Here is a 144,179-nt window from a genome sequence, read left to right on the forward strand (position 1 = left end):
ATCATTGTTGAGGTTAAATTATTTTTAGACTATGTTTACCAAAAAATATTTCACGTCTTCTATTAAAGTTAATTTCTAGAGGGTTGAGGCTTAGTACTCTTCAGCACTTCTCATATGTTCTCATGGCTCTTATTTTGAATATAAATATTGTATCTGCTGCCTATTTCTATTCTCCATTACATTTGATGTTTTTAACCTAATATTTCATATTATCATTAATACCTTCAGAATTCAAAACTTTTGCATTAGATTTAGAAATCACTCTCAGTTCACAGTAACATTTCCAGGAAGAACAAAATGTATTGCACTTCTCTTTTACTTTAACATCTGTGATTATCTTTCTATAAGTTCATTTTCTTGGCAATGAAAAAATTTTACATTTCCCAATTGGATAGTAACCAGTAGTCAGTAACTATCAAAACACAGCAGAGAAAGTATTGTTTTTCTATTTTTCAGTTTCTTGAAAAATTAATGTGTCTTTAGAAATTATTCTAGAGATGTTTATAGAAAATTGTTAGCTTGGGAGAAAATATTCCCAATGCATAAAATGGTTGTGCATTAGGGAATGGGTGGTAAGTTTGCATTCGTCAGTTTTATTGTAATTTGAGAAAACCATTGTCCCAATCCAAAGAATGTGTGCCCAGAACCCCAAATGTGTTGCAAGAATTGATTGTGTGGAAGCTGCAAAAAAGACAATTCAGCACAATTTTCTGGGAAATAGAACATTTTTACAAGATTCATTGGAAGGTCCAGTTTTGATTAAATAATGCAAAACCCCTTACATGCTATGCTCTGACGGCACACAGCCTCCTCTGGAACAGCTTTTGGTCAATCATGGATCCATCTTCATTCCTTTATAACAGAATTTTGTTTATGGAAATATTAGTTTTTACAACATAAATTTATGTATTACATAGTTCTGTGATGTAAATCCCAAGTAAAGATTATGGGAATTTGTTAAATAATATTAATAGCCAAGTATTTTTTTAAAAACCCTAAAGATTAAACCTGGTTACTACCAGTTATGGACTGAATTGTGTTCCCCGCAAATTCATATGGTGAAATCCTAAGTCCCTGCACCTCAGAATGCAGCTCTTTATGGAGATAGGGGCTTTCAAGAAGTAAAGTAAAATGAGGTCATGAGGCTAGGCCCTACTCCAATATGAGTTGGAACATTATAAGAAGAAACTGGAACATAGACACATATAGAGGAAGACCATGTGAAGACACAGAAAGAAGATGACCATCTACAAGTCAAGTAGAGAGGCCTCAGAAGAAACCAAGCTGGCCGACACCTTGATATCAGACTTTTCTAACTTCCAGAATTGTAAGAAAATAAATTTCTGTTTAGTCACTCAGTCTGTGGTACTTAGTTATGGAAACTATAGAAAAATAATACACTGATTGCAACAATAAGAAAACTTCACTGAATTTTTGATTTGTGTGTTTAGCTACATTTTAGTTCTTAAAGCTTGCTATTTAGCTGCAAGATTTTGTTATAATTAGAGTGAAATCATTACTAAATAAAATTGTGTTTGCATATTTGAAATTGTAAACACCTACATGTTATTCAAGAAAGGTGATGCAGCCAATAATTATAATACAATGCCCCTTTCTGATGAAAAATTTTTAAAAAAAGTTTTCTTGAAAGAAAATGTGGTACATATACACAATGGAGTATTATTTAGCCATAAAAAAGCATGATATCCAGTCATTTGCAACAACATGGATGGAACTGGAGGTTGTTAGGTTAAGTGAAATAAGCCAGGCACAGAAAGACAAACATCACATGTTCTCACTTATTTGTGGGATCTAAAATCAAACAATTGAATTTACTGACACAGAGAGTAGAAGATAGTTACCAGAGGCTGGGAAGGGTAGTGGGGGGAAAGGGGAATGATTAATGGGTATTAAAAATTAGAAAAAATGAGTAAGACCTACTATTTGATAGTACAACGGGGTGACTATAGTCAATAATAACTTAACTGTACATTTTAAAATAATTTAAGGAGTATAATTGGATTATTTGAAACTCTATGGATAAATACTTGAGGGGATGGATACGCCATTTTTCGTGATGTGTTCATTTCACATTGCATGCCCATATCAAAACATTTCATGTACCGCATACATATATACAGACCTACTATTGACCCACACAATTTTTTTTTTAAAGACAAGGGCACAAAATTGCTTGTTGATTAAATGAAAAACCAGAACAATCGTTATTTTCATTGTTTTCCCTGGTGTGCACATCAGCTACTTTTAATCTTAAATTTTACCATAACTGAAGAGAGAACTAGGCTACCAAGATTAAGTGGGAAGAATCCAACAAGAGGAATTTTGTAAAGCAAGAGTACATTCTTTGTAAGGATCACTGACACTAAGAAACTATACTATACAGTAAGATACTATGTCATGAGTTTTCACAAATTCTTTCTTTCTCCATGGAAACTATTGTGTTATCTTAGCATAAATGATTATAGAAATAATGCTGTGTCAGGCAGAATATTTGAAGGGTAGTGTAAAGTGCAATAATTCATTTTAAACAAAAAATTTGCTGTTGTAGCTCTGGCCATTTCCTTGCCAGACTTTCATAGTATTTCATTTAATTGGGTAAAAGTATATGTTATGAACTGAATTGTGTTCCCATGAAGCTCATATCTTGAAGCCCTAAGCCCCAAGGTGACTGTATTTGGAAATATATTCATTAAAAAGGCAAGTAAGGTTAAATGAAGTCCAACGAGTGGTTCCTAGTCCAAAAGGACTGGTACTCTTATAAGAAGAGAAAGAGATACCAGGAGCATGAGGGCACAGAGGAAAGACCATGTGTGGACCTCAACAAGGTGACCATTGGCAAGCCAAGGAGAGAGGTCTCAGGAGAAACCAGCCCTGCCTTCAACTTGACCCTGTACTTCCAGCTTCCTGAACTGTGAGAAAATATATTTTTGTTGCTTAAGCTACCCAATCTGTGATATTTAATTATGGAAGCCCTAGGGAACTAATGCAATGTAAGTCTTAGGTATCTATTAAGAACATACTAGCAAGAGGGAATTTGTAAGTCTTTCTAAAAAGAAATGGTTTTCAACACTGCATTTGGGTTTTATACTTATAGAATGTCAATGGTTTGTGTTTATGTAGGAGAATATGGGATAAGGCCTATTTCATATATGTGCACTCCAAATTTATGCAAAGCCACTTATTTATGCTCTTTTTTTTTCCAGAATCATAAAATTTATTTGAGGAAGAACAAAGGCAGTAGAAAATTTAGAAGCCAAATTTTAAAGGAATATGTTTTCATGACAGAAAAACTTAATATTCATCAAATATGATAAGAAGAAAACCTGACAAACTGTAGTGATACGATTGTTATACTTATCAATCACACAGAGTAAGCAATACAAATGTAATGTGCATAATTTATTTAAGTAACGTCTATAACCTTTCCAGTTAATTTCTGAGTATGGACTTCACATTATTATGGAGGAAAATCAACATTGTTCATTAAATGTTTATAGATATATTCTGTGAAAATTTAATATAGGTAATTATTTCAAGAACAATAGCCCTCATATCTTTAAAATGTAGAGTAAAAAAGAAAATGAAAATGTTATGCTTTCTAATAATACTGTGCCTTCAGTTTACTATTTTATTTTTTCCAGCATTATTTTAGTGTGTGTGGTAAATACTTGCCTCAAGACAAATACTTCCCAAGTCACAAAGAGTATATGTACTTAGAATGACAGTATATATCGAAAAAAGTTACAGAAGTATTTTGGTTTGCACCTCAGGTGATTCAATTTTATTTCAGAGGAAATTACAGAGAAGGTATAATTGTGACAAGTATAGCAGTATAAAAATCACACCCATGAGGTTTTATAGGAAAACAGAACAATATGCTAAAGTGCCATTTGAATGCAAAACATATCCATAGTGTTTCACACCTCTTCATTCCATTTAAAAGCAGATGTAAATAAATTATGAAAAAAATGACAAGGTGTAATACAAGAAATATCCCATTGAGACAGACATGAGATTTCTGAACATTATGTTTACATCAAGTTCCTCAAAAGGGTATCCAAATTCATAAAATCTTATTTCCGAACATCAAAATCTTTCAGTGCCTAAGTGTGGACGGTCAGTGGCCGAGACATTTTACTCAGTGTCACTGTAGCACCTATTTCTTTTAATCTGCTCTTCCACCGTGAGTTGTTCTGACTGCACCTCTACTCTGGGAAACAAAGGCTTCGCTGGACATTCATGGCTCAGGGCATCAAAACCTGTGTTTCCATTATTGTGGGCAGCTTGTTTTGTTTCACCATGCCAATGTTTAACATCCTTTCCAAATTCCCTTAAATCCAAGCATGGCATATTTTTAATTTGATCTACAGAATCTATTAAACCACAATCGAAAATGTTCTCATTTTTCTTGGTAAATGCGGTGATTTTCACAGTGTTAGAAAAGATAAAGTGTACATTTTTGTTCTTTGAATGGCTTCCTTTAATGTTTAAGAGATTTGTATCAGGAAAGATGATTGAACTTCCTCCCTTTACCATAAGGCCCCTGCTGAGGCTTGGTTTTGGAGCAGGCTGCACAGGACTGCCAGCAGCTGCTCTGTCAGTCTGTTTCTTCAGAGCCATTCCTAGTACATTCCTCGAGTAAGTCTTCTCAGATTCAAATATATCAAGTAACTCTGAGATTCTAGATGTATTTTCTAACTTCTCGATTTGATATTCATTTGCAGTGTCATTTGCTTCACTCGACAAGGGTAATAGATCAGGAAATTCTAAAATAGATGTCTTCTGCCTGCAATTATTCAGATGTGAGACTACTACATAATTGTTATTATTATTCTTATTCAAATTCTCTTTATGATTTTCTGGCATCACCTCATCATCAGTGTTAGTAACCTGTAAAACTTCTGCACCATTCGTTTGGTTAGTTTTTTCATTTTTCTCCTTTTCAGCACTCTGCACAACCACATTATTGTTGTCATTAAGATCCATTTCACTTTTCCTGTTACTCTTTGTATCTTCAGCTTCACTCAGCCTGTCTTGCACATTCTTCCTTCCTTCCTTCTTTTCATCTTTTCTTACTTCATATATTTTCATTTCTTTGATTCCTATAACATCTTCTTTCTGACAAACATGGGTGGACTGTAGATAAGGCTGCAAAAAAGGAAGGTGATCTTGTCCTTGTCCTTTATTTTCTGGAGTTCTAACATCTTCTAGCAGAGATTCACTTTTAAATTCAGCAGATAGAGGGGTTGTCATTTCAGGCGGCCATTTAGGTTTACTCACTTTGAGCTCTTCCTCAAAGGGAAAGGTTTTCTTAGGGATCTCCTTGGAAGGAGGCCAAATGACTTTTAATTTTCCCCTTTCGCCTAATTTTCTCAAATCATTCCTTTGCCCTTCACTGTTACCAGCATCTAAATGTTCATTACGATCTCCAGGTACAAGGGTGTTTTCTGCAGTTTTTTTACACATACTTGGTTCTTCATTAGGAATAAAGTCCACTGATCTGCTTTGGTGTTTGCAGTTCCATCTATCTTTATGCTGCTTGTGTCCAAAACCTTCATCATAATTTCCTTTAGATTTGAAAAGTTGTTTAAAGTGAGGTTTGCAGTATATTTGTCCATGAAGTGATGCATAATTTCCCAAACTGCCAAAAAGAAAAGAACACTTAGCACTTTGTATTTACTGTAAGTTCATAGGGAATTGGGGATCATTTCTTTTTTTTTTTTTTTTTTTTTTTTTTTTATACTTTAAGTTCTAGGGTACATGTGCATGACGTTTATATCATGTATAACTCCCCAATGCAATCCCTCCCTCCTCCCCCCTCCCCATGATAGGCCCCAGTGTGTGATGTTCCCCTTCCCGAGTCCAAGTGATCTCATTGTTCAGTTCCCACCTATGAGTGAGAACATGCGGTGTTTGGTTTTCTCTTCTTGTGATAGTTTGCTAAGAATGATGGTTTCCAGCTGCATCCATGTCCCTACAAAGGATGCAAACTCATCCTTTTTGATGGCTGCATAGTATTCCATGGTGTATATGTGCCACATTTTCTTAATCCAGTCTGTCACAGATGGACATTTGGGTTGATTCCAATGAGTGACAGACTAGTAAACTTAAGTTACTAGCAATGGGAATGACCCTATTAGTTGAACATTTCTGTTAGATAATATTACCACCAATACTTTGTATGGTGTATGTCTTGCAGTGTTTAGAATTTTACTTTGTGTGTCAGGTAATGGCATAATAGGTATTATAGCGTAATGCACATATAGTTATAGAAGGTGCAGAATGATAGGACTGAACTCGTGCTAATTCAATGATTTATGTGAGGGGTTGCAATTTCCAATAAATCCTGAGTAGCGAACACATACAAATCAACTATATGAGCTTCTTTGTTAACTGGATTTTGAATGAGCTGGAAGGCATGCCTAACAATTGCTTATGTGGCTTCTTGAAGGCAATTAACAAATTGAGTGATTTACAATTAAAATGAACTCTAGTCAGAGGCAGGAGCATAGTTTTGAATATCTATGAATCTACACATAAAAATAGATACATCAACAAGATAGCAAAACTTAAAACCCATGAGTACAATTTACAACAAAATGAAGCGACAAGGTAGCCCCCTCAGCTTCAATATACAAAGAACTAAGGAGAAAACACCAACAGACACAAGACCAGCATGATGGTCTCATCTGTATTGGTGATAGCAGAGGGAGCAAGGAAGATGTCTGATGGACCTGAAAATATGAGACCACAAAATAACCAACTAATATTTCCTGGAAAGTATCACATGCCAATCAGAGAACAGCAGCTGAAACTGCGAGATTTGTCCTCTCCAATAGACAATGAGGCTAGCGAGGTTGAACTCTCAAGACTGGGATCCCCTTTTAAACAGAATCCCAAAGTGAGAAAAAATAGGAGAGTGGAATCAAGATTGAGCAGGATAATGATTACAGAAATGAAAGAGAAGGTTCTGATAAATATGGAGAAGAGCAGCCAAGCCAGGGAATTCTAGAAATCAAGCTGCCTTATTTTCATGATCAGTATATGAAAACTAAAAGAGGTAGCTCTGTGAAGTTAGAAAAACCATCCTGATTTTTATCCTTCTAAGGTTTTGGAATACTAATTTTACATAAAAATGAGCAATAGAAATGTACCAAGGTAAATAATATACGAAGTTACTAAAATAAAATAAAAATGCAAAGGGCATTATAATATCCCTGTAAATAATGAAAACATGCCAGAAAAACATGCTCTAAAAATATATCAAAAATGTAACCTATGACTTCAAAATGAGTTAAAAGACATTAAGAACATGATAAAAGACCTGAAAGAACATCATGAATCAGAATTTAAAATCTCATAAGTCAGGTGCCAGAAATCAGGAAAAAATAGAAATAAAAGATAAAAATATCAGCAACAAAATAAAACTAAAAGAAATATAAGAGCAAATAAACACAATAAAAAGTGACTTAAGAGAAACAGAAGAATGAAAACATAACCCTTTCAACAATCAGAAAGAAAGAAATATAAGAAGAATTTGAGAGAAAGAGACAGATATTAAAAATAGGCAAAAAACATTCAAGGTATAGATAATAGGAATTCCTGAAGAAAAAAATTATATAATGAAACAGATTAAATATTAAATAGTTATAATTAAAACAAACTTTCTTGCATACAAAAAGTATGCAACAACATACGGAAAGAGCACACTGGGTAACTGACACTAGTGAAGAATGACCAATGCCAAGAACTAGTCTAGTAAAATTGCTAGATTTTAAATAATAAAAAGAAAAAAGGCTGGACGCGGTGGCTCACACCTGTAATCCTAGCACTTTGGGAGGCCGAGGCAGGTGGATCACGAGGTCAGGAGATGGAGACCATCCTGGCCAACATGGAGAAACCGCATCTCTACTAAAAATACAAAAAATTAGCTGGGTGTGGTGGCGGGCACCTGTAGTCCCAGCTACTTGGGAGGCTGAGGCAGGAGAATGGCGTGAACCCGGGAGGGGGAGCTTGCAGTAAGCCGAGATCAATCCACCGCACTCCAGCCTGGGCGACAGAGCGAGACTCTGTCTCAAAAAAAAAAAAAAAAAAAAAAAAGGGGGGAGAAAAAAGAAACAAATCCATGGGTATCTTTAAGAAAAAACAGAGGTCTTATAAGGAACAGAAAATTAAATTGTTATCAGGCTATTCCAATACTTTATTCCAGAAGAAAATAAAATAATGTATCAAAGAATACAATGAAAGAAAGTGTAAGCCAAAGATTTTAATTTCAGCAAAACTGACTTTTTGTTATAAAGGTCACAGACAAATTGTTATCAGCATGTAAGAATTCAGTGAATACTGTTTCCATGAGAGCTTTTTTTGAAGAGTCCACTAGAAACCAAGCTTTAATATCAGAACAACTGCAGAAACATCAAGGTAAGTATTGGTTGATGGGCATTAATATCTTGCAACCAGAAAACTAAGATGAAATTAGAGCAAAAAGGGACATAACATGGTATGTAGTAGCTATATGATCTGAAATTGAAGGTGTGGTACAAGAATTTATAAAATGAGGAGGGCAAATGTAATTTTTAAATGTTTTGATAATGAAATTAGTGGTGCTAATGGATGATACTTGCTATAGGAATGGAGAAAAGTATATAGCTTAAGAGGTATTTATGGGGCAGAAATTGCAGGACTTGGTGATGGCTTGAATGTAGGGAATGAAGGAGTGGAAGGAGTCAAAGATAACTTCATGCTTTGGTCACTGAGTTAATGTTAATGGCATTCACTGATACAGTAGCATAAAGACTGTACAATTAAAGAAGGAATTTAGATAGAAGAAAAAGGGGCATATTGAGTTTGCTGTACTTATGAGAAATCTCGTTGGAGAAGTATATCAGTCATTGAGATATAAGCATCTGATGCATAGAGAGATTTGGCCTAGCAGTACAGACTTCAGAGTCATTACCACATAGATTATTTAAATAATGGGAGTGGATGTGATTCACTAGAAAGAAGAGAAACGTTGAGAAGAATAAATTCCCATAACATAATTGTGAGGACCTCTTACATCTTGGTAATGGACAGAGAGTCCCCCACACAGGTGCCTGAGAAGGAGCACCCAAAGAGTAGGGGGAAAGCCATTATACTCTGTTGTCATGGAAACCAAGGGAAAAGAATGTTGCCATGAGGGTGTTAGACATTGTCAATTAAAGTCAGAAAAAATATAGTCTGAGAGATGCACATTAGATTTAGCAAAAAAAAAAAACAAAAAACCATCAATTTTAGCATCTCAGACTACAGTCACACCAAATGTCACATTCAGTTAAATGCATTTACTTCAAGAGTTTTGGAAAATGAATGCATTTTAACTGTGTGGATAGGGTGTTTCTGTTTGCTCCAGAGAAAAAACAGAGTTTTTCTCTTACCTGTCACTGATATTTTTCTAAATTTCAATTTCATTTTTAAAAACTTAGTCTAGCTCAAAGATAGGTAAATTCTAACCTACCCACCACTTGTTTTGGTATATGAAGTTTTACTGGAACACAGCCAGGCCCATTTATTTACAACCACACCCATTTGTTTAGTTATCTGTGGCTGCTCTTGCACACTAACAGAAAGTGAGTAGTGACAGAAGCAGTATGGCCTGCAAAGCCAAAATTACTTATGATCTAGCTCTTAACAGAAAATGTTTGCTACCTCCTGAGTCTAGACTTTGGACTAACACACTAACTTAAAAATCTTGATTTGCAGAATAACCCTTAATTTTATTCATTTGTGTGATTTTTGTGTTTGGACAAAAGGGATCCTTTAGATTTGATTAGAAAAGTAAAATTCCTAAAGGAAAAAGGTCACAGAAATACCTAACAGAACATGAGCAAATCCCCCTGTGTGGTTTGTGTTAACCGATGCATCAGCAAGATCTGGAAAAATGTGCATCTTCCTAGAGATACAAGGTTATACGTATACTGCAGTCTCCTGGAATGTTTGTGGCAAAGACAATTAAACATTTTACCTCAGTTTACTGTTGCAATGGTGGCATCGGAAGCAGGACTTATGAAAATTCTGCTTGTCTGCCACTAGGCACTCCATTGGATAAACTGTCTTTTGACAAAGTATACATATTTCCTTGTCTTGGAGCAGCAGTTTCTAAAATTAAAATTTAAAAAGGCTTCTGTAGTGTTATCTTCAATCATATTGTAAAAACATAATAAAACAAAACAACATATTAACTGGCCATGCGGTTAAAGTGGAAAAGCTCTAAGACTATTGTCCTTATGGTGCTTCTCTGGACAGAGACTCACCTATCATCAGGTTTAAGGGTCTGGTAGGATAGTCTACATTACTCTAGTGCCTCTACCATTTATAGATTGTACGAGTAGACATTCATAATTTTAAAAAAATACATGAGTAAAATATGTTCATTAGACATATAAGTACATCAAAAAGATATATGTGCATATATGTGAGTATATAATATACATCTATATATAATACTCAGCAATGGGTAGCTCTGAGAGAACTTATCATTCTAGATAATTGAGTTTTCCCTATATATAAAGGCTTGTACCTAACCTAGTCAAAAGTTTTTACTTCTTAAAACATTTTAGATAGATCTTTCTAAAATATATACATACGTTTTTTAAGCCAAGGACATTGTATTTGCTTCAATATTTTCTTGATGACTTAGAGTTGATTGTAAGATACCAACTCTTAACTGTAATGCAATGAGACTCCTGAATACATTAAAATGCTCAGGGTCATTTGTCCTCAATCTAACTGGCTTTAGATTGTGGAGCTTTCTGGATTCTTGCATCTGCTGATATAGTTTTCCTACATCTTTTCTTGCTCCTCTAAAGCACCTATGCTCACTTCCTGTGGCTTTCATGTACATGTTAGCTCCTGTGAACAACAGTGGTTCTATTACTAACCAGTGTTTGTACAGTGGTTTAAAACTAACACAGAACTTTCACTTCACAACTGCTTTTTGTCCTCCCAGCGAACCTGTGAGAATGACTAAGCTTTGGTATTAGTTATTTATAAGAGCAAATATGCTCAGGGTCCATTATACAAATAATTATATCTACTTTAGTGCCTAGATGGTCAATCTGGGCCACTGAGAGAACTCCTTTGCTTATTTGGTTCTAGTAGAGGACACATTTTTATGTTTATCACAAGTTTCTTTGTATGTTCTATGTGTTTTTGAGCTATCTTAACAGAAGCTGAGCATTTGAAATTAATTAGACAGCTTTGCTTGATTATGCCAGAAGCAAGCACATTAAGAACGATATTAACCTGATAAACTAGACACATATGTTGCAAATATGATGGATGCATAATTATTAGTTTCAGCAGTTTTTATTTTTAAGCTTGCTATTTCTTTCAATCTGTCTGAAAGAATGGACTAAACTCATGATGCACATTAATTATATAAAATTCTTTTACCATGAAGCCTCATTAATTGCAAGAAGTAGGGAAATGAGCTGTCCTTTGATGTTAAAAATTATGTACTAAGTTCATATGATTTAAACCTCCCTCTTTCCAAATAAAATCAAATTTTTAAAATGTATTGTTTATGCTCATTTGTGAATGAGGTTGATTGAGCATGATTCAGAGTTTATTTTTTAGAAAAGTGAAAAAATCAGTTAAAAAATGTGGCATCAGAGAAAACTAACTCTATTCAATTCAGTAACAATAGTTGAATATATAAAAGGTCTAATTCCACACTTACACTTTTGTCAGAGATACAGACCAATAAAAATACTAAAGCACACATGAAGAATGTCAACTATGTCTTGGACTTCTACCAGTCTGTACTGGACTCAGTGCAAACATCATTTAAACCTGGCAGTTAAAAATATGTCAATATTAGGTCAAGGGATATTATTTTTGTCTAGTATAATTGCATGAAATAAAATTATTGCTATACCTGTTGCTTTATCCAAAGCCTTATTTACCTTGACAAATATGTTTCAGTAATCTGTATAATAGTATTTGTTATTCTCACACAGTGCAAGTAAATCATAATATATGCTTTTGTGAAAATAAAGTTGTAAAAGCAAGCATATAAAGAGTATACAAGCATACATGGGAAGCTGTTAGTTTCAGGTTATATTGTTTGGTTGTTTCCACACACTCTTTAACTGCACATCATTTTGGCTATGGAACACATAGCTTTAAATGGTTAATCTTCTTTAACACGTTGCAAGCTCATTTACCACTTATAAATGCAGATTCCTCTTGGAAGGCAGTTTTCATCTCAGTTGCAGAAGAATCTGAAGTTGCATATCCCAGGCTTTTAAAAACTGTTCCACTCTCCTGCCATGTCTTTTGAAAATTTTTTCTGACTTCTTTGGGTGAATCAGAGATATCTAAAATATGTCCCGCAATGACATCCTCGTAGGTTGGTGGGGCATGCTTGAAGTCACAGCCAGATTTGCCAGCTTCTGAGCTATGTGATGAAGAGGTTTTCATCTTTGACTCAGCAATTTGACTCTCAAATGCATCCATGCCTGAGAAATGTTCACTTAGGGACCTCGTTTCAGAGCAGATTCTGGACTGTTTAATAGGAATCTTTTCTTGCAGCTCTCTAGGATGTTTGCAAGAAAAATCTGTAAAACTCGTGTTTCCTAAAGACGTTAATCCAAATTCCTCCTGACAAAACGTACGACTTTCTTGCTGGATATTATGGTTTGTTTCTCCATTTGCATAAACTCTTCTGTTTAACTTTGCTTCAGAAACTGGGCCATGCTCAAATTCCCTGAACCATCTGTTTATTTCATTTTCACGGTCATTCACGAAATTTTCAGCCATTTGAACAGTGCGGTTGGCTGCTTCATATCTCTGTGTGTGCTCTGACAGGCGAGGAGGCACTTCAACCTTGCGGATGATTTCAACTGCATCATAGCTTTCAGTGTCGGGCACTATGGGATCAGTGGAATTGAGTCCACCATTGTGAACGTAAGTAGCCCTTTTCTCCACTTTCCTGATTTCCTCTTGAGCTTCCATAGATTCTCTGGAGGAACCACTAGCAGTATGATGTATATTTACTGGTATTGTGATTGTAGGTGGAGAGTCCCTACCACGAGTTTCTATCTTAATTTGACGACGAAGTGTTGCAGGAGACATGATGATTTCAGACCTCTTCTCTACAATTGGAACCGGGGTGACCGCTGGACATGGGATGGCCCCTTTGGATAACTTTGCAGTGGTGTCTTTGAGTCTGACGAGTTGTTCAGAGTGACTCCTGGGTGGAGAAGGGGAAGTGTTTGCTCTGTGAATTTCAGATGTTTGCGACATGGGCCTTCTTGGTGGGGGTTCAACATAACTGTCCTTTTTAGGGGACTGAGAAAGCTCGTCCTTAGTAGGCGTTTCCGTTCGTCGGGCAGTAGATTCTATTGTGATAAAAGTTGGTGACAGTGGGCGTGTTTTTAAAGAGGGAGGAGGAATGTTGCTCTCATCGAGTTTAATTTCCTGATGGGTTTTCACGTGACTATGAACAGCTGCTTCACGATGAGCTGCTACTTGGTGCTGTCCTGTTTTCTCTTTGGCAATTTTATTTTCTTTCTGTTCACTATTTTTATTATTGCTGACATGAACATTAGATACTTTGGATGATGTTTCAAGACTAGTGGGTTTATTTCCCGATTTTCCTGTTTTGGAGGACATCATGGCTGTCTGAATTATATTTTCATAGAACACAAGCATATCTTCTGCTTGAGTTTTAATATGTGTTATTTCGTCTTTTACTTTTTCTAAATTATTTTCCATGGCAATGTGAACTGCATATTCTCTCTTTTCTTCACTTATCAGCCATCCTGGGATAGTATTTAACAGTGTCTGAAATGTTTTAAGGCCACTTTTACTTGGCTCTGCTTCAAACTGTTTTACTCTAGACAAAATCTCTTGTAGTTCTTCACGTTTTCTTAAGAATTCTACTATATTTACGGCACATTTTCCATCATCCTGCTGGGATTCTTTCACAGCAGAAAAGAATGATTTGTTCTGTGTAATCTCTTGCTTTGAATCTTTAGTATTAGAGAAGACTTGTTTCTGTTGTATGCCCTTGACTTCGAGACATTTTTCTTCCTGCAGACTATTATATGGCTGGGGCCATTTTTTATGTTCAACTTTACTTTCAGAGGTCTGTATTTGTGTTTGCTGAAAATTTTGAGTCTGTGAATCAAGATGTGCATCAATAACCTTTTGCTTGACGACCTTTGGTGCTGATTTATTCTTCAAAAGTTCTTGTTTTCTTTCAGTTATTAATCTCTCTTCTTTTCGACTAATCATTGATGGTCCCTTATTTTTTTCTTCACTTCCTGGAAGTTTCCCTCTGTCAGATCCCCCAGATTCTCTTTGCTTCCCAGGAACTATCTTGAGCTTATCTTCATGGTTCTTCTGAATGGATTCTGTAGGCAATTTTATTGTCACTCTTTTCTCCTTCTTAGGTAGCTGGTAATGTCTTTCAGCCAGAGATTGCTTATGACTACATTCAGTGCTTACTTCACTTTTCTTGGTTTCCAGATATTGTTGTTTGGTAAAGGTTTGAACACCAACCTCAGATTGCTGTTTATGACTTTCATAGCTGTGGTCTGTTTCATTTAATGTATGATCTAGAGTTGGAAGCTTGATGGTTTTAACTTTGAAATTTGGGGAAATTGGTTTGCTTTGGGGCAAGTGCAACTGCTCCAAATACTTATTCTGTTGTGTTTGTTGGGCACTACATTCTTGGTGACTTTGTTTAATTTCACAAGCTGATTTGGATTGCATAATATCCCTTGCGCTTTGTAAAACTTCCTTTTTCATCTTATCTTTGTCTTCTGAGGCTGCTAAAACATGGTGGAGCCTCTTGGCAGCGACTGTCACTGGCGATGTTGCGGAGAGCTGGTTATCAGAACACACTCCTAGTACCCGAGCATTACTTTGAGAGCCTGGGTTGGGTTGAACCACGGTGCGCTCTGAATCAATTCCAGATACGGAAACCTCCTCATTGGTTTTTCGTAATGGCATTTCCTTTTCCACCTCTGATATGTGTTGATTTTGGCTTTCAGTTTTAACAATGTTGTAGTAAGAACTCTCCTGTTTCTGTTTTTCAAGTTCTTCTTTTTGTTGTCTATATTTTTCTTCAGCAATCATTAAAGGTGTCTTAAATTTTCTCATATAAGGTTTTGGACTTTGTTGTCCTGAACTCTCTGGAAATGAATGAGATTTTATAAGAGGTGCAATCTGTTTTTTCTTGGGTGCTGAAGTTCCTGGAACTGTGTGTGAGAGACAGTTTGCAGAGTCAACAAATGATTGTTTTCTTTCATCAAGACTCCTACTAATAACGTTCTGCTTTGTCTCTGTGTGTTCGCTGCTGGTCATCATCATTACTTTTTTCTGATCCTTTGAGGTAGTAATTTTACATTCCATATCTGACAGGGAGTTTGTCAATTCAACTTTGGGGGAGAAATGGTACTTATTATCTTTTATATGCTTGGGAAGTTTGGGTTTGGGCAATGTGGGAGGTGGCAACACACCTGATTTTCCTGTTATGATTTTAGCCTGAGAATTCTGAGAGTTTGAGGCTTCTTTTTGGGAATATTGTTGCATGAAGTCTCCACCGTGCTTTTCTGGAGCAGAGGAGGAAAGGAGATGTGCTGGGTTTTGAGATGGAGTTGGAGGAGGAGGAGGCGGCAGAAACATCGATGGACTTTCTCTTTCAGATTTCTCATCTACTGGAGGTGGAGGAAGAGGCAGGCCCGGAAAGCTTTCAAATTCAGCCGTTATCTTCTCTGTGGACAGTGAGGGAAGGAACCCATTTTTTTCAGGAAACATCATGAAAGGAGGTGGAGGAGGAAGAGGAAATTCAATTTCAGATGATGCATTAGAAGGTGGTGGAGGAGGTGGAGATGGAGGTGGAAGGGGGCACTCACTTTCTTTTACATTATTCTCAGGGTTAAAGTTGATTGGATTCAAGGACCTTTCCATTGCCGTTTTTAAGTCTGTGGAAGTATTTGTCTTCATTAGAAAGTCCTGGCTTTTCAAGTGAACATCAGTCTCCTGCTTTTTGTTGGTTGTCTTAAATGTATTGTGATTTTTTTCAGAGACTTTCACTTCTGTTACATTGGTTGTGTCTTGCTCTACAGGCAAAGGCTGCCACATTGGTTGAAGGTTTATATTCTTTTGCTTTATATTCTTATTAGAATATTTTGTTTCTTGCTTTAACAAAGTTTGCTTCTGAAAGTCCCCTGAAATGTCGTAAGTTCCTCCAACTGGCATGCTGACTGGATGCTGGGTGGGACTGGGCTTGGAGTTTTGTGTATCAGTTAATATTTTAATATTTTCGGTCTTTTTAGGACTCTTTATATGAAAAGCCTCCGTTTTCTGGTGGTCATTTCTCCGTTCATATGTCTCTTGCTTTCCAATGGTTTTATCAGCAGATTGGACGGAATTAAAGGCATCATCCTTCTTCAGCTCTCTCACTTCCCTGTCTGATTCTTTAGTTTTTAGATTATTCTTAACTGATACGGTTGAAGTTAATTGTCTGCTCATATATTCATCTCTAAGATGCTGTTCTCCTGTGATATCAGTCCAGACACCCATTTTGTCTCCTGATTCCAAAATATTTTTAATAGATTTATGGTGTGAATTAGATAGTCTTCTAAGGCTTTTCTCTAGAGCATCATTGTTTTGTTCACGATCTATGACAATCTTTACACTGCCTTTGGGGGCTTTTGGAAGATTAACCTCAGTTCTTTCTTCTAAATTGCCATGACAAGATTTTCCCATAGTTTGACTGAGAGTATCTGCTCCCCCTTGCCACTTGGCTGCTGGCTCAAAGGGTGCTGGCTTTGGCTGAAGAAGACTATTTTTGTTCCTCTGGACAGCAACCTGATGAATATCTGTTTTCTGTTCTCCTGAGGATCCTGCCATCACAACTTGAGCATCTTTTTTGATTACACCTTCTTTATCTACCTCTTTGAAACTTCTTTGTGCTTCTTTCAAAGACCTTAATGATGTTTCCAGGTCATCTTTGAGAAGCTCCTTTTTCAGAATTTCTGTCCTTGTATTTGTAGCTTTTTCAAGACATTCAATAGCTTTCTCAATATCACTAGGGATGGCATCAGGCTGTTTAGATTCTTTCCATCGATGGCTAGATTCTTTAAGTGACTTGAGTGTGGCTAGCATGTTACCTTTTATAATTTCTTCTGTTTTTGTCACTGTTTTCTGATTTACAGCCTGGCTGAGGGATTTTAGGGTTGATGCCAAATCACCTTTTATTATCTCTTCTTTGGGTATCTTACCAAGTGTACTCTGAGGCTCGGTCATAAAAACCTTAACTGTATTATGCACATCTCCAGGGATGATGTCAGTTTCACTAACAGTACGTTCAACCAGAGACTGCCTTTTCTTCAGTAACAGTTTTGTGCCTTCAACATCACCACCAATAATTTCTTTCTCTCCTTCTTGTTGCTTAGCTGTCAGTGTCTCATTTGACTCTGTGTGGAGTTGTTTGAGATAATCCAAAGCTCCAGCTTCTATGCAGGTTGTGAAAAACTGAACATTTCCCCTCTCAGAGGCATCAATTTTAGCCCTTTCAGATATTTTATTGTTTGATGTGGAAGACAATAAATTATGAATGGTACGTCTGACATCACCCCCTATTACTTCTTCACGCTCATTTGTGTCACCATCATTTTCATGAAGAAGACAATAGATAGTCATGTTAATATCTCCTCTTTCATCTTCCTGAATTAAGATGCCTTTCTTTACAGATCTTTCCTCAGAGAACAGGTTTTTTATTGCTTGTTGTACATCACCTTTCACTATCTCTTCTTTTTCAGCATGAAATTCAGTTGATTTGTTTAATAATTGAGTTTTAGTCAAATTAACATTTCCCTTCTCTTCTTCACTAACCAAAATCTCTCTTTTAGTACAGTCCCTTTTGGAAAGTAGGTTCACCATTATATTTCTGAGATCAGCCCTGATAATTTCTTCTTTCTGTATCTCAGGAGATGCTTGGTTCATTAGCTTGTATTTTGCCATTCGAACATCCCCAACTTCATCAGCTTCAATGATGATTCCAGGAGCCTGGATAACTTTTTGAGAGTAGAGATCTTCTAAGGTTTCTTTAATGCTCTTGCCAATAATTTCTATCTTTTCTATTCTATTTTCATTAAATTCAGGAAGTGGTGTTGTTTCAAAGAGCCATGTAGTTGTTTTGACATCAGAAGGAGGGATTTCTTCCTTGGTCATTTTTGTGACACCTTTATGTGCTTCCATAATAGAATCAAAAGTTTGATTTTCAAAAAGCCACACAGCCTGCTTAACATCACCTTTCTGCACATCTTCCTGGGTGACTGTCTTGATATTTTCATATTCTAACCCTTCTCCTCTCAGTTCATCTATAGTGTGGGTTTCAAATAGCCAAGTAGATGTTTTGACATTGCGCTTTTGTATTTCATTGACACTTACTGTTCGTATATAGTTATTCTTATCAAAATTTTCAGACTCAAAGAATTGTTTACTTGTCTTTACATTGCCACCTTGTATATGGTCAACAGTGGGCACAATATTATGTGATTCTTCAGAAATCTGATCCAGTGGCTGAGTTTCAAACCTGTATCTGACAGAACTAACATCTCCCTTCTGAATCTCTTCTTGTGTGACAGCTTTAATAACATACACAGTTTCTGATTTATTAATAGAGTCTAATGGCTTTGTTTCAAAAAGCCACCTTGTTCCTCGCACATCTCCATGAATTACGTCTTCTTTTTTAACTGTGGTTACTTCGTGATAGGACCCTTCTCGGTCTTGAATTGCATAGAGTGGCTGGGTTTCAAAGAGCATTCTGTAGCTTTTTACATCACCCTGCATTACTTCTTCAGTAATTGTTTTCTTGGTGCTGATATAGTCAGATTCTTCTTTAATCTCATCTAAAGAAAAAGTCTCAAAAATAAAGCACCCCTTTCTTACATCGCCACCTTGTATGTCTGTCACCGTCTTAACACATTCATCACCTTCTTGGCTTTCTTTTATCTTATCAATTGGTTGGTTTTCAAAAAGCCACCTACAATTTAAAACATTGCCTTTTTGAATATCTTCAGTTTTTAAGGTTTTGATCTTTTTCAAAACTTCCTCTGAACTGGAACTTATGGAATCTAAGGACTGATTTTCAAATTTATACCTCATGCTAGAAACATCTCCAGCTTGTATATCCATTTCAACAGGCCTGATTTCCTTCACTTCTTCTCCTTGTATGCTGTCCAAATTTTCTGTCTCAAAAAGAAAACATACTGTACGAACATCCCCACCTTGGATCTCCTCCTGTTTTACAGTTTGCAATTTGACTGTTGTTTCAGAGTCATCTTTTATGGTATCAAGTGGCTGAGTTTCAAAGAGCCAAGTACAGGTTTTGACATCTCCCTTACGAATTTCTTCACTGCTGGTCATTAACGAAACTTTTTCATAAAGAGACTCCATTGGCTGGGTCTCAAAAAGCCATTTACAGGTTTTGACATCCCCTTTAATAATATCTCTAGCTTGTTCAGTTTTACTTTCTGTTTCTTCCACATCACTAAAATATTTAATTGAATCAAGAGGTTGGGTTTCAAACAACCATTTGGCAGATTTCACATTTCCAGTCTGTATTTCTTGAGCAGATATTCCTCTAATTATTTGAAATTTATGAATGCTTTCATCAAACTGGTCAATGGGCCTTGTTTCAAAAAGCCACCTACAGCTTCTTACGTCACCTCTTATGATTTCTTCTTGCTGGACTGTCTTTACTTGATGATATTTTCCAAGGGGATCTTGAATGGCATACAGTGGTGTTGTCTCGAAGAGAGATTTATTTAACTCTACAGCACCTCTTGTGACTCCTTCCACCTCTATATTATGTGATGCATCAATTTAATTAAATTGTTTGATTCAAAGATATGTGTGTAGTTTTTCACATCTCCTCTGTCAACTTCTTCAAGTTTCACTGTTCGTGTGTACTCCTTTTTATCTTTTCTAATGTCTTCCAGAGGTTGGGTTTCAAAAATCCATTTTTGATGCCTAACATCCCCTTTTTCTTCTTCAGAGGCAGTGATTTTTTGAAGCTTTCCTATATCAGGACTGTCTTTTAATGCCTCAATTGGAAGTGTTTCAAATAGATGCTTAGTAGTTTGTACATCACCCCCTATTATCTCCTCATGTTGTAGAGGATCTGCATTAGGAACTTCTTTTAAAATGTCTAATGGCTGTGTTTCAAACATCCAACACTTTCTGGAGACATCTGTACCTATTATTGTTTCCTTTTCAATGATGACCTCTTCTGACTCTTTGATTTTCTCCAAAGGTTGGGTTTCAAATAACCACTTTGCCTTACTCACCCCACCTTTGACATTTTCTTCCATGGATATTCCTCGGACAATTTTAATTTCTGTGATATCTTTGTTAATTGTGTCCAACGGCTGTGTTTCAAACATCCACCGTGCTGTTCTTACATCTCCTTTTTCAACATCTTCCCTGTGAACAGTTTTAATTTCCAGCATTTGACCTGAACCATCTCTAATAACATATAATGGTTGAGTTTCAAAACATTTTATACTTCTTTTAACATTTCCCTTAATTTCTTTGAGCTCAGACCTAAGCTGCAGTAAGTGAACCTCATCCACTGAATGAAGCTGTCCAAGTTGATCTAGATGTTGAGTTTCAAACATGTATCTGACAGTCTTGACATCCCCCCCAGTTATGTCCTTGCTGATAGTTACCGCTGATTCTTCTTGACTTTGATGCATTTTATTCATCGAGTCCAATGGCCTTGTTTCAAACATCCACCGAGCTGTGCAGACATCTCCTCTGGCTAGCTCAGGAATTTTCTCTGCATTTTCTACAGTGTCAGAAGAATGAGCCCCAAGTGTGTCAATGGGTTGGGTTTCAAACATCCATGTAGTATATTTCACATCGCCACCAGCAATGATTTCTTGATCAGCAACACCCCTGGAAATGTCACCTTCATCAGGAGAGCCATTGTTAATGGAATCCAATGGTTGATTCTCAAAGATCCATCTAATGGACTGCACCTCTCCCTTCAGAATTTCATCCCATTCCAAGTATTCTCTTTCTGAGTTCAGATCCTTTTGAGAACTGTCATTTGTGTTTTCAAAAACATAACGGGTTTGTTGCACATCTGCTGAGACTGAACTCCCTGAGTTCATTTGACTAGAAACAATCTCAGAAACCTCACTGATATAATCTTTTTCTAAGTTTTTTCTTAACTCAGGATGGATGTGTTTATATAAACGGTTTAATTCATACAAATTTCTTTGCTTGGAATATACATCTTTGGGGACTGGTAGTCTTCTAGGAGGACTGGGTAGTTCAGGGGACTGGGAAAATGCTGTCACATCTATTGAAGTTTGAAGTACGTCAGGTGGGGGAGGAGGAAATTCTTCTGTCATTCCTGAAGAAGTAGCATTAATTTGTCCCAGAGTTGAGGAAGTGATACTGTGATCACTATATCTTGTGGTTGATGTTTCCTTCCTCTGGCTGGTTGAAATGCAAGAAGTGGAAGAGGTACTCACAACTGATGATGGCTTTAAAGTCTCTTCACATTCACATTCAATCTTTAGGGGAGAGAAAATCAAATCTTATAAAGGTGAGTGTAGTGGCAGAGGCTTCCTAGGCACTGCCCTTCATTGGTCTGTAACCTGGACCCTCCTATGATATCTCCATTGGGAACAATATGTGATGTACTCATTTAGAGACCTACTTAGGAATAATAGTCAATATTTGTCACTATCTTTCCTATAATCCATTTTTACTTGTAAAGTTATATTTGCCATTCAATGCATCAAGGACTCAATATTTTAAAATTTACATATAATTGTGATTTTTTTTTCCCTTTACTTAATGTGGTATGCAGAGTAATCTAGAGGGAAACAGTAAAAGTCTTAAAGTACTTTTGAGGGTTGTTTCGTTTTCCTTGGAATTTAAAACAGAACAGAGCAAGCATCTGGCATTTAAAATTGATTTAATTACTTTAATGTTAATTATTAGACTTTAGAACATACATAATTTTTTCTTCCCTTATTTTCCTCTAGTGAGAAAAGTTTTTACTCTACCTCCTTTTGCATGCAGGTTAATATTCTCCTTATAGAACTGAATAAATGCTAGTTCAGAATTTTTGTTTTTGTTGAAAAGCCACTTCAAATTTCAGTAATTTGAAAATAATACATTTAAGCTTGGTCTTACACTTAATATGTTTCTGTGTAAAGAAATGACTTTACCTTAATCTGCTTTGCTGGGGTTGTCATCTCTTTGTCAGAGTAAAGGATCTTTTCCTGGGCAGACTTTTCAAACTGCTCTTTTAACAACTTAGTCGAAACCTTTGGAATTTCTTCATCCTCAGGTGTATCAATGACTATAAACAGAAAAACACACCAGGGATACTATGTAATTACTAAAAATTATGTTTAAGAAGAAATTACGGCTGGGCATGGTGGTTCATGCCTGTAATCCCAACACTTTGGGAGGCTGAGGTGCAAAGATTACTTGAGCCCAAGAGTGTGAGAGCAGCCTGGGCATCATAGCCAGACCCTGTCTCTACAAAAATTAAAAAAGATAAAATTATAATGCTATGGGAAACTTCTCACAATGTACATTAAATAAAAAGATTCAAGGTACAAGCATACATATGTCATTATTTCATTATGTAATTTAGGAATATAGGAAGAACTATAGTAAGACAATACAGGAAGAAAAATGTTGCTTATCTCTGGATTTTCCAAATTTTCTACAAGCATGTTCTACTTTTATGCTCAGGAAAAAATAATAAAATGTATAAAACAAGAAAAGAAATTGCAGAAGACCTACTTTCTTAAGCAAGAAAACCAAAATAAAGATATAGTCATGTAATCAAGTAAAGTTTTGGTCACAGTTGGCTTAAAATTTTTTTTTTTTTTTTTTAGTTCTTCAGGGTAGCAAAGCTCATTCCATTTTTACAGACAAGACAAACTATGTCCAGCCTTGTGCAAACTTGCACAAATTTGGCTGTAGTCTAATCTCATATCTACAGATTGGAGAGCTGGACTTAATAGTGCTTAAATCTGTTATTAAAATTAATTCAGTCTAGATAACAACTCTATTCTCAGGGAGCTTGATAAACATCAAGTTTTACTGTAGGTCCCTGAGGCAAAAAGGAATTCAGAGGTGGTTAGCTTTAAGGTTTAGAATGGATATATCATAGGATTGATGGCCAATAAACTAATTTAGAAACTTATTGCACCTATGACCACAGGCAAAATCTAATTATTTGTAGAAATCCTATTCAGCATTCCCTGGAACCATGAGTCATAGTTACTAAAGTTACTCAGAGGGGAGGATTGTGCTTTGGAAGTCATCCATTCAAACTCAAACACATCAATAGGAGAAAGGAGTATTGGAGTCAATAATACCAGACTCTTACCTGTTTCCTGAACATATTGATGAAACTGAGATGCTTGGTTTATTTCCTTGGTGTGCTTTTCAAGATGAGAGACCTGTATTTAAAGATAATTTGAAAATAAATTGTTTTTAAGAAGTCAATTATTTTAAGAAGTATTATTATTTACAAATAATACTCTTCATTTTACAGTGATTTTCACCCAATACTTTAGTGTACATTGAAAGATGCTAATTAAGCCTCTATCATTTATTTTAACACATGGATTCACTTATAATAAAATATATTTGAACTGACGTCTAAAGTGCAATCATACTGTTATAGGGTGCCTATTTTACATTTATTTATTTATTTATTTTCTGAGATGGAGTCTCGCACTGTCACCTGGGCTGGAGTGCAATGGTGCGAACTCAGCTCACTGCAACCTTCGCCTCCTGGGTTCATGTGATTCTCCTGCCTCAGCCTCCTGAGTAGCTGGGATTACAGGCACATACCAGTACATCTGGCTAAGGTTTTTGGATTTTTAGTAGAGATGGGGTTTCACTATGTTGGCCAGACTGCTCTCGAACACCTGACCTCATGATCTGCCTGCCTCAGCCTCCCAAAGTGTTGGGATTGCAGGTGTGAGCCACCGCACCAGGCCCTATTTTACTTTTAAAAGAATTCGAACTTGAAAGTGGAGAAAGAAACACTGATAGGTATTGATACTAGATACATAAGTAACAATAAATACAAATGCTTACAACAAAGTCGTAATTTCCATACAGTACTGGAAAGTGTTTGAAAGTACTGCCTTTCTAAATAGTTACCATTTCTGTTCCATGAACATCAATTTTCTGCACTTTGGACCCTTCTTGTTCATTTCTTGCCATTTCCTGGCTGCTTTTTGAAGTGCCAGCCTGGCTGCTATGAATTGCCTCCTGAAAGCAAACAGACAGACAGACAATGCCTTAAGAAAAGTAAAAATTTTGACTTTTTTTATTTGTGCAATTTCAGTGACAATTTTTGGAAAAAAATTGAGATTCTTTAGTATATTGGTTTTCTTGGCTGCTATAACAAATTACCACAAGTTTAGTGGCTTGAAACGGCATAATCTTAGGATCTTCTACTTCTATAGGTCAGAAGCCCTGAATGAGTCTTCCTGGGTGTTGGCCAGTATCAGAAAGTATGCATTCTGTTCTGCAAGCTGGAGGGGACAATCCATTTCCTTGCCTTTTGCAGCTTCTAGAGGCTGCCCACTTTCCTGGGCTAACGGCCCTTGCCTCTATCAGACTGAGAACTTCTCATACTGCCATCTATCTGATACTGTCTTCCACTTTTAAGGACCCTTATGATTACATTGGACCAACCCAGATAAGTGAATATTATCTCATCATCATAAAATCATCTAATTAGCAGCCTTAATTCCATCTGCATCTTAATTCTCCTTTGCCATGTAATTTAATGTATTCACAAATTCTGGGGATTGGGACATAGTTATATCTGGAGACCATTATTCTGCCTGCTACCCTTAGCAAGCAAAAGTGTTAATGATGCATTACCCAGTATGAGAAAGATGAGCCTGAAAAAATATATATGTATTTTTGTTGTTGTTTACAAGTCACATTTTTATGTTACAAAAAGACATACTAGTCTTCAAATTGGTCATCCAGTATGATGACATATCCAGAGTTCAGTTGAAGAATATAACCATTAAATGTATCCAATATAGATTATTATGCTAGTTTATGTCTCCCTATCTTCACAAGTGGAACTACTCTTGATTTTGGTGAAGTTAGAACGGTTGACCCTTAATGAATTGCAAACTCGGAGCTCCTATTAATTTTGGTGATCCAGTCCTGCTTTTACTACAGAATGTGATTCTGACACAAGTATATGATTGATTGATATGATGAAGCAGTTAGCATACTGCTAAAAATCTTAACATCCAAAAATAAGGATACAGACAGATGACTCTTTACAATAACATATTTTTGAATGTGCCTGAAGGTGGGACTTCACTTTTATCTTGATATCCAAATGAATAGTAAATACTATTTTTGAGATTTGACTTTTAAAAACTTGTTTTAGTACAGAATAGTCGAGTGAGCAAGGGTATATTATCATTATTAATTAAAATAGTATTACTAAAATGTTTTTTTGCAGTAAGTTAAAAAACTTTATACTATCAAATCCCAATCTCTTAAACTAATAATAAGTATAAAATTAATTCCAGTAGATGTATGAGACTTTTCACCTCAAGGGTATTTGTTATACAGGGTTTAAAGTCTCATCAACCAAGGAGCAGTTAGTCATGTAGTTAGAGATGTTACAGTATAATCTGATCTTATTATACTTTTCTAGGAAGGAGAATTAAGAAAAAAAAAGTTGAGGGCTTCCTAGAAGTCCTACATAAAACCAAAGACAAAATATGGACTTACACTTTTAAATGTAGATTGTATCTCATTAAATTGAAGACCACTGTAATTTCTTTTCCAAGCAGAATGCTTTCTAGGCCTAGTTAATAATCCATATATTTCAAATGATATTTGGTAACATGTTTAACACACTGTTTGTGTTAAGGAAAAGTTCACATAATGAATAAGTGAGGAGAGTACGCATGAATAAGATAGCCAACTTTCAGCAATACATTAATTCTATTCAAACACCTACTTGCGAGGAATGTTCTCAAAATTGAGGATAGAACAATGAACAAAATGCTTTAGTTTCTTGAGAAGGAGCATAGAAAATGAATAATCCATATTCATTCCTTCAAGTTCAAAGAATCAGAATTCCATATAACAAGATGCCTTGCATAATCAAGTTTTATTTGAGGCTACAAATAGCATTGTGCTGGAGAGAGCAATAACAATCATTGACAACTGCAGATATAAAAAAAAAATGCATGGGCACTAATGACAGCTCTTTACATCTGTGACAAGTCTTTCCATCTATTAGGCATATAATGGGAATATTCTATGGCTTTCTCATGCACACACTGAGAATTAGGAAGTACCAATGAAACACAGTGAAGTAGCAAAGGAGAATGCACACCTGATTAGAACCAAGGTCCCTGTGAGGGGCACCGTGATCATTTCTGTAGAATCATGTCTCCGCCTAGAGGCCTACATGCCCGCTGTGGCCTGGGGACATGCTTTATTTGGCCTACACAGTGATTTTAAAGTTTTGAATTATTAACATCTACAAAAATAAAAAATTCTTTCTGCTTTTAAAAACTCTGAAGACATGGTTAACACTGCGTTCATAGTCCAACATGGCAGAGTCTGGCTTTTAATTGGGCATATACCTTTTAGTTGGCCACCATCACTATTATTAGCTAATATTTAAGAGCAAGTTGACATTTAAAAAAAAAAGCAACAAAACTTGTCTGGTACCCATGGAAATTTGAGTTTCAGATACCTGTCACCAATCTGAAAGAGCAGAGTTAGTGACATAAATCTCTGTATTGAGAGGAAATGCAAAATATTTGGAATAGAAAAACTGTAAATAAATGTAATTTTGACACATATTTTGAAAGTTATTTTCTGGGACAAACACTTTATAGTTAATGTGTATCTACTTGAGTAAAAACAATCTATGTCTATCATCTATAAATATATTTTCTTGTAGGAAATGACACAAAATAAACAGTACAAATGTACATAAATTTTGTTTAAAGTCGTAAGTTTCTACTTCAGCATTTATGTGCTATTTCCAGATAGAACTGTAATTGCCACACTAGTTTGGTATGTTAGCATCAATGCATCAATTTTACTGCCCCCTGGTTGCTGTATCTTACATAAAATACTCCTTAAAATATCCCAAGCTTTTGTTTCTACCATTTACTGTTTCATATTTTGCAACTAGTTTAGTTTGGATTTAAAACCTGACTTTCTTTCTAATTGTTGGTGTCTATAGAGTATAGGGTTAGGTAAAAAGTTGCATCATCATAATGCTCAGGCAGAAATCAAATTAAATAAAATGTTTTAAACAACTCTGGTCAGATCACCATGCATACATTTACACCAATAATTCATAAGATTGGTTACTGAAAATTAAATTTAAATATAGACCAGTCTGCAAGAGACAAATGCTATTTTGTTCACAGGTCAGTTAACCAGTAGTCAGGAATGGGAGATTAATCCTAAACCTCTCCTTTACTAGGTATGTTGTATTTTTGGGAAAATCATGAAATCATACTTAAACTCAGGTCTTTCATCTCATGAGGCATTAAAGGAAAGGAAAAGAGATAATCTATGTGCTCTAACTTTGAAATCTAAAAAAGGAAATGCAGTACAACAGCAAGACAATATTATGGTGTCTGCATAGCTCACATCAGTCTGATGTGAGCTTATATATTAACCAACTATATAACAAAAATCTATTGTTGATATGCACATCTTCTAAGGAGATTTATCTTGCACAGGAAACTGTTCATATCCTGCCTATTCAACTTTTCATTTTTATATCATTATAGGGAAAGACATTGTACATTTCTCAATAAAATTGCAAACTCATTATAGTGCAATGAGTAAGGAAAAAGGACAGATTTTTTTAAAGTTTTTTTTTTTTTTTTTTTTTATGGCGACTCACTATTATTGTGACTCTTGGAAGTATATCCAATAGAAAAACACATAGGGAAAGACTGGCAGAATAGTAGATGGTAACTGCCTCACTAGTGTGGAAAAAGCAGAAGTTCATGTTCAATGCCAGTAATATAGCATTTTTACTAATCTCTAAAACTAGAAAAAGTTATGATACATTCATGTTGTTTACATCTTTGTCAAACAGACATAAACAATACCAAAAACAGACTGTTCATCTTAGCAAAAATGTCAGTGGATTCAAGCTTTGAAAGAATAATCAGTTTATTTTTCTTTTAAGTGATGAGCATAACAATTTGTGGGTGACCATTGTATTTGTATGGATTTAAATATATTAAAATTCAAACATTGATTTTTTTCCTTTTTCTCTGAGGCTTCTCTTTTTATTTTTATTAATTTTCCCTTAAAAATTACAATATACAACTTGACATCTCTAAGGTGTGAGCTTTATATAAAGGCTTTTCCACATTCATTATACCCTCTTAAAGACTAAGCTCAAAAATTACTTTCTTTTTGAAACCTTTCCTGACTTCTATACAGGATGCACTATTCTTGCTTTTTCTATTCCTGTGATATTAGCACACATCTGTTTTATCTACCTATCACATTTCACAGTCATCATTTGCTAATATGATCCTCTCCTTTAACTGAACTGTGTCTATCACATACATCCTCAAATCCCAATGATTAGCTTCCATGCACACAGTAGATATCCAGTAAAACATCAAGGAGTAAACACATGGGCAAATACAGTAGTCACTTTTTTTAGTAGTGTGAAAATTTTATAATTTTTAATCTGCTTTGAAAATTGAGATTCCAAATTCTTCCACATAACCCTATGATTTCATTTTGTTGTTGTTTTGGTTGTTCATCCCTTTGACACTAGCAATAATATGTCAGTCACTTTACAAAGTGCACTCAGAAAGAGGAGTCTCTTCACAGATGTTCATAGATGTGATCAGAACATCTATGGAAAAATATGTGCAATGCTGTGGTACTGTAAAGGGTAGCTGACACCATCAGAGAAAGGAGCAGTCTGTACCAAGACAGCAATAAATACACTAGAAGCCCAGATCCCACCATTATGCAATATATTCATGTAACAAAACATGTACATGTACCCTCCTGAGTCTAAAATAAAGAATATGTATACAAAGAGAGCAAACACACACACAGAGGTAAGGATTCTTTCAACATAGGAAAATAAAAAGATATTCATGATGCTAAACAAACTAGTTTGTATGTTTTTTTGTGAATTGTTATTCACTGAGTTAATGGATCTGACATGTTGTCAAAGATCATGTAGAAACTGCAGTGGGATGCATTGGGCAGAATTACTATGACATTGAATAACTATGCTGAGATATTTATGATGACACTGAAAGACAATGATTCATCCTCATTTTATAATTTATAAAAATAAGAAAATAACATTAAGGGAAAAGAAGAGTTAACGCAATTCCAAGTCCTAAGTCTTTATGTGACTCAATATACTCAGCAATGAAGGCTCCAGTTTTACTTAATTCAATAGTAGCTCTGCTAAAGTTATGGGAGTATGCTAGTTGGATTATTAGCTCTAAACATTCAAAACATTTTAATGCAGTGATTTTTTCCTATGAAAGCGCTAAATTTTTAAACATGAGTGACCTTGTAGAGCTTCACCCATGCATTTATTTATTCAAACAACAGTTACTGAACATTGGCTATCTCAATGGCATTGGGCTAGGCACTGTCAGTATTGTTTAATACATTTCTGTGATTGTATCTCTATCTATGCAATATATGTAAATATATATATATATTTAATGATACAAAAAGGCTCAGTCAGCTTGCAATTCCCTTGAAACAAGAATGCTAAATATATACCAAAGCATGAATTATGCAGATTTATTGCATAAATTTCTGAGAGAAGTGTTATCATTCCATTAATTTTAACTCTTCTTTGACTAAAAACAATTATGCTTTGGTAATATTTAGCTAGAAAGAGCAAAGAATCATTTTTAATAAAGAAAATAATTGGTTTAAAAGTACAAAATTTTGCTGTCATAAAAGGGAGGATTCTGAATAAGCAATGCTAGTTTTAGCGGCTAGAACTCTGACTGTCTTCTTCTGCTCTAAAAGTATTATTTATAGAGCCGTATTCCAGAGGCCCAAAACGCTGAAGATTCATAAAAAGAACATATAAAAGATGCACTCTCAACTGAGTCGTCAAACATATTAGTCATATAAATAACAATATTTATTTGACAAACTAAAAATGCAGCTTACATAAAGACATTCAATTCACAATAAAGAATGCATTTCAGAAGTTTTATGAAGATGTATATTAAAGATATATATGTATATAATATTTCAATCCAACATAGACACAAAGAATCTTAAAACCAGAGACACTGGGATATAAATAAACATAAATGTCCAACAAGAGGCTGAAACTTAGAGTCTTACAGGGAAGTGAAATTACAGATAAAAAGTTTACAGAAAGAATAAAATATTCTAAAGAAAAAAAAAATAGAGGTAACATGTGTCCTATGCTAACTAACACCAACCAAAATTGAGAAACAGAACTCTACCTCTTGATTACCATCCCTTCCTCACCAATATCCAACTAATTTCTATGCCCTACCAATGCTGTCTATTGCGATTTAAATAACCCTTGAGTCTGTGCCCTCTTTACCCTAGAATTTCTGACCCATTTAAGTCCTCACATATTTAATCTGGACTATTTCAGTAGTCTCCTAATTTATCTTCTTCCATCTCACCTTAACCTGTTTGTATCAATCTTATAAAGCCAGAATAATCTTTGTTAAAGACATACCTATTCATCTTACTCTCCTGTTTAAATTGCTTCAATGGCTCTTGATTGCCTTAGAAGAAAGTAGAAATTCTTTAACATGACATAAAATTTTGTGTATTATCTGACCTTTGCCAAAATCTCCAGCTTTATGCCTCAGTTATTCCTCACTACACTCACAAATATATCATGCTGTTTTACCTTTTACACAAATTGTCCCTTTGCCTAGAATGCATTCTATATGCATGAAAAATTATTTCAAGTCTCAGCTAAAGCATTCTACCTTCTCAGATGTCTTTCTTGATCCTCTTTCACCTGAACTAAAGTTTATCACAACTTCCTGGGGTTCCAATGAGCCTCATTTATATTTTCTGTCATAGAATTGGACGCATTGCACTTGTAATTATTTGTTCTCGATCTGTCTCTCTAATAGAGTCAGTTCTTTGAGTGCAAAATACTGTCATACACATAACTGAATCTTTTGTGTCTAACATATGGTTGGTGCCTAATGATTATCAGCTGCTTAGAAAAGTACATAAATATAAGGCCCAGCCTCTAGAGTCAGCCTTCCTGGGTTAGTATCACATTTGCTCACTTTTCTTGGAAAAGTTACTTAGGCCTCCCATGCATCCATTTCTTGTTCAAATAACCAAATAATAATACTGCCTATCTCAGAAGGTTGTTGTGAAGAAGCAATAAGTTGATGTGTTTTTAAAAACTTGGCTCACAAGTGCTACAAATACCAGAGTGTTTGGTATCTTTACTTAACAAATATTTATTGCACACTTGTGTCAGACATTTTCCTAGTAATTCAGGATTTGGTAGTAAGCAAGGCCCTCCAAAAGACTGAGTAAAACTGGAGTTCAGCTACATTAATGAATTTTACTGGAGAATTTCACTGTATAATTAAGTTCAGAAACTAAACAAGAAGCAAATCTCCCAATAGGTACATTTTTTTTTCTCTACCAGAGAAGGAACAGATTTAGGGGGGTTACTCAAAGGGAGAAGGAAAAAGGAGCCTTTATGTATTGTGACACTTCCAAACCATTCTGGCTCCTGACACATGGAAATATTCTGTAGAGATATAGCCAGAGAGCGGGTTTGTGATCACCTATCCAATTTATTTACACTTCATCTTTCATGAACTCATACCTAGTGAACAGTCAGTTCATAATGATTTAATCTATTATTACACAATTCTTAACAGGATTCTTCTTTGCCTGAAAGGTACTGTTGTATGATTCCCATTTTGACAGTAAAAAACATTAAGATTTGTAGATAATTTATCTTTATATCAGTCACAGCTCCCAAATTCAAGCACTGGAGCCTGACTGATTTAAACAGAAAAGGGAATTTATTGAAGAGGCATTGGGTGGTATGGGTGGAGAGTGTATCTCAAGAAATCTCCAGGAAACTGGAGAATAAGACTTGGAGGGTTTGTACCCAGTAGCAGTACAGAATATAGTTGCAGAGACATCTGGTAAACGTACCCTGGTTGCTACCATCGGCCTTAGACTCATTCACTGACAATGCCACCAAGAGTGTGTACTGGATGTTGCTTCTGAAATACTTACAAACTTATTGAAATTGCAGTAATCTCCTGCCACCAGCCATCACCAAAATTGATTATCTATGGTCCCTGCTTCTCATGTCACTAACTCTTATGCAAAACCTGAGATGGAGGTGATCATTATAGTCTTGTTCGCACACCTGGGTCCTAGACATTAGCAAAGCTAGGAGAGTGAGTGTATGGTATTTGCAATTTCTCTTAGTGGTGGCTGGTTCTACCTCATTGGGTGGTAGAATAGAAAATAGTTTTGATGTAAAAAAAAAGAAAACTGTCCATTAGCCTTCCTAAGAAATATTATTTATGAACACTGAGATCTTCTTAACCAAATGGAAACCAGTTAAAAGCACAAGAAAAGGGGTGCCACTCATTTTTGACAATAGATAACATAGTAGAAAGCACTATCCAAATCTTACTAAAAAAACTGATTTGGGCTTATTTTTTTGGTAACGTATGTTCCATGAGACGTTACAAGGACATCTAGGAAGACTTTGAGTCAGTGCAGTTTTCCTGTTAAGGGTATTATAAAGAGCTGCTGTTATACTGAATTATACAGACCTCCCTCTCTCTTTCACTGTCCCTCTGAGTCTTTATGGCCATCAGTCCTTTTCACTGGGAGAGATGACATTTTAAATCCTTATATAAAATCCAAACAAGAAGGAAGAAAATTAATAAAACAGATCTGGCTTGGATCCAAGCATTGCAAGGTTATCTGCACAAACATGGCATCACAGGGCAATTATTAATTATGACAAAAATGATAATTTGTGTTTTCTTTAAAATAAAGAAAATGAGGAAAACTGAAAAGATAATAATTTATAATTGCACTAATGATTGTATCTACAAGCAACTAGGGGAGTGAAAAGAGATTGGAGTGGTAGGACTGTTGGGTTATGGCCAAAATTCATTATCGGTTCAACTAAGAAATCATGTAAATAAGTCATAACTAATTTCAGTCTCAGTATCTTCACTAGTAAACTGCTGGGACAGAGGCTGGGGGAGCACTGAAGGAGACAGGAAGGGCTACCATTGATCAAGTGTTTTTAAGTCTCAGGAAAAGTAGAGTACAAGGCCCTTTACAGTTGAATAACGTCAAATTTCTTTAAGGCTCTTCCATGCTAGCATTCTACATGTTGATTTCAAATGAATTTAACCAGTAAAAGTGGTTTAGGGAAGAATGCTACGTAAGTTTTTAAAATATCAAAGATACATCGTGAATATGGTGTACTAGAATCCCATCAACAAGATATTTTGAATTAATATTTTTACACCTAAAGTCAATAAGTGATGCATTCAACATGCATTTGTGAGGTACTTAGCATATAGACTTGATGGTACTATTTCTTATTATCATAATTCCTTATGTAGAAATGAAAGGCCTACGTTTTGAGGAAAGGAAGGAAAAGGAGTTCAGGGAAGACATGAAAACTTCTTTCTTGATCTCAAAAATGAAAAAAGAAAAAGAAACTATGATGGGGGGGCGGTATTTGTTTACAGTGTTAGAATGCTGATACAAAATGTTTATGGTAAAAAGATTCACAAAATGAACCCCAGCCTAAAGTACTGACTTCATTGAAGTCTCAACAATCTCTCTCAATGTTTTTAAGCACTGCTATATGTTGAATTGCTATTAGATTATTGTAATTTGTACTCTGAGGAAAAGGAATAAATTTCAAATGCTACAGAAGGGTATACCAAGATCTCTGGAGGGCACTGATATTCACCCAAGGGTAAGCAAGTTTGACTGAGCTCTTGGCTCCCCATCTGGTATCCATCTAGTGGTAGGTACATAATGTGTACTGTTCTTCTCAAAGAGTGAGAAACGAAGTGGCCTCCACTTGTTCCTGAAGAGGTGAACAATGCCTTTCCATGCCTAAATAGATACCCAGGAGCGAAGGATAAAGAACAAGTCCAAGAAAAAGCTCCTAGAAGAAGATGTAACCTCATTCCTTATTTGTGTTGTTAAGATCTATGATGAAGCTAGGCAAGAATGAAGTTACCCTAACATATGTCTACAATAGCATGGCTCTAAGGACAGAACTTCTTAATGCCTCTTACTTTTCCCAAGCCTTGTGTTCTTCCAGTTTTTTTTTAGCATGATAATTTGTTTGTAATTATGCAAATTAATAACTAAATGAACATCAGAAAGAATAGAGAAGCTTGATTCAAACCAATCATTTTCAAAGACCCACGAAGATGGGTTTATTTTGAGAAATACAGACCCAGAAGAAGCAGAAAGAGCTAATAATATCTTCTGTCAAGTACTAACAAAAAGCACCCATTTTCATAAAAGTAACTATGTGGAAAAAGCATTTTGCAGACTTCACTAAGTTCTACAAGCATAATGAGTCTATAACATTAATGATTTCTTTTGTTGTTATTATCTTTCCTTGATACCGACAAACTAGCAAAATCTAAGAAGTTAAAATTTTGTGGCTTGCCATTTCATTATAGCAATTTGAAAATAGAGTACATTTAATTAGCATATTAGAATATATTGTCTAAACACTTGAGAATTCTATTTAATATAGTTATACAAAAAGATCTGCTTTTATATTGTTAAGCTAATAGGAGGCTTCAGACAGAAGGGGCAATAGAAAAATGTCTCTTCTATTTCAACTTTCCCTAGATGTACACTCCCTCTGATCAAAGAAAACGTAAAATTCCATTATGTCAAAAGATCTGTATTTTACATCTTTATTAACATCAAATACTTCTTGAGATCACCTAATTAAGTTTGGAGGAAACTCTTGCTGTGACCTTTTGTCTTTGGGGGAAAGGGTCTAGGTGCCATTTCCTCAACAACTCAGGGCCTTGTGATGAGAACAGCAGCACTCCTTTTTCCCCAAAGCAACCCCAGTTTATTTTACTTTAAAGGAGTGAAGGATATATCTGTAAGTGTACATTTCTTTTCTAAATGAAATTGAAAATAGGTTCTATAGGAACAAATAGGATTATAGAAACAGAAGGCCCATGATACTATTACGAAGAAAAGTTGTGGTATTGGTACTTGAATAATTGGGGTAAATGCTGTTTCTACAAATCCTATTTTGGAAAATGAGTGAAATGAATCATAGAAAGAAAAGAAAACAATGATGATTTTTAAAAAGCAATTGGATCTGTGCTTGTAACTCAGTCTTACTAATGGATATCTGTGCTATCCACCGAGGCCCTGACTTCCTGAGAAAAAGGGCCAGGGCACCCTCTACATGTTAATGTTTCTAACCACCTGCCAAGTCACCAGGAAGATTAGTGTACTTAGCTTTTTTCAGCAAAGTAAAAGAACCCAGCTGAATGGACACACTATACAGACTGCAGCATTTCCCCAAGAAGATGTTCCGCAAAAGACACAGACAGACATTCTACCTGTGTCTTCACAGTGTGGACTGGGAATGAGTTTCCCTTTATGATGCTGTACTGGAATGGCTGCCATGCTCCCACAGGGGAGGGAGGAGTGAATCCCTCTACGCATTAGCAGTGTAACTTATATACCAATAGGTTCTGCAGAAAGAAGCTGAAATGGCTTCTTTCAACTTGCAAAGGGACTGTGACTGAAACTTTATGGTCATGCCTCAGCAGACAGCAATTACCATCGGCTTCATTTGGGACTAGCAGAGGTTGAGGGTTATAGTGTGTGGCTATAACATAATGTGATTCATGTTAGTAGAACACGGAAGACAGTCTGATTATATTTTATGGGCACACCTTCAATCCTAGGAAAAGTCCACACTTTAGTGGTTTAGTTATGTTAAGATCTAAAAAACTATAGGCAGTTTCACTACATAATTTAATAAGGTTTTTCACTTTATAATTAAGTAAAGCTCTGTCTTTCACAAAACAGTATTATTGATACAGAAATACCAAAGATACAAACCCAAGACACATTAGATGTATAGGTTGCATCATCCTTTGAAAATAAATTTTTAATGAAAGATTGCAAAAAGAAATTATAATGAAGTAAAGTTTCAGTCTTAATTATTGGTGTATCAATCTAATAAATTTTAAAAATTCCTTAATTTATTTTTGTTCTGATTGTTTTGTTTACTTTTAATGTTTTAATATATTTTCCTTCAGTTAATTTATATCATTCTATCATTTATTATCTGTCTCCCAGGCTGGAGTGCAGTGGTGTGATCATGGCTTACGGTGGCTTTGAACTCCTGGGCTCAAGCCATCCTTCCACTTCAGCCTCTTGAGTAGCTTGGACTACAAGCACATGCCACCATGTTTGGCTAATTAAAAAATATTTTTTCTTTTGCAGAGATGGGGTTTTGCTATGTTGCCCAGGCTGGTCTCTAACTCCTGACCTCAAACGATCCTCCCACCTTTGCCTCCCACTTTGGCCTCCCAAAGTGCTGGGATTACAGGCTAGTTTATTTTTAATATTCGAATATATCATACATATGCAGAAATTACTATTTCAATATAGTCTACCACCAACAAAGGAATTACCTGGGATTAGGGTATCAGTAAATTGGTTGTTTGGCTGGCTAATATTTATTATTTTCACCATGATTTATTTAAGCCTTTGCTTTCTCTGGATTCTTCAGTCTCCTATTCTATTTTTTGACAGCAATAGTTATCTCAAGAGAAATGTCAACATAAGAAGAAGGCCCCTGCTATCAGTGTGTGAACAGAATGACGTGGGCAGGCAATAAGCCTCAGATCAGAAATCAAGAAGGGAGAGGTCAACCCTGGGATAGCAAATCTTGCCTTACGTTTGCATTGTCATAGTCATTGCTGCACATTAGAATCACCTAGAGAGCTATCAAATTCCCCTGCTCCTTGAGCATTCTCCAGAACAATTAAATCAATTACCTGGGCTGCCCGGGGAATTCCAGTGTACAACCCAGCATAAAGAGGGCTTAAATGCTCAAAGTTCCCACTGGGATTCCATGCCCAAGCTGAACAAGGAGGATGGTTTGATTCCAGATCTTTGTAGAGTCATGGTAGGGGTAGAAGGTGATGTTTCGGAAGCTTGGAAAAGATGCCCTGGTTCAGGCCCAGAGAGATTTGGGAACCTACAGACAGAGGACTCATCGAAACTTGCTACCACTACATCCCTGTAGCATAACCCAAAGAAGCCTGGGTAGAGTGGGGAGTGGGGCTTTGTGAAGGAGCGTGGGTGCATGTTAGAGAGATCAGTCTCATGCAGGCCTTTATGAGGGCAAGGGAAAAGTAATGGTTTGTTGGGGCTTGAAGAAAAGGCTTTTCTATCTTTCATCTTGAGAAATGCAAGTCTTCATGCGGTTGCTTTGTGTTTTTGCTTTTGTTTTCCTCATAGTTGATCTAGGCAGTTCTAAATGCAGTTAATTTACTTCACAACTTGAGCAAGAATCTTCTTCACAGAATATAATTCTGTTGATTCAGTTTCTATAAAAAAGAGCATGGGATCCTGACACAATTTACAGAGCTATAGGAAGGTGGATGTGGGTAGGAAGAGAAGAGACACAGATTGAGTAGTAGGAGAAAACCAGCTGCAAAATGGCAAGGAAGCAGCACCATGGACACAGTTTTGAAAAGTGGTAATAAAATGGGCAATCATGAGCATGGCAAAGATAATTTTGAATGCAAGAGTAGAGAAAAAAAGTCAATTCATGAAATATGCATCTCCAAACCCATAACTGGATCTGCGTTTGCATTTCCACTTCTTGCAGAATTGAAAGGAAAACCGAATTACTAGTATAGAGCAAAGCTGATTTGTTGTATGGCATAGTCAGGAACTGAGATGTCCCATTAATAGATAATTTCAGTCAACTGAATTCTGCATCAACCAGCTTGTGCAGATCTGGCCGCATGAATATTACTGATGATAACTGGTTGAGGCTATTTTGCTCTATTTAGCAAACTCTTGGTCTTCCAATTCTGCTTCAGCATTAAAAAGTTAATCTTATTGTGTTATTTTCATCATCAAAGCCCACTCAGCCATAGTCATGAAGAAAGAGCTGTAGAGGATAAACAGATTAAAGGGCCTGGATTTGGAAGGAAAAATCAGTGAAAGATTTGTTATGAGAGTTTTAATTTTTAACAGAGTAAGACTGCTGAATCTAATCTGTCTATGAACCTTATTTATGTGACTCTTGAGAACAATGTTTGTGCTGTTTTTGTTCTTTGTTTTCTTGAGATCAAGTTGAGACTCTGCTATGATCACTCAGCCTGTGGAAGGTTCATGAGTATTCACTGGCCTATCTGCAGAAAGGTCTATGTGATTCCATCACCTGTGCCGAATAAAAAGCAACAGTTCTCTGGCAAATATGGGTCCTTATTTCTAAGCATGTTGATCAGACACTGGCTTCATTCTATTAATACTGTTATAGAAATATATTTACTTTCATTTTTCCAATTGCACAAACCAGAAAATGTTACAAGGTAGATTTTTCCTCTACCTTTTCTTTCCCTTCCATACATCAACTAAAATGTGCTGAGAAACCACATACACAACACTCACACTTGTAAACATTGAGAAAATCAACATCCCTTCAACTCTTCCTCTTTTTCTCTTCTGTTCAAACAGCACAGCCTTTCCTCTCCTATCTAATTGAATTTGTATATTAATTATATTGTTTTCCTCTCAGTAGTACCTTGCCACTATACTACAAATAAAGCAGTCTTCAAAAGCAATGCTATGCTATTTATTTGTTCCCACTTAAAAAAAAAATTTTATTTATTGTGAGGCTCCAATGTACCTATATAGAGTGTTTGAAGCATATTTCTTTCTTGGTCCACCTTATCTTGTCATTTATTATACTTGGGATTAAACACTTTTTCTTCAAAAGAAGGCTTGCTATTATAATTTTTAAAACATGCACTAGAGTTACTGATTACTCCACAATGATGCATGCTCAAAACATGTACAAGTATGCTCATTTCAAGCTAATCTTTGGATAATGGAGCTCCTAAAAAACGATTATCTCCCAGGGCTAAAGAATTGGAAAGAAAGCCAAGGTGTGAGGCACACAACATGATAGTCCTTCTTTGTCTTTTTACATGTACATAAATTGTTTGTGAATCATATGCTATTTTGAGAATAATTGCCACTTGATTATGTCCCCTTTTGGCTTAAGGATCAATATTTCTTTTGATAATAGCTGGGGTTTAGTAATCAACTAATATACGCTAGGCAACATACTAAAAGATTTATACGAACATTTTATTCTTAAAATGACCTGTTATTATTTTAGAAGAAATTAAGTGGTACTATGGTTTGAAGGTTTATCCCCTTCAAAATTCATGTTGAAATGTAATTGCCAGCTGGGCACAGTGGCTCATGACTGTAATTCCAGCACTTTGGGAGGCCAAGTAGGTGAATCACTTGAGCTTAGGAGTTTGAGACCAGTCTGAGAAAAATAGGGAAACCCCGTCTCTTAAAAAACAAAAACAAAAATTAGCTGGGTGTGGTGGCATATGCCTGTGGTCCCAACTACTCGGGAGGCTGAGGTGGGAATATTACTTGAGCCTGGGAGGTGGGGGTTGCAGTGAGCTGAGATCGCACCACTGCACTACCACCTGGGCGACAGAGCAAGACCCTGTCTCAAAAAATCAAAAAATGTATTTGCCTTTGTGATAGTATTAGGAGGTGAGAACTCTAAGAGGTAGTTAGTCATGAGGGCACCACCGCGTGAGTGAACTAGTGTCATTATCATAGGAGTGAGAGTGAGTTCCCCCTTCTTGTTCTTGCTCCTTCTCACCCTCTCACTTTCTGCCACATTATGACATAGCAAGAAGGTCCTTAACAAGATGCCAGCACCTTGACATTGGACTGTTCATCCTGCAGGAATGAAAGCCAACAAATTTCTTTTTATAACAAATTAACCAGTCTGTGGTATTCTGTCATAGCAGTACAAAGTGGACTAAGATAGATGGGTAACTTGGAGGATTATAACCCAGTCTATCTGACTCTAGAGCCAGCAGCCCTAATTACTACTCCAGATTGCCTCATTTTGAGTGCTGGTACTTTAAGTTATAATAGTCACTTTAAAATAGTGTTCATAATTAAAAGACAATACAAGATACATTCTTGGTCACAACCTTGCATGTTAATAGAGATCTAGGTTAGGTTGGGGCTGCTAATAGTAATCTATGACCTTGAAAAATTACGTATGTGGCAGGGAGCTAAAGGCAGGTTTAAAGCACTTCGATGAGAAATGCTTTGCAATGTGGACATTTAGCTGATAAAAATATATTTCGTTTGCTGGAAAACAATTATAGGTCACCTTTAAAGAGTGTAAAACACACAGTAGTCAGATTATATCTGTCACAAGCTGTCAAAAATGTTTTTTATTGACCTAAAATTGTCTAGAGATTGTTCTAAATCCACATAACCTTACAGAATCCTAACGTTTACATTTTAATTTTTGCCATAGCAGATACATGAGGAAAGATATATACTGTCACTCAGCGCATCAGAGTTAGTGGCAAGGCAAAGGTCAGGAAGGCTTTTTCTTCTTGATATAGATTCAGTGCAGCAATTTCACATGAAAGCAAATACCTTAGCACTGGATTGCACTGATTACTTCCAAAATTTTTGGAGCTCCATCTGCTCTTTCCTACTTATGCTACTTAGGAAAAAGAAAAAGCAACTTGAGGAAAGAAGCAGCTTCTGGGGCTTCACAAAATAACACACAAAGAGCTCCTCAGTACTGCAGAAATATGGAGGAAAGAAAAGGAAAAAGAAATTCACTTAAGAAGATGAACGTCAAACCCTAAGTGTGAGAATGTGGCACAAAGAAAGTCCTAGACTGCTAATAGGTACAAGGTTTCTTTCTGGAAGGATGGGAATGTTTTAAAATTAGGTTGTGGTGACACTGCACAACTCTGTAAATATTCTAAACAGTCATTGAACTGTATTCATAAAATGGGTGAAAGTTATGGTATGCAAATTATATCTTAACAAAGCTGATAAATAAGGAAAAAGAAAAATAAAAGAGGAAGAAAGTCCTAAGCATAACCACACAGAAATCATAGAATGGGCAAGTGAAAATTAACTCAGGAGAGAGGCAATGGCAATTTTACATCAATAGCACATTTGTTCTAACATCTGTTCCAGCATATCTAGAGATACTCTTTTAAAGTGGAGTAGACGATTATTTGGAATGTTCTTCCCAAATGGAGACTGTTGTAGTGAGTGGATAAAAAGACACCCCTCTCAACTTGTCCTTTTCATTCTAGCATTAGGGGCCTACTGATTTTCACTAGCATAAAAAGCAGGAGATATGCTGCGTGACTTATAATCCCTTAAAGAGAGTTGGGTTTAATTTATATCTACTGGAAGCATTAATGGTTGTTTTGAAAAACAAAATCCAAATGGGTAATGTTAAAAATGGTTAGTATTAACTGCAAAGGCAACCTAATAAAGGTTCCCCAACATATTCTTTGAAGAAGCTCAACTCTTCCCACCACTTAACTCTCTCCTTCAGAGACCCAGAGTGGCTCCTTTTCCTAATTTTCATAGGCATACTCTGCAGGCTAGCAGGAATATGGCTAACTGTTTAACAGGCAGAACTATAAAAGCATGGCAAGTCTAGAATACCTAAATGGGACATCATCCTAAGTTTAAAATGTCTGGCATAAATAAATGTTACTATATTGTGCACCCCTTTTTTTCTATTTCAGAATTGCCCTTCTATTAGATGTAAAACATCTATCAGCAAAAGAAGGGATCTAGGGATCTTTAATCTCAGAGATAGATAAATTATAAAAATTTGTTTAGGCCAATTGCTGATCTCCCAGACAAACTGTTACCAAATAGTCAGCTAATCACCCTGAAACATCTGACTTCAATACATTAGGAAGCAAACAGGCAAATTGGACTTCATTATTATATCTTATTAAGTCATTACTAATTGTGGCATTAAATATTGTCAGAAATCCAGAACAAATGTTCTTACTTTTAACTCTAATTAAACTTGATTTCCAAATTAATATTAATTACTATATGTCAAAAAAATAAATACTTTTTGGCCAGGGGAAAATAGCAGGGAAATAAATCTCAAGCACTTTCAACAGCAAAGAGATTGAAATCACTATCAGAGTTGACAACATCTTAGGTAAAGACAGAATTAACTACCTGTGTTTACCAGAAAACATCTTGTCCACAATCCCTGCTGATAAAAGAAGTGATATTTAGAATGCATTTAGATAGCATTAAAAGTTTGACTATCTAAGACACAGTTTTTCTACATTTTCCCTGCTATAGCCAAATTTGACATTTATCTCAATTTTCCCATAAGGATTACAAATTAAGGCCATTTAAAATAAGACACAAATGACTTTTTCCTTTTTTTTTTTTTGAGACAGAGTTTCACTCTTGTTGCCCAGGCTGGAGTGCAATGGTGCCAACTCGGCTCACCGCAACCTTCAACTCCTGGGCTCAAGCTATTCTCCTGCCTCAGCCTCCCAGTAGCTGGGATTATAGGCATGCGCCACCACACCCGGCTAATTTTATATTTTTAGTAGAGATGGGGTTTCTCAATGTTGGCCAGGCTGGTATCGAACTCCCAACCTCAGGTGCTTCGCCCACCTAGGCCTCCCAAAGTGCTGGGATTACAGGCGTGAGCCACCATGCCCCGCCACAAACGACTTTTTCTTTCACTTTCCTACAGACTTCTGCATATGGTCTTCGTTCCACAAATGGTGTTTACTAGTTTATTCTTACCTGTGTTTCTTTTACATTGTATTTATCTTGCCTTGAATTATGGAATTATTGAATATTATTAACATTATCTAAAAGTAGATAATGAAATTGAAGTTTAGAGAAGTCACTACGGTTCCAGACTCCTGCAAATATTCAGAATTCTAGTGCATGATTTTTATTACTTTCATACACATGCACAGAGCAGGGACTACATATATTATAATAATAAACTATATTTGCAAGGAGCGTATAGTAGATATATATTTTTGTTTGATTTTGTTTTTACCCACAATATATTCTTCATTGAAAACCATACGCTGAGAACTTCTGCTTAGGTAAACAAGGTACACAGGTCTAAGCCAATCAGCATCCTCTTGCTACAGCAATTAGATGTGTAAGGAGCATGTATATTCCATTCAGAGCCAACAAGATGCTATAAGCCTTTTTCTTGGGACTTCTGGGAAAACGATTCTTACTTTCTCTGCACTCCTTTTGCTACAACCTGGGGAAAACTTGGATGAGAATGGGGCCAAACCAGTGGAAGTGATGCTGAGAGGTTAAGAAGAAAAAATCAGATAAAGGTGATACTTTGTTTATTGTTTGAGCAAATGTTTGTGTGGAGCTTACAATGGACCAGGCAATGTTTTCAGCACTTTACAAATACTAACTCATTTATTCTTCTAAACAAACCCATGGGTGGGTACTGTCATAATATTGACTTTATAATTAGGGAAACTGAGAGACAAAGATGTTAAGAAACTTGTCTAATGTCAAAGAGTTAAAACACAAAGGAGCAGGAATTTGAGCCCAAATGACCTGGCTCCAATATCTGTGCTCTTAGTCACTTTGCTAGGACCATACTTCAAGCCCCTACATTAATGGTAAGGTGATATATATTTGACAGTGTTATTGAAATAAAGGAAAAAAAAGGAAGGAAGGAAGGATTTGTTGCATTTGCCAATTTCCCTGGTGTAAATATTCTCACTATGGCTGATTTCAAGCTGTTAGCAAGATGGTGTCTGGTTTCCAAAACTCCCCCAAATTTAATAATTGGAGAGTTGATACAAGCCAGCTCTGGTACTCCACTGGGGCTTACATCAAATCTCCCTTCCACAAGACTATTTTTTGTAAACCTGTAATGTTTCTTTTGGTTTAAGTCACTTTTTGGGGGTTTTCTGTTTTTTGCGGTATTAAAGAGTCTTAACCAATATCGAGCTTCACAGATATGGAAATAGTTTCACATCAATTGCTCTTTGTCACATTAAACCTCCATAGTAACCTAATGAAATAGGCAAATCACTCAATAGTTTTCCCATCTTACTCATCAGAAACTGAAGATTGAAGGGCTTATGAATTTGGTCTGTGCAGTACTGGTTACATAGTATGCCAGACCCAGTGCAAAATGAAAACGAGGGCCACCCTTGTTCAAAAGTTGCTGAGAATTTTAAAATGGAGACAGAAGAATGTTAAACGAAGTGCATGGAGTACGGGACCCTGTGCAACTGCACAAGTCACACATCCATGAAGGTGGTCCTGGGTCTCTGTAACCCTGAAAAGTAGCAGAGGTGGCATGTAAATCCAGATCCACAAGTTTCATTGCCCATAGTCCCCACTGCTTCCCTTCAAAGTGAAGGATCTGTAAATTAATTACTGATATTTCTATGTAGAATTTGTTATTTAAACCATTTAATAATATTTTGTATTGTTGACTAGTTTAAACACACACATCTACACTCAAAGACTCCTACATTGCAACAGTTATATATTAGATCACAAGTATGCTTAATCTAAATTTCTTATTTATATTAAATTTCCTTTAGACAATATTAAAAATAAATCTTGCCATAAATTTATTGAGCTACCTATATTGTACATTTTTAACTTTGCAACCAGAGCCAGAAAAAGGAAACAAATAATATTTCACATATAAGATTTCTAATCAGTCTACCTGATATGCCACCTCATCCCCTGCCACACATAGCACGCAATTGCTTCATTTAAAAAAATTTAGGTGGCCTTTTATTTGCAGAGCAAGATGACCGAATAGGAACAGCTCCAGTCTCCAGCTCCCAGGGTGAGCAACACAGAAGACGGGTGATTTCTGCATTTTCAACTGAGGTACCGGGTTCATCTCACTAGGGAGTGCAGGACAATTGGTGCTGGTCAGCTGCTGCAGCCCGACCAGAGAGAGCTGAAGCAGGGCGAGGCATCACCTCACCTGGGAAGTGCAAGGGGGAAGGGAATCCCTTTTCCTAGCCAGGGGAACTGAGACACACAACACCTGGAAAATTGGGTAACTCTCACCCCAATACTGCACTTTACCAAGGGTCTTAGCAAATGGCACACCAGGAGATTATATCCCACACCTGGCCAGGAGGGTCCCACACCCATGGAGCCTCCCTCATTGCTAGCACAGCAGTCTGCGATCTGATGGCAAGGCAGCAGTGAGGCTGGGGGAGGGCCACCCGCCATTGCTGAGGCTTAAGTAGGTAAACAAAGCTCCTGGGAAGCTCAAACTGGGTGGAGCCCACAGCAGCTCAAGGAGGCCTGCCTGTCTCTGTAGACTCCACCTCTGGGGGCAGGGCACAGCTAAACAAAAAAAGAAGCAGCAGAAACCTCTGCAGACGCAAACGACCCTGTCTGACAGCTTTGAAGAGAGCAGTGGATCTCCCAACACGGAGGTTGAGATCTGAGAATGGACAGACTGCCTCCTCAAGTGGGTCCCTGACCCCTGAGTAGCCTAACTGGGAGACATCCCCCACTAGGGGCAGACCGACACCCCATACCTCACACGGCGGGGTACACCCCTGAGACAAAGCTTCCAAAGCAAGAATCAGACAGGTACACTCGCTGTTCAGCAATATTCTATCTTCTGCAGCCTCTGCTGCTGATACCCAGGCAAACAGGGTCTAGAGTGGACCTCAAGCAATCTCCAACAGCCCTACAGCTGAGGGTCCTGACTGTTAGAAGGAAAACTAACAAACAAGAAGGACACTCACACCAAAACCTCATCAGTACGTCACCATCACCAAAGACCAGAGGCAGATAAAACCACAAAGTGGTGAAAAAGCAGGGCAGAAAAGCTGGAAGTTCAAAAAATAAGAGCACATCTCCCCCTCCAAAGGAACGTAGCTCATCGCCAGCAATGGATCAAAGCTGGACGGAGAATGACTTTGACGAGTTGAGAGAAGAAGGCTTCAGTCCATCAAACGTCTCAGAGCAAAAGGAGGAATTACATACCCAGTGCAAAGAAACTAAAAATCTTGAAAAAAGAAAGGAAGAATGGATAACTAGAATAATCAATGCAGACAAGGCCATAAACGAACTGACAGAGATGAAAACCATGACACGAGAAATACGTGACAAATGAACAAGCCTCAGTAACTGACTCGATCAACTGGAAGAAAGAGTATCAGCGATTGAGGATCAAACGAATGAAATGAAGCGAGAAGAGAAGTATAAAGAAAAAAGAGGAAAAAGAAATGAACAAAGCCTTCAAGAAGTATGGGATTATGTGAAAAGACCAAATCTACGTCTGATTGGGGTGCCTGAAAGTGAGGGGGAAAATGGAACCAAGTTGGAAAACACTCTTCAGGATATTATCCAGGAGAACCTCCCCAACCTAGTAAGGCAGGCTAACATTCAAATTCAGGAAATACAGAGAACGCCACAAAGACACTCCTCCAGAAGAGCAACTCCAAGACACATAATTGCCCGATTCACCAAAGTTGAAATGAAGGAAAAACTGTTAAGGGCAACCAGAGAGAAAGGTTGGGTTACCCTCAAAGGGAAGCCCATCAGACTAACAGCAGATCTCTCGGCAGAAACTCTACAAGCCAGAAGAGAGGGGGGCCAATATTCAACATCTTAAAGAAAAGAATTTTCTTTTTTTTTTTTTTTTTTGAGACGGAGTCTTGCTCTGTCGCCCGTCTGGAGTGCAGTGGCCGGATCTCAGCTCACTGCAAGCTCCGCCTCCCGGGTTCACGCCATTCTCCTGCCTCAGCTCCCGAGTAGCTGGGACCACAGGCGCCTGCCACCTCGCCCGGCTAGTTTTTTGTATTTTTAGTAGAGACGGGGTTTCACCGTGTTAGCCAGGATGGTCTCGATCTCCTGACCTCGTGATCCGCCCGTCTCGGCCTCCCAAAGTGCTGGGATTACAGGCTTGAGCCACCGCGCCCGGCCAAAGAAAAGAATTTTCAACCCAGAATTTCATATCCAGCCAAACTAAGTTTCATAATGAAGGAGAAATAAAATCCTTTACAGATAAGCAAATGCTTAGAGATTTTGTCACCACCAGGCCTGCCTTACAAGAGACCTTGAAGGAAGCACTACACATGGAAAGGAAAAACCAGTACCAGCCATTGCAAAAACATGCCAAAATGTAAAGACCATCGATGCTAGGAAGAAACTGCATCAACTAACGAGCAAAATAACCAGTTAATATCATAATGACAGGATCAAGTTCACACATAACAATATTAACCTTAAATGTAAATGGACTAAATGGTCCAATTAAAAGACACAGACTGGCAAACTGGATAAAGAGTCAAGACCCATCAGTTTGCTATATTCAGGAGACCCATCTCACATGCAGAGACACACATAGGCTCAAAATAAAGGGATGGAGGAAGATCTACCAAGCAAATGGAGAACAAAAAAAAAGCAGGGGTTGCAATCCTAGTCTCTGATAAAACAGACTTTAAACCATCAAAGATCAAAAAGACAAAGAAGGCCATTACATAATGGTAAAGGGATCAATTCAACAGGAAGAGCTAACTCTCCTAAATATATATGCACCCATACAGGAGCACCCAGATTCAGAAAGCAAGTCCTTAGAGACTTACAAAGAGACTTAGACTCCCATACAATAATAATGGGAGACTTCAACACCCCACTGTCAACATTAGACAGATCAACGAGACAGAAAGTTAACAAGGATATCCAGGAAGTGAACTCAACTCTGCACCAAGTGGACCTAATAGACATCTACAGAACTCTCCACCCCAAATCAACAGAATATACATTCTTCTCAGCACCACATCGCACTTATTCCAAAATTGACCACATAATTGGAAGTAAAGCACTCCTCAGCAAATGTACAAGAACAGAAATTATAACAAACTGTCTCTCAGACCACAGTGCCATCAAACTAGAACTCAGGACTAAGAAACTCAATCGAAACCGCTCAACTACATGGAAACTGAATAACCTGCTCCTGAATGACTACTGGGTACATAACGAAATGAAGGCAGAAATAAAGATGTTCTTTGAAACCAATGAGAACAAAGATACAACATACCAGAATCTCTGGGACACATTTAAAGCAGTGTGTAGAGGGAAATTTATAGCACTAAATGCCCACAAGAGAAAACTGGAAAGATCTAAAATTGACACTCTAACATCACAATTAAAAGAACTAGAGAAGCAAGAGCAAACACATTCAAAAGCTAGCAGAAGGCAAGAAATAACTAAGATCAGAGCAGAACTGAAGGAGATAGAGACACAAAAAACCCTCCAAAAAAATCAATGAATCCAGGAGTTGGATTTTTGAAAAGATAACAAAATGGATAGACTGCTAGCAAGACTAATAAAGAAGAAAAGAGAGAAGAATCAAACAGACGCAATAAAAAATGGTAAAGGGGATATCACCATCGATCCCACAGAAATACAAACTACCATCAGAGAATACTATAAACACCTCTATGCAAATCAACTAGAAAATCTAGAAGAAATGGATAATTTCCTGGACACTTACACTCTCCCAAGACTAAACCAGGAAGAAGTAGAATCCCTGAATAGACCAATAGCAGGCTCTCAAATTGAGGCAATAATTAATAGCTTACCAACCAAAAAAAGTCCAGGACCAGATGGATTCACAGCCAAATTCTACCAGAGGTACCAGGAGGAGCTGGTACCATTCCTTCTGAAACTATTCCAATCAATAGAAAAAGAGGGAATCCTCCCTAACTCATTTTATGAGGCCAACATCATCCTGATACCAAAGCCTGGCAGAGACACAACAAAAAAAGAGAAATTTAGACCAATATCCCTGATGAACATCGATGCAAAAAGCCTCAATAAAATACTGGCAAACCGAATCCAGCAGCACATCAAAAAGCTCATCCACCATGATCAAGTGGGCTTCATCCCTGGGATGCAAGGCTGGTTCAACATGTGCAAATCAATAAACATAATCCAGCATATAAACAGAACCAAACACAAAAACCACATGATTATCTCAATAGATGCAGAAAAGGCCTTTGACAGAATTCAACAGCCTTTCATGCTAAAAACGCTCAATAAATTCGGTATTGATGGAACGTATTTCAAAATAATAAGAGCTATTTATGACAAACCCACAGCCAATATCATACTGAATGGGCAAAAACTGGAAGCATTCCCTTTGAAAACTGGCACAAGACAGGGACGTCCTCTCTCACCACTCCTATTCAACATAGTATTGGGAGTTCTGGCTAGGGCAATCAGGCAAGAGAAAGAAATCAAGGGTATTCAGTTAGGAAAAGAAGAAGTCAAACTGTCCCTGTTTGCAGATGATATGATTGTATATTTACAAAACCCCATCATCTCAGCCCAAAATCTCCTTAAGCTGAAAAGCAACTTCAGCAAAGTCTCAGGATACAAAATTAATGTGCAAAAATCACAAGCATTCTTATACATCAGTAACAGACAAACAGAGAGCCAAATCATGAATGAACTTCCATTCACAACTGCTTCAAAGAGAATAAAATACCTAGAAATCCAACTTACAAGGGATGTAAAGGACCTCTTCAAGGAGAACTACAAACCACTGCTCAGTGAAATCAAAGAGGACACAAACAAATGGAAGAACATACCATGCTCATGGATAGGAAGAATCAATATCGTGGAAATGGCCATACTGCCCAAGGTAATTTATAGATTCAATGCCATCCTCAGCAATCTATCAATGAATTTCTTCACAGAATTGGAAAAAACTGCTTTAAAGTTCATATGGAACCAAAAAAGAGCCCGCATTGCCAAGACAATCCTAAGTCAAAAGGACAAAGCTGGAGGCATCACGCTACCTGACTTCAAACTATACTACAAGGCTACAGTAGCCAAAACAGCATGGTACTGGTACCAAAATAGAGATATAGACCAATGGAACAGAACAGAGTCCTCAGAAATAATACCACACATCTACAGCCATCTGATCTTTGACAAACCTGAGAGAAATAAGAAATGGGGAAAGGATTCCCTATTTAATCAATGGTGCTGGGAAAATTGGCTAGCCATAAGTAGAAAGCTGAAACTGGATCCTTTTCTTACTCCTTACAGGAAAATTAATTCAAGATGGATTAGAGACTTAAATGTTAGACCTAATACCATAAAAACCCTAGCAGAAAACCTAGGTAATACCATTCAGGACATAGGCATGGGCAAGGACTTCATGTCTAAAACACCAAAAGCAACGGCAACAAAAGCCAAAATTGACAAATGGGGTCTAATTAAACTAAAGAGCTTCTGCACAGCAAAAGAAACTACCATCAGAGTGAACAGGCAAGCTACAGAATGGAGAAAATTTTTGCAATCTACTCATCTGAAAAAGGGCTAATATCCAGGACCTACAAAGAACTCAAACAAATTTACAAGAAAAAACCAAACAATCCCATCAAAAAGTGGGCAAAGGATATGAACAGACATCTTTCAAAAGAAGACATGCATACAGCCTACAGACACATGAATAAATGCTCGTCATCACTGGCCATCAGAGAAATGCAAATCAAAACCACAATGACATACCATCTCATACCAGTTAGAATGGCAATCATTAAAAAGTCAGGAAACAACAGGTGCTGGAGAGGATGTGGAGAAATAGGAACACTTTTACACCGTTGGTGGGATGTTAACTAGTTCAACCATTATGGAAAACAGTATGGCAATTCCTCAAGGATCTAGAACTAGAAGTACCATATGACCCAGCCATCCTATTACTGGGTATATACCCAAAGGATTATAAATCATGCTGCTATAAAGACACATGCACACGTATGTTCATTGTGGCACTATTCACAATAGCAAAGACTTGGAATCTCAACCCAAATGTCCATCTGTGACAGACTGGATTAAGAAAATGTGGCATATATACACCATGGAATACAATGCAGCCATAAAAAAGGATGAGTTTGTGTCCTTTGTAGGGACATGGATGCAGCTGGAAACCATCATTCTCAGCAAACTATCGCAAGAACAGAAAACCAAACACCACATGTTCTCACTCACAGGTGGGAACTGAACGAGATCACTTGGACTCAGGAAGGGGAACATCACACACCGGGGCCTATTATGGGGAAGGAGACGGGGGATGGTTTGCACTGGGAGTTATACCTGATGTAAATGATGAGTTGATGGGTGCTGATGAGTTGATGCGTGCAGCACACCAACATGGCACAAGTATACATATGTAACAAACCTGCATGTTATGCACATGTACCCTAGAACTTAAAGTATAATAATAATAATTTAAAAAAAAAAAAGTAGAATGACAACAAAACAAAACACAACAAAAATTTAGGCAACTCTATATGTCCTGCGGATTAAAAAAAAATACATCCACTTCATTTCTCACTACAAAATTTAAGAAATACCTCAGTTGTCTCCTTCCTCATGGAAAACATGGGCCTACGTACAGCTGTTTACAGTGTAACAACTATTAAAAATTTTCAAGTCTGATGAGTTTTATTACTAAGATTCTCACATTCAAAAATCATTAAATCTTATGACAGTATTTTGTAATATATAATAATGAAATAATGAAATCAATGAAATGGGAAATATTTCATATAAGATAACATTTAGAGGTCAGATTATGTGGTTTTATGTAACATCGGGCTCTACTATTCAGTGTTTGAGGATTTTAAAGAAAACAGAAAACTCCCCACCACAATAAACAGCTGAATAATGCTTCCAACTTTATGCAAGCAACCAGCAGCTAGTTTATTATGAATTATAACCTACAAGCAGAGACTCAGTATAAACATTGCTCTTAACAGTTCAATTTACCTGTTGACTAACCTAGACTATTTAATTTTCATTTATGTCTGAAACATTAGAAGATGAGAGGTAGAATATTCCAGCACGATCTCTAGAAATTTGGCAAAAATGCTTCAAGTAAATAAATACATATATATGTCTTAAAGATGATTTTCTAAAACATTTCAAAGTTACAGTGTTTGTTAATGAGCAATGAAAAAGGAGATTTCTACATTGGCACCAAAATGAGAGCCTTTCAACCATGCCTGATTTACCCATCACCTGTAGTACTATTACCTGCTCAGATCTGTTCTGATGTTGATATTGGTATTGAGCAAAGGTATTACGGGAAGAAGTAATTTCATCCTCAAATTGTTTCTTCACCTTGGCCAAACCACCAGGCACTGTGCACATTTCTGATTCTTCTATCATCTAGGATGATTTAAGAAAAAGGAAAATTCAGCTTTACAGCTGTGCAGGATGGGATTCTCAAGCTATTTTTAAAATAGTTGACATTTATTGATAGGCAGTATCTTAAAAAGATATTCACACACACCATTATTTCAGTATGCCTTTAACAAAAACCTTAATAAATATATTCTTCCTGGGTTGTTTTCTCATTTATCAGTCTTTTGATATGAAGTCAGAGGAATCTTCAAAGTATTGAGTTAATTCTCCTAATCTCAGATAAATTTTGATGTCTGCAGATAAGACCTATTAGATTGCACAGTATTTCTCCTGTAATATACAGACTAGTGGTATTAGAATAATGGACTCAATTTTAACCCACAATAAAGTTGTCATTAAAATCCCAAACATCTATATAGGGAACACATTATTAAGAATAATTTTAAAATCATTTTTACTCCAAATTTTTTAAATTATTAAGGATGAACAAAATAGCCTCAGAATATTCCTTATGTAACAATATCAATATGAGTAATGAGACTACCTAAGTGATTTTGTATGTATTAAATGACATATTTTGTCATTTAATGCTTCTCCATATTCTGTGAGATATGGACACCTATTACCCACATTTTAAAATAAGGAAATTGAGACTTAGAGAAGTAAGACACTTATTATGTTCTCACAGCTAGAACAGAAGTGCTGGCACTGGAATTTCAATCCACATCTGTCTGTCTTCATCACTGGCCTCAAAAAATAGGCAGAAAACCAGCAGTTATTCTACTCCAGGATTAGCACACCCCAGGCATCAGCTCTGAGCACTGGCATGTCAGAATCAGGGGACTTTAACATTAGAAGGGTTCTAGTCTACCACTGTCATTTCACAAATGAGAAAACTAATTTCGATAGGTATCATTGGAAGCAATTTAAAAAGCACCTTAGTAGTCCTGTAAGATCTATACCCCTTCAGGAAGTGCAGAAGTAGTTCAGGCTCATTGGTTTTGATGATTCAGCACACTCCAGAGCCCAGCAGGCAGTCAAGCCCAGATGGGATACCTCTCAAGCAAACAGGCCCCATGCCAGCCTTCCCTCCTCCAGGAAGATTCTAGGTCTCCTTGCAACTGGAAGACTTGGCAACACTTCAAGTCAGAGCAGGTCTCCTGAGGTCTGACCCAGTCCGGACATAACCCTCAATGCCTTAAGACCTCAAAAGTAACTGAGGGCCCAGAATCTGAGAGATTTCTATACCAAGGACTGGAGACTTTGGGGTCCTGGATATTTACCCAAATAAGTAGTTTTTCAAATAGCTATTAAAAACGTAGTGCCTATCTTGAGGTTTGGGTTTCCCATACTCCAGAATATTATAAACTAATATTCAGGATTATCTAAATTACTAGCAAATACTCAAGTGGTTGCCTTACTAAGTTAATAATGTTTCCTCATTTATGTAGACTATCAAATATTTCAGAATATGCCTGCTAGCCCTTTGAGAAGAGATGATTGTACTCTTCTATGAACTAGGTATATATTGTACCAAATTCTGCAACAAACTTCAAATGTAAATCATAAGCAATTACTTCTAGTTGATGCATGTTAAGGTCATAAAAATGTATAGCACCCCTTTTGAAATTTAAGATACAGAGAAAAACAGGAAGGGTGAATTAAGGCCACAATATTTATTTTACCCCTTCTGCCATTTAATTTATATAAGTGGCTTTCCTGGATAAAGTATATATAGATAATATATAAGTATTAAATTATAGACATTAAGGTAATTATTAAGAAGAACCTTGCTGTTTCAAACAACTATTATGATGTCCGAATCATGTGCAAATTAATCTGGCAAGCCTTAGTATTATGCTTACAACTGGATGCTCTCCTGGTAAATGCATTTTCACAAAAAGATCAATTCTTATGCTGGACAGGTTGCCTGTCATCTATATAATGGATTAAAAAACAGATATACCAGCCTGGCGCGGTGTCTCACGCCTGTAATCCTAGCACTTTGGGAGGCCAAGGTGGGCGGATCACAAGGTCAGGAGTTTAAGACAAGCCTGGCCAACATGTGGGAAACTCCATCTCTACTAAAAAAGTACAAAAATTAGCCAGGCATGGTGGCACATGCCTGTAATTCCAGCTACTTGGGAGGCTGAGGCAGGAGAATTGCCTGAACCTAGGAGGCAGAGGTTGCAATGAGCCGAGATTGTGCCACTGCACTCCAGCCTGGGCAACAGAGCAAGACTCTGTCTCAAAAAAACAAAACAAAACAGATACACCCATTACTTTCCTTTAGCACTGCACTTTAGCAACAGACTGTATTACACAAGGAAAAATTCATACAGTTGATTTTTCTTTTTTTTTTTGAGATGGAGTCTTCTCACTCAGCAGTCCAGGCTGGAGTGCAGTGGCACGATCTCGGCTAACTGCAACCACTCTCTCCTGGGTTCAAGCGATTCTCCTGTCTCAGCCTCCCTAGTAGATGGGATTACTGGCACCCGCCATCACGCTTGGCAATTTTTTTTTTTTTTTTTTTTTTTTGTATTTTGGTAGAGATGGAGTTTCATCATGTTGGCCAGACTGGTCTTGAACTGCTGACCTCAGGTGATCCACCCACCTTGGCCTCCCCAAATGCTAGGATTATAGGCGTGAGCCACTGCAGATTATTTTTAATAGTAGTACTAATACCATCCCTACTACCCCTGGTACTATCATTACGCTACTGCAGCTGCTCATTCACCCAAGTGAGACAAATCTTCTGAAATACGGTTCAGTGGTGATGCTAAGGCTTCCTTGTTCCACTCAGCCCGTAGATGAAAGTTTACACATGAGAGATGGCAGGACTTGCCCAAGAAGCAGTCTGTGGCCATAACCGGGAGTAATGCTTCCTTGCTCAGGTGGGGACCTTTCCTGTGACTTTGCATTATTTAGTGTCATGCTCTAAATGTCCCAACTAATGAATGTTATTATCATTGACCACATAACTGAAATTGCTTTGTGTTGAAACTTTTTGTTTATTATTATTCTGTGTTTCTTATTATTTGGCTCAGCAATAAGGTTTGGAATCTAATGGGTATGCTGATAATAATATGTTAATTTGAACACCTAACAGTTAAATCTAGGTAAATACATTACACCATCCTCAAGTTCTTTTTACAAAAACGGTTCTTGGTTTATAGGGCATAAAAGAAATAATATAATTTTTGGGGTTGGACAGACAGTGCTTGTAATTCCAGCCCTGACAATTAACATCTTGGGCTACAGCTCTTGAACTCGGGTTTCTTTCTTATAAACTGGGCCTAGAAATATTTTTCTCACAGATTTATTGTGAGTATTAAAAAAGGTAAAGGGAATAAAATTGCACAGACTTGCAAATGAATCTGGCATTTTCCTTCATTGTGCGACAAGTGTTACTTCTCCCTTTCTCTTGGGGGCTTCTACAGACCACCACTGTTTCACAGGCATAACTTTCATTTAGATACAACCAAATGCCATCTGATTGAGTCTAAGACAAGGAAAAATAGATTGTCTTTACATGTGTAAATATGATTGAAATATAGATTCAGTTTGGGTCTGATTCTGTGACTTCCAGATTTTGCACTTAAAATTTTGGTGCAAAAAAAAAAGAGATGTACTCGCAGGCAGTTTCCATGATCTTTTTGGTGTGTTGGGGGTGGGTTGAACAAGCATTTCATGCACATGATTAAATAAACAATTATTTTGCTTTGCTTTAGATATTTACCAGGATTCCGCTGAGATAATATATGTGCTCTTCTTTCTCACAGTATTTGCTTAGGGCCAAACCATATAGTATAATACATATTTTGGGGGCCAAAAATACTTTCTTATTTAGGAAAGAGGAGGAAGTTGAATTCAGTTAGAAGTGTACAAGAGTGAAGAGACTAGGAATCTAGCTTGGCTACCTCACTACCTAATTTTATAATCTCCTATAAGTAACTTTCTCTTGGTTTTCTTGTCTATAAAGTGTGCAGGGAAGAGAGGATTACTAAATTCTTTATATGTAGACGTTTTCAGATTAGCCCTAAAGTTTTTGCTTTTGTATTAAATAATGGGATCATTTAGTTTCCTTATGCGTCCAATATAAACAGTCCCTTTTAAAACACATTATAAATATATATCATGCCCTGATACCACTTTTTAAATGTATATTCTCATAGTAACTAGCAAGATCAATCTTCCTAAATCAAATATCATTTACTAAATAACCAGTCTTTAACTAGGCATTTTCAAAATCAGCTGTTTCCTCATGAATCATTTCTCTAATTTAGAACATGAATAAGTTCCTCAATGATCCAGCAGGGGGTACCATCAAAGAAGACTGGCAGGAGGTACTGTAGTGCCACTGTTTATTTTGGAAGGGATCTAGATACTTCTGTCACTTCTGCACATTCATTCCAATTCTAAGCTATGTCTAAAATGTATTTTAATGACTATGTGAAAACTTAAATGTCATCTAGAATTGCATTTTTTAAATGAATTTGGCACAATCAGCCTTGTCTCTAAATAATTTGTAAAGAAGCATGTTAAGTGTAGCTATTTTAATACACTACCTTTTTTTTTTTTTGGCCTCTTTCTCTCTCTCTCATATACAACTAGGCTAATTTGGAGATTATAATTATAAAAGAACTTTCTTATATTCCATTAAGTCGAAGGCCACAGAATACAGAACCCAAAAATTCTTTTGAATATGACTTTATAATGCATTGGCTCTAAATATTGGTGATCTTACTGAATCCTGCAGTTTCCTATAATCATAATTGGTTTAGCAGAGTGTCTACATTGCTAATCTCTCTCATTTTTATGTTGATTAAACCTTTCCTAATGGATTTAGTACATACAGAGAAATGAGAAAAGCCAAAGAAATTATACTGCCAGTGAATTTCAATGAACCATATATGAGACCAAGGAAGATGACATGCAAACCCACATTATTAAAATTTGAAATTAATTCCCAACCTTCCTGAGGAGAATATCTACAGGTTAAGTGATAATGATGATAATAATAACAGATTTATACAGCGCCTTATGGCTTTCACGTAAATTGTCTCTTTGATTCCTCACCAAGACTCTGTGTGGTAAATGATGACCCCCATTTTTCAGCCAAGGAAACTGAAGCTCAGAGAGAAGTTAAGACAGTAGTTGAAGGCCGGGCGCAGGGGCTCACGCCTGTAATCCCAGCACTTTCGAGGCTGACGTGGGAGGATCATGAGGTCAAGAGATCGAGACCATCCTGGCCAACATTGTATAACCCTGTCTCTACTAAAAATAGAAAAATTAGCTGAGTACAGTGGCATGCTTCTGCAATCCCAGTTACTCGGGAGGCTGAGGCAAGAGAATCACTTGAACCCAGGAGGCGGAGGGTGCAGTGAGCGGAGCCATTGCACTCCAGCCTGGATGACAGAGCAAGACTCCATCTCAAATAAAATTTAAAAAAAGTCAAATTCATGCAAGTAATAAGTAGCACAGTTGAAACTTAAATTCAGATAGTCTGGATTTATTTCACACACTATTTTTGTACTCTTTCTACTTTAGCTCCCTGTCCAGTAGTATTCTTACATTTCAAATATAAAGGGGGAATTGGGACAGACAGTAAGCACATTGCCTAATGCAAAACCATTAGAAGCAGCTTACATTAGCAGAGAAGCTGCGGCAGTCACCCCTGGAAACGGCTGCCTGGTACCTTGCCATCCGCTCCTTCAGGGAGACCACTTCGTGGAGGTCTGACACAACCTCGCCCAGAGCAGCACTGTCTTCTGCAAATCCACTCTCAGGCTTAGTAGGGCCAGCAATCGCTGAAAGCAAACGGAGCGTGCTTAGATATGTGTGTTAAGCTTTAAGAAGAAAACAGCATCATCTTATAAATGATGAAGCATTTAAAACATTTGAGCTCATAAAATGGACTGTAACATTTCACAATATTTTCAATGTCTCATGGTCATCTCCTTCAAGCTTTCACGCAAAGTTACAAAATGTGTGTATAACAGCATAAAGTTAGGTGAACAGTAAAAATTTATCCCCCCTCCTACTCTTGCAATTATTGTGATGAGAAATATTTAGTAACAGATATATAATAACAATTAACATTCCTCAAGAACTATGTTTTGAATTTATGCTAAATTCTATGTGCATTTTCAAATTTACTTTGCTAACAATCTTGTGAGGTAGGTAATATTATTTTCTTTTCTTTTCTTTTTTTTTTTTTTGAGACGGAGTCTCGCTCTGTCGCCCAGGCTGGAGTGTAGTGGCCGGATCTCAGCTCACTGCAAGCTCCGCCTTCCGGGTTCCCGCCATTCTCCTGCCTCAGCCTCCCGAGGAGCTGGGACTACAGGCGCCCGCCACCTCGCCCGGCTAGTTTTTTGTATTTTTTAGTAGAGAAGGGGTTTCACCATGTTAGCCAGGATGGTCTCGATCTCCTGACCTCGTGATCCGCCCGTCTCGGCCTCCCAAAGTGCTGGGATTACAGGCTTGAGCCACCGCGCCCGGCCGTAATATTATTTTCTATAAATTTATATAAGAAAATGGAGAGTCACGGCTATTAAAAAACTTTCCAAGGATCACACCTTTAATAAGTGGCAGATTTGAATATGGTTTGACAAAATCTTTAACAAGTCTGAGAGTTGCTCCTTTCTTCTCTCCTCACCCCTCAACCTTTAAGGAGATACCTCCAGCTAAAATATGCAAATACTGTTAATATTATGGGCTGTGGATTTTTTTTTTCTTTTCTTCATATGGGGAATGTATTACATAAGAAAGAAGAAATAGTATCATTAGAAACAGCTTTGTCAGGCACCCATTTCAGAGAGCCTGATAATTTACCCATGAAGCCATCTACTTGGCAAAAATGCAGGGTAGGAGGAATTATTTATCTGGAAACGGCGTGAAAGACTGATTGCACAATCACAGAATAGCAGTTGTTAGAAACAGAATGATCTTAGAGATCATCGAACCTAACCCAATCTGATCAACTCCTTTTAGGCAGAAGAAAACATATGCCTGACTGTTTCCTTATGTGAAAGGAACATAAGGACCCTCCATTGTTCTGTGATTCTCCAAGGCTATTTAGCTTATGTATGCCAGAACTGTTCTCAAAACTAGTTTTTCTTATTTAATCTAGTGGTTTTTGTTGGTATCCCTCTGCTTGATGGTTTACTATTCACTCTTAGATGGTTATGATTCCAAAATCATTTCAAGGGTATGATATAGGTATGTATATATGTGCTTTTGTATATGAGTTTATGTATATGCATCACTCATTTATGCATCTCCTGTCTTCACTCTTAGGGCTGGTAGTTTCTGGGGCTTACGGGGTAGGGCTTTTTGTAGTACTTTTTATTTGGGTTGTTATAATTTAATCACTACCAACCAAGGCCCAAATAACCTCTAGTAAAAGACAGCCAAGCTGTTCCCTCCCTGCCCCGTTCTTCCTCTCTCCTCCCTCAATTCTCAGTCCTCAAGTTGAACCATCTTATTGAATTGCTTGCTTTTTCTATTAGCGTTTTTAAGATTTATGTACACAACAGCAGTTGAGAATAATTTCTGTGGCCTAGAAAAATTAAAAATCATTTTCATTTTGACACCTTCCTAGAGTATTTGGTTTTCCATAGAGACTTCTTATTCAGTAAACACTTTCATATATTGTAATTAAAATAGTAAAAATACTTAACATGCTACCAAAAAGATACAAAGCATAAAGGAATAAGACATTGTATTATATGAATGCTGATTGTACAACACCGATTATATTTACAACAAATGCCAGTTATCTTTGAAATTCACCTGTCATCCAAAACCTCATAGCCATACAAAAGACTCCTCCACTTGATTCTGATAAAAAGAGATTCCAACAAATCACTGAAAGTCTTTCACATGCCGAGGAAAAGCTCTTTATTTTTCCCTGTGGATTATCTATCTGCACAGATGAATTCAGTTTACATTCAACTGTGCTGTTCTTACTTTGATGTGAATGAATGTCATATAGATTTTATTGAACATAATACCCTAAAGTTGTTCCACATTAAAATATAAATTTTATTTTGTGTGTTATCCATAACAGAAGCCATTCTTTTGGTAATCTTAATAGTAGTTCAGGCTTTTTTTTTTGGCTAAAATTTACAAATAGTATTTAGCTTTCAAATATTTGATTTTTATCATTTTTTAATGACAAAATGCCCAACATTATTCGTCAAAAAGAAATCAGTGGGCTGAGTATTGACATATTTGGATTCCATTGCTCATGGCCTTTTTGGATGATCATAGAAAAGACTTTCATTCTTTTTTTCTCTCTCTCTGTCACTACTCCCACCGCTGCCCTGCTTTCCCCATCAGCCTATCAGTGACTGCATACTCAGGTAGGGTCTCGGATTAGAAAAATTACCTTGAACCAATAGGCTGTATCCACATTATTTCCTAACCTTCTAAGTCAATATCTATCAATTTCTTCATATGAAAAATGAGGCGATACTTCCTGCCCAGTCTACTATAATGCAGTGCGCCTGCAGCTGATAACACCTGATGTAAATTTTTAGGGTACGTAAGTCAGCCCTTTCTTTAGGGATGTGGGGGATAGAAGAGAGGAACATGAGGTGCCTGGCCTCATAATACTCAATTCCACATGTCTTAGAAGCAATTGAGTTTGGAGAGCAGTATAAATGAGCTGACGGTATTATTTAAAGAAAAAGGAAACTTAGAGGAACAAATAAAGATGCTTATTGTCATACAACACTTGTGGAAAAATAGGGAATGATAAAACCATTAAGTGTGCAAGTCGGACAAGAAAGAAAGGAACAAACTAAAAGGCTAAAGTACTCTGTGAAAAGGAGGAAGGGAAAAGTTAAATTTTCAAATGACTATTTCTGTTAGAAAGCATTATAAATATTAATATCACAAAATCATTTTGTTGGAGTTTCTGTCTCTGAGGCTTAGAGGTAATTTATTGTACAGATGAGCAATCCAAAATCCAAAGAAGTTCAGTGAATTCTCCCAAATCTCGAGTTAATGGTATAGCTGGGCTTAGAATTCATTGCACACTAAACATAGAAAGCATGCATTTATTCACATATAAGAAAATAATTTATAATCTATTCAAAACATTCATTCTTCGTGTAGTAAAATACATCCCACAAAGCAGAAAAAACATATAGAGAAGCACTTTGAAAGAAAATAAAACACTAAAAAATACAACCTATTATCATGGCAACTATTAGATAACAAGGATAAGAATGTCTTTTATAAGGGTTTTGAGGTTCTTAGAAAAAAGATTTACATTTTATTTTTGATATAATATAAAAAGTCATATACTATAGATAGATCCAACTTATGCCCATTTCTACATTCTTAAATCATGAGAAATTGTGTGACTAGAGATATTTTTTCTCAACCACCAAACATATGCTTTTCTTCTGCAGTTTTTAAAAACAAACTAAATCTATTAATAAAATTTGACCAGGTTACAGAAATTCATTATGCCTTTCTGAATTTTACTTTCTATGGAGAGTCCATGTTTAAAACATTTAAAAAACACACAATGGTACAATATTTATAAGGCAGAACACTCTTCCTTTCTTGAACAATTATTCACATGTCTGCAGTCCGTAACAGAAAGGATTGAATAGCAACCCCTTTGTGTTTCCTTGAAGTTGGTAAGATGTCAGAGACAGAAAACAGTGAGGAATAGTCAATGTAATATAAATTCTAGAATTTTCTCCTACTTTTACAATTTATATAATCAGAGAAAGAATTCTTACGGATATGCACAGATTAATATATAGAAATATTTCAAAAGGATCATTGATAGATTTGTTATGAATCATCCTAAACTAGCTGTACAGGAAATTTCAAATTTGGAATTCAGTGATTTATAAAAATGATATGTTCTTACAACATTAAGAAGTGAAAAATCTATCCTCATTTCCTATTAAGCAATCATCCAACAATCTGAAATAAGTTATAAATATGATCCTAAAATTTTCATAGTTACAATTTGGAAATAAAGTTCAATGGCTTGATACATAGAGCTAGGGTCAATGTGTTGCTCTAAATTACCGTCAGATCCTGAAAAAAACTATGCAGAAGACACCTACTGTGTCTGGGTTCACAATCTCATTTTGTGATTGTCACAACCTTATTTGACACAATCTTTGTCACAATCTTATTTCTAAAGCCAGATAAATGTAAATATTTCCTATTACTTTCAAAATATGAGAGATACATTCTTTTTTTTTTTTTTTTTTTTAGGCGGAGTCTCGCTCTGTCGCCCGGACTGGAGTGCAGTGGCCAGATCTCAGCTCACTGTAAGCTCCGCCTCCCGGGTTTACGCCATTCTCCTGCCTCAGCCTCCTGAGTAGCTGGGACTACAGGCGCCCGCCACCTCGCCCGGCTCGTTTTTGTATTTTTAGTAGAGATGGGGTTTCACCGTGTTAGCCAGGATGGTCTCGATCTCCTGACCTCGTGATCCGCCCATCTCGGCCTCCCAAAGTGCTGGGATTACAGGCTTGAGCCACCGCGCCTGGCCGAGAGATACATTCTTAAATTGTAGTTGTGGATAGTCATATGGAAAGGATGACTGTGTAACAACACAATTGACAATACTGGATGAGAGATATATTAATACTAGGTACTTTAAAAGTGGCTTAAACATTGCTTAAATTTGTGTGAGTCATCTCATTTATTTTCCCTTCTGCCTTCCCATTATGGACAATGCAAAAGTCTGCAGAATAAAATGGAAAGCACTTTGAACTCCTTATTTCTTTCAGAGACTACTTGATAGTGTCTGGGTTGTGAGGCTGATATGATATGAGCCATGTCTGATTTTTAGCAGAGACTTGGCCAACGTGAAATCAGAAGACAAGACATTTGCCAAAGATGAGAAAAGAACTAAAGATACTCAAACATTTTGAAAAATTAAAATACACATTGAAGGCAGTAAATAGGATAATATATGCTATAGAAAAGAAAATCAATAGCATATTAGCAGCAATATGAAATATGGCAAAGATGGAAAACAGAGGAAAATCCATACTATAGGCATTTCAGTGTGAGGATGGGGAAGTACGTAGAAGAAATAAGATATACTAGAAGAAAAAAAATTGCCAAAAATGAAATTTGGGGTATAGATTGAAAATATTTACCACAAGCCAGGAATAAAGTTAATTTAAACATACCAACATATTGGCAAATCCTAGTGAACATTTTAAGTTCATGGAAAAAGAAAAATTCTGTAGTTATCCAGATACATGAAGAGTAATAAGTAAAGAATAATAAAGAAACAAAATTCAGATAACCTTAGATATTTCCTTTACAATGCCGAACACTAAAGGGAATTACAGAACCAGTTACTGGTTACTGAAATTTTAGTTTTGTGAACCAGGGTCTACATAGGTCCAAGTTGATAACCATGTGAGAAGGCAACAAAAAGTCAAAAACAGATCATGTAATAACAAAGGCAGCCCAAAGGAAAACGAAGGCCCTCAAAATATAATAAGGTAGACATAAAAATAGTTGTATTTATTTATTTATAACTAAAAGTATTAATCATAGAAATATTCAGAGGTCAAATTTCACATTGAAGGATGAAAACAAACAACCTAACGATGTACCATGTGCAATAAATAGATGCAAAACAAACCATACAATTTAAAAAATATATTGGACAATAAATTACCAGGCAAATATAAATGAAGAAAAGTCATCATTACTATGCTATTTTCATGCAAAGTATCCTTAAAAACAAATTATTCATATATTAAATGAGATAAAGGACCATTCCACAGCTAAAAGATACCATCCCACTATGAAGCTGGAATAACTGTTGACCACTACGTGCTAATTAGCACAGTACAGCAACAGTAAAAGGCCATTAGTAACAAGGAAAAGGAAACCTTTATGGGAAAATAATAGCTGTGGGTGACTTTACCATATCTTTCTGCATATTGCCAGATGAAAGCTCAGAAATAAATGATTTTGAATTATATAATTAGTTATATAATTATATAATTGACAAAGTTTATATAATTAATTATATAATTGATAAGGTTTATTTATATTTATTCTCACTAAACAAATATTGATTATCTACAAAAAGCATAAGATACTTTCACTATCTTTCAGGGCTTTCAGTATAGTTGGAGAGACAGGGTATTATAGCCAGTGTGTAATGGGTTTGTTCCAGCTGAGTTAGAGGGACATAATCCACCTGGGTATGTTAGTGAGGCAGGTGTCAGGAAAGGCATCTGAAAAGTAGAACATGTGTACTGAATCCTGAGGGAGTTGGCCATGTGAATATGTGTTAGAGAGAAAGATGCAGAAAGGGGATGAAACTGCAGCACTCTCAACAAACTTTGCTGAGAAAAACTGGGTAATGATTTGAGGAAAACATTAAGAGATCCCCACCTCACAGTATATTGCAAGTGAAATACCAGATGGCTAAAGAATTAAACATTTTTTAAAATTATGAATCTTTAGAGAAATACAAGTAGTTCATAAAATGGTTTCAACTGGACTTTATAAGCATAAAAATTCAAAGTAAAAAATATTTTCAGCAAAATTTATAAGAGAAAATAAAAATTAGAAAAGGATAATTATAATAAATACACATATTTATTTTCATTAAAGAACACTGATGGGCCAGAAAAAAATGCTAATATTGAATAATGGATAAAGAACTTCAAAGAATGATTTACAAGTGAAAACTTCATAGCAAATATTTATAAAGTGCTTTCTATGTGTCAGAATATGAATCCACTTAATACTCTCAATCACACTAGGAGATAGAGGCTATTTTATTTTTTATCTCTATTTTACAGATAAGGAAACAGAGACAGTTTCTAAAACCTGTGCCAGTTCAGACAGCTGGTGAGTTTCACAGCTGGGAAGGGAAGCTCAGCAATCCGGCCCCAGGCTCTGTGACAGCTCCAATTCTGATGCTACCTATGCTACCTATTAAGAAAGACAGGTGTTCAACAACAAACAAAATCACCATGCTCAGTAAGCAAATGAAGGAAAAGTCAAACAACAAAGAGATGCCTTTTTCTGTTAGGAACTGACTCATATCGCATATACAATAAAAATATCCATAATATTCCCAGATGGCTAGTCCAGTGTATTATTGCGACACAAAAGAAATTCTAAGGTTAACAATAATCTAAACTGTTTAGCAGAAAAAACAGAATTTATTATTTTTTCTTTGAAATATGCTGAAATCAATGTAATCCCACCTAAGAACCAGGCAAAGTTTGCTGGTGAGTCCCATGGAAGCCTGCAAAGCTGAAGTGATCATACATACCAGCTTCAAGAAGGCAAGTACACTTCAGGTGACACATCAATAGCTTTGCTACTTTATTCTGGATGCTCATTATAAAGAAGTCGACTGTTTAGTTCTTGAAAAAAACTTGATTTAGAACTACATTGGGAGAGTGATAAATTCTGTCAAACCTGAATACATGATCTATAACGCTGCTTGAATTTGTGTGCAGGATATCATACCAATACACATATCATAGGCTCAGAGCCATTAGCATGAATAAATTTTTCTATAATTCTTAATATTTGCAAATCCCTCAGCTAATAATAAAATTCGCCTCTTTTAAGCATTCAGAATGCTACTGCCAAGTAAAATTTGTAATCAATTTGAGTTTTATATATTCTTATCCTCATTTGAATATTATAAAACCAAGAAATAGATGGAGAATAAAATGAAAGCAAGTGTACAGCACACTCCTGTATTAATTCAGAGTTCTTAAAAAAACATGGAGAAGAAGGGCGAGGGAACAAAAATGAGTGGAAGTAAGCACAAAAACCATCTTGTAGCATTTTTTCCAGCAAATGAACACAGTGACTCAAATTCCATTTTCCCAAACTAACTTCCCTGTGATCCTATTCCCCCAAAATGCATTGTGTTATTGTATGTGTACTTGTCACCTTCCCCAAAATCCATCCATTTATGTGATTATTTGGGCTTTATATATTAACAAAAGAAGATCTCTCATGGTAATAAAAAGGATTAGTTCTTGCTTTCTTACTAAGTCTGTCCTAGCTAGTATTCTCCTGGTTCACCAGATACTGGAAGTGATTCTTTAAATCCAGTTGCCTATTAGAGGAAGAAGACAAAATTTAGCATTGTAGTAGACAGAACATTGGTCCCCCAAAGATGTTCACATCCTAATCTCCAGGATCTGTGAATATGTAACCTTACATGGCAAAAGAGATTTTGCAGATATAATGAAGTTAAGGATTTTGAGATGGGAAGATTATCCCAGGTTAACCAAGTGGGTTCAATGTAATCACAAGGGTCCTCATAAGTGAAAGAGGGAGTCAGGAGCATTAAGACAGGAGATGTGATGACAGAAATGGGAGAGAAAAGAGATCGAAGATTCTACACTGCTGGCTTTGAAGATGGGAATAAGGTCCACAAATCAAAGAATACAGGCAGCTTCTGGAAGTTGGGAAAGGCAAAGAAGCAGATTCTCCCCTACAGCTTCTGGAGGAAGGTTGGCACAGCCAACACTTTCCTTTTTTCCCAGTGAAACCCACTTTGGACTTCAGACCTCCAGAACTGTAAGAAAATAGATGAGCGCTATTGGAATCTGTTGCATTTTTTGGTAATTTCTTGCAGCAGCAACAGGAAACTGACACAAGCATTCACTGTACACATACATATGTCTGTCCAAGTCACAAATTGCTACATACTGGATACTTTTAAATGCATATTTCAGTTCCTGCTCCCCAAATTGCGCAGACACATAAATATACAAACCACTATGTGATGGAGCCATCTCTGAAGTTACTCTTCATGTTCCAAAAAAGGAAGTGTCCGCCTTTCTGATAAGACTCAGTTTAAGTGTCCATTTAGATTCTAATCTCTCTAAATAATACGACTGTTATAACTGCTGTCACTTCTCTTTCTATAGACATGTCCCGTGTCTTTTGCAGCTCGTATCATCTCATAGGAAGTACTTCTGGTACTACAGCAGTTATGAATTAAGAAAATTTGATCAGAAGTTAGGTAATCATTAGTATAAAAATGTTGCTAGTTTGGGCATATATGAAAATCTAATCATACTGCTATTAAACATTTTTAAATTAATGGGTTAGCTTAGAGATTTGACCAGCTAAAAAAATCAATAATTGAATAAAATGACTTAAATTTCATTGAAATAGTCTAATAAATTAGAATCATTAAAAATGCCTGTAGAGGGTACATATTTTTACAGCATAAGTCTCTTGTTGGACATTTCTCTCAGAATTATATTACATTATAATAATGATAGCTATCAGTTAATGAATATAATGTGTTAATTATTTTACATGTATTATTCCATTAATTCTCATAACAACCACATATGATGGGTGGTTTATTCCCATTTTAGTGATGAGGAAGTAACACTCAGAAGATATCATATAGTAAGTAGCTGAGCCTGGAGTTGATTTCAAGTATTTCTGCATACAACTTTAAACTCTACACAGTCTCTTATGTAAATATATTTTCATTAAAATATAACATTTTTATTTCAAGGTAAATTTTTAATTAAGGGAATGAAACTTGTTTTCTGCTTCTTAAATATATGCACATAAATCCTTTCTAGACATTGACTTCAGCATAATCTAAGGATAAATCAAAGGGAAGCAAATAAGCTGAATTTCCACAGCTATCAGTTACTTTTTCATTCTTACAAGTTTGAGTTTAGAATTAGAAATCAAAGCAAACCCCTCAGCTATATTGCTTTGGTCACCATAGACATCAGACTTGAGAAGGGGTTAGGGATAGGTCCAACTGAACAGAGAAGAGAATAAACTTGACTGTAAGGAAGGGAAAATGCAAAGCAGGGGCCACTGGTCTCATTTTCGAGTGATCTACTATTCTCCAGGGGATGGGAGGTGGTGTTGCACTTTCATCCAAATGTCCCCTTGTCTCAATCTTCATCACAGCTATATACTGAAGGTATATGGTACCATTCCTGCCCTTCCTTCCTTCCTTCCTTCCTTCCTCCCTTCCTCCCTTCCTTCCTTCCTTCCTTCCCTTCACTTCCCTCCCTCCCTCCCTCCCTCCTTCCCCCCTCCCCCCTCCTTCCCCCCTCCCCCCTCCCTCCCTCTCTTTCTCTCTTTCTTTCTTGACAAAGCCTCACTCTGTTGCCTAGGTTGGAGTGCAGTGGCATGATCTCAGCTCACTGCAACCTCTGCATCCCATCCCGGATTCAAGCGATTCTCCTGCCTCAGCCTTCGGAGTAGCTGGGATTACAGGCACCCGCCACCACACCCGGCTAATTTTTGTACTTTTAGTAGACACAGAGTTTCACCATGTTGGTCAGGCTGGTCTCAAACTCCTGGCCTCAAGTAATCCGGCTGTCTTGGCCTCCCCAAGTACTGAGATTCCAGGCGTGAGCCACCACACCTGGCAGGTATATGGTACATTTTCCTCTTAGGGCTTTAGTCATGCATTCTCTAAACATCTGCTTCCCATCCACTGTGGACTAGGCACGGTTGTCAGAACTGGAGACAAATTAATCACCATTATAGTCAGTCATGTTCCACTTGAAGAGATAAAAAAAAGAATAACACTAGAAAGATTCTCAAGAAATACAGTATTGATCTGACCTTATTTCTATGATAAATAGAACCGGTTTTATGAATGTATATGACATGTAAAGTGCTAATTTTTCTGTGGTTTTGGCACTAGGTCAAGAACCACCAATTTTTCACCGATAAGCAACATGAAAGTCCACTGAAAATGTAAAGTTCATGAAAATCACCCTAGCCCGTCACACTGTAGAGACAGATCTGCTCTTTCTACCCCGCCCCCTTAACAGTTCCTCATGTTTTTTCCTGCTCTGTGTTTTTTAGGTAAAATCATGAAATCATCATTCAAAGTTACTCACTTTTAAAATTTCCTATGGGGCCTTTGAGAAATGGGCTTGGCACGGTGAACACTGGCCATGACCCAGACCAGCCCAGGTAATTACTAGGCCAGTCTTTCAGTCCCTGCTGCTTGGTGGTTACCTACCAAAGGTAAAGAGAAGGAAACTGTATCCTTCATTGATGGTTCATTCTACTGCTACTGTGCTAAGTACCCATGTGTTGAAAAACTCAACATTGTGAGGAAAACCCCTAAAAATATTGTTATGTTTGGTCAGTTTGAATATGCATCTCCTTTCTATTTAATTTCAGCACTCATTCTATTTAAACTAGTTGCTATCCTATTATTTCTAAAGTCTCTGTTTTAGAAAATCCTAAAATTTCATACATAATTATCTGTCTTACAGAATTGCTACCTCTGTGACAAAACTTTTTTTTCTGACCCTGATTTTCTAATGTATCCCCTTTTCATTGCTACCGCTTCATTTGTGCTTTTCCTTTTCCAAACTTCCCTGTGATTCTCAGCTTTCCAGATCCTCCTTTTATGTGTGGTTTAGTTACCAGGGGTCTGTGCCCTTGTGGGGAGAATTTCATCTTCTTTCTGGTTGTCTTAGCTAGAAAGAGAACTTGAAATAGCAAGCAAATGTGCTCACCCCTCAGCCATGGAGAGACAGTAGGCAGGCTCCGTCTATGATTAATAGCAAGCGTGTGTGCCTCTAAGGGACTGGTTAAAAACATCATGGCCTCCAGAATACACAGAAAGTGATTTAATTCTGGGTCAAAGCAGTGCATTGGTATATGGGGATGACACGTGCCTACTAGCTTAAAATCTTTTTCCTAAAATGATCAACTTCTTTCTTTCATAGATTTTGTAAAATTCCATATGAAGCTAGGTCATGTGTAGTGAACTGTTTTGTTTAATTCCAAGTATGCTGTTGGCATTCAACAGAACAAAAAGTATGCCAAGGTAATGTAATGGAGATGAAACTTTAATAATTTGTGGCTTTGAAAAATATCTTCCTGGCAGGCTTATATTTAAGTTGTTTGAATGTACGCAGAGGTAGGAATGCTAATCATTTACCGATTATTACCTTAAATCATTTTTGTGCTAAAAGCATTCTGTAGGATCTAGAGGTATCTGAATGTGTTTTAGGAATTTCCTCTCTTCACCTTCATCCAAACTTTCACCCCTCTCTTAAGGTTAGCATCTGAAATTTATTTTGACAAAGGATATTAAAGGAAAGCCCAGATCATCACATCCAACTCTCACCAACTTATACATGACACTCTAGCAGCTTTTCTCCTTGTAATCACACTTTTTGTTTGAATAACAAAATGTATTTAATTCAATCCAATTTTTGTCTTAGAAAAATCAATCCCTGAATTTACACAAACTGTTTTCAATGATCTTAAGTTTTTGTTTAAAATGCTTTTTCTGCCTAAGTCCACGAACAGCAGCATACTTTGATATTTTTTCCTTTGAACTTAATGACTGATAGAATTGATCAAAGAAAGGAAGCCACACTAATTCAACACACTTTCTTTACTGAACATTATTTGGGAAAATGAAGCAATCAAGAAGAAAAGTGAAAATGCTTAAATAATGCAGCATGGCTTGGTGAATAACCTACTCTTCTGGAAGTAAATTCACTCTTTCAGAGCAGTGATGTGCTTTGAAAAGTAGTATCTCAAACCTTGAAAACTTTCAAAACAATGTAACTTTTAATTACTTTCTCTTGGGTAGGAATACAAAATTTCTACTTAACTGGCTAATGTTAAGCAGAAATGTTAAGAATCCATGTAGGACACAATTATTCTTAACAAAGCTTTATGCTTTTCTAATGTGCTTTAAATGAAAAGGTAATTGGCATCTTGTTCATATATTTGTACTTTCACAACTGCATTTTGATTCCTCTCTTTCATAATTTTAAAGGACAGTGAATAATGTTGTATACATTTTAAACAGTTTTTTTAAACAGTTTAGAACAGGAATGTTTACATATTAAAATTATAATAATTTTAATGTATCAAAACTCTGATGCAATCAGATGCTGGGTTACTCTCCTCTGTAACCAGTAACATGACACAAATACCCTTTACCCATGAATGCAGCACGTAATTTCAAAAGAAAGAGATGATGTCAGATTCCTAATGATATGCTGGTACTAGGAACAGTCCAAAGGGTGGAAGTAATTCAATAGTCTTCCCTGCTTATGATACACATGGAGTGTATAATTAGTCATTATCGTCATCCCTTAATTTATTTACAGTTATTTATCTTTAAAAATTTGACATAGGCATTTGTTTTTTTCCCTCAGATTCAAAACCTAATCCTATAAATGCACCATACATGGAAGAACTCATTTATGCTGTTTTACTCCTGTTTTTAAAGGGCAAAGTTATTTTTATTAAATGTTATTCAAATTGAAACCTGCTTTTTCCCGTGCATGTTAAGACAGATACATCAGTGATGAATTTAACAACAAAGAATTTAACACTTGCAAACAGAAGTCTTCCTACACCAATGGTATTTAAACTCAAGTAAAGTAGACAATAAGGGGGAGGAAAGTTGGGATGGGATGTAAAAAGCAATTGGGTTTCTTTGTAAAATTCCATATGAAACTAGATTTTCACGGTGTTAAAGAAGTTGTGAATATGGAGGACTGGCCACCACACAGTGGCCAGAAATGCTCGTTTTAGGCTCCTTACATGCAATGGTGGGAAAAATAGAAAATATTTTCAAAAATAGTATGCTTGCATGTTCCCTAATAGTGAGTGGCAGAGCCTTCCCTAATATTTTTGCAGAACTGGTTATTAAATTTCTGTTTTTATCTAGAACTAAAATTTCTAGATCACCAAGAAGTAAACTGATGGTTGAGATTAAAATAGTCAACTTCATAAGTATTTAATATTTAACATATTGACATATAAACAGTGGGTGCCCATTAAGCATTTGTTGAATGAATTTGCCTTGAAATAATATTGCAAAAGTTAATGTCTGTCTTTTCATGGTTCTCATTGGCAGATTTTGTTACTTTCTCTCTCCTATTTTTTTTGAAGTGTAGAAAACAAGTGTAAATTCTGCAACAGAAGTTATTAAGCAACATTGAGAAGTTATGTGAAACTTGGGATTACAGCTTCTAAGAAGGAGCAAAAATAAATATCTTGCATGTAAATCTGTGAGTCTCCCACAGTGAAATTCAGCTCTTCACCCAAAAGTCTCAGCAGGGCACCACATGAGCAGGTGAAAATTAGAACTGTGTAAAAATGTTTGCTTGGAAAGTGAAACCAGTCAATTTTGGGCTTTCTGGCAAATGTAATTTCTGCCAAAATCTCTCGTTATTATATAGCTGCACAAAGCAATTAGAAACATTATGGCTAAAAAATTCCAAATACATTCATGTCTCCATCATATTTCAGTCCAGAAGAAAAGAACTAGCCTCCCCAGCCCAGTGAGCTAAGTACACACAGGACATGAAAACACCCACCCCACTCTACACACATACCTACACACAACCAACCCACCCCAAGCCACATTTTTCTTTGGAGCACCCTTGAATCAGAAGCAGTATCCTCCTAGTTTTGTGGGATCTAGGAAGAAGACTTCAGTAGACTTTCAGGATGTCCCAGGGTACTCGAGTTGGAAGCCTGCCAAGGAAAGCAGACGTGGCACGAAGCCCTCGGCTCCATTCACCAGCATTGCAGGGTCACAGGAAATGTCAGAAACCTCACTAAGCCTGACACTAGGTTGCCATTAAAGAAAGCCTCACAGAAGGAGGAACACAAAATGCTGATGCTTTGCAAGCACTCTGTGCTGTTCTTTACAGTGTCAAACCTGAGCATAGACTTGGTAAGTGACTAGACACACAAATAGCACTCATCTATCGTGGTCAGTCTGTACACACACACACACATACACACACACAATTCCTGACACCCAACCATGTATAGTCTCCAGGGTTCCATCCCCAGTCTTCCTTTTTTTGTCTTACCACACACACTCCATCAGATCTCAGCTTCATCCGTATTACACCCAATGCACATCTCTAGTAGCTATTTAATTTCTAATCTTATGTTGCCCAAACTTTTAAAATTTAACATGGCTTAAAAATATTACCCACAAACTTATTTCCAGTCTTAAATTTTCCAGTTGTATATTATCATAGAGAATATTTGGGATTGTCAGGAAAAATGACAAATATATAATAATAAAGAGTCAGTTAAAGGTGAATAAATGATGTTGAGTATTAGCTTATGTGCAGAACTATGAATCTTTCTCCCTCTCTCTCACACACACATGAAGATACACACACACATACGGCAGCCTGGGAATGGGAGCAAAAGTAGCACATTATGGGAAAATGTTGAATTGGTTTTCAGTTTGATGGATTTAGCCGGAATTGGGGGCAGAGTGATATGAGGTGTCAATGGAAGCTCTGCTGCTAACGCAGGGCCCAGGCTGAGTGGGCATTAGGTCTAGCCTCCCCACATTAAGCTCTCAAACCTACTCTTGCAGCCTGGAGTCAGATGCTTTCAACACATCTGAGTTGTTTCTGGCCTTTGTTTTTTTTTTTTTTTTTTTTTTTTTTTTTTTTTTGAGGCGGAGTCTCGCTCTGTCGCCCGGACTGGAGTGCAGTGGCCGGATCTCAGCTCACTGCAAGCTCCGCCTCCCGGGTTTACGCCATTCTCCTGCCTCAGCCTCCCGAGTAGCTGGGACTACAGGCGCCCGCCACCTCGCCCGGCTAGTTTTTGTATTTTTAGTAGAGACGGGGTTTCACCGTGTTAGCCAGGATGGTCTTGATCTCCTGACCTCGTGATCCGCCCATCTCGGCCTCCCAAAGTGCTGGGATTACAGGCTTGAGCCACCGCGCCCGGCCTGGCCTTTGTTTTAAATGTGTGCCCTCATCCATTGCAGGCTCCAACTTTTCTTGTCCCTATACCCACTGATTTCTGATCTTGTGATTTTCCTGATTCACTGCACCATTTCACTGGCTTGTGATTTTTTTGCTTCCTCTTCAACTATTGAGTTCTCTTTGCCTTCTTTCCTTTAGATTCCCATGATAAACAGTCTGGTCTCCACAGACCCATCTTTCAGTGCCTTGCTCCTGAGTGAGAGTTCTTCCATCTTTTCACAGATGCTGTAAGTGGATTCAAGACATGGAGAGATGACGTAAATAAAGGTGGAAGGGGCTGCTGTGCAGGACATGCTAAGAATGTGGAGACCATGCCGAAGATCAAGCTCAGTTGCAGTTGAAAAGAAAGAGTGACAGACACATAAAAAAATGCTCATCATTACTCGCCATCAGAAAAATGCAAATCAAAATCACAATGAGATACTATCTCACACCAGTTAGAATGTCAATCATTAAAAAAATCAGGAAACAACAGGTGCTGGAGAGGATGTGGAGAAATAGGAACACTTTTACACTGTTGGTGGGATTGTAAACTAGTTCAACCATTGTGGAAGACAGTGTGGCGATTCCTCAAGGATCTAGAACTAGAAATACTATTTGACCCATCCATCCCATTACTGGGGATATACCCAAAGGATTATAAATCATGCTGCTATAAAGACACATGCCCACATATGTTTATTGCAGCACTATTCCCAATAGCAAAGACTTGGAATCAACCCAAATGTCCATCAGTGACAGACTGGATTAAGAAAATGTGGCACATATACACCATGGAATACTATGCAGCCATAAAAATGGATGAGTTTGTGTCCTTTGTAGGGACATGGATGCAGCTGAAAACCATCATTCTCAGCAAACTATCGCAAGAACAGAAAACCAAACACTGCATGTTGTCACTTATAGGTGGGAGTTGAACAATGAGATCACTTGGACTCGGGAAGCGGAACATCACACACTGGGGCCTATTGTGGGAAGGGGGGAGGGGTGAGGGATAGCATTAGGAGATATACCTAATGTAAATGACGAGTTAATGGGTGCAGCACACCAACATGGCACATGTATACATAGGTAACAAACCTGCACGTTGTGCACATGTACCCTAGAACTTAAGGTATAATAAAAAAAGAAAAGAAAAGAAAGAGTGGAAGAAATGTAAGAAAGAAAACTGTGATCAGAGAGTATTTTGAGTCTATGAACTAGGTCAAATTACCGACAAGGTTTAAAATGTGACTGTGAGTAGCCTTGTCAGAAAAGAAACTGGAGTCATTAGGGTTGAGATGGTTAAAGAATTCAGTTTTTTGAAGTAATATGATGTTGATATCGCTAAGGATAACAGAAAGTATATTTGTTTCAAGTGTCGGAAGGATTATAATAAGAAGGGGCACTTAATAGCTTTCTACAACTCCAGAAAAGGACAGTAATTTAATTTGAGCTGAAGAGTGCATCTGTGAAAGATAAGGGTGTTTTAAACAACAGAACAATCTATTAAATCAGGTAGACAAGTTTTTCTCTTAAACGGTTTTTAGTGTGTTGCAGTTTTCAGTGTTCAGCATATAGAGTCGCATGGTATTTTACATTCTTATCTTGATCCCTGGAATATAATGATGATAGTTATTATGCTACATTATACTCATATAGTAAATAATAATAGTAATAATATTAATAATAAAAACTTATACAGTACTTACTATGTGCCAGGGACTGATGCGTTAGAACTTTACACAGATAAATTCGTTTAATTCTTGAAATAAGACTATGAGATAGATGCTACTAGTATCTCTGATTTCAGATGAGGAAATGAGGCACAGAGTTGTTAATTTGCCCAAGGTCAATCAGTAGGTAAGTGTAAGACACGGAATTCAAACCCAGGCAGTCTGGTGCCAAAGTCTGCATTCAACCAGTTAGGGTTAACCTGACAGTATTTTCTATTTTCCTGTAAAGTGTTATGTGGAGTTCATTTAGAAACTCTTCTGGCTCTGGGAGGTGATGTTTCTGTGATTCTGGTAAACTGAGAACACTTCATACATTTCAAGGCTGGTTATAATGCTGGGGTTACAGAAAATAATTCAGAGGTCTTTAATAGAAATGAAATAAAAAAGAAGGAAGGGGAAAGGGAGAAAGAGAAAAATAGCACATTATTCGTGAAATTTATCTGATTTTAATGATTGATCAAAATGTAAACATGGGCCAGGTGTGGCAGCTCACGCCTGTGATCCCAGCACTTTGGGAGGCCGAGGCAGGTGGATCACCTGAGGTGAGGAGTTTGAGACTAGCCTGCCCAACATGGTGAAACCTCGTCTCTACTAAAAATACAAAAATTAGCTGGTGTGGTGGTTCATGCCTGTAATCCCAGCTACTAGGGAGGCTGAGGCAGGAGAATCATTTGAACCCAGGAGATGGAGGTTGCAGTGACCCAAGTTCGTGCCATTGCCTGGGCAACAGAATGAGACTCCACCTCAAAAAAAAAAAAAAAGAAAGAAAGAAAGAAAATGGAAAGATGGTACCAACAATGAAAATGTATATATCAACCCCTGAAACTCCTTTTATATATCCACCCCTGGAAGAATAAAATTGTGCTATTGTTATGATAATTTAGTTTGACATTTCCTCAATATAAATAGTTACAAGATACTGTGTCAGTATCTCACTCAAATTTTTTTTTTTTTTTGAGACAGAGTCTCATACTCTGTCACCCAGGCTGGAGTGCAGTGGCATGATCTCGGCTCACTGCAACCTCCATCTCCCTGGTTCAAGCGATTCTCCTGCCTCAGCCTCCCAAGTAGCTGGGATTACAGGCACACACCACCACGGCTGGCCAATTTTTGTATTTTAGTAGAGATAGGGTTTCACCATGTTGGCCAGACTGATGTTGAACTCCTAGCCTCAAGGGATCCACCTGTCTCAGCCTCCCAAAGTGCTGGGATTTCAGGTGTGAGGCACCATGCCTAGCCTCTCTACTCATGGTTAACAAAGAGTAAAAAAAGATGTTATTACGGATGATATTTTGGTTATTCGTTGTTATTTGAGGGTTATTCATCATTCTTTGAACATCTGAATGGACTTCAAGAATATGAAAGAAGTGGAGAACAATATAAAAGCACAGGCAGCACTATGCTTTACAGGAACGAATATATACGTATACACATACACATTCACATACATACATATTGGTGTATATATGTGGATAATTGAAAGAAATGGCAATAACATAACATAAGGACAAAGTCAATAAGCTGTGACTGGTTGGATTGAAATTGTGAAGTAAATGAAACAGGTGAAAATTGAAGTTTGAGGCAACTTATTGCTTCTATTTAAAAGGTGGAGTGTTAGGAACTATAAATAGTAATTTAGAGTTGACAGCTGCTATAGCTGAACTAGATCTTTTGAGAAACAAAAGGGTGTAACTTAAATGCAAAGTCATGCCTTCCAAATTTCATTTCCCTGAAATTTTGCAGAGTAAAAGTTGTGGCTGTTGTCCAGATCTGGATGATAAAGGGATGATGAATCTTGAAATAATTTCCATTCCAGAATGAGTCAGTGACTGAAAGCAAGCATGCACTAGTACAGTTTCATTCCTATAAATAAACGTTTTTGAGTCCTCTAGGACTCAGAAGATTAGCATATTTTCTACTAGCGACGTCAAGGGTCTAATGAAGTTCTGTGCTTGCTCTGAGCAAACTGAGATGCTACAGAGGAAAACTGGAAGGGATCAAGCTGTGGATCGCTGCCAGTTGCTTTTCCTCGGTGCCTCCCTTTTCCTATTCCCTGTGTTCCAGTTGGAAACTGCAGCTGGACCCCACACTGGTAGCTGACTTCTATCCTATGCAGTGCCCAGGAAAATAGCTCTGGATGCTGCCGAAGCAGAGGTGGTGGATTTTAAATAAAACTTGTCACTGGAATGGACAAAACTTTAATAATATGAACATGATTATTTATGTCCTTTTCCAAGAATATACCAATCTGATAATATGACCCTTGAGTCCAGATTAAAAAACTCCAACTTACAAGACACAAACCGAAGAGTAATGTTTAGCTTTACAAAAACGTAGTGCACTGTTTCCCAGGAGCACTTAGTTCTATTGTTGTTTACAAACTGCTAATTATTTGTCACAATGGCTTACTGGTTAGATAATATAAAGGTGACTTATTAGGGCAGTGCTGACTCAAAGCAAACAAACACAAAATCAACGACAGAGATATTGATAAATTACCCATGAAGTTACAATGCAATTAAATGGGGGGAAATGTGACTCTACTTATGAAAATTTAATGTTTATTGTTTTCAAAAACCCAGTAACTTTATAATGTGAGATATATTTACAATTTATTTCAATGCAATTAAGTTCCTATGAATTAAAAATAATATAACATAATACAGTATTGCTATTCAAAAATTATTTGATATTCAGTCCACATTAAACTTGAAATGGAAAACACCGAGAAAATGTTTTGAAACTATATTGACAGACTGTGCTTTAAAAATTAATGCTACTACGTGCTTTTTAAAAAAGCTTTTCTATGTTGATAACTACCAAATGAACTCATTTAGAAATATACATGCAGATATATTCAGATGTTAGGGGAAGATGCATTGGATCTTTGAATAACAGAGAAACTTCCCACAATAAACTCTTTCAGGATTACATTTATTTTAAGTCATATGTATGTCTGGAGCAATTTGGCAATTACTTACTTTTGAACAGTGAGACATATGTAAGGCATTAGGTTCACCAGGCAACAAGGATATAATCTGCATACAATTCAAAAAATGTAAAAGACAAAGATCTACTTGAAGGCCTGCCAAAAAAAGAGTAGTGAAAAGTTGTGTCCCGGGATGAGAGTGAGAGTTTGGGGCAGAATCCCAGCTAACAACGATGAACAAATTTACATGCCTTGTACAATTTAAAAATAAACCAGTCATCATTTTTCAAGTTTTAACAGAATATGCAGACAGGTCTCCTTTTCCACTATTTGTCCTAATTTCAAGAGCAACATGAAATGCAAAATGAAAAGCAACAAAAAGCTACTGTGAGAAAAATAAGGCCTTGCAAGATATACTTGGAAATGTATCCGGAGTCATGGGGGTGGACTGGGGTTGGGTTGATGTCTTTTGGCACAAAGATTTGCAAAATGACATGAATGACATGAAGTACAGAAACAAATCAAGAGAGTTAGTTTCTAGTTCTCTGCGCTTAAACCTTGTATGAGTTACTAGTCTTCCTGTGCCTCAGTTTTCTTAATCTAGAATTTGAAGGCATTAGATGAACTAGTCACTGAGGTCTTTGTGTTATCAGTGTAATAAATTTCTTTTCATTGCCTTCTTATTTATTTATTTATTTATTTTTGAGACAGGTTCTCACTGTGTCACCCAGGCTGGAGTGCAGTGGCACAATCATGGTTTATCACAGCCTCAACCTCCTGGATTCAGGTGATCCTTCTACCTCAGCCTCCCAAGTAGCTGAGACTGCAGGCATGCATGTCACCATGCCCAGCTAATTTTTTGTAGAGATGGGGTTGGTCTCGAACTCCTGGGCTCAAGTGACCTGCCTGCCTCAACCTTCCAAAGTGCTGGGGTTACAGGCGTGAGCCACCATGTCTGGCCAATACATTCCTTTTATCTTTGGAATATTTGAAGAAGTAAAACTATTCTACCAAGAATGTGGATTATCTACTGTGCTGCTCACTGGGAGGTTATTTTTATGCCATTATGTAGGCTTACAAAGCCCCAAGAGTCATTAAATATGGCCACATTGTCATTGTTGTGAAAAACTCATACAAGTAATTGATTGCATTTGCTGACTTTCAACTTTTTAAAGAAACCTAAACCTGCTCTTTTCATTGCCTAATTGTCATTGTTTTTTGTGCTCTTATTGATTATATCATACAAATGGAAAAATACTTTAGTTAAATTTGTAAGAGATGGATTCCAGTGGCTAGGAAAATAAATAGTAAGAAATTTTTACTCTGGAGTTCATAGGTAGCATGTCAAAGAAGAAGACCATATTGTGGACATAATAATATATGTCATAATAATATATGTTATATAAGAAATACATATTTTGGTCTTAGTCCCCAGTCTCTGGCATAGAAACCCTGTAGTCTCCTGAGAATGACTTTTTTTATGCTAATGGGATGACTCTTGGCAGCCAGGAGTGGGGGGGTAGGGGTGGGGAGTAGCTTCAGGATAGGGGCTGGTTGCCAGAAAAAGCAATAAGTGATTAGACGGTTAAAACATTCAACCCCATCTTTGGCCTCTGAAAAGAAGAGAGAGGTGGAGATCGAGTTCAATCAGCAATTGTCAATGATTTAGTCACTCATGGCTTTTGTAATGAATCTGCCATAACAACTCCTAAAGGACAGAGTTTGGTGAGCTGCCAGATTGGTGAACACATCCAAGTGCTGGGGATGACTTGTTAGAAGAAAGCAAGGTAGCTGTGTGCTTCTGCTCTTCAATGCCATACCTTGCCCTGTGCATCTCTTTCATTTGTCTGTTCCTGAAGTGTAGCCTCTGTAATATACCAGTTATAACAAATGGAACACTTTTTGAGTTCTGTGGGCCATTCTAGCCAATCATCTGAGGAGGGGGTTGTGGGGACCCCTTAATCTCTAGTCATGTGGGCAGAAAGATTGGTGGCCTGAGCACTCCATTAGTGGCTGTCTTCTGAAGTGGGCAGCCTCGTGGGACTGAGCCTTCAACCTGTGGAGTCTTTGCCGAACCCTAGACCTAGTGTCAGAACTGAATTGAACTGTAGGACAGCCAGTTGGTGTCAGAAAATTGGAGAATTGGTTGGTGTTGGAAAAGACACAACACTTAATATCAGAATTAGTGTCAGAAAACAGATAATACAACATGCCACACAGTCATATAAACAACACGCACCTATATGGAATAAATCAGTGTTCTAAAAAAGTCATTAATTAATTAGAAAAGGTGAAGTAACCATTCTGTGAAGGATGAACCTGTGATGTGAATGAGCAAGTGTTTGTTTCAGAAACAGGAAGAAACACATTACAATTTAATTAAATTTCAAAGTGTAACTTCAATAAGAGGAGGTGGGAAGCAAATAAAAAAGACAATATAATGTCCGTTAAGTTCTGTCTTCACAGATTGTTCAATCAAAAATCTTGGAATTACACTGCTGGGCACTTATTAAGTGTCTGCCCTGCTGTATAAATTAATACATCTAGACACGACTCCTAGCTATCAAACAAGTCTTACAAAAAATGGTCTCTTTTAATACCCAGAGTTTTGTGTATGTGTGTGAGAGAGCGAGTGAGAGAGAAAGAGAGAGAGAGAAATGTATCAGTTCCCAGTATTGAAGTTACCAGGAGTGTCCAACTCCACATTGCCTCATCATAAGTAGTATTTTACCAAGTAAGTAAAAAGAATAGTAAGGTGGAGAGGTTTTTCAAACATGGTAAAGGTAAAGCGAGAGGCTAGAACTCATAGAATAGTGGGACGCTATCAACTGTGAACAGCAGTACATCATCCATAAACTTTGTGGGCTTTTAACCTCAAATTAAAGCTGAAGAAAGGCAACACTCTCCTCTTCCCCTGTAATCACAGAAGAAATGATGCCCGAACTGACATTTTTCCATGAACTTTTCCCAAGTAAAGCCCTCTGAGATCATTAAAGAATGTCTCATTTTATTTTTCAGTAGTTGAGGGAAGCTAAATCTTAAAGATGCCCAACACTAGATGAAAGCAGAAACATTTAGTCCAAACTCCAGACTGCATTTTTCCCAAACAGCTGACACTGGCCATAGTGCAGGTATCTGAAATGCGGACTGACTTTCAGAAATGGATCTAGTTGTTAGTTTACATGTTGCTAGCAAGAAGAAAAAATACTTAAAGATGAGGCAGAGGAGCAGAGAAATACTTAGGCATAGAATTCAGGGTTTTCTCATTTCGGACCTAATTGTTTTGCCACTCAATACTTTTATCTTCTAAAACTCAAAACAGGTGCTCTTTCATATTAACATTCACAGCTCTGAATGTCACCAAGGTAAATATTTTGCCTGTCCTTTGGCACACTGCACATAAAATTTTAAATAATTCAAACAACCTACAGCTTGTCAGTGACCAAATAGAGCACTGGTAAAAATAAAATATCTTTTGGTTCAGCACCAGCTGGCTAAATTTAAACCCTGTATTATGTAATCTTAAAGTGTCCTTGCGTTTAGTTGGTGTCTTAAGAGATTCTGTTATCACATCTCTTCCAAATCACTTCAGTCTCTAACATCTAAACATTTAAGGCACAACAGGACCAAATTAAAGTGTTCACAGGCAATTGAAGACAGAAGAAAAATCCATTTGAAACGGTATATAGGGCATGATATCTTTAAAGTAAAATCTCAGTCTTCTCTGTTTAAGGTTGTAGTTACTATAATTAGGACTGGCAGATCCAACTGGCAGTGCTTTTCTTAATTCTGCAAAACATGTAAGAACCTGATTCTTTAATCTTACTCCAGTAATACTCCCAGAGGAGATGAGACTCTGGCTGGAGCAAGAACTACAAAAGCAAAGTAAGACTGAAAAAGAATAATTTTCATGCATTTCTTTGAGAAAGCTGTAACAGTTGAAAATGTTGTAAACTCTTCCTTTCTCTCAACAAATTCCAAGAAATATAATTTATATTTTTAATATATTAATTACATTTCTGCTCACAAATGACAAACTAATTTTTTCTCTGCTTTCCCTCTTATTTGTAAGTTGAAGTATAATTTTAACTCATGACTGTTTATCAGGTTTGACTCATTATTCTTCAATATTAAGTATGAAAAATGCTATTCTGCAAACAGATTAACATATGAAGCTCTAAATTTTATCCTATTAAATCAATGCTAAATATTATCATAAAAGTAAAATTCAACTGGATATTTTCTTTTACAGTGATTACAATTTGACCTATGGTCTTCATTGACCTTAAGTAACCAGTGAGAGCATTTTACAATTCAGGAAGCAGACATATAGTCAATGACTACTTTACACTTACCTTTTATGATATTTAGGTTTAACTCCAAGTTTGTGGAAATATCATATATCTTTATAGCTCTTCACAGACTAGCTTCCTCCTTTGTTTCATGCACAGCAAATTTCCCAGTCCCCTGAAAGCAATAGGTGCAGTGGAGGCCCGCTCCACTGAAGGGTCTATCAAGCAAATAGATGGGACGGCTGAATTTATTTTAGCAGAGCGTCTAAAGGATGCAACTTGGCACCTATTTTTAGGAACTGAGCTCTGTAAAGGTGGGGCCTGAGTCAACCACTCTTTTAAGAAGAGTGTCTCTGAGGCCACTCTGCTTCATAGTGTCCTCAGTAATGTATGCATGGCTCTAACACATGTGCAGTCAATCAAACTCCCTTCTGCAGCCACGACCACCAGTCAGCTCTGAATTTCTGTATAAAGTCTACAATTGAACCAGTGTCGATGAGGAAAAGGCAGGACTAAAGTTCTGGAATTACTTGCATTTGTTTTAATACTTTCAATCTCTTAAGACTCAAGAATATGAAAATAAAGCAGGTGGGAAAAGTTTCCATTTATTCTGGTGGAATAATTAACATGGATTCTCGGGAAGAGGAGACATTGCCTTTCTTGACAAAATGTTCTTAGATATGTAAAACATTTGTTTGTTTCTTGAGGGTTCACGTATAAAGCAAAACACTACTGTAGTGTTGACTTAAGTAAAGGCTGTGCTGGTTTAGTTAAAAAAAAAAAAAAAAAAAAAAAAGCCGGCCGGGCGCGGTGGCTCAAGCCTGTAATCCCAGCACTTTGGGAGGCCGAGACGGGCGGATCACGAGGTCAGGAGATCGAGACCATCCTGGCTAATACGGTGAAACCCCGTCTCTACTAAAAATACAAAAACTAGCCGGGCGAGGTGGCGGGCGCCTGTAGTCCCAGCTCCTCGGGAGGCTGAGGCAGGAGAATGGCGTAAACCCGGGAGGCGGAGCTTGCAGTGAGCTGAGATCTGGCCACTGCACTCCAGTCCGGGCGACAGAGCGACACTCTGCCTCAAAAAAAAAAAAAAAAAAAAAAAAAAAAAAGCCAAGGAAGAATGGTGGAAAGGAATTCTAGAGAGAATAGACAGCACCCCTGCCGTGTGAGTCCTTCTCATCAATATTAGCTTTAATTCGGCATGAGGAAGAGCAGGCAGGGAAAAGGATTCACCTCACGTGCTCCTGAAAGAATCATATTAAATGTCCTTTGCTGCCAGGGCTTACCAAACACATGCTGACAATCTGACCCAGAACCTAACGAGCGCTGCCATTTAGCTCAAAAATGCCAACATCTCATACATTCTCAGTACATAGAAAATAACCAGCTTCCTTTATCTTTCCTCCCTTCTATGACTTTCCTAATGTGGTGTGGCCTAACAACAAACTCAAATAAAGAAAGCAAATTGCCCTTTGGCTTAAAGAAACACCTGACCTATATACTCTATTTCATATATATGCCTATTCATAAGCTGTTTACTATAACATTCACTAATAAAATTAGTACGTATATTACATTTTTCCATATACAATATTGGTTTCTGTTAAAAGTAGGTCAAGGAGTGATATTCCAGCATATTAACTCTAAGAACAACTTTCTGAAATAGTGTTCTATATACTCCATAAGAGTGTTCAGGGCCAGTATAGACTAATAACTTAGAGTTGTGCTTCCAAGTATGATAGCTATTAGGCACATGTAGCCATTTAAATTTTAATTGATCAAAATTAGGTAAAATTAAAAATTCAGTTCTTCAGCTACATTTCAAGTCAATCAGTCTCCACATGTGGACAGAAGCTATGTATTGGTGCAGATATAAAACGTTTCCAACATTGCAGAAAGGTCTATTGGACAATACTGATTTAAGTCACAGGATTTCAACAGAGCTTTGACAATAATATACTCTGTGATCTGGGCAAGTTTCATAAGTTGTCTAAGCTTTACTTTATTCAACTGTGACTAAATGGGACTAAGTTGACCAACTTTCTATTGGTGTTGTGAAGATGAAATGAAATAATATATATAAATTAATTATTATGCTTACATTATTACTCCAACATAATATTTACATAATAAATAATTATTACTTTACTTTGCTATATGCAAAAGAAAATGGTACTGGATCTGAAATCACAATAATTCAATTTAAATTATGAGGAGATTGATCCTATAATGTAAACGTAGTCAATTTTATTCTTATATTTGCAGATAGTTGCTAATGATGCTTATGGTGATTTTACTCTTTTTAAAGGTTGTTAATTATTCAAAGATCTGACTTCTAGCTTCCTCACTTTCTCTCCTTATTAAAAACTCACTGCTTTCTCTTTCCATTTTATTGATATTTCTTTAAGTTTCACTCATGATAACTTTTCTTCAAGCTTGCTGTTTTTGATTTTTCAGGACAAAAGTGTATTTGATAAAAATACATATACATTAAATAGTATTTTTTCACTTTTTTCTCATAATAAATTTTCTAATGTATATATTAGTACAAAAACCCAATGATTATACATTAAGATAAACAAACAATGGTCAGGAAAAGAAATCTTGGTGGAACACTGTATAATAATTGGTAATAATGAAGAGCAATAAATGTTAAATCTATGGGAGCACACATAAATTAACTGACCTAAGTTTAAGCAAAAATGTTCAGTCATAAAATTAATTAGTGATCACATAATTTGGTTCATTCATTTTAGTCATGAAGACAATGAAAACATCAGGACCTAGATTCTGACCATTCATTATTACAGTGGGTTTAGACACTGAATTTCATTCTTCATTTAATAACAGTTTAATCAATTACTATGAAACTACTATGAAAGCAAGATAGATGAATGATGCGTAGATGGATGGATGGGTGATAGATAGACAGGTATAAAGGCAGAAAGATTCATAAGGTGATCCCTTGTATCACAAAACTTATACATTCAAATGGAAAATTTTACTCCCTATCTAATCTGATATTGATAGTGCCTAGATACCTCTACCTATTAAAACCTGTATTGTACTTGACTGAAACTTACTTAAGTTCTTGTAGTGGGATGATGCTAGTAATTAGCATCAGGCCAATGCTGTCATGGAAGACAATTAGAAAGTGGCATCAATTACAGAGATCATATATGTTAGGCATCAGAGACAGCCAAACCAATGAGACCCAGAAGCAGTACAATTCAAGAAAGACAAGAACCTTACAAATATAAGTTGAGGATCTGAGGCTGTCCTGGGGGTCTTTGTCAATTTTGGATGCAGGTAGAGCCTGAGAATCTGGGCTTGGTCCAAGGAGAACACTGCTGCTGGAAACAGAAAAACAGCAGAACCTTTGGCAATTCCATGGGACTGGAGTGACAAAACTGGAGAGGCGAAGGATCTCAAATTGTATTTTCTTTCTAAGATGTTTCCTAAATTCCAAAATTTCACAGGATAGTAGGATACAATCGTAAGCCCAAACACAGAAAAGTAAAGTGGAATAGCCTACATTTTCATGATACTTAAACAAGTATCTCTGAGGAGGGCTGGTAACAGTTGAAAGCCTTCAAATAACAGGGATACTGACTCTAAAATAATGTGCAACAACTGCCTGTCTTTAGAAATGACTTGATAATCTGGGTTTAGCTGGAGGCTGAGAATTCTGTCTTGGCCCTAGCAGATGGGAGACAGATGAACCAGCAAAGGTTTGGGCATTTGATCAGGCTTGGAGTGATAAAATTGGTGATTCGAGTATATTCAAACACAGCCAATCTCCTCAAGACATTTGCCAAATTTGGAAGCTTCACATGGTGTGAGGCTAAACAGCCAAGCTGAAAAACCTCAGAAAATAGAGCAGAGATTCCTGCAGACTACATGTTGAGGAGAAAAGGATCTCACAGATTCTCAAAAAAAAAAAAAAAAAAAAAAATTACGGTGCTCAATGCCTCTCTGCTCTCCATTCTAGCTGCTCAGCAGCGGAAAGATTTAATCTCTCTGATGAAGGTCACAATCTGCAGCTTTGTTTTTGAATATACACTGCTTACCTTTCAATTATAAAAGTACTAGGCATGCAAAGAGACAGAATATTGTCATTGATACTAAAAAAAAACTTTTCAAGGAAGCAGGTGTTGTAGATACTTAAATTGGCAGATAAGGACTTTAATCACAATTGATATATTTAAGAAAATATAAGAAATAACACACAAAATATAGGAAAAGATAGAGAATTTCATGAGAAAATTAAAATGACAAAATAACAACGAAATAGACATTCAAAAATTGAGAAATACAATACAAGAAATTAAGAAATCAATGCTAGATTTAACAGCAGATTGGAGACAGCAAAATATAAAATTTTTAATCTGGAAGACAAATGGATAAACAATAGAAAGGTTGGGTATGGATATTTTTTATTAAATATCAATAAGTACTCATTAGATTTCAGCAGCAGTATGACATTATTGAATTATATAACTACACTCCATTAAAACCTTTGTTGCATTTGTTCTTGACAAGCTACATCTACATTCTCTCATGTTTGTTCATTTTGTGCTAAGTGGATGAAAACAGTGCCACCCCATTACTACAGCTTGCTTTTGCCATCTAGTATAGTTGCTTTCTTCACAACTTGCAATCTATATCTTATCCTAGTCTACAATGAAAAATATTTAACAGAACAGAGCCCCTAATACATACAAAGCCCTTCTACTGCTAAAGACTTCCCTCTTAGGTTAAGTTGATATATGACATTAGGTCCACTTAGGAATCAATGATTGTAGGTGTTCTTGATAACCTGAAATAGAATTGATCTGGTTAGGGTATTTCAAAATTCTATGCGCTTCTTTTCTAGGTTATGAGACATTTTGAGTTCACTCCCTTTTCTATTTTTGCTGGTGTTACCATTTGTTAGGTGAAGACTATTCTCTTTGACATAAAAGACCAACACTGATTTGGTTCACATTTATTTTCTTGTTCCTTAATTAATATAAAAACTTTCCAATAAAAGTAGTAAATGTTTGTTTTCTTTCCTTAATTTTCCTTTAAGAGAACCATTTATATTTTATAAATAAATTGTGCCAGGAATTTAATTAGGTGATTTGCCTTTATTATTTTCTTTTATTCTGTCAGCAACCCCAAGATATTAGTGTTTTCACCATTTTATAGAAAGAAACTGAGGATAAGTGAAGTTAAACAACTTCTCCAAGGACAAAAGTTAACAATCAGCAAAAGTGGGAATTGGATTCATTTCTGCTGACTCTGTATGTTTGGATTATTTGGCATATTATTTATCCTGACCTTAATCTAAAAGTTCTATCCAAGCACTATGTTGGGTGATATGTTTTGAGAGGGATCAACTCTTCCCCATAATAAATTCTTAGTGTAGGCCTGCAATAGGTAGGCTCTGGCAAAGTCCTGTCTGTGCATGGTAGCAAAGTGAACTATTAGGGGAGGTATGGGAACTTTAAAGCAGGGACAACTGTAGTTCAGTCATCTGATATGCAATCCTGACCCAATGGGGCCCATCTAAGGTTTGTAGAATTAAAGAGCAAACATATAAAATGAAAATTTCATATTATTAGCTAGTATACACAAAATACTAGCCCACCAATGAGGATCTGGCAATCTGCTTTGACCCTTGCAGGTAGCATGACCCATTGATCCATTCACGTGTCACGTAAGCATAATTAGAGTATTAGTAATTGATTTGCATCTAATGTAACCAACTATACAAGTAATCAGCTATACACTTGTCCAAGTTTAATTCCATTAAAAGTACATCATGGTATTAATAAAGTATGAATAAGGTCTTTGGGCATATGACTCATATTTAAATCATATCTCATAGTGTTAAGCAGAGTGACCATGATAAATTTGTCATGCAAGCCAGGGGGCTTTTGGGAGTGAAGAAAGCACCATTAATAACTATGCCAACGTAATGGCATAAGCTGGGATGGTCGAGGGGAAACAGGGATGCATAAACACCTGACCAATGAGCCAAATGTGGACCCTCTTGACCCACCATTGGAGCACACAATGAGGAGGATTTCTAATGATCGGGCTCCCAATATAAAAAATAAAAGTAAAAATGTTCTTTACTAGTTACATCAGTGTTTAAAGGATCATCTCTGTCCTATAAATATAATTTGGATTGACATATCCCTTATAATAAAGACAGGAATGAATGAAAGAACTAGAGAGAATCAATGATACTTGTTCCAGAGGAAAAAAGGTAAGGTATAATTAAGAAGCTTCCTGGTTAAAAAACGGTGGAGGTCTAGATGTTCTTGATAAGTTTCTTGTCAACCTTCAACTAAAATAATTTAAAAAACAAAAAATAACATTAATTACTAATAATGAGAGAGTGAGAAGTTGAAGAGAAACAAGAATTTGAAGAAGATAAAGAGGAAGAGAAGTTGGAGGAGATATGCTGACATTTGTACAGAATTTCCAATTGTGGTTATCTTTGTGAGCAACAAATATGAATCACAATTTTGGATGACATACTGCATAGGGCAAACTCTGAGTCAGAAGGGAACAAATAGTTTCCCCAAATAAAAGAGAGAGGCTTGGACTCACTCCACCGTCTCATTTTGCTTTGACTGAAACTAGGTGGGCTCAACAATTCCACGTAAACATCTTCTGGACCAGCCCAAGCCACAGCCCTGCCTCTGCTACTCCCCTACTCTGTCATTACATACCTATGCACACACCATGTCTCTCAGGACAAAAGGAAAAGATGGTGATGGGTTGTTAGGTTTTTAAGGGAATAATGCTTTAGAGAAGGGATGGTGGAACTCTGTAATATTTCATGGTTTGTGCCATACAAAAGGAAGTTTACACTTTGTATCTGAAAACACAAGTTAGGATTATAAGATATAGGATGGAAGTCATAATTCTATTCAGCAACTTTGCACAGTATCAGTAATTCAAGATTTTAGATATAATTCTGAAGGAAAAGAAAAATTGATGGGAGAAATTATAGGATCCAAGTATTTAGTGATGGCAGAATAAGAAAAACATACTCACCTTATTGAAAGGAAATGGCAGATCTCAGTCAATGAAGACCCAATACAAGTGAAGTTAAGTAGACAAGGTAGAATAAAGAGGCACTGCTAAACAATGGTAAAGGACAGTGACTGGATGAGGCACAGAACTGATAAAGTTTATTAGTTTATTCCAAAATACCTGAAAAAGTCACAGAGATACAAGCTATGTTCTAGATGTGCTGAAAAAGATTCAGGGAGAGAAGCTTCTATGAAAGTGGATTAGCTGTTATTAAGGAGACAATAAAATGAAATAAAATAATGAAAACAGTGAAGAATAGAATAGACTGCAAAATTCAACACAAAAATTAAAATGGCACTTGATACAGAAAAGAGCACATATAAAGATGAAATTCAATCAATGTAACAGGGAAAATTTTGAGATATTTTTCCGTAACACAGGAGCAAAATCAAAGAGATGAAAATGAAGACCTAGAAAAGGATTAATATGAAGGAAGAGGTATGATCAAAGAAACATAACTGTTTCAGAGGAGGAAAGAGCAAAATAGCATAGAAATAAATATTAAATGTAAAAGGAAAGAAAAAGTTTTTGAGGTGAAGTAAGATCTGAGATGACAAAACCAAAGGATATGCTCTTATAAATTTTTGAATTTTAAAGATTAAAAAATAATGAATAAAGCAAAAAGACAACTGATTGCAGAGTTCTTCAGTAAGATATACACTATGAAACAATGGAATATTAAGTGAAAGGTGTTTCAAGTTTGTTTTTGTAGTGGACGTAGATTTGAATAGATAACTATTTATAGACAACTTTCTGTTATTTATGTATGAAGAATGTAGAGGCATACTTTAGAATACATAAACAATTTCTGATCAGGTGCAGTGGCCCATGCTTGTAATCCAGTACTTTCGGTGTGTGGGGCGAAAGGATTACCTGAGCCCAGGACTTTGAGAAGGGCCTAGACAACATAGGGAGACCCTGTCTCCACAAAAACATTTAAAAAAAATTTAGCCCAGTGCGGTGGCATGTGCCTATAGTCCCAGCTACTCCAGAGGCTGAGGTTAGAGGATCCCTTGAGCTCTGAAGTCAAGGCTGCAGTGAGTAGTGATCAGGCCACTGCACTCCAGCTTGGGCAACAGAGCAAGACCCTGTCTCAAAAAAAAAAAAAAAAGAAAAAGAAAAAGAAAAAGAAAAAGAAAAGAAAGAAAATTCTCAGATAAAGAAAATGATTAGGCTGGGCACAGTGGCTCACGCCAGTAATCCCAGAACTTTGGGAGGCCAAAGTGGGCAGATCATGAAGTCAGGAGTTCGACAGCAGCCTGACTAATACTGTGAAACCCTGCCACTACTAAAGATACAAAAAATTAGCTGGGTGTGGTGGTGCTCCCCTGTAATCCCAGCTACTCGGAGGCTGAGGCAGAAGAATTGCTTGAACCCGGAAGGCAGAGGTTGCAATGAGCCAAGATGGCGCCTTTGCACTCCAGACAGGGAGAGACTTTGTCTCAGAAAAACAAACAACAACAACAAAAAAAAAACAAAAAGAAAATGATTAATGTGTCCTCACTGGGGAAGCGAGTAAAATATATCTGCAAGCTCACAAGAGAAGATTCCAAGTTAAGAGTAAAAGAATGGGAAGCTTATTGTATAAAAAGACATTTGCATTAAAATCAAACAAATATTGTAATTGCAGTTATAAAATTGGATGTAAAATTAAAATATTCCTTGAAAATGTATATAAAAAGAACACAGCTTTAGTATATATAACATTATGTTAATAATGTAATGATTCAGGGATCTAGTCTTAGATTAAAATATATTCTGTGTCATTTAATATGAGAGTGGAGAAAAGCAGGAGAAATAAAATTTAGTTGAATTTTTTTGGAGCTTGATGAATTTACTCAGTCATTCAGTCATACATTCTTTCATTGAGAAAGTTTTCAAATGTTTATTCAACACCTCTGTGTGAAGTGCTGTGTTAGATATGATGTTTACAGATAAACAAAACATTCATTGGCCCTAGTAACACACAAATATATGTGTATAAAACAGGGTAAGTTTATGAAGGAGAAGAAATTAGTGGTGTGAGGAAAAAAACACCTGAAGGTGGTCATCAAATTTTAAATTTCATCAGGAGAATAAATACAAAAAGAAAAAAAGGAGTGAAGTAAAAAAACTTATGAACAAATACGGCTCACTAGCCCCCACAAAAATTACTATTTACAAAGCTGTATTAATTAAATGCTGTGGAACTAGCAGAAAAATGAGCAGTATTTTTTTAGTGGAATAAAAATAACCATCCTGAATCAAACAATACTGTTTAGTAAAGGTAACAAAATGGAAGAAATTTGTCAAACAGCCTTTGGAAACCCAACTAAGTGACTAGAAATAAATTATTTTTTATTTCTAGTTCACATTGTACTTTATTTCAAAATATATTCCAAACTAATTAAATACTTTAGTTTCAATGCAATTAGTAAGTATAAGAAATAGAAATGTGTTTTTCAGAGCTATATGTTTAGTCAACATTTCATACAGTACAAGAAATTATGCATAAAACATCCTCTCTACAAAAGCACCCAATCCTTTTAAATGTAGGTAACTGATTGCTGTTAAGTTTTTCATGTCTCCTGAAATGTTCTCTGTATATAAGCACATATATGTGTTCATATTTGCATAAAATGCAAGTATAAATAACATGTATATATATGAAACAATACTTTTCACTTTTCTACAAATGGGAGAATTATATACTCAATGCTCCACATTTGCTTTTTTTGTTGTTTTTACTGAATAATGTTGCAAATCAATTTCTGTTAGCATAAGAAAATCTTATTAATCTTAATGGCCATTGTATGGACATACTATATTCCATTTAGTTAGTCTCCTATTCATAGTTGTTTAGGTTGCTTCCAGAATTCTTCTATTAGAAAAAATGATGCAATCAATAATCTCAAACATGTGTGTGCTTGACATATTAAGGGCTACATGCTTCTAATAAATACGAGAGATATTGACAAATGTCCCTCTAAAGGGCTAAATTACAGTTATTGTCAATTTAATCTTCTACCACTGGCATGAGAGTACTGTCAAACACTTGGATATTTGCATATCTGATAGATAAGTGTAGTGTTTCATTATTTAAATTTATATGAATATATTAATTTGGAGTGAGGCAAAGCAATACATGAATATTTAACTGATTTTAAAAATATAAACTCATCTTTCTCATAAGGGCAAAAATCTAAACAATCTAAATGTGTACAAATTGAGAATTTGTTAAGCAAATTAATATACATTATAGAATGATTACAAACAGACTTTTTTAATAAAATGTTTTTGAAGAATACTTAATAACATGGAAAAATGTTCACATTAGATGTCAATGCGACTTCAGATTTCCCTTAGGATGCAGGAAATTGCAAGAGAATACATTCTTAAAATAACAATGAGCTGAATACTCTACATTCATAAATATAATATAAAATTATAGTATTGTTTTAAGTCCATCTGAAAACCAAGGTTATAGGAGAAAACTAATGAACTGAAATGAAAAAGAAATGATACGCTCTATCTATGAGATTAGAGACAACTATTGTTTTCATCTTTAGCACATCACTGGGAGGAGGAAGCTACCATAGATGTAGATAAAACAAAAACAGCTGAGCTATTAATTATTCTTAAAAGTAGATTTGGGCTAGTGTGACATTTAAAAATTATTTTAAGTCCCAGGCACAAAGAGGATCTACGCCTGCCCATCAACTGTCTCCCATAGAAGTTCGCTCAGCTGCAATGAGATCTACTGGGGGCAGGATTCAAGAGAGAAACCTCACAGTCAGCCTGGTCCCTTATGCTGAGTGCAAGGCAGTGACCATCTACAAATGAATTATGGACAGAGGAGCAGACAGACACACCCCTCCCCTATAGAGGTAACTGGGTACTCTGGAAGTCTGAAAGGAGTGCAGGGGAGCTGAGACAAGCCATTCAGAAACTCAACTACCAGGACTTGCTAAACAATGATTTCAATTCCATTCACTAATGTAAATCCTCTGGTGAACTAATTATAACAAAGACAATCATAGAACTGATACATAGCTAATCTATAGACTAAATTGACTTACCCCACACTAACAACCTTACAAAATAAATGTGCCCTTTTCTGAGAGGGCATAATATTTATTTCAGCTTGTTCTGTTCTTTACACAAAATGTCCAAGTACTCAATTAAAAAATCATGAAGCCCCAAAGGAAGCAAGAACATGTGACCTACCACTAAAAGAAAACACAGTCAAAAGCACTGGAGGCATAGATGGCTTAGATGTTAAAATTATTCAATAGAAACTTTAGAGTAGAGAGGGGGCTGGCAAGATGGTTGAATAGGAACAGCTCCAGTCTGCAGCTCCCAGCGAGATCAATGCAGAAGGCAGGTGATTTCTGCATTTCCAACTGAGGTACCTGGCTCATCTCATTGGGAATGGTTAGACAGTGGGTGCAGCCCATGGAGGGCGAGCAGAAGCAGCATGCGGCATTGCCTCACCTGGGAAGCATAAGGGGTCAAGGAACTCCCTCCCCTACCCAAGGGAAGGCCCTGGGTTTCAAGCATAAAACTGGGCAGCTGTTTGGGCAGACACTGAGCTAGCTGCAGGAATTTTATTTTCATGCCCCAGTTGGCACCTGGAATGCCAACGAGACAGAACTGTTCACTCCTCTGGAAAGGGGGCTGAAGTCAGGGAGCCAAGTAGTCTAGCTCAGCAGAACCCCCTCCCACAGAGCCCAGCAAGGTAAGATCCACTAGCTTGAAATTCTTGCTGCCAGCACAGCAGTCTGAAGTCAACTTGGGATGCTCAAGCTTGGTAAGGGGAGGGACGTCCACCATTACTGAGGCTTGAGTAGGTGGTTTTCCCCTCATAGGGTAAACAAAGCTGCTGGGTACAACAGCTAGCAAAGCTGCTGTAGCCAGACTGCCTCTCCAGATTCCTCCTCTCTGGGCAGGGAATTTCTGAAAGAAAGGCAGCAGCCCCAGTCAGGGGCTTACAGATAAAACCCCCAACTCCCTGGGACAGGACACCTGGGGGAAGGAGTGCAGCTTCAGCAGACTTAAACACTCCTGACTGCTGGCTCTGAAGAGAGTAGCGGATCTCCCAGGACAGCGTTCGAGCTCTGCTAAGGGAAAGACTGCCTCTTCAAGTGGTTCCCTGAACCCCATGCCTACTGACTGGGAGATACCTCCCAGCAGGGGTCGACAGACACCTCATACAGGATAGCTCCAGCTGGCATCTGGCAGGTGCACCTCTGGGATGAAACAGCTTTGCTGTTCTGCACCCTCCACTGGTGATACCTAGGCAAACGGGGGCTGGAGTGGACCTCCAGCAAACTCCAGCACACCTGCAGCAGAAGGTCCTGACTGTTAGAAGGAAAACTAACAAACAGAAAGAAATAGCATCAACATCAACCAAAAGGACATCCACTACATGATGATAAAGGGATCAATTCAACAAGAAGAGCTAACTATCCTTTTATTTATTTATTTATTTATTTTTTATTATACTTTAAGTTCTAGGGTACATGTGCATAACGTGCAGGTTTGTTACATATGTATACTTGTGCCATGTTGGTGTGCTGCACCCATCAACTCGTCAGCACCCATTAATTCGTCATTTATATCAGGTATAACTCCCAATGCAATCCCTCCCCCCTCCTCCCTCCCCATGATAGGCCCCGATGTATGATGTTCCCCTTCCCGAGTCCAAGTGATGTCATTGTTCAGTTCCCACCTAGGAGTGAGAACATGAGGTGTTTGATTTTCTGTTCTTGTGATAGTTTGCTGAGAATGATGGTTTCCAGCTGCATCCGTGTCCCTACAAAGGACGCAAACTCATCCTTTTTTATGGCTGCATAATATTCCATGGTGTATATGTGCCACATTTTCTTAATCCAGTCTGTCACAGATGGACATTCGGGTTGATTCCAAGTCTTTGCTATTGTGAATAGTGCCGCAATAAACATACGTGTGCATGTGTCTTTATAGCAGCATGATTTATAATCCTTTGAGTATATACCCAGTAGTGGGATGGCTGAGTCATATGGTACATCTAGTTCTAGATCCTTAAGAAACCGCCATACTGTTTTCCATAATGGTTGAACTAGTTTACAATCCCACCAATAGTGTAAAAGTGTTCCTATTTCTCCACATCCTCTCCAGCACCTGTTGTTTCCTGACTTTTTAATGATTGCCATTCTAACTGGTGTGAGATGGTATGTCATTGTGGTTTTGATTTGCATTTCTCTGATGGCGAGTGATGATGAGCATTTTTTCATGTGTCTGTTGGCTGTATGAATGTCTTCTTTTGAGAAATGTCTGTTCATATCCTTTCCCCACTTTTTGATGGGGTTCTTTGTTTTTTTCTTGTATATTTGTTTGAGTTCTTTGTAGATTCTGGATATTAGCCCTTTGTCAGACGAGTAGATTGCAAAAATTTTCTCCCATTCTGTAGGTTGCCTGTTCACTCTGATGGCAGTTTCTTTTGCCGTGCAGAAGCTCTTTAGTTTAATGAGATCCCATTTGTCAACTTTGGCTTTTGCTGCCGTTGCTTTTGGTGTTTTAGACATGAAGTCCTTGCCCATGCCTATGTCCTGAATGGTACTACCTAGGTTTTCTTCTAGGGTTTTGATGGTATTAGGTCTAACATTTAAGTCTCTAATCCATCTTGAATTAATCTTCGTATAAGGAGTAAGGAAAGGATCCAGTTTCAGCTTTCTACTTATGGCTAGCCAATTTTCCCAGCACCATTGATTAAATAGGGAATCCTTTCCCCGTTTCTTGTTTCTCTCAGGTTTGTCAAAGATCAGATGGCTGTAGATGTGTGGTATTATTTCTGAGGACACTGTTCTATTCCATTGGTCTATATCTCTGTTTTGGTACCAGTACCATGCTGTTTTGGTTACTGTAGCCTTGTAGTATAGTTTGAAGTCAGGTAGCGTGACGCCTCCAGCTTTGTCCTTTTGACTTAGGATTGTCCTGGCAATGCGGGCTCTTTTTTGGTTCCATATGAACTTTAAAGCAGTTTTTTCCAATTCTGTGAAGAAACTCATTGTTGCTTGATGGGGATGGCATTGAATCTATAATAACCTTGGGCAGTATGGCCATTTTCACGATATTGATTCTTCCTATCCATGAGCATGGTATGTTCTTCCATTTGTTTGTGTCCTCTTTTACTTCACTGAGCAGTGGTTTGTAGTTCTCCTTGAAGAGGTCCTTGACATCCCTTGTAAGTTGGATTCTCTAGGTATTTTATTCTCTTTGAAGCAATTGTGAATGGAAGTTCATTCATGATTTGGCTCTCTGTCTGTTACTGGTGTATAAGAATGCTTGTGATTTTTGCACATTAATTTTGCATCCTGAGACTTTGCTGAAGTTGCTTATCGAAGAGCTAACTATCCTAAATAAGCATGAATGCAATACAGGAGCACCCAGATTCATAAAGCAAGTTTTTTTTTTTTTTTTTTTTTGAGACGGAGTCTCGCTCTGTCGCCCAGGCTGGAGCTGGAGTGCAGTGGCCGGATCTCAGCTCACTGTAAGCTCTGCCTCCTGGGTTTATGCCATTCTCCTGCCTCAGCCTCCTGAGTAGCTGGGACTACAGGCGCCCACCACCTCGCCTGGCTAGTTTTTTGTATTTTTTAGTAGAGATGGGGTTTCACCGGGTTAGCCCGGATGGTCTCAATCTCCCGACCTTGTGATCTGCCCGTCTTGGCCTCCCAAAGTGCTGGGATTAAAGGCTTGAGCCACCGCACCCGGCCTCAAAAAGGAAGTTCTAAAGAGTCTTAGACTTCCACACAATAACAGTGGGAGAATTTAGCACCCACTGTCAATAGTAGACAGATCAACGAGACAGAAAATTAACAAGGATATTCAGGACTTGAACTCAACTCTGGACAAAGCAGACCTAATAGACATCTACAAAACTCTCCACCCCAAATCAACAGTATATACATTCTCAGCACCACATCACCCTTATTCTGAAACTGACCACATAATTAGAAGTAAAACACTCCTCAGCAAATGCAAAAGAATGGAACTCATAACAAACAGTCTCTCAGATCACAGTGCAATCAAATTAGAACTCAAGATTAAAAAACTCACTCAAAACCACACAACTACATGGAAACGGAACAACCTGATCCTGAATGACTACTGGGTATATAACAAAATTAAGGCATAGATAAATAAGCTCTTTGAAACCAATGAGAACAAAGACACAATGTACCAGAATCTCTGGGGCACAGACAAAGCAGTCTTTAGAGGGAAATTTATAGCACTAAAGTCGATACCCTAACATCACAATTAAAATAACTAGAGAAGCCAGAGCAAACAAATTCAAAAGCTAGCAGAAGACAAGAAATAAGTAAGATCAGAGCAGAACTGAAGGAGATACAGACACGAAAAACCCTTCAAAAAATCAATGAATCCAACAGCTTGTTTTTTGAAAAGATTAACAAAATAGATAGATTGCTAGCCAGCCTAATAAAGAAGAAAAGAGAGAAGAATCAAATAGACACAAAAAAATGATAAAGGGAAGATCGCCACTGATCCCACAGAAATACAAGCTACCATCAGAGAATGCTATAAACATCCCTCGGCAAACAAAATAAAAAAAATCTAGAAGAAATGGACAAATTGCTGGACACATACACCCTCCCAAGACTAAACCAGGAAGAAGTTGAATCCCTGAACAGACCAAAAGCAAATTCTGAAATTGAGGCAGTAACTAATAGCCTACCAACCAAAGCAAGCCCAGGACCAGACAGATTCACAGCCAAATTCTACCAGAGGTACAAACAGGAGCTGGTACCGTTCCTTCTGAAACTATTGCAAACAATATAAAAAAGGGACTCCTCCCTAACTCATTTTATGATGCCAGAATCATCCTGATGCCGAAACCTGGCAGAGAAACAACCAAAAAAGAAAGTTTCAGGCCCATATTCCTGATGAACACCGACATGAAAATCCTCAACAAAACACTGGCAAATTGAATCCAGCAGCACATCAAAAAGCTTATCCACTATGATCAAGTTGGCTTCATCCCTGGGATGCAAGGCTGGTTCAACGTATGGTTGACATAGCCAAACCGTATCAAATAGCAAACAGGCATATGAAAAAGTGCTCAACATCACTGATCATCAGAGAAATGCAAATCAGAACCACAATGAGATATCATGTCACCCAAGTTAATATGGCTTTTATCCAAAAGCCTGGCATTAATAAATGCTGGTGAGGTTGTGGAGAAAAGAGAACCCTAGTACACTGTAAGTAAATATGTAAATTAGTATATTTACTATGGAGAACAGTTTGGGTTCCTTGAAAAACTAAAAATAGAGCTACCATACTATCCAACAATCCCACTGCTGGGTATATTTCCTCAAAAAAGGGAAATCAATGTATTGGAAAGATATCTGCACTCTCATTGTTATTGCAGCCCTCTTCACAATAGCCAAGATTTGGAAGCAATCTAAGTGTCCATCAACAGATAAATGGATAAAGAAAATGTGGTACTTATACACAATGGAGTAGTATTCAGCCATGAAAATGAATGAGATTCTGTCATTTGCAACAACATGGAAAATGGAGGTCACTACGTGAAGTGAAATAAGCCAGGTACAGAAAGACAAACTCCGCATATTCTCACTTGTTTGTGGGATCTAAACACTAAACCATTGAATTCATGGATATAGACAGTAGAAGGATGGTTATCAGAGGCTGAGAGGCATAGTGTGGTATTGTGGGAGAGGGAAGTGAAGATGGTTAATGGGTCCAGAAAAAGTTAGAAAGAATGAATAAGAACTATTTGATAGCACAATAGGGGGACTGTAGTCAATAATAATTTAATTGTACATTTGAAAATAAAAGAGCATAATTGGGTTGTTTGTAACACAAAGGATAAATGCTTGAGGGAATGGATACGCAATTTTCCATGATGTGATTACTACGCATTGCATGCCTGTACCAAAATATCTCATGTACCCAATAAATATATACATCCATTTTATGCTCACAACAATTAAAAATAAAAAGTACATTTAAAACGTGTGTCATGAAGACACTAAGAATGGGAAAAGTAACGTGGCTATATTGATGTCAGAAAAAGTAGACTTTGAGGTTAAGAATGTGTAGGATGTAAAATGGGGCATGCCACAATAATTAAAAAGAACCAATTTATGAAGAAGACATAGGAGTCTTAAATCCATATATACATAATAATAAAATTCCTAAACACTTGAATTAAAAAATTCAAACTAAGGAAGAAATAAATTCACAATCATAGTTGGAAGCTTTAACATCTCTTTCCATACTTGACAGAATAAGTAGACTAATGTCAGCGAATATGTCGAAAACTCAAAAACACTATCATCTGTTTGACTAGGCTGACGTGTATAAAACACCAACCTAATAACAGAATGCATATTCTTCTCAAGTGAACATAAAATAATTATTTAAAAAACCATCTCTCTATATAGCAAACTAGTAATTCCTACACAGTATGTTCCTTGAGCACAATTGCATTAAAGTAGAAATCAATAATAATAAGATACCTAAAAATGTTCCAAATATTTCTAAATAAAACAAACCATTTCATAGTACCCCATGAGTAGAAGAATAAATCAGAAAAACAAAATAAAATGTTAAGTGAATGATAATGCTAACAACATGTTAAAATTATAGAATGCAGTTGTAGCAGTAACTAGTCAGACATTTATAGCGCTGAATGCATTTATTAAAATAAAGAAAGAGGCTGGGTGCAATGGCTCAGGCCTGTAATCCCAGCACTTTGGGAGGCTGAGGTGGACAGATCACCTGAGGTCAGGAGTTCAAGACCAGCCTGGTCAACATGGCGAAACTACCTCTCTACTAAAAATACAAAAATTAGCTGGGTGTGGTGTTGTGCACTTGTAATCCCAGCTACTCAGGAGGCTGAGGCAGGAGAATCACTTGAACCCTGGAGGCAGAGGGTGCAGTGAGCTGAGATCGTGCCACTGCACTCCAGCTTGGGCAACAGAACAAGACTCTTCCCACCCCCTTCCCCCCCCCCCAAAAAAAAAGACGAAAGGCAAAAAGAGAAGTTTTACCTTAGCAGCTGGAAAAAGAAGAGTAAAATAAACTGAAAAGAAGTTGAAGAATGGAAACAGGAAAAATAAGATTAGATATCTATATAATAGAAACATACCATAAAGATAAAGCAAAACTAATTGCATTATTAATTAATAAAATTGATAACATCTAGCAAGATTGCTTAAAATAGAGGAGAAAATAGAAATTATCAGTCGTAGGATTGAAATACTGAATGTCACTACAGATACTGCAGATTTTAAAAGGAAAAATAAGAGAATATTGATAATCAATTTTTGTCAGTAAATAGACAACCTCAGATGATGTGAATAAATTCTTTGAAAAGATACCATTTATCAAAAGCAACACAAAAAATAAAATATACAAATAACTCTATATTCAGTAAATGAATTGTAATTTTGATTTAAATTATCTCCGCACTTAAAATATTTCAAGTATATATTACTTCATTGGTAAATTCTATCAAAGATGTAATAAAGAAATAATACCAATATTACCTAAAATTTTTCAAAAAAATAGAGGGAAGAAACATTTCCTGACATACTTTTTTGAAGCCTACCTAACCCTGATACTAACATCAGGCAAGGGAATTAAAAGAAAGAGAAGTTAAAGACTAATATTTTTCCTGAGCATAAACTAAAAAATCTCAACATATTAGAAACTTAAGTATAGCAATATAGTAAAGAGGTCACTTAAAATTTTTAAAAACAGTTCTTTATCACTGCAATATCTGAAGAAACATACTTGACAGCATTCAATACTCACTTATGATTAAAACTCTCAACAAAGACTAATATGAAACTCTTTAAACTCAACAAAGAGCATGTACAAAATTCCTTAAAGCTAATGTCACACAATCAAATGAATGCTTTTTCTACATTAAGAACGAGATGATGTCTACTCTCACCTCTTGCACTTGGTATATTAGAGTACCTTACAAGTATAATAGGGCAAGAAAAATAAATATAAGACAAAATGATCAGCAATGAAGAAGTAGAGCTCTCATTATTCAGTCATAACCATATATTCAACAATGTCCAAAAATTACTATAACTAATAAAACCACAAACACAGCCATACATCCAGTAGATACGGCAAGCTCACAAGGTGTTCAACATACCCAAATTCATACTGTTTCTAAATACTAGCTGCAAAGAATCAGAAAATAAAATTAAAGAAACTTTACCACTTAAAAGCATTTAAAAGGAGACTACCAGTTTCCGGTCCAATATGTAAGAAGCTTGGTGTTTACCACTCACTCAGTCTTAAGAAGTCAAAAGCTGCACTAATTGAAAAATCAACTCTTTTTAGATCCATTAGAAAAGTGAGGTCACAGGGCAAACTGCTGTCAAGATTGGAGATACTTATAGGTAAATACAGAGAATCAAAACTTACCAGAGCAGAAACTCTAAACAGTAACCTCTACCAGAACCAGTGCTGGGGAAGGCAAAAGTGAGCTGTACTTGAAGAGTCATTGGAGGCTCAGTGTGGACTACTCTGGGACTTAAAAACCCCAGGGCAACCCAGTCATAGGAGAGCACCTACATTTTTGTAAGTTTTGCCTTCAGGAGCACTACCCGGTCTTCACAACAAATATAATAAAAAGTCATTTCATGTTTTTGGTGTCAGAGAGGGAAAAAAGAATCATTTTGAAATAAACTAGAGAATTATGTTCTGAACAGTCTGCCGTCAAGGAGAAACTGTTTAACCAGAGCCTAATCATAGGACTATAAAATGCTTCCTCTCCCCCCACACTTTGCCATTATACTACTAAAGGCTCATTTACAGCAGTTCCTTTTACCTAGTATATCATGTCTGACTATGAATAAAAGGCAAACAATATAGTTTGAAGAGACAAACTCAAAGTCAGACTCAGATATGGCAGGGATGTTGGAATTGTCGACCGGAAATTTAAAATAACTGTGATTAATATGCTAAGGGTCCTAATGGATAAAAAAGAGAGCATGCAAGATCAGATGGGTAATGCACTTTGGGAGGTCGAGGCGGGTAGATCACAGGGTCAGGAGTTCGAGATCATCCTGGCCAACACGGTGAAACCCCGTCTCTATTAAAAATACAAAAAATTACGAAAATTAATTCAAGATGGATTAGAGACTTAAATGTTAGACCTAATACCATAAAAACCCTAGAAGAAAACCTAGGTAGTACCATTCAGGACATAGGCATGGGCAAGGACTTCATGTCTAAAACACCAAAAGCAATGGCAGCAAAAGCCAAAATTGACAAATGGGATCTCATTAAACTAAAGAGCTTCTGCACAGCAAAAGAAACTACCATCAGAGTGAACAGGCAACCTACAGAATGGGAGAAAATTTTTGCAAGCTACTCATCTGACAAAGGGCTAATATCCAGAATCTACAAAGAACTCAAACAAATTTACAAGAAAAAAACAAACAACCCCATCAAAAAGTGGGCAAAGGATATGAACAGACATTTCTCAAAAGAAGACATTCATACAGCCAACAGACACATGAAAAAATGCTCATCATCACTGGCCATCAGAGAAATGCAAATCAAAACCACAATGAGATACCATCTCACACCAGTTAGAATGGCAATCATTAAAAAGTCAGGAAACAACAGGTGCTGGAGAGGATGTGGAGAAATAGGAACACTTTTACACTGTTGGTGGGATTGTAAACTAGTTCAACCATTATGGAAAACAGTATGGCAGTTCCTCAAGGATCTAGATCTAGATGTACCATATGACCCAGCCATCCCACTACTGGGTATATACTCAAAGGATTATAAATCATGCTGCTATAAAGACACTTGCACACGTATGTTTATTGCGGCACTATTCACAATAGCAAAGACTTGGAATCAACCCGAATGTCCATCTGTGACAGACTGGATTAAGAAAATGTGGCACATATACATCATGGAATATTATGCAGCCATAAAAAAGGATGAGTTTGCGTCCTTTGTAGGGACATGGATGCAGCTGGAAACCATCATTCTCAGCAAACTATCACAAGAACAGAAAACCAAACACCGCATGTTCTCACTCCTAGGTGGGAACTGAACAATGAGATCACTTGGACTCGGGAAGGGGAACGTCACACACTGGGGCCTATTATGGGAAGGGGGGAGCGGGGAGGGATTGCCCTGGGAGTTATACCTGATGTAAATGACGAGTTGATGGGTGCTGACGAGTTGATGGGTGCAGCACACCAACATGGCACAAATATACATATGTAACAAACCTGCACGTTATGCACATGTACCCTAGAACTTAAAATATAATTTTAAAAAAACAAAAAAACAAAAAGTTAGCCAGGAGTGGTGGCGGCGCCTGTAGTCCCAGCTACTCGGGAGGCTGAGGCAAGAGAACAGCGTGAACCCAGGAGGCGGAGCTTGCAGTGAGCGGAGATTGCACCACTGCACTCCAGCTTCGGCGACAGAGTGAGACTCCGTCTCAAAAAAACAAAAACAAAAACAAACAAACAAAAAATAAGAAAGAACCAAAAAGGAATGCTAGAGATTCAAAAACTATAACAGAACTGAAGAATGTATTTGATGGGCTTATTAATAGACTGAATACAGCTGAGGAAAGAATACAGTTCTTTAAAGAATACAGAATACTGAATACAGTTGAGAATATCTCAATAGAAATGTCCCAAATTAAAAAAAAACAAACAACAACAAAAAACAAACAAACAAACAAAAAACCAGGACAGACTATTCCAGAACCGTAAGACAACTTACAAAAAAAAAAAAAAAAAAAAAAATGGGACTCTCAGAAGGAGAAGACAGAGAAAGAAACAGAAAAAATAATTTGAAACAATGACTGAGAATTTCCCCCAAAGTAATGTTAGATACCAAACCACAAACCCAGAAAGTGCAGAGAGCACCGAACAAGATAAATGTCAGAAAGTCTACACGTAGTCATATTATTTGTAAACTACAGAAAATCAAGATTAAAGAAAAAATCCTGGAAGAAGCTGCAATTAAAAACAGAAACAGACAAGCTCACCTAATGAGTAGCATAGATAAGAATTATATTTGACTTGTCTTCAGAAACCCTGCAAGCAAGAAGAGAGTGAAGTGAAATATACAAGCGTTGAGAGAAAAATATCACCAACTAGAATTATGTATCCTGTGCTTCAAAAGTCAAGAGGAAATACTTTCTCTGATTTTTTAAAAAATGAGGAAATTTTTTTTTCCATATATTTAATCACCTTTTATTTTACAAATGCTCTGTAAGCAAAATGCTTCTCAGACCTATTTAATGCAATTAAAACATAATAACATAGCTTTACCAAAAGGTGTATTCCAAAGTTATCAGTTAGATTCAATGACTGATAAAGAAAGATGAGCAATTTAATGTGAATGTTTCCTTTAGTGAATATACAGAATTCTCTCAAAGTTAAATTATTCAAAACATACCTAAATTCACCTAACTCAAAAATGTAGAATTCTTATACTCAGTATCTGCACATTCTCACATACAAAAATGTAATCTAAATGTTATTTTTAACAATGTAAAATTTGTTTCTCTCAAAAATGAGGAAATTTGTTGCCAGTAGAATTGTGTTGGAAGAAATGTTAAAATAAGTCATTTAGAAAGAAGAAAAATGATGTAGGTCAAAAAGTTGGATCTACATAAGAAAGAATAAGCATCAAGAAAGGAATGAATGAAAATTAAATAAAAATCTTTATTTTTCTTATTCTTAATTGATCTAACATAATTATTCAAAATAATAATAGCAATAATGTATTTCATTATATATATGCTTATGTATGTACCTATATGCTTATGTATGTTTATATGTAAGTGAAATGACAGCAATGATACAAGGGACAGGAGGAGGGAATTAGGATTATAAGGTACTTGCACTACCTGCACTACCCATGAAGTGGTCCAGAGCTTTTAGAAAGTGGATTTGGATTAGTTGTAAGTATATATTGCAAGTTTGAGAACAACAAATAAAAAAGTTTTAAAAAAGTACAATATGCTAAGACTGGAGAAAAATAAAATCACACTAAATGCTCAATTAATATAACAAAAAGCATAAAAGGAATGGTGGAAGACAAAAACAAAGAACAGGAGCAACTGATATAAAAAGGAACAAATAAGAAAAATATTAATCTAACTATATTAGTAATCACTTTGAATGTCAGTGGTCTAAATATACCAATTAAATACAGAGATTGTCAGAGTAGAACAAAAAAATAAGACCTGACTTATCTACAAGAAACCCACTTTAAATACAAAGAGATATATAGAATAAAAGTAAATGGGTAAAGAAAGGTATACCATGTTAACATTAATTAAAAGAAAGCAGGAATAGCTATATTATTTTCAAATGGAGCAAACTTGAGAGCAAGGAAATTTATTAGGGATAAGAGGGGTATTGCATATTAACAAAGGATGCAATTATCCTTATCCAATACAACAATATTTAATGTGCATATACTTAAAAATAGACCATCAAACTATGAGAGGCACAAACTGATAGAAGTCTTAGGAGAAATAGATACATGTATTTTTATGGTTGGAAACTTCAACACTCCCGTAACAAATGGACAGATCCAGCAGGCAGAAAATCAGAAAGAACATAGTTGAATCCAACAACACCATTGATATAATTTGGATGTTTGTCCCTCCCAAATCTCATGTTGAGACATAATCCTCAATGTTGGTGTTGAGGCCTTATGGGAGGTGTTTGGATTATCGGGGCAGATCCCTCATGAATGGCTTAGTGACATCCCGTTGGTGATGAGTGAGTTCTTGCTGTGAGTTCACATGAGATCTGATTGTTTAAAAGAGTGCCGCACCTCCCTGCCTTGCTGTCTCTTGCCACATGACTTGCCTGATCCCTCTTTGCCTTCTGCCATGATTGTAAGTGTCCTGAGGCCTCATCAGAAGCAGGTGCAAGCCCAAATAACCACTTTTCTTTATAAATTATCCAGGGTCAGGAACTTCTTCATAGCAATGCAAAAACAGACGAACACAACCATCAATCAACTGTATATGATGGATATCTATAGACTACTTTATGCAAAAACAGCACAATACACATTCTTTTCAAGTTCACATGGAACACTCAGTAAGACAGAACACATTCTAGACCATGAAATAGACATATCTAAATTTAAAAGAATAGAAATCATACAATGTCTGTCCTTAGACTACAATGGAATTAAGCTAGAAATTAATAACAGAACAAAATGAGAAAATTCCCAAATATATGGAGATTAAGCAACATACTACTAGAAAGTGTGACATGCATCAAAGAAAAAACCTCAAAATATTTAAAATATTTTGAGCTAAATGAAAATAGAAATACAACTTATCAAAATTTGTAGCCAACTGATTTTAGACAAACAGGCATAGGCAATACAATGGAGAGTGACTTTTCAACAAATGGTACCAGAACAAGTGGACATCCATATACAAAAATTAAGTTAGACATAAACCTAACATGTTTTGTAAAAAGATTCTAATGGATCATAGACCTAAATGTAAAGTGCAAAACTACAAAACTCCTAGAAGATAAGATAAAACAAAATCTAGATCACCTAGGGTTTAGTGATGACTTTTTAGATATAACATCAATAACATAATCCATGAAAGAACAACTAAGCTGGAATTCATTAAAATTAGAAATTTCTGCTCCATGAAAGACAGCATCAAGAGAATAAAAAGGCAAGCCATGGCCTGGGAGAAAATAATTTGCAAAAGACATATCTGATAAGGGACTGTTATCCAAAATGTACAAAGAACGCCTACAACTCAATGATAAGAAAACAAATAACCCAACTAAATAATAGGCCAAACATTTTAACAGACACCTCACCAAAAAGGATATGCAGATAGCAAATAAGCACTTGAAAAGATGCTCCACATCATCGTCAAAGAACTTCAAGTTAAAACAACAATGCGAGACAACTATACACCCAATAGAATGGTCCAACTCCAGCAACCGACAACATCAAATGCTGGTGGAGATGTGGATCAACAGGAACTGTCATTCATTGCTGGTGGAAATGCAAAATTGTACAGCCACCGTGGAAGGCTGCCTAGTGGTGTCTTATAAAACTAAACACACTTTTATCATATGATTGAGCAATCACTATCCTTGGTATTTACCCCAAAAAGTTAAAAACTAATGTCTACATAAATACCTACATGCAGATGTTCATAGCAGGTTTACATATGATTGCCAAAACTTGAAAGCAACCAAAATGTTCTTCAGTAGGTGAATGGACAAAAAGCTGTGGTATATCCAGACAATGAAATTTATTCAATGTAAAAGAAAATGAGCTATCAATGCATGAAAATACATGGGGAAACCTAAATGCATATTACTAAATGAAAAAAGCTAGTCTGAAAAGGCTACCTTTTGTATGATTCTAATTATATGACATTCTAGAAAAGGCAAAGCTATGGAGGCAATAAAAACATCAGTGGTTGACAGGAGTTATTGGGAGGAAGGGAGGAAGGAAGAATAAACAGGCAGGATACAAAGAATTTTTAGGGCAGTGTTGCTCCAATTGTGGATATTGTTTTATATTTGACAAAACACATAAAATGTTCAACACTCTAACTCTATTAGGGTTTACAAAGAGTATCTATGGACTTAGGTAACAAATGTACCACTGTGGTGGGAAATATTGTTAATGGGGAAGCTATGAATTGGTAGGGCAAGGGGTATGCATGGCAAATCTTCATAACTACTGTTTAATTTTTCTGTGAACCTAAAATTGATTAAAAATATTGCCTATTAAAAATCTAAAAGCATAATATACTGGAGATGAATATAATAAAATGTGTGCATGAACTCTACACTGAAAACTATAAAATATTCATGGAGTAAATTTGAGGTATCTCCAATAAAAGAGAAGATACACCATGTTAAAATATTGGAGGACTTAATGTTACTATGATGTCAATTCTCCTCAAATTGATCTATAGAATTTGTAATATTACAATAAAAACTCTAGTAAGATTTCTTGTTTTCCTAAAAACTTCACAAGTTAATTCTAAAGGAATATGGAAAACAATATATTCTTTTGGCACTGTAGCCAAGAGGACTTTGGAAAAGGAGATCGCACTTGGAAGACATACTCTAAATGACTTTAATGTTTACTATAAAGCTATAGTAACCAAGACAATGTGATATTGATGAAAGAATAAAACATAAGTCAATAAAACAGAATACAGGGTCCAGAAATATGCCCATACGTTTATGCTGAAATTATTTTGACAACAGCACCAAAGCAATGCTTTAAGAAAAAGTCCTTTCAAAAAATGGTACTGGAACAATTGGTCATCCACATGGAAATAAAAAAACCTTGACTTTTACATTACATTATGCATACAAATGAATTCAACATAGATCATAGATTTACACATAAAACCTAAAACAGTAACACTTCAAGAGGAAAGCATAGAAATATCTTTGCAATTCTAGAGTAGAAAGAGGTTCAGAGATCACAGAAAGCCTTAACCATTAAAAAAAAAAAACATGATAAATTGGATTTGATAAAAATTAACAACTTCTGCTCATTAAACAAGACTAATAAAAATAAATGGGCAAAACTTAGACTGGGAAGAAATATTTGCAACACGTAAACTGACAAAGGATTTTTATGCCTTTGTTATGTAAAGAACACCTACAACAAGATAATAAAAAGACAAGCATCCAATTAAAAAATGGGCAAGTAGTTGAATAGACACTTCATAAGATAAATATGCCCCAAAACACATGAAAAATACTCAATATCATCAATCATCAGGAAAATGCTAATTAAAACTACAAGGGAATACAACTCATCTCCACTTGAATGGCTGAAATTGAAATAAGGATGATCATAAATTGTGGGGAAGACACAGAAAAGCTGAAATTCTCACACATTGCTGATTAGAGTGTAAAATGGTCAAAAAGCTATGGGAAACAGTTTGATGGTTTCTTAAAAATTTAATTAATGACTTGACATAGGTCCACTCCCAGGTATTCATCCAGTAAAGTGAAACTATATGTCCACAATTAGCCTCTGCAAGATGGTTTACAGCAATTTTAGTCTTAATAGCCCCAAACTAGAAATAGCCTAGCTGTCTGTAAAGAAGATAATAAATATATCAATTGCAATTGTTCACATAATGGAATAGTAATCATCCATAAAAAAGGGGAGAAAAACTTTCTGATATAAACAATATTTATCAACATGGAAGAACTGCAAAAAATACACTGAGTAAAAGGAGAAGAAAGCAAAAGAGTACAGATTGTATGATTGAATTTTAGAAAGTTCTAGAATAAGCAAACCTAAGATATATGGTTACAATCAGATTGTGGTTACTTCCGGACTTCTGGGCTGGGAGTGACTAACTGGGATGGCAACAAGGGAGCACTCTGTGGTGATGAACATGGATGGATGTCAACACAGATGGGAATGTATACTTAAGAGTTGTGTATTTTATTCTGTGTAAATTATACCTCAATAAAAATATATGAAAATACCAATACTTTCGAAAAGCAGAATATTAAACTGGCTGATATGGTTTGGCTGTGTCCCCACCCAAATCTCATCTTGAATTCTTATGTGCTGTGGGAGGGACCCAGTGGGAGATACTTGAATCATGTGGGCAGGCCTTTCCCATGCTGTTCTCATGATAGTGAATGGGTCTCATGAGATCTGATGTTTTTTAAAAGGGGAGTTTCCCTGCACAAGCTCTTTTCTCTTGCCTCTCACCGTGTGATATATGTCTTCTACCTTCTGCCATGATTGTGAGGCTTCCCCAACCATGTGGAACTATAAGTCCACTAAACTTCTTTCTTTTGTAAATTGCCCAGTCTCAGATATGTCTTTATCAGCAGCATGAGAATAGACTAATACAGCAAACTGGTACCAGTAGAGTGGGGTGCTGCTGTAGATACCTGAAAATGTGGAAGCGACTTTGGAACTGGGTAACAGGCAGAGGTTGGAACAGTTTGGAGGGTTCAGAAGAAGACAGGAAAATGTGGGAAAGTTTGGAACTCCCTAGAGACTTGTTGAATGGCTTTGACTGAAATGCTGATAATGATATAGACAATGAAATCCAGGCTGAGGTGGTCTCAGATGTAGATGAGAAACTTGTTGGGAACTGCTGCAAAGGTGACCTTTGTTATCATTTAACAGAGAGACTGGAGCATTTTGCCCCTGTCCTAGAGATTTGTGAAACTTTGAGCTTGAGAGAGATGATTTAGGGTATCTGGTGGAAGAAATTTCTAAGCAGCAAACCATCCAAGAGGTGACATGGGTGCTGTTAAAGGCATTACATTTTACAATGAAAGCAGAGCATAAGAGTTTGGAAAATTTGCATCCTGACAATGCAATAGAAAAGAAAATCCCATTTTCTGAGAAGAAGTTCAATCTGGCAGCAGAAATTTGCATAAGGAATGAGGAACTAAATGTTAATCCCCAAACTATGGGGCAAATGTCTCCAAGACGTGTCAGAGGTCTTCAAGGCAGCTCTTCCCTTTACAGCCCCAGAGGTTCAGGAGGAAAAAGTGGTTTCTTGGGCCTGGGTCAGAGTTCCCCTGCTGTGTGCAGCCTAGGGGCTTGGTGCCCTGTGTCCCAGCTACTCCAGCTATGGGGCTGGAAGGGGCCAATGTACAGCCTGGGCCATGGCTTCAGAGGGTGCAAGTCCCAAGCCTTAGCAGCTTCCATGTGGTTTTGAGCCTGCCAGTGCACACAAATCAAGAATTGGGTTTGGGAACCTTTGCCTAGATTTCAGAGGATGTATGAAAACACCTGGATGTTCAGGCAGAAGTTTGCTGCAGGGGCAGGGCTCTCACGCAGAACCTTTGCTAGGGCAGCGCAGAAGGGAAATGTGGGATTAGAGCACCCACGGAGAGCCCCTACTGGAGCACCACCTAGTGGAGCTGTGAGAAGAAGGCCACCATCCTTCAGACTCGAGAATGGTATATCCACTGACAGCTTACATTGTTCGCCTAGAAAACCCACAGACACTTGATCACAGCCTGTGAAGGCAGCTGGGAGGGAGGCTGTACCCTGCAAAGCCACAGATGTGGAGCCGCCCAAGACCAAGGGAACCTACCTCTTGCACCAGCATGACCTGGATGTGAGACAGGGAGTCAAAGGAGATCATTTTGGAGCTTTAAGACTTGACTGCCCTGCTGGATTTTGGACTTGCCTGGGGCTGGTAGCCCCTTTGTTTTGGCCAATTTCTCCTATTTGGAATGGCAGTATTTACCCAATACCTGTACCCCCATTGTATCTAGGAAGTAACTCTCTTGCTTTCGATTTTGCAGGCTCACAGGTGGAAGGAAGTTGCCTTGTCTCAGATGAGACTTTGTACTGTGGACTTTTGAGTTAATGCTGAAATAGTTAAGACTTTGGGGAAGTGTTGGGAAGGCATGATTGGTTTTGAAATGTGAGGACATGAGATTTGGATGGGGCCAAGGATGGAATGATATGGTTTGGCTGTGTCCCCACCCAAATCTCATCTTGAATTCTCATGTGTTGTGAGAGGAAACCGGTGGGAGGCAATTGAATCATGGGGGCAAGTCTTTCCCATGCTGTTCTCATGATAGTGAGTCTCACGAGATCTGATGGTTTTAAAAAGGGGAGGAATTTCCCTGCACAAGCTCCATTCTCTTGTCTGTTGCCATGTGAGATGTGCCTTTCACCGTCTGCCATGATTTTGAGACTTCCCCCACCACGTGGAATTGTAAGTTTTACACCTGTTTCTTTTGTAAATTGGCCAGTCTCGGGTATGTCTTTATTAGCAGCATGAAAGCGGACTAATAAACTGGTTAATCAGTATAACGCCAGTTTTCAACAATGTATATTTCTATATGCTTACGTGCATGTACATCCATAGAACAAAAAACAAGGAGGGAACACACATGTTTCTCTCTGCCATTTCTGTATTCCTTAGAGTTTTCTTTACCCCTTTGTAGCCAATACTCTATTACTCCAATCTCCTATTATAGTTAGTAATTATTTAAAAAATACTTTCCCTGTTCAAATAACTGTGTGGTTCCTGGCTACAGATTGGAATCTTACTGATAAAACTATTAAGTGCAATAAAATCTAAATGGTTATTTTCATGGTTAAATATCATGTGTATGTATTTGAAATTGTTATTGAACATCTCAATCTTAAAATTTACAAGTTTCAATAATTTCATTTGCTAGGAATAATAACATGTATCTCAAATAATAAGCCAGAGGCAACACCACGTTTGTAAACATGCTTTCTATACTGTGAAAGCATAGTAGAAAGGTAAGTTACATGGTAAACTCTGTGAAGATGGAGCCATTTCTATCCCAATATTCCTGGGAGGCCAGTGCCTCCCACAGGAGCTTGGTTCTTTGAGGGGCTTGATAAATGTTGTTTTGATTAACTGATGCATAAACATATCTACATTACCTCTTTTGTATTTAAGTCCATGTGAATTAAATTTCGAAATGTTGCATAAAAAATCTAGCGTTTTCAAATTTGCAAAATGTAAATATTATGTGATAAAAATATAGTGAATATCTTTCAAATGCATCCCCAAATTTTCTAGAATCTTCCCTCAAACACATTTTTAGTTGTAAATGAGAAATAATAGAAAATATGTATAAAACCATATAGTCTCAGAAGCTAAAACTTTGGCATGATATTCCAATTAGCTATTTGCAGTTGGATTTTGTAAGGATATGTACTCTTTGTCATCTGAGAAGACACATGTAATTTACTTCAATTCTTCTTTTGTTATCTTTAAGTGCAAAATGTAAGTTCTGATGGCAAGCTCTGCTAATGTTACGGCACAACTAGAACGCTGTTTTAAAGTGGATAAATAACTTCATATTTAATGCCTTTTATTTTCAGTGGAGAAGAGGAACAGCTGTCATAGACTTTTTTTTTTCACTCTTAATAGTCTCTCCTACAATATTTTCTCCAAAAATTCTAGATAGTTATCAAGCTAAAACGTGTTGCTATGGCCAAGATGAAGCTATAAAATCTTTTCTTCTTGTATCAGTGCATGGGCTTGTATCCTCATACACTGTTTTTCCCTCCTACTGCAACATTTTTCATAATGATCTCCAGCAGCATTGTCAAGGAACTTCACTGTTTTCTTTGTAAGTGCATAAAATTGATAACACCTCACAAGCTGCTTTGATTGTAGGGGGAAGGAAGGCAAGCATTCTGGATTCCTCATACTTTTGCTAAAAGCACTTATTTTTAGTGAACTTCATGTGTGTGTGCATGTGTGTGTGTGTGATGTGTATATCTATTTGGTGGTTCTAGAATAAATGGAGACAAAGGGTAGCCTCCAAGCTATTATACATGCATACTTATACAGTGTAAGTGCACATGCTTCTCCCCTCTGGTTCATATAAATAAAGAACAACATCTGTATAAAGCAGATAATGACTTTGAGATCTAGGAACATCCCTAGAACATACTAGGATCAAATGTTATCCCAAGCAAGAATAGTGAATTTCATCAAAAGCACTTTGTTTCATGAAACACTGCATAAACAAATAGATAGATCCGTTAGTAAATAAATAAGTGAAAGCTTGAATGAATGAATTCCTGAAAATTGAGAGGATGTGAGGGACAAATCAGCAGTGTATAACTAAGAACACTGAGCTCTCTCATGACAACTCCTTCTTTCAAGAACATTATTTCAATGTCATAAACTGTGTTGAGTGTCTATTGACAAGGCTTGTTTCCATGATTTTAGTGCACTCAAGGCATTTTATTGTTTTAAGTTCAAAAAGCATAGTACGTATCTCTAAGCAACATTTCGTTAGTTTGTAGTGGGAACTGGAAAAATGTATGAGGATGATTTAAGATGGGTATTTTGAAATTGATTTTTAAAAAAAATGAAAGAAAGAAATAAAAGTTCAGTGAGGCTTGGAAGAGGGAAACCCAGAAGAGGCTACTGAACTATCCTTGCAGTTTGACTGGGAAGTGTCTACTGCCTCATCCATTTTTTTAACTGACTAAAAAGCCATTCATACTTTGCTTCAATTATCATTTCAGGTTGATAGGTCAGCTTCTCATACTCTTCAAGTCTCAATCATTTTAAAAAAGTATTCTGTCAACAAGTCATACAAATAAGGATATGGCAAACTCTATTTGATACAATGTTTTGCAGAGCTTATCATTTAAATTTATGCCTGTGAAGCATAATCTATATCCAATTATATTGTTGTTAAAATGGGAAATCATATATTCACTCAAATGGTAATCATTGAATGTCTACTAGGCACTGAGTGTGCAAGTACAATTTGCCTTGCATCTGATAATTTGAAAAACTTGGAAACATTATAAATACTTTTAAAATAATTCACCTTAACTATAGATATATCTTACAGAAGTGTTCTAAGAATGCACTTTCCCTAGCTGGCAAATTAAACCTGTGTTTTAAATTGCTGTTAAAACTAGTGCCATTTTGAGTGCTATGCAGTGTGATAAGTTATTTGCATGCAGTATTCCAGGTAATACCCACAACATGCCTAAGTGGTTGCTATCATTAACTTTACTATTTTAAAGAGTGAGACACCGAAGCTTAAAGTGGTTAAGTAACATTTTCAGTGTTGCATAACTTGTACATGCTCAATACAGGATTTAATTTTGGGTTTGCCTATCACCACAATTCACGCTCAACTATAGTATCATATTGAGTCTCTATACGAAAGTGCATACTCTCCTATATTCACAAATTAAAACTATGCTTAATGATTCTTAGTATTTTTCTTGGTTGTGGTAAAATGAATCAATTAATTGAATCATTCAACAAATATTTTGAAGCACATTCCACAGAGGGCACATATGGCTATGTAATTATGAATAAGGCAAACAAATAAATCATAACACAGAGTGAAACATACCAAAATAATCACATAGATACACACAGAAGTTGTCTGTGAAATAGGGGGAAAGTTTGCATTTGGGGGAGCAGCCAAAGAGGAAAATGTGGGGTCATTTTATCTGTGACTTTAATACCAGTGGTACAGAATATCCACCTTTTAAAAAAGACACCTAAGAATTTTCTATTTTGTAGAATCCTGTGCTTCTCACACTGATTACTTGGAGTGGTGGAGTCAGGGGGTTAAAGTGGAGAACAGTTCTCCATGGACTTCTGTTCTCTTATTGTAATGACTGCTCACCTGTCTAGCATTGAGGTTTTTGTTATACTGTTTTTCTGGTCCTGATTAATTATTATTTGGTCTATCCTCTTGTTCTTCAAGTCTGGATTATATTGGGTATAAAAGCCATCAAATCTATTGTCTTGAGGAAATAAGAGATAGTAAATATTTTTTTTCTTTCTACCTATCCCAGGTTCATGCCTGGGACCTCTGTAACAAAAGACATATTAACATGAGCAAAGCATACAAATGGATTTAATATAAGTTTTATGTGACACAGGAGACTTTATAAGGAAATGAAGACTCAAAGAATTGGTTGAATGTGAGTGTTTTTATGCTTGGTTTGAGGAGAATGGAAAATTGTAGAGAACTAACAGCACAAAGGTATAAGCTGAGTGCAGTAAACTGGGGGCAGGGGGCAGCAAAATCTGTTCTAGATTCCTCTCTGTGTTCCTGTATCTTTGGAGACTCCAAAGGATGCTCTTCTCCTTTTGGTATGGGGAGCACACATCTCATGTGGAGTTTTCATGACCTATTTCAGAACAGAAGGTCAGACAATGCTTGCTGCACATGCTGTTTCTCAAATTCCTTCAGCTTAAAATATTCAATATGCTGGGGTGTCATATGTTAGGGTAGCACGTCCTGAATCCATCTGAAACCCAAGCACACAGTTGGGACATTTCTCTTACAGAGAGAACTGCCAGTCACATGTAACTTACTTCAAGAATTATTGAAGTTGAGTTACAAATTTGACAACAGAAAAAGTGAATTGATATTACCTCTGCAATCACTTGACACCTTACTAACACACAAATAGCTCAGAAAACACCTTGCCAGGCTTAAGAGCTAATTCCTTTGAAATCTGGTAAGAAATTGAATTTTTTTAAAAAAAATAGTGAAATGGTTCCTTTGTCCCTAGTAATCCCATAGCAACATCCATGCACCCAGTTTTTTTCCTTCAGTCCCACAATTTGCAATTGCCTATTTCATTAAGGTTTATGTAATTATTGTCTGCATTCTTAGCCAGAACGTAAGCCTTATATGGGCAGAAACCACATTTTGAAGTAAGCTTCTTTTCGTTTTGAACTGCAGCTTGCACTAAGAAATCTGCATTTTAACATTCGTACTAAGAGGATGATTTGAGCAGCTCTGGGCCAGATCATAAAAGTTGGGAATACATAGAGGATGTTTTATGCATGGTTGCATTGTCAGTGCCAATGCCATACATATAATTGGTGTTAACATCCTCCCTTAGAATTGAGATGACTATGCTCCTTAGAGAATATTTTCCTATCATCTTTTTTTTTTGGTGTGTTTTTAAAAACAAATCTAGGGGGTAAAAGTACAGTTTGGTTACATGGATACGTTGTGTAGTGGCATGTCTGGGCTTTTAGTTAGCCTTTTTGTGCCCCAGAATTTATTTCCTATTATTTCTTATTCTATTCTATGGCCTGGCCTCCATAGGAATTCAGCCCATTAATACTTAATAAAAGCCTTCTTTTTGCCATTAACAACTTCCAACATCACTTAAGATATCTGAATTGCATCCTATAAGCCTGATGGAATGCAAACAATTCAGGCAAAATCTATGGTAACTGGGACCCAATACAGATTGCTTAGTAGTACTATGAACAAACATTGAATTCATTTCTTTGCAAATCTGTAGAAGAATCTAGACTTTGCTCTTCAGGTGGTGAAATATGCTAAATTGAGCTAAATCCCAAAACAGGATTTTTGAAGTTGTAGGATTTTATGTTAACCTTTCCGTAAATTCTCTATTCACTAATATTTTTAAACTTGCAAGTCTCTTGCAAATTTCCACTAAATTAAAAAGAAATTGAGATAATAATTTCTAAAATACATGAAATTAAATATCCAACAAAAGGCTAGTTTCACTGCCCAAATCACTATATTTTAATATGATAGTTTATATTGCAATACTACATTTAAACCTGACTTTTTACAGCTTAACAATTCTTAAGAATATAGGTGTGCATATTCACAATAGCAAAGACTTGGAATCAACCCAAATGTCCATCTGTGACAGACTGGATTAAGAAAATGTGGCACATATACACCATGGAATACTATGCAGCCATAAGAAAGGATGAGTTTGTGTTCTTTGTAGGGACATGGATGCAGCTGGAAACCATCATTCTCAGCAAACTATCACAAGAACAGAAAACCAAACACCGCATGTTCTCACTCGTAGGTGGGAACTCAGCAATGAGATCACTTGGACTCGGGAAGGGGAACGTCACACACTGGGGCCTATCATGGGGAGGGGGGAGGGGGGAGGGATTGCACTGGGAGTTATACCTGATGTAAATGACGAGTTGACGGGTGCTGACGAGTTGATGGGTGCAGCACACCAACATGGCACAAGTATACATATGTAACAAGCTTGCATGTTATGCACATGTACCCTAGAACTTAAAGTATAATAATAATAAAAAAGAATATAGGTGTGCCAATCATAATACTATAGATACTTTAATATATTATATTATATTTCTTCCTCTGAAGTCATAAATATTTCCCATATCTTTTCTAATATTTCTTGTAGTTTTGAGTTTGGGATTTTTATACTTAGCTTTTAAACTATTTGGAATAAATTGTGTATATAATGAAAGACAAGATTGAATTTTTCTTCTAAAGACAGACGATTGCCTAAGTACTAATTCACTGACTAGTCTATCCATTTCCAACTCACCTGAATTGCCACATATTTCATAAACTAAATGCCCAGAGTATGCAGAGTTCACTTTCTAATTCATCCTTGATGTTTATGTGGACATAATTCTGCCTTCCTACACTTGTTGATTTTTATATAGCCTTTTTCTTATGTTTAGTGTGATTTTTGATTGCGCATGCTCACTGAAACTTTATCTATGGAACTTTTTTGAGACCCCAGCTGAAAGCATATGCTTCCAGAAAGCATTTATATTTTGCTTCCGCTATCTGCATAGTGAATCCATTATAAATTAAGTTACAGGTTTGAAGCTTTCAGGATCTCACAAATATTGAATTTGGGCCTCAATCTTGAATTAGGTTGGGGTGAGAGTCCCTAATTCTTGAGTTAGGAATTCCTGGGAGATAAAATTATTTTCCACCCATTCAGACCAAAGATTGAGGTAAGCATATTTTTAGTTTATCCTTTCACTCCTATATGTACAGTCCATTGTGTTATTCAGCTTCCTAAGGCATCAGTGATCCAACTTTCCATCCTAGATGAGCCCAGGGCCTAGCATCCTGAGTCAATTGCATGCTTTCATCTATTTGATTTATCAAAGTCCTTACCATCCCAAATTAATACGGAAACTAACAGATTCTGGGCTTGCTTACCTCCCTAAAATTGTACTTTCACTTTGTTCCCAGTCTCAGTGGATTTCCTTTACTTTCTTAAAAGATTATTCTTTATTTTTATTGTTACATGGTATTTTTTTCCATTTAAGTCTATTTCCTTTCTGAGAATAAAATAGCCATATTGACTTTCTTTTGGTTAATATTTCAATATTTTACAAGTCCATTTTGTGTTGTATATGCCTAACTTTTTCTAAAATTCCAATCTGACAATCTTGTCTTTCCACTGAAGAGCTGGGGCATTTACATTTATGAAGACTACTAAAATATTTAGAATTATTTCAGCTCTATAATTTTGCAGTTTTAGATACTCTAATTATTCTATGCCTTTCTTTTCCTCCCTCCCTTCCTCTCTCCCTCCCTCTCTCCGTTCCTTCCTTCCTTCCCTCTTTCTCTTCTTTTCTCTCTCTCTCTTTCTTTCTTTCTTTCTTTCTTTCTTTCTCTTTCTTTCTTTCTTTCTTTCTTTCTTTTCTTTCTTTCTTTCTTTTCTTTCTTTCTTTCTTTTCTTTCTTTCCTTTTTCTTCCTTCCTTCCTTCCTTCCTTACTCTCTTTCTTTTCTTTCTTTTTCTTTTCACTTTTGTCACCCACACTAGAGTGCAATGGTATGATCTCGACTCACTGCAACCTCCACCTCCCGGGTTCAAGAAACTCTCCTGCCTCAGCCTCCCACGTAGCTGGGATTACAGGTTCATGACACCACATTCAGCCAATATTTGTATTTTTAATAGAGATTGAGTTTCGCTATGTTGGCCAGGCTGGTCTCGAACTCCTGACTTCAGGTGATCCGCCTGCCTCGACCTCCCAAAGTGCTGAGAGTACAGTTGTGAGCCACCGTGCCCAGCCTCTTTTCCTTCTTTCTTTTGAAGTGTCTGGGGTTTCTATTTTTTCTCTAGTCGTTTAAAAGTTAATCACTGTATTTGTATTTTTTAATTTTTTTACTCCTAAAACTTTAATGTAAATACTTAAACTGATGAAAGTGTAAAGTTGATCCTTTAATTTTTGCTCTTGAAGAATACTTGAGAATGGTTTGATTGATCATCTGCTTTCTGTGTTATGTTATTATTATTTGATATTTTAGTTCCAATTTGTTTTAAATCCCTGTGTCCAGCCTTAGGTCACTTATTCACTAGACCTCACAGAACTCAGAACTCAGAAGAGTCATTATTCTCACCATTACAGTTTATTATAGCCAATGCATACAGATTAATTAGCAAATGACAGACAAGCCATAGGGCAGAGTCTGAGAGAAACAAGACACAAACTTCTAATTGTTCTCTCCCAGGAAAGTTCTATAAATGGTCATACTTTAATTTTTTCACCAACAACGTGAGACAAAATGCATGAAGTATTACCAACCAAGGAAGCTCATTCTAGCCTTGTTGTCCACAACTTTTGCTGGAGGTTGTTCACACAAATATGGAGCATCTATGTGGCTGACCTTAGTTACTCATTCTCCATTCGCTCTCCCAGAGACCAAACTGACACAGCATGGTCCAAGGCCCCCATCGTAAATCACATATTCCGCATAAACAATCTGACCTGGATAAGTGCCCCAGGTTCACAAAGACACTCTTATCAGGCCTGATATTCCGGAGCTTGGAGGTTGTTTCCCAGGAGCTGGTTCAGAGACCAGTCTTTTGTTTGGAGATACAGGGTTTGCACATCCCAAGCCTGCTAAGTAAACCCTTTCCGCCATGCTGCCTACATTATTACTATTTTATATAGGCAGTTGGTTTGTTCAGATTTACCCATATATTCAGCAATTTCACTGGCCAATATTTTTTCTTCTATCTCAAACTACTTTTCCTGTGATATTGTTTGTTTCTGCTTAAGCATATTTCTAACAATTTCCTTTAATGAGGGTTTACTGATAGAAACCTCTTTGTTTTGGTTTGTTTTAACATGTGTGTATTTTGTCCTCATTCTTAAATTAAAATTTAGTTGGATATAAAATTGGAAGTCAAAAATTATTTGTCTCACTATATTAAAAAATACCTTCACACTCTTCCAGATTCGATTTTTACTATTGAGCAGTTAGTTACCAGTTTGTCAATTTTCAAACTTAAATTCTTTTCTCTCTTTTAATTCTGTTTCTCTTTTCCTGTAATTTTGTCATACTATGTACTTTCACTCTCTTTTGTCTAGAGGTATAGACTCTTTTTATTTACCATGACAGGTCTTCATTATGCATCCTGTATCTGAGAGTTAGGTCCTTTAAAATTCATTTCTATAAACTGTTTAGTCATGTCTCTTTGAATATTTCCTTTCTTCCATTCTTTAACTTTAGGTTTTCAAGTAAGTATACATTAGAATCTTTATTATGTCCTTCCTGCCTTTTAATCTTGCTTTCATATTTGCATAAATTTGTTACTCTGCTTTATATTCTCTATAATTAATTTCTTTTTCTTTTCTTTCTTTTTTTTTTTGAGACAGAGTCTTCCTCTGTTACCGAGGCTAGAGTACAGTGACACAATCTCAGCTCACTGCAACCTCCTGGATTCAAGCAATTCTCCTGCCTCAGCATCCCAAGTAGCTGGGACTACAGGCATGTGCCACCATGCCCCGCTAATTTTTGTATTTTTTAGCAGAGACGGGGTTTCACCATGTTGGCCAGGCTGGTCTTGAACTCCTGACCTCAAGTGATCCACCTGCCTCGGCCTCCCAAAGTGCTGGGATTACAGGCGTGAGCCACCGTGCCTGGTTCTCTATAATTAATTTCTTTGAATTTATCTTCTAGGTCATTAATTCTCTCTTCAGCAATATACAATTAGTTGTATAACACATCTGCTGTGTTAAAAAAAAACTTAATATTTTAAAAATTGTCTTCGCTTCTTTCCCAAATCTGACTGACTCTTGGTTTTTATGTTGTTTCAATCTTTTATTTTTCATGATATACTTTAAAAAAATATTTTAATCCAACTCAATATCTTTTGAATTCATTTACAGTTTAATTCTGTGTTCGCATTTTCTATTGACTCTTGTTCATGGTGAATTATTTTCCTGTGTGTTTGTACATTTTGGAATTTGTGTTAATGATCCACCGTTACAGATTGTGGTCCTTCACAATGGCAATCTGAGAGGTGTGAAGGTGATTTGACTTTATTCCTATCATATACTCTGCAGCATAAAGAATCTACAACAACCTTAAGTTAATTTCTCAGTTTGGGGCTCCCTGAATATTTCTGGCAGTATATTTTTTGTGTAATTCTGCATGCATGCAGCCTTATAGAAGACTTTTTGCACTGCTTCCTTCTAACATCCTGAGTTGCCCGTAAAAAGTTTGACTCCAATTTGACATTTGACATTCATTTCTTTTTTGGAAACATGCCCTTTTCCCATATCTGGACATTTCTGGGATTTCATATTAATAAAGGATCAATGAAAAATTTTATTCTGTAATCTGACTGCATATGTTGCTACTTAATTCATTGGAACACTGTGGTCCATTTTATTTGACGGCTCCTACTATATATTTTTCAGCTCTGAAAAGTAAAATTTTTCCCAATGACTTCCTTAATAATTCCCCTTCCTCTTTTCTTTCAATTCTGCTAATTGCACTCTTTCATGAAATCAACAATTATTTCCCCTTCCATTTGGTGGGGAACATTTTTGAACTTCCATTTTAATTAATGCTGTCTTTAATTAGCTTAAAAAAGATGAGAATTTGCAGTAGGAGTGGGAATTGTAGATAACAAGAGTATAGAAATGAAGGGCTATAGTGGATTTAATGTTTAACACATATAGTATATAGAATATTATTGCATACAGTGTTATTCATTATTTTCCATTAGGAATTATAATTATTTTAAAAACTATGGATAGAATAAATTATTCTTTGGCATGGCATAAGCAAAAAACACCAGGAATGAGCAAAGATAAGGTTATCTTTTGATGCAGTACAAGGATAGCAATTCAAATATCCACAGCAAACTGTCAAGAAAAACAGTTTCCAACTTCCAATGCAGCAATTATTTAAACTCACCAGAATTCTTAACTTAATTCATTAAAAAGTATGGTCATCTGAACTTCCACTCATTGTCTAAGTTTTAATCTGAATTATTCTACGCAAAATCTAGGGACATTAAATTTTCTTAATAGTTTCCCACATACAATGTAACTATGAAGCAATAGGCTTCATATTCTGATGCCATATCCCAAAAGGCAATATGTCATTATTAGGGATGAAGAGTGAAGATATTTAAGCAATGAGTCAGAAGTATTGTGAAGTGATGACCTAAAAAAGATTTGAAGGTGATATATCAAGTTCTTCCCTGATGTGTATGGAAAGCAAAGGTCTTACCACGTCACTAGAGAATGATCACACATCTCATAATAAATCAGAAACTATCTAGAATGTTAAGTGCTGAAATATTAAACAAAACAAACTATCAACAGAGTGAGTTTCCTATTGCGTTTGGCAAAATCTGATTTTTTTTAAAAGATGATCTTCAAAAAATAGAACAACTGGCTGTTTGTCTTAGCCAATACAAAGTTATGTGGTATTCTTCAAGAATTCCTGAGACCCTCTGGCTAGGACTATGTGTACTCTTATGAGTCCTCATATACTATTTCATCAGTTAGGAAGTTGTAAATAAAGAATCATAACAGTGACATGCAGAATTTATTCATAGAACATTATTTTAACCCTATCTCCATATTTATGGCTGTAGAAAAAGAGCCAAAAATAGAAACATGTGGCTCTTTGTAAATGTAACTTCTCAAAGACGAAAGTTTGTGTGTTATTATTATTTGTGTTTTCACATTTATTAGTAATAAGTTATTCTTATATTGCTTTATGGATATTATGTACTTTAAAGGGCATGTGAAATACATTAAAAAGAAATAAGTTATGTTTAAAAGTTAAAAATTTATAGTTAAATTTTATTTCATATAATGAAGTATTTCTAATATTAAATGTCTATAATGAATAATGTAGAGAAATAGACATTTTAAATAAAAGTATTTGGCTTAACTCTTGAAAATAAAAATACATTAAAAACTTTAAATATTTTGAAAATTGAATTTTAAAAAGTAACATTGCTAATTAGCTAATTTATGTAGTGTCTTTTTTTTTCTATTCCCCATGTCTGAAATATCTGGAAATATATAGGGTTTCTCTAGAATATTGTGTGTGTTTTTTGTTTTTTTTTTAACCATGGCAAAATATCACCAAATATTTCACTCCTTTAATTGGCAAAAATTGTTAAAATATGTCAACGAGCATATTTTTCAGAAGGAACAAGTTTTTCCTTTTCATGCAAACCTGTCTTCCTAACCTGGCAGCTGAGTCTAATGAACCTCAGCTGGAATTGTTTCACTCATAGCCTAGAATCTAGCACCAACTCTGGCCCCCGCTCAAGGGGCTATGAAGACATTAATTGAAATGAGCTGTTAAGCATCAAACATATGGAAGTGCCCCTGTTTTCTTCCAAATTGCTTACTTTCCGTATCCCTTCATGGTTTTGCTGGATCTACTTGGAGTTTCCACCCTTTCTCCTATCCCTCCTTCTCACACATGCCTTCTCTCTCTTCTTGGTCAACTCCCAGTCATGCTTCACAAACACTTTAAAAACTCAGCATTTCTATGAAGCATCTGTGGGCCCACGGACATATATAGTTGCTTCCTGTATCTTTTACTGCAGCACTGTTCATCTCCTAGTGTTGACATTTGTTTATGAACCTGCCACCTTTCTTAACCTATAAGCTACTTAGGGTCAGGGTCTGTGTCTTCACATACGTATATCCCCAGTGCCAAGCGCAGGGCCAGGTCCATAGTTCCAGTTCAGTAAATATTTGCTGAATTTATGGATTTTACTACTGCTCCCATGCTGTGTTTGCCTCTGATACCAAACAGAATTCATTAGTAACTGAATTCTAGCTACTTATCAAAAGCTTCATAAAACTGCTTTATTTTTCCCACTTCTCTTCCTGCCTTTGTTTCTCCATTCCTGTCTCTCTCCATCTTTTGCTCTCTCTCTTCATCCTTCCCTCCCTCCCTTCCTCTCTCCTTTCCTTCTTTCCATTTTTTCAAAACCACTGCCCCAGAACACTGAGTTTTTTTAGCCATGCCCTAATCCTTAGTGACTGGGCTTTTTATTCTTAAACTCAGTCTTGCTAGGATTGTATCACCAATACGTGTCATCAAACTTCTCTGGCATAGCACCTTCTGCACTTGTGAACTTCTAACGTCTTTATTTTGGAACCCTGACAGTCACATGAGCCATGCCAACCTGAATAGATGCATGGAGTCATGAACTCAGTTTAAGAAGTGGGATTCTTGTATTTCACCTTTGTACTGACATTCTAATTTCAAACCCATTAGGTAATACGAGTTCCATGTACCTTTCTTTCTTCCTTTTTTTTTTTTTTTTTTTTTGTGACGGAGCCTTGCTCTGTCGCCAGGCTGGAGTGCAGTGGCACAATCTCGGCTCACTGCAACCTCCACCTCCCGGGTTCAAACCATTCTCCTGCCTCAGCCTCCTGAGTAGCTGGAACAAGAGGTGCATGCCACTACGCCCAGCTAATTTTTGTAGTTTTAGTAGAGACGGGGTTTCACTATGTTGGCCAGGCTGGTCTCAAACTCCTGACCTCATGATCTGCCCACCTCGGCCTCCCCAAGTTTTGGGATTACAGGCGTGTACCTTTCTTAGAATAACAAATTCCTGGTTTGGCTCTCATGTGTGGGTTCCAAGCCTTCAGTCAGCCCTGTGGTTCTACCTGAACTTTTTGCCCTCTGCTCTTCTTTCTTGGCCTTTTCCCTGTAGAACAGAATAGAACAATACCAGAAATCCACAAGGTGCAGACTGATAAACCAGGGTAGCAGTGGTTCCACACACTTCCCATTGGTGAGAGTGGCAAGATATGATGTATGTTTCCTCTATCTTCAAGTGACTGCAAAAACCCAGCAATACAGTTGCTCCAATTAGAGGGCCTGGGATCAGAGAACATTCTGCCTCAAATCTTAGGCAATACATTTGCCTTTAACAAAATATAACTATGTGTATTTTCTTTTTTATATTTTGTTTTTGAGACAGGGTCTCACTCTGTCACTCAGGCTGGAGTGCAGTGGCATGATCTTAGCTAACTGTAGCCTTGAACTCCAGGGCTCCAGGGATCCTCCTGCCTTAGCCTCCCTGGTAGCTGGGTCTACAGATGTGTGCCGCAAGCCCAGCTAATTTTTTATTTTTTTGTAGAGATGGAGAGTTGCTATGTTGCCCAAGCTGGTCTTGAACACTTGACCTCAAGCAATCCTCCTTCCTCGGCCTCCCAAAGCACTGAGAATATTTACTTATTTAAGTCTTTGTTTAAATGTCACCTTCCCATGTGGCTGATTCTCACCATCCTAATTAAAATTACAAATTTCCACCATGCACCATTCCCTCTATCCTGGCCTATGTTTTCTATAGCACTTGCTGTCTTCTGATATATCATTTTACTTCTTCATTATTTTATCATCCAATGTATGTATCCTCTGTTACAAAATATGCTCCATGGGCAGAATTTTTTCTTTGTCTTTTTGTCTTTTATTCATTGATGTCTCCAAGTACTTAGAATAGTACCTGGCACAAATAGGCACTCAATACATATTTGCTTGATGAATGAACAGATGAATGGGCAAATGAAAACAGCACATCAAAAATATTTGGTAGAAATATGTACACATTTCTGACATTCTACAATCAGAATATCAAAAATAATATATTTAGTTTTTTCCAATTTCAGGGTAGTAAAGTGAATGAATGATTTTTTAAAGGTATACTTAAATTTGTTGCTATCTTTCTTTGATGGCCTCATGTTTTAAAATTAAATATGACCGTGTGCAAGCTCAAAATGAGTTCCTGGGATTTTGGAAATTTTCCAGCATTCCAAGGTGCTGATTTATAGTTACCACATGAACGACCTCATGAATAGACCTTTCATTACATATTCCTCAGAATAGCAAACTCCCAGCTGCCCCTTCCTACTGGGCCATGACTTAACTCTGGAATGTGTTTTGACTCACTGACTATAATAGTGACTAAAAGGAACATGTGGGAGTCATCAAAAATATGCAGGTGGACCCGACTTTAAGAAAGAGAAACACTTAATTGGGTAAGCAGATCAATTAGAGATGATTACTGATATAAAAAATAGATTATTTTACAAAGGCCATCACCACAGAACTGTTTTAGATGGTGATCCACTGACGATATTTTTCCTAATGAAATGTCTCCTATATGAACTAAAATAACATTATTTGGGGCATGAAATAAGGTAGAGTAGGTAGGGAAGCAAGTCTGCAAGCAGAAGCGAGTGCTGGTAGTCCTGGGTCCACCATCGTGTATCCGGAGACCAGGTGTCGATAGTGTTAGCTGGAACTACTCTGTGATTAAATGTCTGATTTACTCATAAGTTTCCAAAGAAGCCCTTCCTGTTTTATTAAATAAATGGTGCTGTTAATTTTAAAGTAGCCTGTTGCTCCATTTCATTTAACTTTGTTAATCTCAGGTATTTAGAAAAAGGTTTGCTTCTGACCTGAGGGGATTCATATTTCCAAGACAATGAAGCTCTAGAAAAGATGTTACGGGGAAAAAAAAAGCAAAGCCTCACAGTAGTATTTCTGTTTCTATGATAAAACTATTGCTTTATCAGCACATTGAAAAGGGAACACAGTTGAAATTACATGTTTCTTAATTCTATTACTAGACAATACTAAAGAGAGGAGATCATCCCCAGTTCTCGAAGGCAACTTTTTAATACGTGAATTATTGCTATTTACCTTTTATCTGTTTTGCCAACATGAATTCTCTTTCTGCTTATCCACATACATTTTAATAAAGGTAAATTAGCAGGTAGAGGATCACTTAAAATGAATAGTTAGCATCTGAATCAACTCTTATGAAAGGGTGGACAGTTAGCTCATGGGACAAATGTCAGCTTCCAATATCATGACAATTTACATGTACATACTTAAAATTCAATGAAATTAGCAATTATGTTGGTCAGCTGCGCTAGCTACTTTTTTTTTTTTTTTTTTTGAGGCGGAGTCTCGCTCTGTCGCCCGGACTGGAGTGCAGTGGCGCAATCTCGGCTCACTGCAAGCTCCGCCTCCGGGTTCACGCCATTCTCCTGCCTCAGCCTCCCGAGTAGCTGGACTACAGGCGCCCGCCACCTCGCCCGGCTAGTTTTTTGTATTTTTAGTAGAGACGGGGTTTCACCATGCTAGCCAGGATGGTCTCGATCTCCTGACCTCGTGATCCGCCCGTCTCAGCCTCCCAAAGTGCTGGGATTACAGGCTTGAGCCACCGCGCCCGGCCGCTAGCTACTTTTTAATTGCGTAATAGCCACATGTGGCTAGTCGTTACCATATTGGATTGCACAGATATAGGACACTTCTATTATCATTATCACAGAAGTTTCTTTTGGACATCATTACTCTAAAATGTCTGATTTTAAACAAAAAAATAAGATATGTAAATGTCAGTCACACAATTACATATATTATACATACTTCAGTATTTTAGAAACATTAATGACTGGAAGGATCCCCTCATGTAAAGAGCAGTAGAAAACTGAAAGAACAGAAGTTCAGTTTGTTTTGTGAAACCTGCCAGAGGAGATGAATGGCCATTATAAGAATAAAGAATGAATTTAGTTTTAATCGAGCAGAATAAAAAGAGAAAGACAGTAGGTAATTTCCAAGGTTTATTGCAAAAGCCTTGAAAAAGTGACTTTGAATATATATTTCATCTTTTGGCATTTTACATGTTGATGACTTAGAAGATTAAAATTAAAATTATGAGTTAGAGAATAAAAGTGAAGAGCAGCCAATTGTCATATTAAAAAATCCCAAGTCATATAAATTTGATGCACATGACCCATTCAATTCTACTATTTGAAGTATTCCTTGATCCAGAGTTTTTCAGCAGAAAGAGTAGATTTTTCAATTCTACATACATGTACATCAAATGCCAGCACCTAAGACTTCCAGTATTCACTTTCCAACTTACTGTTCTTAAAATATCTAAAAGAAATTCAACAAATCATATATATATATTTTGAGATATAGTCTCGCTCTGTTGCCCAGGCTGGAGTGCAGTGGTGCCATCTCGGCTCACTGCAGCCTCCACCTGCCAGGTTCAAGCAATTATCCTGCCTCAGTTTCCTGAGTAGCTGGGATTACAGGCACTCACTATCATGCCCAGCCAATTTTTGTAATTTTAGTAGAGATGGGGTTTCACCATGTTGGTCAGGGCTGGTCTCAAACTCCTGACCCTAGGTGATTTACTCACCTTGGCCTTCGAAAACGCTGGGATTACAGGCATAAGTGACTACGCCCGACCCAACAAATCAGATTTTTATATTAGTATAATACAATTAACCAAATCATTTACACTGATTGATTTCTTTTCTTTCATATCCCATCATTATCAAATTACCCACATTTGTCAAATTACGGATTTGCTATGCTTGACATTTAGTGTCGTATGACCTAAGTCTTCCTAGAATCATTTTAACAACTGTTAGAGTGTATTTCCAAGAAAATGTGAACGGAATGCACCAACATGCACACAGGAGCACTATGGTTTACTTGACACCAATACATACGTGAGGAAATGGAGTAAATAAAATAGAAGTGGTGAGAGTAATTGTCCACAAACTGGGAACCCGGGAGTGGCTCATCAGGCATAAAAAGAAAGGCTGGGGAAAATCATAGCAACTTTCTGTGCTGTTCTGGTCCCGCAGTTGAGGATATTGAAGTGGAAATAATCTGACAAGCATTGCTAGTTCTGTCCTGGAATGGAGTTATCAATTCACACTGTTTACTAAATTTTAAATATGCAGGATATTAGGTAGTTGCACTTAAATTATCTATTATAAGTGTAATTTAAAAAATCTACTGTTTTTCATATTACTACAAATAAATACTGCCTGAATATGAAACTTTCATGGCTAGTTAAAATGTTTAACTAATGTATAAGGCTGTCGCAGTCACTCATATAATTGTGTAAACTCTGAAATCTTTCAGTTATCACACTTTATTTAGAAACAAGTGTTTATCTTTTTGGAATAAAATAAATCTTTATAGCAAAACAGGAATATCAAAATGCTCTTGTTTTGTAGGTTTTGTCCAGTTTAATTTGCATGCTGTCCAAGTTAACTAAATTAAGTATTAAAATAGTTTATTATTGTTCCAACAGAGATAGAAATTTGGGGACCTGTGAAATAATGAAAAGGATCCCATAATGAAAGAATTTTGTTTCTTTTAAATGTATTGATACATAGGAATTAGAGTTCTTGTGCAATATACAGATAAAATGAAATTAAAATTGCTGTATGTTCATCCATCTTGCAGATGCAATTTTCCCACCTTGTGTTTGCAAGTTTACTTCTTGTTATTGTCAGTGTAACTGGAAATGTGTATTTGAGGTTACTTTTAAATTTAAGTCATATCTTGACAGTAAATAGTGGTTACACTCCAGAATACTTTTTCTAAGCTTTTAAAATAAAGAGGCCTTTGAAAACCTTTGCATGGAAATCAAAGAAAACACAGATGAGGAGAAATAAGATGTGATGAGTGGAGTTAATTATCTCGTGTACGTTCGATCAGTTTGCCAAACTCATTTTTGCCTCCCTATGCTAAGCTCTCCACGGGAAAGAATCATCAGAATATAAATCATTCCTTGAAGCTTCTCTTTTCTTGGCCTCTGCTAATCTAATTCTTTTGCATTCAGCCAAGTGCCCATAAAGTTTAATCACAGGCCAGAAATATGTGGAGTAAATTCCTCAAGACTGATACTAATCATATTAGGATATTAATTGGGCATACCAAAATGAATTGAAAGTGAAAAAGAGATTGAAATCTCAATTTACATGTATTTAGAAATCCATGCCCAGGCCATCATTAGCAAACTCCCCTTCACTGTTCCTACACCTGCCTCCCACTCCAAATTACATCCTTATACCAAACGGAATCAGAATGGGCTGAACCACATGTAAATTTCCCGGAAAATCAGTCTGTTCTGTCACAGTGTACAGCTTCTCAAACTTTAATGTGCATATGAATCATTTGAGGATCCTGTTACAAGCAGATTCTGATTTAGTAGAACTGATGTGAGGCTGAAGGTTCTGCATGTCTAATAAGCCTCCAGGTGATGCTGATGTGCTGATTCGCAAACAGCTTTTTTAAAGTTTTAAAGCAGAGTACTATTTGCTTTTCCAAATTGTGAACTGTAATATTCCAAAGACTTTCCACATTGCTCACGTGGACTGGTGACTTAACAGTTTGCTACAAATATTCCAAATGATATCTTAAAATTTGTACTAATTATGATCTCTAACAAACACCACAAACACTACAATAGACATTAGTTGGTTAAAGAGGAAAAATCCAGAATGTGCCTAATCAGAAATGATAAATAAGATCTGTATTTTCCAATAAATTATTTATATTTTTCATGTCTGTCATTGTTAAAAATGATATTAATAGTGTGATTTCTAACATATGAGCTATTAACTTTTTAATGATATTTGTAAAGCATTAATCAAATTTATAAGGTTCTGTCTAAAATGTAACACTCTTATGTTGCTTTGTATTCCAAATTCATTATGCAAGTTTAGTTTAATTGCCTGAAAAGGAGATGCTTAAGGCATCTTTTTTTTTTTTATTTTGCTACTGATAGCTACTCCTAGCTTATTCTTTTGTTACCCACAGACAGAAAGACAAGTATGTTTTCCTTTTATTTTCACAAGAGGAAAAGTCAGATTATGGTCAGGTACATTGTTTCAAACTTCTAATACTGAAAATGCTTGTTGTACTGGTTTATAGTCAATTAAAATATATTCTATTTAGTTTTAAAAAACTAATTAAAATATAATAAGAAGTATTTATAAATACCTCGATTTTTCCTAAATTGTATTTCCTAAACTATATGCAGTCATTATTTTCCTTACTAATTTTTAAACAAACCCCTCATATATTTTATTTATTAACCATTCATGTTGTACGAGGTATGATCTCAAGGAAGTGTATCAAAATGCTACGCTAACCTTCAAAGATGCGGCTGTGACCACTTTCAGGTGACATCTTGTCACAAGATGTTTCCTCGCCTTTCTTGTCTGAGTCTTTCACAGAATCCTCCAGCTGGCTCCCAGGGTGACTCTTAAAAGCTGGCGAGCACAAACTTCGCTCAATTTCCACTTCCTGTTAGAAGACATTAAAGGGTTGTATGTTAAAAGCTATCAGTAGGAAACAGATGTGTTTTTTAGGGGAGTTAGAAGGCAGGAGTGAGAGAGGGAGGGAGTTTCTATCATGAGTGATGTTTTCCAATATGCTTCGGGTAAAATTTTGATAACTTCGCCAAGAACTGCAAACATATATCTGAACGCTTAGTTTACTTTTCTGCCACTGGTTCCACTTCTGAATTAGCCTTCCTTTCATGTGTGTGTGTTTTTTTCTCTCATAAAAGAGAAAGAGTGGAAATAAGGATCACAATACAACATAATATATGTTAATGGATGCAACTTTCTAGGCCTGAGAAATGTTGATGAGGGACTTTCAAAAAACAGCAATGTATCAACATTACATGCTGAAGACAGAAGGAAATGAGTTTTTTTAATGTCATGCTCACCCTATAATAATAACCTTAGCAATTATAGAGTTCCCCAATTACAAATCCATTCAGCCAGCATACAGTGAGTGCAGTTTTTCAATTCATAAAGGTTATGAAATTACTTCTTGAGATAGTAATTTAAAGGTGAAGAGATAAAAGATTCCCAAAGAAAGGAAGTATAAAGGATATTTCCAACATAGAAAGTCTAGCATTCCTTATTGTATAGGCCAAGTAATGTAATCAAATAAAACAAACCAAGCCAAGTAGACTAAATATTTTGAATGAAAAGTTGCAAAAAGTAAGTAAATGACCCAAGACAGTTCAAGAAGCAAAAGTCTAATTTTTATTATGTCAAGTAATATGTTGAAAATGTTTTCAACAGCTACACCTAAGTTAAAGATTTTCATACAGGAGGTCACACAGTGGTCTCCCTGTAACTGCAGTTTTGGTTTCTGCAGTGTTATTTATTTGCGGTCCACAATATGAAATGAAAAATTCCAGAAATAAACCATTTATAAATTTTACATTGCATGCTGTTCTGAGGATCACTCCATCTGCCCAGGACATGAGTCATCAGTTTGTCCATACTACCAACCATGATTCCCTTAGAAGCCGTCTTGGTTATCAGATGGACTATCATAGTAGTGCAGTGCTTGTGGTCAAATCACTCTTAGTTAACCTTTCTTACAGCATAGTGTTTTAGTTAGTCTATTTTATTATTAGTTATTGTTGTGAATCTCTTACTGTGCTAAATTTAAAAGTTAAACTTTATTATAGGTATATATGTGTAGGGTAAGACATAGCATACATAGGGTTTGGTACGATCTGTGGTTTTAGGCATCCACCAGAGGCCTTGTAACATGACCCCCATGGATAAGGGGGGACTACCGTATTTTTCTAAACAGCGATTCAGATGATGATGTCAGTAATTGTTTTTCACTTTTGTTACCTCTTAAGTACACAGACATGAGTGAGTCAAGTTTGAGAGACAGCTAAAAGCTTCGAAACATTTCTTAGAGTAGACACATTTTCTATGTCTTTGCTATGGTTAGAAAAGTTTTTCAATTTATGTATAATATATACACACATGCAAATATATATACATCTATGACATGTACATAACAAGTATATATGAAGATATATATTCACACAAATATGTAATATATACATACACATGAATATACATGAGTATATATTCATATATATGAATATATTCACTATGTATATGTGTGTACATACATTTATTACAAATGTTTGTATATATACATATACACACATATATATAAAATCACTAGAAATATTGGTAACTGGTAATCATATCATCTTTAGATACTCCCCCAAAATATTTGATGTATGCTGTCTTTATTAGAGTGAACTTTAACTGAAACTAAAAACAATTGCAGGAGAAAAATAGAGAAAAAGAACTTGTCATTTTTTTCAGGGCATTGCCTTTAACATATGTGTTTCCAATTATTACAAAAAATCCATATGTTCATAATTTGTAGTGAGGTATAATGCTGTTGGGACACAGTGTCAGTCATGCCACGACACGTGGCACGAGTATAACATCCTTCTCTGAGTTCATTCTGGTGTCCTCTCCACTGTCCTGGAAGGTGACTGCTATGACATGAACACATTATGTTTGCTTGTTTTGTTTCAGCAATTTTATCCAACTGCTAGCATTACAAAAACAAGATGAGATAAATGGAAGGTGCAGATGCCTACTAAGTTGTGATTTTTGTTAGGAAAATTTATGTTTTGGTAAAAGGTGGAATACTGAACGTGGTCCATGGACTGAGACTGATGATATTAAGGAATAATTTCTGTTTCATATACCTACATGGAAATGTGGTTTGATTAAATTTCAGCTGGTGATGACATTAACTTATACTATATTGGTATTCTCATTCTGGAATTCACAAGTATCAAGAGTGCATCTTGTATGGAGGCAGTAAGGAACAATCCACATGTGGTGGACCTATTTTCAAGCCCTAGTCATCACATCAAAGTCATTCTGAGGCAAGTTCGTCAGGGCCTGGCAAGGGGTAAGGAGGCAGCTGTGTAGAGATATAAACGAGCTTCTTGGATGAGGCTGATTTGAGCTCTCTCCAATCAAAGCAGTGATCTGCTTTAATCTCTCGTAATCTGTTTTATACACTGTGCTTCCACAAAAGATTTACTTTGAGTAAAAATCTATAGGCTTAAACAAATGTGTAAAACACCAGTTTAGAAGGAACAAATGCAGCATTTCACAATGAGAAAGTTGGATTCAAGCCCTCCCTTGGCTACTAATTAGCTTTGTGTCCTTGATTAAGTTACTTGCGATCTCAGCTCCCCACAACCTCTGCCTTATGGGTTCAAGTGATTCTCCTGCCTCAGCTTCCTGAGTAACTGGGATTACATGCGTGCACCACCATGCCTGGCTAATTTTGTATTTTCAGGACAGGATTTCAGACAGGATTTCTCCATGTTGCTCAGGCTGTTCTCGAACTCCCAACCTCAGGTGATCCACTTGCCTTGGCCTCCCAAAGTGCTGAGATTACAGGATAATTTTTCTTGCTTATTTATATACATTTATTGCTTTAACATATGTATAATTATGATCTTAGAAGATAAAATATTTTTTAAGATATGAGAATGAAAAATGTCAAGTCTTTAATACAACCCAATGTCTATTTCACAAGAGACATGGAGCTGTAGAGTCCCCTAAAATAATCAGAACGTCTTACCAGGCATTTGAAAACAAAGAAGGTGGCTATACCGCTTTATATATTTTCCTCTCGGTGTGGATCCATGAATGAAGAGGTCACCAGGAAAAAATAAGATGATAAAAAGAAAATATTTTGATTTGTTTACATTTAAACTGCTGAGCTAGCTTGTGTATACTCCCAAACTCAGTAGGTTCTTACCTTTAGAGAAATAAAAATATTAACAGAAGCATAAAGAAGTTTTACACAGACATGAAGAGAAGAACAAAAATAAAATTACCAAAATATAAAAGACAAGAGAAGAAACCTTATATGAATTCTGCCATGTTACTGTCCCACCTGGTCTTTGAACTTTTATTATTTTTTTTTCAGAAGTCCTTTCCTGGAAGACTGTACCTCCTCCCGCTATGTATTAAAAATATTTCTTCCCTCATGACCTAACTCAGTGCAGTCTCCTCCAGGAAGCCCCTTCAATCATTATATTCTATACTCATCTTTCATTCCTTCAAAATATTTTTGAATAATTAATCTATCTCAAGAATTGTTTTAGGCACCATAACTACAAAAATGATTAAGGTGCAAGTTGGGTCCTCAAGAAGCTCATAGTCTAATGGCAGGGCAAGAGACATTAAGTGAGTATTGTAACAAAAAGGAGTGTGTGATAATAAAGAAATGTAGGTGTCTTGGACACACAGGTGGAGGATTCTGGGGAGATGTGGTCAGAGAAAGCTTCCTGAATTTGATCCTGTAGGTAACAAGAATTCTTGCAAGTGAATTAAGTGGGGGCGATGGGATTAGATTTGTACTTTAGATAGATATATCTGTCAGCTGTGTGAAAAACGGATCATATAGTTGCCTCTCAATATCCAAGGGAGTATTGGCTCCAGGACCACCTCGGATACCAAAACCCATACACATTCAAGTCTCACAGAGAGCCCTGTGGAATGTGTAGATATGAAGTCAGATGAAGTCAACTTTCCATATTCATGGGTTTCCCAACCAGCCAACACTGTATTTTCCATGCGTGTTTCCTTGCAGATGCGGAACCAGTGAATATGGAGGGTTGACTACTTATTGAAAAAATCCTGCATGTAAGTGGACCCACACAATTCAGACCTGTGTTGCACAAGGGTCAACTGCAATGGAATAAGATGGTAGCATCTTCTGTAGTAAGTGTATTAAGGATTTTATTAAAATTTCCAGTTGAGAGATAGGAAAAGCCTACATTAGGAGAGTGAGAAGGGGACTAGAGGGAAGAGAAGCCATTACAAATATTTAGGCATGAAAGTAGTAGTTTTTAGGATAAAGGTAGTGAGGGAGTGCAAGAAGTCTAGCCTAATTTCTAGATATTCTAATTGAGATGGCTTTATGAACTTGATAAAACAGAGTGAATGTCTTCCCCAAATGCATGTGTGCCTCAGAGAAGTGAAGGCTGATCGTGGGCTTCCTTCCGGACTGACCACAAAGAATGAGTTGATCTAGAAGGAAAACTGGGGGAATCCAGCACATGCCACACCCTCAGTTTTGGGGCAGCACTCCTCTGGATGGACCCTCATAGGGACCCCAAGAAGCATAACCTTCTCTATACCTCCCTATGTTAATTTCATACATAAAAGTGAAACTGAACTTTTCCGTGAAAATACTGATGCAGAACAACAGGGTTATCTGGCTTTAAAAATGATGCTGGAGTTTCATTCTTGAGGGCCATGAAGTGGATTAAGTTTTTGACATGTTGAGTTTGAGCTTTCCCTAAAGACATTCAGGTGAATATGTCCAGCAGGCAGCGAGATATCTGAAATTCAAAGAAGTCACAGCTGGAGTGAAAGATTTAGGGCTCAGCAGCAATAAGGTGGTAGTCTCGACAGTAAGACTCAATTATTATTGAATTAGAACATGCAGAATAGGTATAGACAGCTGTGAAACAAACCTCTCAGGCATTTGGGGGACAAGCAAAGATTACCTGGTGAAGGCAGTAGAGGAGAAACAGTCAGAAGTTCAGCCACCACCAGTCCACATGGAGCATTTCTGCAAGCTGGAAAAAGGTGCCTCCTCAAAACACTTTTCTGTATCTGTCAGAAGGCTGTCACAACATACTGATTTCATTAGACTAGATCATGTTATTGCCATCTGCTGGAAAATCATCATGATAGATGCACAAGTCTACCTCATGTTTCATGTGAATCTCCTTCCTTTATATGTGTTTCCTTGAGATGCTTTAAACCTGTACAACTATTTATGGCTGACACAGGAAATCAGGGAAGAGTGCAAAGTCATGAACACCAAGGAAGTAGGGCATTTCAAATGCAGCAGGGAGTTTAGGGAAAAAATGCAATAAAAATATCTCCAATATGCCCAAATTTGGGCAATTAGGAGGTAGCCTAGGTAAAAACCGTTCCTGTAGAAGAGAGTCGGCTTAGGAAAGACTGATAATGAAGAGAAAGAGATGGCAATGTAAATTCCTATTCTAAAAAATTTGAATAGTAATAATAATAACAACAACAATAATAAGTAGGAAATATTGAACATTCATTATATTTCACGCATGGTATTAAGCACTTTACATGTATTACACTCATGGAATTTTCATTTCAACCCTATGGGAAGGTGCTATTCTCATTTTATGATGCTGACAGTGAGGCTCACAGTAGGACATGCAATCAAGGGCACAGGCACAGGAGATGAGGATGTAGGTGTGGATGTGTAGATGGATGGGGGTTGGGGGAAGATCACTGCTGTCAGTCCCCATGGTTTTTCCCATCTCGGAAGACAGCAAACGACAAGTTATTTGAGGAGAGGCAGAGGGTAGTTTTCCCAGAAGATCTAATTCGGAGCCAGAGTTTAATGTGGAGCTCTTCCATTTAACAGAAGTTACTTTGTCTACCTCATAACATCCTTAGCCTTAGGCTTGTCATCAGAAAAATAAGGACAAATCATGGCTCCCCTATCAATTTTTACAATACTTTCATAGGACAGTTTCCTCATCTGTATGCTCATGTGCAATGTACCTTCCACTCCGCCATCAAGAAGTAAGGCTATTTCTCCTCCATGAATCAACATTCATCTTGTGGGAACTTTTCTGAGGGAGCACAGCAGAAATAGTGCTTGACCAACCTTTCCAGTCTTGGCTTAGCCCTTCACTGGCATGGCAGGTTTTGCTTCCTGCCTCTTGGAAGCCAGCTGCCATGTTAGAAGTGTGATTATATCTGAGACTACCATGGTCTCAAAAAACAAGGTGGCAGAGAAAGAGAGAGTGAGAGAGACAGCGCAAGGAGCACAAGCTACCCAGATATGCAAGTGAAGAAAGAAGCCTTGCAGCTTCTGCCAGAGTGTCCTGTCTCTCAAGATGCTCATTTTTGGGAGACTCCTCAAAAGCCATCAGCATGCATTGAGAAGCTCACACCACTTGGAGAGATCATTTGTAGGTGCTCCATTCTGCAGCCCCAGCTGAAGTCCCAGGCAACAGAAGCATCAACTGCCTGGAGGATATTGGATGTTCAGTCCTGTAACTTCATATAACTCTAACCCTGGCCCACGTTAGATGAAAACATCATGAGCTATTCCACGTAAGGCTCCCCAGCTGAGTTAAGTCAACCCATAGAACCATGAGTGATTAAAGCAAACTGCATTAAACAACCAAATTTTGGAGGTAGTTTGTTATGCAACAATAAATAACCAGAAAATATTATGCTCACCATATCTCCTATTGTTCAGCTTCTGTGACTCTAACTTTTCTACTCAGAAATACGAAAAATGAAGAAATGTAGTCCTTAAAGAAGTCATAAAGGCTGACATTCCTTGAATATTACTTTGTGCCAAGTGCTCTGCTTTAAATACATCATTTTTATTAAACAGATTTAACAATACTAATGAGGTAGCTACCTCTATTTTACAGTGAAGAAACTAATGTTAGAGAGCTTAAGTAACTTGCCCAAGGCCACACACTTAAGACAGTGGTGGACCTATTTCAGTCTGATGCTAAGGTGATATTTTTAACTTCTGCATCATCCTGTTTCCCTACTGTAATTTATTTGTCAATTCCAGAATCTTCTCTAAAATTCTTGTAGCATTGTGCCTTTTACATGGTAGGCACTTGATAAATGATGAGCTGACTTTTAAAAGTCTCATCACGTTTTACATTGAAATAGTATCAAGGAACAGCAGCAAGAAAAATAGACAAATACAATAACTAGATGGAGAAATTATAATGATTGTCACAACATTATCACATTCTACTGCACCTATCAGTTTAGAAGGGTCAAGAGAAACAATGTGGCTTGCCCCCTCATTTAACAATGCTTGATGAAATATTGAGAAATGAAATTTAGCAGCTGAATTAACTGGGCTTCCTGCTTTCCCAGTGACTTTTCAGTAACTTGGCACTTAGAACCTCTCAAGACGGCTCTGCTGGGTTCCACCACTCTGATCTGGGCCATCCTTCTGGCTACTCCCAAAGGGACAACAGCATTTAACGAATACACTTTCTGCTTCTCCACCAGTGTTTACACATGTTTGTCTAAAGAAACCTCCTCTGAATGCCCCGCTTTGCCACTGTTTTCTATAGAAATTCCAACTGCTTTCACATGAGGTCCAAGTGACACTTGGTTTAGGAAGCTTTCCCCAAATGCCCCGGCTAAAAACAATCACTCCATGTCAGAGCTCCTCCAGTATTTACATCCTTTCCATTCCGCTTCGTCCTCCAGTCACTTTTGACACATCTTGTTTCCCCCACTGCCCTGTCAGCTCATTGAGAACATGCTTTATCCAACTTTGTAGCCACACTGAGTCTCACATATTGCTTTCTTTGAACACTGCAGGTATTTACTAAATGTTTGTCGAATGGATTTGAATACTTTGTGAATTTTATATTCACATAAAGCATTCAGAACAAAGTGCAACTGAGAAATGTCCAAATATGGTGAAGACATATCTTCTAGAGTGAAAGACATAAAGAAAATAGGCTAACTCCCCGGGGAGAGGAGGAAAAACGTAATTTATATCTCTATGTATAATGAACTAAAACTTTATTGCCAAAATTTTAAAAACATTTGTTTAGATGGAACTCAGCATCTAAACTTTTCTAAAAACCCGTGATGCATGAGAGAAACAAAAGGAGTACTAAAATTATGGTCTGTAAGCAAGGAGACTTTTTTTTCTAGAATACTATGAAACAATTTTTTTAATGGATCATCTGTTCTCATGATATTTCAATTACTCCCTGCAGAATGGGTTTATATATTAAATAACAAAATAGAAGCTACCATTTCCAGGGAAGAGAATGCATCAAATTATTTATAGATTTTATCAATCCTTATTAACTGCACAGCCACAAAATCAACATCATCTTTGTCATTCCTATAGGTGCTTGTTGCCTGAGTTCTACATTTCCTGTTTTATTCCTGTACACTCAGCAGATCTATCCACTTTAGTTAACTGATTTCATTGAATACTGTTATAGGTTGAATTCTGTACCCCCAAAATTCTAATCCCCAGTACCTCAGAATATTCTTGTATTTGGAGACAGGGCCCTTAAAGAGATAATTCAGTTAAAATGAGGCCATTAGGATGGCCAGTCTGACTAGCGTCCTCATAAAAAGAAAGCAGTCTGGGCGGGGCACGGTGGCTCATGCCTGTAATCCCAGCACTTTGGGAGGCTGAAGTGGGTGGATCACGAGGTCAGGAGATCGAGACTATCCTGGCTAACACGGTGAAACCCCACCTCTACTAAAAATACAACAAATTAGCCAGGCATGGTGGTGGGTGCCTGTAGTCCCAGCTACTCGGGAGGCTGAGGCAGGAGAATGGTGTGAACCTGGGAGGCAGAGCTTTCAGGGAGCTCAGATTGTGCCACTGCACTCCAGCCTGGGTGACAGAGCGAGACACCGTCTCAAAAAAAAAAAAAAAAAAAAAAAAGAAGAAAGCAGTCTGACTGGTCTCCTTATCAGAAGAAATTTGGACCCATAAAGAGACAGGAGGGGTGCATGTTCAAAGAGGAATGAGCATGTGAAGAGGCAGCAAGAGGGAGGCCATCTGCAAGCCACAGAGAGAGACCTAGAATAGCTTTTTCCCTTATGGCCTTCAGAAAAAACAAACTCTGCAAGCAACTTGATCTTGACTTCTAACCTCTAAAACTGCAAAAATAAGTAAATAAATAAATAAATAAATAAATAAATAAATAATTTTTCTGGTTTAAGCTACTCAATCTATGGCATTTTGTTAAGGCACCCCTAGCAAACCAGTACTCTACATTTACCCTTACAGGTGTAAGACATTAAATTGGACATTAAATGTATCTATTAAAGTAAGTTTCTGAGTAGCTTTAAAAATAATAGATTTATTTAGCTAATTGTGTGTCTACAGCCAGACAAAGAACTTCTTAATAATGGTCACTGACTCTGCACCACCCCCAATGGCTGAATTAAGCAGAACTGTCAAAATAGTTGTGTACTTATAGTTTGAACGCATATTTGCCTCACTATGTTTAGTCTCATTGGGTGTAAAGCTAACATGTGATACAAGGTGTGCAGACCTTTGATCCTGAGACAAGCCACAGGCAAATATTTTCACAGCTATTTTATAATCCCCGATCAAAATGAGATACATTCTTGAAATGCTGAATTTTTCAGATATGTTCCTACCACAACACTGCCTGCATTCCAGTCAATTTTATTAACATCTGACAGATTTTTAGGTTCCCAGGTGAAATAAATGCAAGCCCTATCTGGCCCTTGACAAGTGAGCACAAATTAAGGCACACAGTCCCACGGAAGTCCCTGGCATGAAGACCCCCCCCCCAAAAAAAAAAAAAAAACTGTAAATGCAAATTGGTCATCAAGGTCTTTCCCTCCCTAATTAATGTTACATTACATTTTTAAAAAATTAATTCTAGATATACCTGTTAAGACTATTCTTCACCGTGACTTTAGTTCCATGATGATATTAAGATACCTTGATATTACATCACTCTGGCATATTTTCCTAAACCTGAGATTTACAGTAAGATATTGTCTTCAGAATTCCTGAAGTGGATGCTAAGGTCCTTAGGGGCAAGGCTAAGTCTCTCTGGTCTCCCATTTCTCCCTCTTAGTGCTCTGTGTAGGGCTAGGAGTGGAAAACACATGTAGTAAGACATGATCTCCAAATGAAAGACAGTCACTTGAATTTCTGTAGATTGTTCAATGTGATGTACCTATTGATCCATACTGTATTATCAATTTGATAGATGTTATGAATTTGATAACAGAATATTTACTCAAAAAGGGGCCTTTTGCTCACAAGTACACTGAGTAGGCAGCCGTGTGCCTGCAGGCTTCAGCAATGCTCAGTGAAGGGACCTTGGGTCTTCCAGAAGGAAGAATCAGCTTCCTGTGACGATACCATCTAGAGACAGTATCCTGCCAGAGAGGTCAGATTGCCTGGACAGCCAAGTGAACACTACTACACATTTTTCCTTCTGGTGCTGGAAACGACGTCACTATTCACCATGGGTAGGGCTTCAACCTTTCTGATGCCAGTTATTTCTCTGCAGAATAAGCCTTTTCATCCTTGCTTCTCCTAGGATGTGCAAATGAATATAAAACAATTTGGCATAAATGCACCTTTTGGGTGAAATATCTTGTACTGTGCTCTCATTTTATAGCTGGAGGTACATAAGCACAGAAAAGATACAATTCTAGTCCTGGTTCTTACCCCATTTTTGGTTGGGTCCAATATTAAAACTCATATGTCCAACATTTTAAAGAAAGATTATTGCCTATGTGCAGGTGTACAATTATTTAATGTTCTCTGAAGAAAGACTCTTCAGGGAGGGGAAGAGCTGATTCAGGGATTGTGGGCATGCTACCTAATTTCTTTAGATTAACTGATCTCATTTAGAAGCTAGGCATGTACATGATTATTTTGGTATTTACTACTGCCCTAACAGAAAGAATGCTGTGAAATTGAAAACGGTATGTTTCATAGTTCACTGAGGTTCTCCCATGTGCAAAAATACAACATGCTGCTATCTGAGCTTTGAGAGGCAGTGTATATCATTATGTCTCTTTGCTTCTCACCTCTTTAGAGGTCATGTTCATTTGACTTGCTGTGTGCCTAAGAAAACCTGTGGAATTTTACGCTG

At 36.8% G+C, this 144,179-nt stretch overlaps 1 protein-coding gene and 1 long non-coding RNA gene across 2 annotated transcripts; both read right to left on the reverse strand.

Moving 5' to 3' along the window:
• Positions 1-3,773: 3,773 nt before the first annotated feature.
• Positions 3,774-83,377, reverse strand: XIRP2 (xin actin binding repeat containing 2). The gene is given in 10 exon segments (XM_033231244.1): positions 3,774-5,662; positions 10,025-10,158; positions 12,228-19,904; positions 19,907-21,605; positions 22,269-22,402; positions 23,447-23,519; positions 24,232-24,342; positions 52,309-52,443; positions 58,069-58,229; positions 83,195-83,377. Coding segments are annotated over 8 exon segments (9,981 nt in total). The 5' UTR covers positions 58,126-58,229; positions 83,195-83,377; the 3' UTR covers positions 3,774-5,662; positions 10,025-10,063.
• Positions 83,378-116,691: 33,314 nt separating this feature from the next.
• LOC117094911 lies at positions 116,692-132,942 on the reverse strand. The gene is made up of 3 exons (XR_004441723.1): positions 132,793-132,942; positions 126,405-126,521; positions 116,692-116,932 (listed from the first exon to the last, which is right to left on the reverse strand). It is a non-coding gene; the product is annotated as an uncharacterized LOC117094911 (long non-coding RNA).
• Between the last annotated feature and the right edge of the window lie 11,237 nt (positions 132,943-144,179).

Source organism: Trachypithecus francoisi, unplaced genomic scaffold, assembly GCF_009764315.1.
Source record: "Trachypithecus francoisi isolate TF-2019V2 unplaced genomic scaffold, Tfra_2.0 Lachesis_group13, whole genome shotgun sequence".
NCBI lineage: Eukaryota > Metazoa > Chordata > Mammalia > Primates > Cercopithecidae > Trachypithecus > Trachypithecus francoisi.